Below are 144,179 nucleotides of genomic sequence, written 5' to 3'. Positions count from 1 at the left end.
GGTTCTAAGCTGAAGTTCTAACCCCTTTAAGAAAAGCAGGAGGCTCCTATCATGTTTGGAACCAGTTGCTTTATCACGCCAAAGATCTCAGCTAGCTCTGAACCACCCGGAACAGAGGACTAGAGCGCAAACTTTTAGGCTGGCTGTAAAGTCCCATGTCGGACTGCATCAAAAGGATGCATCAGGTGGGGGAGGGGCGGGGACTGACCGCGCTGGATGGCGGCTGCTTGAGTGAAGCGCTTTTGCCACCAAGCTACATTTAAGCCTACTTTAGCACCTGACTCCACCAGAATGGTGAAGATCCAGTCCAAGGACATACCCACTGAGGCCCCTGGAGCTGGTAGCCTGCAGAAATCGGCTCCACAAATGGAGAAATCCCTCAGCAAACAGGCACCCCATTCAGCCGCACGTTCAAGCAAGACGGCGCTGAACGGACGTGGTTCCCTGCAGCACAGCGCGGAAGGTCCTGGTGACTATCCAGATGGAGAAAATGCTGCACCTCACGCACAACAAGCGGTGAGTGAATCCACTCAGCCCTTACCAGGGATTACCTGGATCAAGCCCTCCAGAGAGCCCTTGCCCCCTATAGCATCAGAACGTTCGGCCGTCAAAGCGGATATCCGCCATATTGGCAACAGAGTGTAGGACCTGGAACAATCACAAGAAACACTGCACTCGTTCACTGCACTCTAGCGAATAAAAACGCATTAGAAACCCACAGATCTGCAATAAACAACACCCTATTGAGGGTAGAGGACCAATAAAATAGGAGCCGCAGACAAAATATAAGAATAAGGGGTCTTCCTGAGGCCTCGGACAAGGAAGACTTGTTAGCAGCAACGCAGGACTTATTTTCCAACCTACTGGGTCCCGAAAAGGGCAGCTTCCATAATTGTGGAACTGGTCTACAGGGCTTTGCGCCCCAAACCCCCTCCATTGGATAATCCCAGCGACATCATCTACAGCTCATTAAGCTACCTTGAAACACCGAAGCCATATTATTTAAAGCAGGAGCCATGTCAGAAATAATAATGGCGGACGCCAAAGTACATTTGTACCAGGACTTATCACCCTCCAGAAAAGAAGGATACCGAAACTCCTCACAGACGCCCTGCGGTCATCTACGATTCCCTATAGGTGGATTTTCCCCTTTTGGCCTCCTCATCTCCTCCAGTACTCATCGTTTCACAATCCGCAACCCAGAGGACTTGAACCAATTGTGGGAAGCCCTAAATAAAGGTGAGTAATGCAACTTAAAAGGTGAAACTAATATGTGAGATAGACTCATTACATGCAAAGGGAGATATTTCAAGCCTTTATTTGTTATAATTTGGATGATTATGGCTTACAGCTTATGAAACCCCAAAGTCACAATCTCAGGTACCCTTTGCTCAGGGGGTATGGATTAATTAGCTGACTAGAGTGTGATACTTTGAGCCTAGAATATTGAACATTTTCACAAAATTCCAATATTAAGCTGCATTAATGGAATTCCTTTGAATTTGCATTACTGAAATAAATAGCCTTTTGCATGATATTCTAATTTTTTGAGTTTCACCTGTATATCCCCGGTGGAGGTTTCTTTCTTGGCTACCTGTGCCTCAAGACAGCGACACCTGTCCAACCAAGATGACGCCCGCCTGGACCGTCGTAAGGAAGCAGAGGCACGCAAGGAGCAATAAATCTGCTCGCCTAGACACCAATGACTGAACACTTTTTGTAACTATTACTATTCATGGGGTATTTCTCTACCTAACCCTAGTATGACAGTAGGAGTTTGGCCCGTCTTTTTCTAGGCGGTCTCAACTCTAGTGTTTAATTTTAGCCTTTCACGACTTTTCCATGTTATGTTCTGCAGCAGGTGGAAAAGTAAATTCCTGCATCTCATTTCACGGCATGGGCTTATCAACAGCAGCTTGGGCACATCAGGCTACACACGTGTTTGTCTACCTCTCCCCAACCTGCTCCCTTTGGAGCCCCTTTTTTTAAGTTGCTTATCACCCAGAGCTCTACATTTACGTTTTAATTGTTTTTGTTCTAATGTTTTACTGCTGGTTCATAGAGTACAGGGCCAGCTCACGTTCCCGGCCTCAGAAGATGGCTTAAGTTAGCCTCCTTTGATGATAAAGGGTGTAACAACCCAGTCAAATGGAGCCGTTGCTTCCAGGTATTGCGGAGGGAACATTCAGATGTGATTATGTTGCAGGAAACTCATTTCAGACCAGGGTGAACCCCAATAATGTAAAGGTCAGGTTTCTCCAAGTGGCATCATGCTTACTACGATCGCCCGTGTATTTTAGCAAAACGGCAGCAGGGAGAAATGTAAAAAACATATCGCTAATGTCAGTCAGCTACATAACAGTAATTCTGATGGTAGAAACCCTTTAAAATGGCAACCAAAAACCTGAAAGCGAAAAGCTACCATTCGAAGGTCTAAAGTTACCTGTGAGTACTGTTACAATTAGAAGACGCCTATGTGAAGCCAAGCTATCTGCAAGATGCCCCCGCAAAGTTCCACGTGCTGAAGAGGTTACAATTTGCCAAAGAGCACATTGACTAGCCTAAAGAGACATTTTGTGGACTGATGAAAGTAAGATTGTTCCTTTTCGATCTAGTGGCCGGAGACAGTTTGTCAGACGACTCCCAAACACTGAATTCAACCCACAGTACAGTGTGCAGACAGTGAAGCATGGTGGCGCAAGCATCATGATATGGGGATGTTTCTCATACTAAGGTGTTGGGCCTACCGTATCGCCCTATAAGACGCACCCCCCCCCTTCCCAAAGTGGGGGCCGGTGCAGTCACTGTATTCTATTGCACCAGGCCCCTCTTGCTGTACTAATGGTATCTACTGTAACTGCAGGCAGGCAATGTTTAACTATACCGTATTTTTTGCCCCATAAGACGCACTCTCTCTCTTCTCCTCCCTCCTCTCCCCTCTCCCCCCCCCCCAAAAAAAAATGGGGGGGGGGATGCCCCTGCGTCTTATGGGGCCAATGCTGACAGTTTAACATCGCTGGCTGCGATGTATGCGAGAGCGGCGAGGGACTGGGAGGAGGAGCAGGGGGCCGCCAATTGCGGCAGGGCGGAGCAGTCACTGTACTATAGCCCCGCCCTGCCGCTCCAGTCCTGCACAAATCTAAAATGTCTTATTCAATTTAAAGTGATTACACATGCCCCCTAAATCCTATTAGTACTGTACATCCTAACAGCTTCAGTAGAATGACAGGGGGTGGGCGGCAGCGTAACTCCCTGATGTCACGTGCCTGCGCCGCCTACTTTATGAATGAAGCAGGTGGCACAGGCAAGTGACGTCAGTGAGTGACGCGCCAGCCATCCGGCATTCTACTGAAGCTGTTAGGATGTACGGTACTAATAGGAGTGAGGGGGCAATTGAATAAGACATTTTTTATTTGTGCAGCACTGGAGCGGCGGAGGGGATCTGTGGATGGCACTGTTATGTGGTGGGGGGTCATTTTTTTTTAAACGAAATAAAAGGACACAGCCCTATAGGACAGGTATATTGCAGACATGCTAGTGGCAATCTAGCCGTGCATGTCCACATCTCTATAACCTAAAACGAGGTGACAGAATCCCTTTAAGTGATTCAAAGGAAAGCAAAGAAGAATACAAACACTGAAGAAAAGTGAATATTAGACTGTTAGCAAATTATTATAATTTTATTTTAGAGGAACACCACAAATTTTATATATTTTTCTTTATGTTTTGATTTGGAATAAGTTGCCAATGCATTTGTGTGTATGTGTCACGGATTAGAGTGGGGGTAACTCTAATCCGTGTGATGTTACTGTAAATGGAAGCTGCTTGACCAGGACAACAGAGTTAGGGAGCAGGTCACCACCTAGCGCATCCCTAATCTGACCCCGACTCCTAGCTGTGTGAGCCGACCTTGATGGTAGGAGGGCTCATACTCAGGAACCTCAGATCCCTACTAACCCTCTGCAGATCCCTGAGCTAGGAGCTGGGTAGACAACCTGTTCCTCCTGGACGCGGAGAAACAGGAGTTTAAACTGGCCAAGGAAGGAATGATGAAAAGCACTTCCACAGACACACTGACTGGATCCCGTACTCACAAGCTGGTATCCACACCCAAACATAAAAGGACACAAACATAAACACACAGGAACACAGAACCATAGCTGTAATAATAACAGACACCACATAAGCATGAACTTAACATAACATAACATTTATGACCACAAGGGTGGCCCTCACTGGCAGATGGTAAAAGACCAGGCGGATGACTCCAGCAACATGCCTGAAGTACCCCTCAGACATCAGGTCTCAACTGAGGCTAAATAGCCCATGTAGCCACACCCACGCAGACACACCCAGTGCTCACACACTAGGAAGGGAATTAACCCTTCCCACACCAGGGAAGGGAAGACAGCCACTTAAAGGGGAATACACACACACAATATAAACCCCGTGCACACCAGACAGGGAAAGTGCACACAAACACACGTTGCCATAGGCAACCGCATGCATAAACAGTGAGCAACCAGCTCCAGCTGTTACACCGCCAAACTATATGTTGCCAAAGGCAACCACACGTGAGGCAACAAACCCAGAGCCCTTACCTGTGGTTGACAACACAGAAGAAACCACTGACAACCGCATGCGGCCAAAGAGTCACGACCATAACCATGGTCGTGACAGTATGGAAATAAAAGCTATTAGAAGGATTTTGAGCTTTATTCACTTTTTTAAACACACTGCTATTATTTTGAATACAACTGTGTTGTAGACTTGGCTTCTGACCCCACCTTATTAAATACCCCCATTCATATAGATTTACTAAGCAAGACAATTCAAAACTACTTTGAAATAAACAACCCTTCAGAGGCCTCACCCTCCTACATTTGGGAAGCACACAAAATGGTTATTTGAGGGGAGCTGATCGCCCTAGGATCTCACTTGAAGAAAAACCGTTTGTCACAAATCACCTCTCTCCTCTAACAAATCACATTGATAGAGTTCCCACAAAAGGTCACTGGTTGTGAGGGATCACAACACTTTATTGATGCTGTGGAACAAGCTCAAATCCATCCTGAACACTAAAGCTGCCATTGCCTTCATTAGGCTAAGACACAAGCACTACGCCATGGTGATAAAGGCAACAAAATCATGTCAGCGCTTATTAAAAAGAGTAGAACAGCTACATATTAAACAGATGAAGTCACATAATGGCTCGACTAGCACCTCAACCCCTGACATAGCCAAAATCTTCTACCAGCTCCTCTACAATATACGCCCCCATGATCCCCCTGACAACTTGACAACCAAACTTGTAAACATACAAAAGTTTCTCTCCACCCTTAAACTGCCCGCATTAGACCCGAATGATTGTATGTTGCTGCTTACCCCTGTAACACTAGAGGAAGTGAAGAAAGTCCTCAGCACAATCCCCAAAGGTAAAAGCCCCAGGCCCTATAGGTTACCAATCTCCTACTCCAGAAGATTCCACCTGGTATTGGGATTGCAGTTGGTGACCTATTTCAATACACTACTCTCTGGTTCTTCTCCTGCACATCAAGCATTAGAAGCCCATATTGTGGTTCTTTCCAAGCCAGATAAAGATCCCGAACTCCCTTCGAGTTACTGACCATCTCTCTCCTAAATGCTGACATTAAACTATGGGAAAAAATCCTAGCTAGTAGGATTGCTCCCCTGCACTCAAAACTAATATCCCCTGATCAGTCCGGGTTTGTAGAGTGCAGAGACAGTGCTTTCAGAGTACAGCAGGCCATTGTACATGCCCTAGCTAATGGCACCTGGCTCTCCCTGCTCAGCACCGATGCAGAGAAAGCTTTCGATCAGATGGATTGGAGGTTTATGGAAGCCACTCTTGTCAAGTTTGGTTTTCGTCACAAATTTATCAAGGCGATCATGTTCCTGTACTCCTCTCCGCACGCTAGAATTAAGGTGAATGGTGTTCTCTCTCCATCTAGATTGGCACATGCCAGGGTTGCCCACGCTCTCCCTCACTCATCATCTGCTTAGAATCACTTCTACAGGCCATCAGACAGTATGACATGATTAAGGTCCTGGTTGTGGGTACAGTGACTCATAAGATTGCTGCATTCGCAGATGATATGCTCCTGTTCCTATCAAAACCAGAAGCAGTTTTCCCAGCTATTCTTAAACTATTTGATGAGTTTGAGCACATGTCCAATTTCAAGATAAACCTAACTAAATGCAATGCCTTAAGTAATAATATATCCACACACACGGTTTCAAAACTGGCTGGGGTATTCCCATTTCAAGGGGCTGATTCCCACATAAATGACCTGGGGGTGAACATCCCGAAAGACCCTAACTTGTCTTTTCAACTAAATTACCGTTCTCTCATGTCAAATATCAATCAACAACTTAAAGACCTAAATATTCCCTATATGTCTTGGATAGGCAGGAAGAATCTTCTTAAAACATTTATTATGCCAAATGACTCTACTTACTACAGACTTTACCCATTTCCCTTCCAGATTCATTCCTTCTAGCCGTCCGCAGAACCTTTTCCTCCTTCATCTGGAAACAAGCCAGACCACGGGTGGCCTACTGGTACTGCCCAAGCACAAGAGTGGCTTTGGGCTTCAGAACATTAAAGCATATTACATGTCCATCCAAATGAGACTCCATTCAGAACTCGTAAACCCCTTAAATAACAAATTGGGTTGTCAGATTGCCCGAGCCACAATTCCACCCCCGTCCTTGCACGCCTTTGGACTGTGCCAGCCCTGTCCACATAAAGTCGCATGCTCCTTCCAGCATACAAGGGGGTCCATAACGTTTGGGCAAAACTGTCCTATTTCTTTAATCTCCCTCAAAGCTCCTCACCATTTATGCTGCTGAGACCTCTTCTCTTTTACTCAGGGCCGTCTTTAATATTGATTGGACCCTGGGCAAAAATTTACTTGGGCCCCCTGGATCCCGCCTTCCCACACATTAGCAGGCAATCACGCCCTCCACCACAACACACACACACACAAAAAATCCATCTGGTAGAGTACAGTGAATGATTGTAAATACTTCCAGTTCTAAAGACTCCAGCGGCTCAGGATCAGTGCTCTGGGCAGCTGGGCTCAGGCTGGAAGTGGGCACCGCTCTGCAGGAAGGAGACCAGGGCTCGGCTCACCCTAGCGTTACAGTGCACCCCACAGTATTAAGTATAGCACCCTATAGTATACAGCACCACACAGTATGCAGTATAGCACCCCACACTATACAGTACCCCACAGTATATACTAGAGCAGTATAGCAGCCCACAGTATACAGCACCACACAGTATACAGTATAGCACCCCACACTATACAGTACCCCACAGTATATAGTAGAGCAGTATAGCAGCCCACAGTATACAACACCTCACAGTATGCAGTATAGCACCCCACACTATACAGTACCCCACAGTATATAGTAGAGCAGTATAGCAGCCCACAGTATAAAACACCTCACAGTATGCAGTATAGCACCCCACACTATACAGTACCCCACAGTATATAGTAGAGCAGTATAGCAGCCCACAGTATACAACACCTCACAGTATGCAGTATAGCACCCCACACTATACAGTACCCCACAGTATATAGTAGAGCAGTATAGCAGCCCACAGTATACAACACCTCACAGTACGCAGTATAGCACCCCACACTATACAGTACCCCACAGTATATAGTAGAGCAGTATAGCAGCCCACAGTATACAACACCTCACAGTATGCAGTATAGCACCCCACACTATACAGTACCCCACAGTATATAGTAGAGCAGTATAGCAGCCCACAGTATACAACACCTCACAGTACGCAGTATAGCACCCCACACTATACAGTACCCCACAGTATATAGTAGTGCAGTATAGCAGCCCACAGTATACAACACCTCACAGTATACAGTAGAGCAGTATAGCAACTCACTGTATACAGCACCCCAAACTATACACGATACAGCCCCCCACACTATACAGCCCCCCACACTATAGAGTACAGCAGTATAGCACTCCACAATATACAGCACCCACAGTATACAGCCCCCCACAGTATACAGTACAGCAGTATAGCACTCCACAATATACAGCCCCCCACACTATACAGTACAGTAGTATAGCACTCCACAATATACAGCCCCCCACAGTATACAGGCACCCACACTATACAGCACCCCACTATACAGTAGTTTATAGTATATTAGCATAACAGCCCTGTCACCTTTTTCTGATGTAATCCTTACAAAAAAAAGCTCCACAGCTAAGGCAAACTTCTACAGCGACACTCCTGGTAGAAAGGACCTTGATGACCTCATAGCAATATTACTGGTCACATGGCTAAGTTACTGGTCACATGGTGATGATGTCATCTAAGGTCCTAGAGAATCACAGCTCTCACAGTACGCTGCCTGGAGTGCCGGCAGGCATGGCATGGCATGGCAGCACCCCCTGTGTAGCTGACAGCCTGACACCCAGGGCAGTGGCTAGCAGGGCTCAAGAGGCAGCTGCCTTGGGCCCACCAGGAGCAACTGGGCCCAGGGCAGCTGCCCCTTTTGCCCCTTGTTAAAGATGGCCCTGCTTTTACTTGAACAAGTACTACATAGACAATCTAGAAATATGGTCCTCCCTGGGCGATGCTACTGTTTAGGGACGTGTGAAAGGAAATGTAGTCCCTTACTTCAGGTATCGCATCTCACAGTAAACTGGTCCTTTCTCCATTATTCCCACTTTCAGGAAATGTGCCAGCAATACTTCAATATTGCGCATAATGAATATATTCCTTCCTGGTATACCATTATAGCAGCTCCAAACCCTAGGAAAAAGCTAATCTCGCTGATATACAACAAATTAGTAGATGCCAACTTACCCAATGTACCTCCTTTTATTAAACAATGGGAAAGCGAGTTAGGTTCAACACTTTCTGATAAAGAGGTTTCCTTGGTTCTTAGAAACTATCATGGCTTCTCAAAATGTGTTAGAATCCAAGAGAATGCATATAAAGTGACCACTAAATGGTACCGTAGCTCTGACATAATTCACAAGATAGATCCTTTAGCATCCCCACTCTGCTGGAGATGCCACGAGGAAAGGGGTACAGCCTACCACATCTGGTGATCCTGTGTAAAAAAAAAAAAAAAAAAAAAGATTATGCCTTTCTGGGACTCGGTAGCCGCAGCTGTTCAACAAATTTGCACAACATCTGCTCCCATAACTCCTTCACTGGTGCTGCTAAACCTCCAAAACCAGCACTACGCCCTTCATAAACGTTCTTTGCCTCCCCACTTAGTAGCAGCAGCAAAATTGCTTATCCCACTTAACTGGTTATCAGAAAAAGCCCCATCCCTAGTAGTTTTGAGTCATAAAACTCATGACATATGTAGACTTGAAGAACTATCCAGTTGGGAGAACTTCTCTCATGATAAATTCTTGGACCTCTGGTCTCCGTGGCACCAGTGGTGTGGGAACTCTGTACCTCTATTTTACCCTGGTGGAACCCAATAAACGCCAAGTTCCACAAGACAGGACTGACCTACTTACCTCATATACTTATTGTCAGTAATTTCTGTAGCATAGTCCCTGTTACCTACCTCATGATAACACTGTATTACATTGAAAGTTAACTTCAACCTTTTTATATGTCTATGTAATCGTGACCTATGGCCATGTTGCCTTTGTTTATTGTTTAGTGCTATAGACGCACCATTATTTTTACCTTGTAAGTTTACCCCTTTTGCAATATTAAATAAAGATTTGATTTAAAAAAATAATAATAATGCATCAGGTAAATTTTTATAAGAAAAAGAATGTTGATAGGCGGGCACTGAGAGAAAGTATAGATGTCACAGCATCTCGGACAGGGCAAAATAAGGATGAGTCCTGTTCTATTGAGCTAATGTCTCAAGAGACGCCAGAAGCTCTGGAGAGAAGCTGAGCACATACCGAAAATGATAAAACAAGTCAGCCTTAAGAAACAAATGTCTACGAAAGATGTAGGAGAGAAAAGACCTAATGTGGGACCAGATTACTCTGGAGGAAACTGATACCAGTAGATTACAACCATAGTCACCATGTGGTACACTCTAGAAGTGAGAGACTACACAGGTGAGCAGTTTATCTGCATGGGACTGGTGCTGTGAAAGCGAAAGAACGAGGGGGGAGGGGACTGTCCATATAGTCTGGCAATAGACAGCATGTGCAGGAGCAGTGTGATCATAAACAAAGAAACACTTCTCTGCGGAATACAGGCTGAAAGGAAACAGACTAGAATGATGTCTGGGAATGGGACATCTGAATGTCGTGGACTGGAGAAATATTGCCATATAGAGGGACCACAAGATCCTTGGCAGAGGTAACTGGGAAAGGAGGATGAACTCCAGCAGGATGCCTACAAATAACCCTGGGCTAGAAATCAAGGGCACCTTTGGACAAAATTTGTCCCCATGTAAAACAGCTGCCCAAAGAGGAATGGGTCTACCAGATCCAGATCCTGCATGAGACCAAACCTTACTGCTTACCAAGTCCGGTATCCCAGCAACAAAACATAATTACAGTATACCAGGAAGGGATATTTCAACACAGAAAAGCTTGGTATATTTTAAAGGAATCTACTGGTCAGTTGAAAGTGAGGCAAACTCCAGGATTCCCCCCCCCCAGGTAGATTGATTGATAGGATGTCTCGTATAAGTGTACAATTCAATTTAGCAACTCCCTTGAGGAAGATTCATCCTGAGAAAATGCGAAAACTTGCAAGGGCATATGTGGAGCGGCAGACTACATCTAGAGGCGCAGTTGCCAAGAGTCCATGTACAAAAGAAAACATCCTGGGCTAGCCTCCACAAAGACAACTGATATCAAAATATATGGCATTTTGCAAGGTAGAAACACCGCCCTGTGAGGAACAGGAGAGCAGTAGCACCCCATTCAGTCATGCTGCTGCTAGGATTGTACCGTAAGAGTGTAGCCATGCCAAATCTAGTGATCAGTACAGTAGGAAAACACTGCCTGATGAGTAACCAATGCTGATCTAATCACCACATTACGACTGCTTCTTTCCAGGTTGAAAACAGTAGAAACAGAGCAACTACACTGTATAAAGGAGAGAGAAATGTAGCGGCCTAGTACATCCAATGAGGTCACCCTTAGTTCGCCCACAGAGATGAAAATCTGAAATAAACCACATCAGATACAGCAATTAAACAGCTAGAAACAGAAGTATTCCCTGAGAACGGAAATGCTGTTGGCTAATGAGGCTTAGGCTACTTTCACACTAGCGTTCGGGCGGATCCGTTCTGAACGGATCCGCCCATAATAATGCAGACGGAGGCTCCGTTCAGAACGGATCCGTCTGCATTATATTAGCTAAAAAAAGCTAAGTGTGAAAATAGCCTGGGACGGATCCGTCCAGACTTTCAATGTAAAGTCAATGGGGGACGGATCCGCTTGAAGATTGAGCCACATTGTGGCATCTTCAAACGGATCCGTCCCCATTGACTAAGGCTACTTTCACACTAGCGTTCGGGCGGATCCGTTCTGAACGGATCCGCCCATAATAATGCAGACGGAGGCTCCGTTCAGAACGGATCCGTCTGCATTATATTAGCTAAAAAAAGCTAAGTGTGAAAATAGCCTGGGACGGATCCGTCCAGACTTTCAATGTAAAGTCAATGGGGGACGGATCCGCTTGAAGATTGAGCCACATTGTGGCATCTTCAAACGGATCCGTCCCCATTGACTTACATTGTAAGTCTGGACGGATCCGCACGCCTCCGCACGGCCAGGCGGACACCCGAACGCTGCAAGCAGCGTTCAGCTGTCCGCCTGTCCGTGCGGAGGCGAGCGGAGCGGAGGCTGAACGCCGCCAGACTGATGCAGTCTGAGCGGATCCGCCTCCATTCAGACTGCATCAGGGCTGGACGGCTGCGTTCGGGTCCGCTCGTGAGCTCCTTCAAACGGAGCTCACGAACGGAAACCCGAACGCTAGTGTGAAAGTAGCCTTACATTGTAAGTCTGGACGGATCCGCACGCCTCCGCACGGCCAGGCGGACACCCGAACGCTGCAAGCAGCGTTCAGCTGTCCGCCTGTCCGTGCGGAGGCGAGCGGAGCGGAGGCTGAACGCCGCCAGACTGATGCAGTCTGAGCGGATCCGCCTCCATTCAGACTGCATCAGGGCTGGACGGCTGCGTTCGGGTCCGCTCGTGAGCTCCTTCAAACGGAGCTCACGAACGGAAACCCGAACGCTAGTGTGAAAGCAGCCTTAGTCTGTCAAATATACTATAGCAAGAGATTGCCTGGCGCAGACAGTATAAATACCAAACGTATAGAAGAGAGTAGCAGCTGCCCGATACTCCTTAGAACTGCATGGTCTGGTCAGATCCAACAGCAAGCAGGAAAAGAAGCACACTGTCAAAAGACAGAGGTAATGCAGATGCCTGAGATAAGTTGGAAGTATGAAGATATAACATCCCACAATATTGCAGTGACTGTGCCTGTTGAAGAGGAATGTGTTCGCTTGAATCACATTCAAACTAGATAGATCAACCTGTGAAAGTGCAAATACTCTGCCAGTGGAAATGTGTGGCATTGCGCCTTGCAAAAAAAAAAGAACTGGGAAGCCTGGCCAGAAAAAGTATGTAGCTTCAGCACAGGTACTCCCTCAGTAAAAGGGGTAATATGATTTCCCAACCCATGTGAGAACTGGGTAGACTAGAAAGCATCTTCGGCAGTGTCTAGCGACAGCGCAGCCACTCCACCAGTGTTCCCTCTAAGCCTTAGCAGCTGCTCATGGTCAGCTCAGAGCTGAGCACAGCACAATCAAAGGTGGGCGATAGGAAAAGCTAAGATAATTGTCGCATCAAAGAGCATACAGTGTAACCCCTGCACCATCCTGTACAATACAGTATAATCCCTGCACCATGCTGTGTAATATACAGTGGATATAAAAAGTCTATACACCCCTGTTAAAATGTCATGTTTCTGTGCTGTAAATAAAAAAATGAGTCAAAGATGAATCATTTCAGAACTTTTTTTCCACCTTTAATGTGACCTATAAACTGTACCTCTCAATTGAAAAATAAACTGAAATCTTTTAGGTGGAGGGAAGAAAACAAAACTAAAAAAATAATAATTATGTGGTTGCATAACTGGGGATGTAGCTGTGTTCAGAATTAAGCAATCAGATTCAAAATCATGTTAAATAGGAGTCAGCATACACCTCGGATTAACCCCAAATAAAGTTCAGCTGCTCTAGTTGGTCTTTCCTGAAATTTTCTTAGTCTCATCTCACAGCAAAAGCCATGGTCCACAGAGAGCTTCCAAAGCATCATAGGGGTCTCACTGTTAAAAAGATATCAGTCAGGAGAAGGGTATAAAAGAATTTCCAAGACATTAGATATACCATGGAACACAGTGAAGACAGTCATCATCAAGTGGAGAAAATATGGCACAACAGTGACATTACCAAGAACTGGACGTCCCTCCAAAATTGATGAAAAGACTAGAAGAAAACTGGTCTGGGAGGCTACCAAGAGGCCTACAGCAACATTAAAGGGAACCTGTTACCGGGATTTTGTGTATAGAGCCGAGGACATGGGTTGCTAGATGGCCGCTAGCACATCCGCATTACCCAGTCCCCATAGCTCTGTGATCTTTTATTGTGTAAAAAAAACAGATTTGATACATATGCAAATTAACCCGAGATGAGTCCTGTACGTGAAATGAGTCAGAGACAGGACTCCTCTCAGGTTAATTTGCATATGTATCAAATAGTTGTTGTTTTTTACACAATAAAAGCACACAGAGCTATGGGGACTGGGTAATGCGGATGTGCTAGCGGCCATCTAGCAACCCATGTCCTCAGCTCTATACACAAAATACCGGTGACAGGTTCCCTTTAAAGGAGCTGCAGGAATATCTGGCAATTACTGGCTGTGTGGTACATGTGACAATCTCCTGTATTCTTCATATGCCTGGGCTATGGGGTAGAGTGGCAAGATGAAAGCCTTTTCTTATAAAACATCCAGGCCAGACTACATTTTGCAAAAACACATCTGAAGTCTCCCAAAAGCATGTGGGAAAAGGTGTTCTGGTCTGATGAAACTAAGGTTGAACTTTTTGGCCATAATTGCAAAAGATATGTTTAGCACATCACCAAAAGAACACCATACCCCCAGTGAAGCATGGTGGTGGCAGAATCATGCTTTGGGGCTGTTTTTCTTCAGCTTGAACTGGGGCCTTAGTTAAGCTAGTGGGAATAATGAACCGTTCCAAATACCAGTCTATATTGGCTTCTGCTAGAAAGAGGAACTTCATCTTTCAGCATGACAACGACCCAAAGCATACATCCACATCAACAAAGGAATGGCTTCACCAGAAGATGATTCAAGTTTTTGAATGGCCCAGCCAGAGCCCAGACCTGTATCAGATAGAAAATCTGTGGGGTGATCTGAAGAGGGGTGTGCACAGGAGATGCCCTCGCAATCTGACAGATTTTGATTGTTTTTGCAAAGTGGGCAAATCTTGGCAAGTCAAAATGTACCATGCTGATAGACTCATACCCAAAAAGAATGAGTGCTGTATATTTAAAAGGTGCTTCAATAAAGTATTAGTTTAAGGGGGTGCACACGTCTGCAACCATATTTTATTTTTATATTTTTTTCTTCTCTCTACCTAAAAGATTTCAGTTTGTTTTTCAATTGAGTTGTGCAGTTTATAGGTCACATTAAAAGGTGGAAAAAAAAGTTCTGAAATGATTCATCTTTGTCTAATTTTTTAACATCGCAGAAACCTGACATTTTAACAGGGGTGTGTAGACTTTTTATATCCACTGTACATTATAATCCATACACCATGCTGTACAATATACAGTATAATCCCTACACCATGCAATACAGAATACATTATAATCCCTGCCCCATGCCGTACAATACAGTATAGTTCATACACTATGCTGTACAATATAACCCCTACCCCATGCAATACGATGTACATTATAATCCACACTATGCTGTTCAATATACATTATAATCCCTGCACCATGCTGTATAATATACAGTATAGTTCATACATCATGCTGTACAGATGTGAACACATTTCAGAAGCGGAAATTCGCTCACTTCGTTTGTTGGTTAAAGGTGAATTGCGTTATGGATTCAGTTACCACGGGCCATAATGCAATTCTATGACTGAATGCATAACAGAATTGGGACTGATCCATTTTGAAGCCCATAGACTTCTAATTATCATGGAAGGCCTCTAAAGGCACTCAGTTATGCATTCAGACATAGAATTGCGTTATGTTCTGTGGTAACGGAAGCCATAACGCAATTCACCTTTTAGCACCAAATGAAATGTGAACGAATTTCAGAATATGAAATTCGCTCATCTCTAATTATAATTTATACTGTACAGCATGGTGCATGGATTATAATGTACACTGAACAAAAATATAAATTTAACACTTTCGGTTTCGCTCCCATTTTGCATGAGCTGAACTCATATCTGAAACATTTTCTACATACACAAAAGACCCATTATTCTAAAGTATTGTTCACAAATCTGTCTAAGGGTCCATTCACACGTGCATAGTGTATTTCGGATCCACAATATACCAGGCCGGCACCCCCATAGCACTGTCTTATTCTTGTCCCCAATTGCGGACAAGAATAGGACATGCTCTATTTTCTTCCAGAGCCACGGACCGCAAGTTCGGGGCCGCGCTCCGGAAACGTGGATGCGGACAGCACACTGTATTCTGTCCGCATCCTTTGCTGCCCCATAGAGAATGAATAGGTCTGCATCCGTTGCGGACACATTCTAAGGACATGTGAATGGACCCCAAGTCTGTTTTAGTGAGCACTTGTCCTTTGCCGAGATAAGCCATCCCACCTCACAGGTGTGGCATATCAAGGTGCTGATTAGACAGCATTAATATAGCACAGGTGTGCCTTAGACTTCCCACAATACGGTTTTGCCTTACTGGGGGGCAGGGGGCTACACTATTACATAAAGTCTGGGCTGCAAAGGTCCTGAGCGGAGGCATAAAGAAAGCTGCACTGCCGCACACTTACAGGGAGCACTGCACCTTGTGAGGGATGTAATTGACCGGTGCCATCAGAACTGAGTAGGCTTGTCAGCTACAGTGTCAATACTCCACCTGTTTAAGAGAATTATGCGGTCGATAAGTGCCATATAAATGAGTAGGTTTACCAGCTACAGCATCTAGTATTAGTGCACATCAGAACTGAGTTGTCAGCTACAGCATCCAGGGCAATTGCAAATACTCCTCTTGTTTAAGGGGGTAATGGAGAGGACTAGTCATCAGAAACGAGTTGGGTTGTCAGCTTCACCATCAAGTGCTAGCACCGATACTTCACTTGTTAAAGGAGGTAGTAGTAGTTACTGTATCCAGTGCTAGCGGAAATACTCCATCTGTTGAACGTGGTAATGCTGTTGCAGCTACAGAATCTTGTACGACTGTAAATAAATCAACCTGTTAAAGGGGCAATGAGGTTGCCCAGAGCATGTCGTAACAGTAGTTTTCTTTTTTTTTCTTTTTGATGGTCAGTGCCTGTTAAAAACGAGATCTTTGTGAACTCACCTGTAAAATCTTTCTCGCTTTATTCATTTGGGGGGGGCAGGACCATGGGTAGAGCTTGCTGCTGCCACTAGGAGGCAACACTAGTCTGAAAGCTGTTATGCTCTCTCCAGGCTAGAGGGGGTATAGCCTGCAGGGGAGGAGCTATCAGTTTGTGCTTCAGCAATAGGAGAAACAGAATTAAACCAAAACAAGGAAAGCACACTGCCGTAAGACCGAACCAAACCCGGTCCCACTGGCAAAACTTGGACCCACTTGCAGCATAACAAAAAAATGGGTGGGTGCTGTGTCCCCCAATAAATAAAGCAAGAAAGATTTTACAGGTGAGTGCACAGAAATCTCATTTTCTCACTCATATCATTGGGGGACACAGGACCGTGGGACATCCTAAAGCAGTCCCCGGGGTGGGAAAACAACAACCCTCAAAAAATAACTTCCTCATGTAAGTCACTAGACTGCGGCCTGTAAGACTCTGCGGCCGAGAGCAGCATCCGCCGAGGCTAATGCACTCTGTAAAGTTTTGTGAAGGTGTGCAAGGAGGACCTAGTCGGCCGACCTAATCCATCGAGCATTAGTCACCTTGGAAGCCGCCAAACCTTCACGAGGCCCTTCCGAGATTACGAACAAAGCGTCAGTGCGCCTAAAAGGAGGCCACCACTGACAGGTAGATTTTCCAAGGCCCGTACCACGTCCAGATGATGGAGAGAAACCTCCCGTGGATGAGAAGGCTTAGGACAAAAATGAGGGCAGAACAATGTCCTCGTTAACGTGAAATGCAGATACAACCTTCGGTTGAAACGACCGCACTGGGCGGAGCACTAACTTATCTTGATTGAACACCAAGAAGGGCTCCCTGCAGGAAAGAGCCGCCAGTTCTGACACCCGTCGAATAGATGCAATAGCCACCAAAAACGCCACTTCGCAGGAAAGTAACCGGAGAGAGACCTCTCTGAGGTTCGAAGCGAAACCAGAACTAGGTTCAGGTCCCAAGAGTGGCCGATAGGGAGGCTCGGTGTGACCCACCCCCTGTATGAAGGTTTTGACCTAAGACCACCAGTGTATGCTGGGGAAAAAAAAAAAAAAAAAAAAATGGACAGAGCTGAGACCTGCCCGTTCAGTGAACTAAGATCCAGCCCCAGTTCTAATCCGGACTGAAGTGTAGGAAAGACCTCCAAGTCAGATAGAAAATCTTGGAAGACGAGGGTTTCCTAGCCCTAATCATAGTCCGAATGACCGCATCAGAAAAACCCAGTTTCAACAAGGTTTCAACAGCCACGCCGTTAAAAGTAGCGTATCTAAATTCTGATGGAAGACTGGGCCCTGGGAGAGCAGGTCGGCCCTGAGTGGAAGAGGTCACGGTGCATCCCCCAGAAGAATGAGCTCTGAGTACCAAGCTCGTCGAAGCCAGTCTGGGGCGATCAGGATCGTCTGGATGCCCTCAATTCCGATTCTGCGCAGGTTCCGAGTTAGGAGCGGTAAGGTTGGGAACACAGGAACGAGAAGCCATCCCGCAGTGCCACGAGAGCGTCCATGTCGTACGCCACCAGGTCTCTTGCGTGAGACAAGAAGCACGGGAGCTTGTGATTGAGCCTGAACGCCATCAAATCCACTCCCTGACGTCCCCACCGGAGACAGAGAGCCTCGAACGCCTCCTGATGGGGAGACCACTCCCCCGGGTCCACAGTCGTCCGGCTGAGAAAGTCTGCTGTCAAATTGTCCACCCCCGGTATGTAGAGACTGCCGAAATCACTGTAGAATCTTTGCAGACTCTTGCATCACCGCATGGCTGCGAGTCCCTCCTTGGTGGTTGATATAGGCCACCACCGTGGCATTGTCCAACTGTACTCTGACCGGACAATCCTAGAAGAAGGGAGTCCAATGGCAAAGGGAGAGGTAGATGGCCCGGAGTTCCAGGATGTTGATGGGCAGTTTGGACTCTGATGGAGACCAAACGCCCTGGACTGTCCGGGTGGCGAAGACCCCACCCCAGCCGTGAAGGCTGGCGTTGGTTGTAATGACAGTCCATGTTACCGGGAGAAAGGATTTCCCCGAAGACAGGTGCGCAGTCACGATCCACCAACTGAGCGCCGAGCGCACTTGACAAGATAGACAAATCCTGCAATCCAGAGAGAGTCCAGGGATTTGTCCTAGGATGACAAAATGGCCAGCTGAAAATACCTGGTGTGGAATTAGGCGAAAAGGATTGCCTCAAAGAAGGCCACCATCAGGCCCACCACTCGCATACAATCGCGGATAGACGCACCGCGGCGCTGAAGTAGCAGACGCACCGACCTCTGAATGTCCAGTCTCTTGTCCAGTGGCAGGTGTACCACGGCTGCCCCTCAATCTGTTGTTATGCCCAGGAACCTGACCTGAGTGTCGAGAAACAAGGACTTCCGCAAATTGACTATCCACCCGAAGCGGGACAAAGTGCTCATAGTGATCTGAAGGCTCTACTTGCATTGAGACGGCGTAGGAGCCTTGATCAAGATGTCGTCTAGATACGGGAGAAGAGTAATGCCTCTGGATTGCAGAAGGCCCAGAAGAGGGGCGATTACCTTTGTGAATACTCGCGGAGCAGTCGCCAGACAGAACGGTAGGGCGACAAATTGGTAATGGCCCGAATGGATGGCAAACCAAAGAAAATGTTGGTGAACGGTTGCGATGGGGATGTGGAGGTAGGTATCCTGGATGTCTATGGATGCCATAAATTCCCCTTTTGCCCATGAAGCAACCACGGAACGGAGGGACTCCAGCCTGAATTTCTGAACACTGAGAAAGCGGTTCAATAACTTGAGGTCCAGTACTGGGCACATATCGCCCTCCTTTTTGGGGACCACGAACAGGTTGGAATAAAAACCTGTAAACCTTTCCTCTAAGGGTACCGGTGCTATCACCCCCCGTGGGACAGGATCCCTGGGAGGCTGAGAGAGGGAAAAACAGTTGGGGGGGAGAATAGACTTGAACTCTATCTTGTAGCCTGAGGAAACGACCGAGTGTCCATGCGTCCGAAATATGGGTTCGCCAAATCTCCTAAAAAGGAGGAGACGCCCCTCCACCCCTGAGGGTGGGGACGCACCTTCATGCTGAAGGCGGTTTTCCTGGGGAGGAATGAACGTTGCTGAGGGCCGGCCTACTGGGGCTTAAAGGATGGTCCCTTCCGTCGGTCTTGAGCGGATGGACCCGCCATTGAGGTGGGAGCTGGACGGGTGCCCGAGAACCGGCGAGGACTGGTAACGGGAGGAGGAAGCTCTAGAATGAAAAGGGACGCTTCGCCTTAGGTTGGGGCAGATTTGTGCTTTTCCCACCCTTTGCTTCCGAAATAATCTTGTCCAGCTGGGCCCCAAAGTCGTGATCCAGCAAAGGGAAGCCTCAAAAGCGAGTGCTTAGAGGATGGGTCTGCCTTCCAGACCTTGAGTTATAACTCTCGGCGCATAGATATCGCGAGAGCCGAGGAATGGGCGACCAGCGTCCAGAGCAGCTTCGCAGAGATACTTCCCTGTCTGAGAAATTTGGAGTGCTAAAAGACTGAAGGTCAGCGGGGGGGGGGAAGGTCGGACGCTAGGTCTTGGTTCAAATGGAGCGCCCACCCCGAGACCGCCTTGGCTACCCATGCAGAGGCAAAGATCGGACGTAATGCCAAACCACTAACAGCAAAGACCGACTTGGAGTGTGATTCTATGTGATGATCTACTGGGTCCTGGAGAGAAGAGCCCTCCGCCACTGGAATGGTAGTGTTCGACGAGCCACCGGTGGATCCACTTTCGGCGGAGAGGTGCCGAGGCGTCAGAGGAGGAACGGTGGTTTGCTCTGGGACGCTTACTAGGAAGTCTGCCTCTGGTTTGTACGCAATGCGACGGTGTGGCGATTTCTCAACCAAACGACCCAAGGAAAGGGTGGAATGGGAGATTTTAGAGAGGTCTTCCACTGCCCGGGACAGGGACCTTGCCCAGTCGGGTTCCCCATAGCCAGAATGGTCCTGCACTTCTGAAGAATAGGGGGATGGCTCTGTGCAGGCGCATGACATGCAGAGCATAGTGATAGTGACTGGCCACGAGGGAATTTCACTGAGCATGAAGTGCAGGCATAGTAAAAGTTCCTGCACGATGCCTGAAGGGGAGCATTGGCTGGGACAGACATTCTGTCTCTATGCTGGAGGGGGTAGCGATCTCCTACCAGAAAATATGGCGGTCCCCAATCCTGTGTCCCGCGCTGTGGGAAGGAGGAAGCTGTGCCGAGACGGGAGAATAAGCCCCGCCCCCTCCAACTGAGAATGAAGGCATAGTGGCAGCTATGTGGAAGCCACGCCCCCACTCTGGTGCTCTTATTGGGCAGGCGCATGCGGCCACCATTATTCGCGGCTAACTAAAAAGAATATGGCTGAATGATTTATCCCCCATACAGTGGCAAGAATGGTGCCGCATGAGCCCTACTGAAAGGGGTGCTGATGTTGCGATCTGCACCCACACTGAAGGACGCTCCCATATTGGAGGGGGGAGGAGACTCTCCCACATCGCAGATACAGCCGCCATTAATAGTGGCAATGTAAAGACGCCGCTGGTAGTGGAATTAAACCTTGTTATTTTAAGTGCTCAGTAGGGAGGAAACCCAGGATGCTGAGCCAGTCGCTACCCCCTATAGGTCAGAAGGAAGACAGGGAAAGGTAATACTCACCTGGCTTCACCTGTGGTCTTTACCCTTTTGAATTTGTACCAGCAGGGCCACCACACGACCGCTGGCACCAGGGGTCCGGGCAGAGAAGGGCTGGAGATTAGGCGGCCCTCTTGCTGGCGGGAAGCAGGGGAGCGAGGCTGCCCTGGTCCGCTTTGTCTTCTTAGAGGAGGCAGGGCGGTGGAATCAAGGACACCAGCCAGCCTCCCAGGGAGACAGACGCCATGCGAATCTGTGCCCCATTCAGTAAACCTATCAGGAAAAATAGGGTAAAAAAAAACAAAAACAAAAAAACGCCAGGGAGGTCTGCCTCCTACGACACCATGCTAAAAACCGATATGCTCTCTCCAGGCTGGAGGAGGTATAACCTGCAGGGGAGGAGCTAACAGCTTTCAGCCTAGTGTGGCCTCCTAGTGGCAGCAGCAAGCTATACTCACGGTTCTGTGTACCCCAATGATATAAGCGAGAAAAGTCAGTGTCTCGCTGTGTTGTCCAGGCTGCTCTACACTGGCTATTCACAGGTGTGAACCCACTACACATCCATAGGGGGGTTTTGACCTGCTCCGTTTCTGACCTGGGCTAGTTTACCTCTCCTTAGGACAACCTAGTGGCTCAAAGCTCCCGGAGTCACCCTACTGACATTGAATTTAGCGTGGACAGCGACTGACATAGTGCAGGGCAGACCAGAGAGGGAGGGGGCTGAAGAAATTGACTGGGCGTGGAAAAATGGGACCACTGCACATGTGGCCTACTGGGCAGCAAAAAGTACAGCCTTGATTAGATTGCGAGGCCTGAATACAGTTGGGGCTTGATACTGTGCATCCAGTAAGAGAAGGAGAATCTGTTGGCGCAAACAATTCGCGCTGAACAGGCCTGTACATCAGTATTTTATTGCAGACTTGTCTGTTAACCTACAAAGCATATAAACATGCCTTAGGCCGGACTTGAATGTCCCGATTATGGACACGTCTCCTGGACCAATCAGCGTTTAACAACCCAAATGCACAGCATCATAGGGATCAATGATGTTGTGAGTTCTAGTCATTAAATCTGCAACTAGGCCAGGCACACATGTGAAATTCAGCCTGAGTTGTTTTCCACCCATTAAATATTTATAAGCCAAAAACTGTGCTTCTGTACGGTTTTACAGCAAATCATTGCTATTTTTAGCTCCTAGATCTGGACTTAAACTTATACATCCTGAATAGCCCTAACCTAAAACAAACATACTGTTCATATAGCTTTACTAGCTAGTGCCAACTAACTTGCATGTATCAATTTGTTACCTATACAGCCACTAAAGAATCCCAACAGAAGTCTGATGTACACATCAGGGATGCATGACTGAAGCCCCACAGGAGGCAGTAACTTCATAGTAATGTTTAATATATTAAAATATACTTCAAATTCTGTTCCTTTCCTAATTTGAAGAGAAGTTAAAATAGAGAAAACACAAACACGTTTTGGAATAGTCAGGAAAAAGTGCTGACAACGTACTTTAATGTACAGTTTAAGTGCTGCAGTTATGCATCAACGCTAATTTTTGTAAAATGTATGAAAGGACTAACCTGATAAAACAGACATAATTGTGGTTTATTGACATGAATTAAAATGCCCAACCAGTGCTGCAATGTGACAGTATATTACAAAAATTAAATGTCATATACTGTACTACTTCCACAAGGATCATACAATAAAAAAAAATATGTACAATGTTTTATCAAATGAGGTGGAAGCTTCAAGCAATATACAAGCAAATACAGTATTTACAAAACTTCTAAAGAAGTCAAGATGTTAAAACCGAACTATACATTAAATTACAATTGTGTAAATAAGCAATGTAACATTGAAACTGGCTCTGTGTTACCTATAACACGCAAATAGCACAGGAGGGAAAAAGAAAAATGTGTTAGTGCTCTTACCTGTGTATTTAGCTCACATATAAAACTTACAATAGAAAACATTCACTAAATGAACTGACAAGTGACTCATGTTGTGCAGTATTAACTCTACTGCATCAGAACAGAACTGGAATGTTTACTCAATCTAAAGACTTGAAATTGGCGTCAAAGAACTACTATCAGACATTTAAAAAAAAAAAATGGACAATGAAAGCGCACTGGTACTTGGATTTTTACAAATTTTCATATACAGGCTTTAAAAAGTACCTTTACAAGGTACATAGAAAATGTACAGTTTATTTTACACAACATTTTAAAAATGTTAAAGCACAACAAAACAAAACCTAATGCCAGCCTGAGCCATGATAATTGTTTTGGAAAGGTGGCACCTGCGGTCTGTGAATAGGTAACTGGCCAGGCACTGTGGAGGCCTGCTGTGGTCCTTGTACCCCATGGGGTAGACTTACAGACCCAGGATGAGGACAGAACCCTGCAGGTGATGCAATACTGTTTGGTCCTTGTGGCTGAATATGAGGCCCCTGACTAGGAAGTGGATGGTGCTGTCCTGGCGCAGAAGACTGGTGTTGTGACACAGACCCAACTGCATTATGAACAGGAGCCTGGGTTGAATATGATGCTACAGGCGGGTGAGCCCCTGAAGGAAACATTGCAGGTCCTTGGTGAGTCTGTAAATGTAATCCTTGTGCTGATGCAGAGTGATGTCCTGAACCACCTAGAACATTAGCCGATTGAGGTGGAGGTGGAGGGGGTGGAGGAGGTGGTGGGGGTGGAGCATTATTTAAAACATGCTGGTGTTGCACCTGCAAGCCTTGATGACCAGCTGGAACATGTTGCATGTGGGAATGGTGGGAACTTGGACCTGGAGGAGGTGGGGGAGGAGGTGGTAAATGGTGTCCTGTGGTCTGTGAATGAATAAGTGCGCCACTAGCAACTTGGACTGCATGAACTGGACCAGAGACGTGTTGTTGATGACATCCTGGTGGAGGCGGAGGTGGTGGGGGAGGAACACTTGATGGTACAGTAGAGTTCTGCGAAGGCAAATAATGTCCAGAATTTACATGATGTCCATGAACTACTGGTTGACCAGTGGTTGTTGCATGGCCCTGATTTGGACAGGATGTAAACACAGGCTGCTGGGGAATACTACCTTTACCTTGACTATAGTTCTGAAAAGATGAAGACGGTTGCTGGTTTGGATAAAAGTTTGCTGTTGGTGGTGGGGGAGGGGGAGGTGGTGCAGAGCTGTTCACAGTCTGTTGATTAAAGAGACTATAGACCGTTGAACACTGTCCTGTCTGTGCCTGGGAATACAACTGCCCACCGGCTGGCTGCGGATTCGAAGGCTGCAGGTTTTGAGACACAGGATAAAAGTTCACATGGTTTTCTCTTTGTGGTGTCACCACCTGGTGTGAAGGAGGATGGAGAGATCGGTATGGAGATCCTAACTGTTGTGAATGAGGCTTTGGTGAAAGGTAACCATGCTGCACAGGTGTGTGCGGTGTGGATGACTTTGGAGGCTGTTCCAGATGAGGGGAAGATGGACAGTGCAGTTTTAAAGGTGTAGAAGGCAGCTTTTGTGAATGAGGTTGTGCAATATGGGACTTTGATAATTGTTTCTGATGTGGCTCCGATTTAAAAGGGCTTGTATTCTCAGTCACTGGTGTATTCACGGTGGTTTCTTGGGAAGCATCTGCCTTCAAAGGTGGTTTAGATCCTGAAGAACAAGGCTAGGGGAAAATAAAGAATGGAGCACGAGATTATTTTAGCAAATGAAAAGCTGTTGCTCTAATTAAAATCACAAGATTAAAAACACGCCACAGAGAATTAAAGGGGTATTCCGGTAAAATAACTTAATTTTTGAAAAACTGCATTAAGGCTGCAAACTGTGACCCAACCAGAACCCATACCTATACATATAACTAGAGTTTCAATTTACCTTGCAATCCATTTGTCTAGCTCCTGTGTGAGCCTGCCACACACACACACACACACACACACACACACACACACAGAGTATCATGGTGCCCTATCTTCCCTCACAAAACTTCAAAGACTACAATCCCCACAATCCCTAGCTTTCCTGCTGTGAGTGTTGCTGTTTATTGATTGGCTGCCTGATATACAGTCTGGCCACGCCCCCCTACTCAGTAATCACCAGCACACTAACACGCCCTTTGTTTCACAAGACATTTAGCTAGAGAATTGATAGCAACACACTGAGCATGCTCGACCTAACAAAGGCTCAGAACTACAGGTCGATGCCATGGTAATTTGAGGAAACAGTGGGTAGCAGAGGAAGAAACTACTTTTATAACTAGAAAGGTAAATATGTGAAATTTACATTATGTTAGGTAATTATTGATTATGAATTAGTCTAAAACACAAGTTATATTTATGGTAACTGGAATACCCCTTTAAGTTGCCTATATACCTTCAATAGCTGCCAGCCTAATGATAGTTTGGTTGACCGCTATCTGTCCCAACTCCCCAATAAACATACATTCTTGTATTAGCTGTGACTTATTTTCCAGGAGAACAAATGGATCAGGTGTTAAAATTCAACATGTCCAATCCTCCTCTGCCCTGATATCATCTGTCAGGGGACAGCTGGGACCCTCTCCCCCCATACACATTAAATGGGAAGTTCATCCTTCAGTACTCTAATGTATATGTATACAGGGGGGAGGGGGGCTCTACAAAGAATTGCAAGGGTCCTACAACTTACAAAAGCGAAACTCATTAAAACTGTAGCACAACTACACAGTCTGACTATACCCTTACAGATGTCGGGACCAGTCTAATAATGGAAACTAAAAGACAAACAAAACCTTTAAAGAGAATTAGACAATGTTTTTTTCAAGTTCTGTATGATAGGTGATGCATACCAGCTATTCAGATAGTACAGAAAAACTTCTTACCAAATTTTGTTTTGAAGGACTCCTGCAATTCTTCTGGCATGCATCTGGAGACTGGGTTTCCTTAACATTTACACATTCTCCATTTTCATCTTCACCATCTAACAAGAGAAAAAAAAAAAAAAAAGTTATCAAATGGCAAGCAAACAAAGATGCAAGATAGTGATGCTTTGTGGAAAGCACACAAGTTCCCCATTACTTTGCAGACTGACCAATACTGCTAACTTCCGATGAACACTTTATGAACCATTGGCTTACAGTCTGCCACTGCAGATCATTTCTTTACTTCAGGACTAACGTGAATACCTGCCTTGCTACAGACAAAAAAAAAAAAGGAGTCCATAACTGCAGACAATAGTCTGCATCAGAAAACCTAGTTATATAAAAGAGAAAATGTGCTTCCAAATTTACAAAAGGCAAACATCTAAAAACTTAAATTTAGCAAATCAGTGAAAGTAAGAGACCTATAGTATAAACAAAATGGAAAGAAACAGACATTCATAAACACAACACAAGGATACAAGTGATTCCACCCACCATCTTTATCCTTCCTGTGGTCACTCAATAACAAAGCTCTATGATAGCTCCTTTCTCTAACTTGTTCCACAGATGTTGAAGAAGTCCTGAAAGATATAAAACCAAACCATTAAGAATGAAATCAGAACAAAACATACAATGCTTCCAAACACACTAGAAATTCTTCTCACTCACCCATACAATGTTTTAAAGGGGTTGTCTAGTCTTTAAGTGATAGCCTATCCTCAGGATAAGACATGACTAGCTGTTCAGCAAGGATCAGACACCCTGCACCCCTGCCGATCAGCTGCTCTGTGTAGCTCTGCGGCTGGAAGACTGTGCCGAAACTACACAGCACTGTCAACATTGTAGTGGACAGAACTCACAAGTGCAGGGTTGCTCCCATTCATGTCAATGGGAGCAGCTCAGCAGTTGCAAGCACTGTCAACTACCATGTTTTCACTATTGACAAGCAAATGCTCCTTGTGACAACCAGCCTAGTTAACCCCTTCAGGACCCTGCAATTTTTCACCTTAAGGACCAGGCCATTTGTTTGCAAATCTGACGTGTCACTTTATGTGATGATAACTTTAAATCGCTTTTACTTATCCAGGACATTCAGAGATTGTTTTCTCGTCACATACTGTATTTCATGACAGTGGTAAAAATGAGTCAAAAAAATGATTTTTATTTATAATAAAAATGCCAAATTTACAACAAAAAAATTGAAAAATTAGCAAATTTCCAAATTTCAATTTCTCTACTCTTATAATAGATAGTAATATACCTAATACCTCCAAAAATAGTTATTACTTTACATTCCCCATATGTCTACTTCATGTTTGGATCATTTTGTGAATGCCATTTTATTTTTGGGGGACGTTAGAAGGCTAAGAAGCAAATCAGTTCAGGTCTGAAGTCACTTACATAATAGAAAACCACCCAAAAATGACCTTATTTTAGAAACTACACCCCTCAAGGTATTCAAAACTGCTTTTACAAACTTTGTTAACCCTTTAGGTCAGGCATCCTCAAACTGCGGCCCTCCAGCTGTTGCAAAACTACAAATCCCACAATGCCCTGCTGTAGGCTGATACCTGTAGGCTGTTCGGGCATGCTGGGAGTTGTAGTTTTGCAACAGCTGGAGGGCCGCAGTTTGACGATGCCTGCTTTAGGTGTTCCACAAGAATTAATGGAAAATAGATACAAAAATTCAAAGATTTCTCATTTTAATCCATTTTTTCCAGTTACAAAGCAAGGGTTAACAGCCAAACAATTTATTATTTATGGCCCCGATTCTGTAATTTACAGAAACATCCCATATGTGGTTGTAAAATGCTGTACGGGCACATGGTATTGCACAGAAGGAAAGGAACGCCATATGGTTTTTGGAAAACAGATTTCACTGGGATAATTTTAAGCTACCATGTCACATTTGAAGATCCCCTGATGGACCCCTTGAGTGGAAACTCCAAAAAAGTGACCCCATTTTAAAAACTACACACTTCAAGGTATACAAAACTGATTTTACAGACTTTGTTAACCCTTTAGCTGTTCCACAATTATTAATGGAAAATAAAGATTAAATCTCAGAATTTCACTTGTTTTGGGCAGATTTTCCACTTTAATCCATTTTTTCCAGTTACAAAGCAAGTGTTAACAGCCAAACAATTTATTATTTATGGCCCTGATTCTGTAGTTTACAGAAACACCCCATATGTGGTTGTAAACTACTGTACGGGCACAGGGCATTGCGCAAAAGGAAAGGAACGCCATACGGTTTTTGAAAGGCAGATTTCACTGGGATAATTTTAAGCTGCCATGTCACATGGCACTTTTTGTGAGGCAAGGCAACAAGAAATAGCTGCTTTGGCAGCATTTTTATTTCTTGTTATTTACAACATTCATCTGACAGGTTAGATCATGTGGTATTTTTTATAGAGCAGGTTTTTATGGATGCGACAATACCAAATATGATTTTTTTTTAATCAACATTCTGAAAGCCGTAGTTTTATTTATTTTTTGGGTGACTTGTTTAGGGCGCATTTTTTTGGGGAGGAGATGACGGTTTGATTGGTACTAATATAGGGTGCATAAGACTTTTTGATCGGTCGCTATTACACTTTTTGTGAGGTAAGGTGACAAAAAAAAAGGCTTTTTTTTAACGGTATTCACCTGAGGGGTTAGGTCATGTAATATATTTATAGAGCAGATTATTACGGACGCGGCGATACCTAATATGTCTACTTTCTTATTTTTTTATTTATGTAAGTTTTACACAATGATTTCATTAAAAAAATAAAATAAAAATCATGTTTTAGTGTCTCCATAGCCTGAGAGCCATAGTTTTTTTTTTCAGTTTTTGGGCAATTGTCTTAGGTAGGGTATGATTTTTGGGGGATAAGATGACGGTTTGATTGGCACCATTTTGGGGTGCATATGACTTTTGATCGCTTGCTATTACACTTGTGATATTTTTATAGAGCAGGTTGTTATGGACACGGCAATACCTAATACGTATACTTTTTTTATTTACTCAAGTTTTACACAATAACAGCATTTTTGAAACAAAAAAAACCAAAAAAAAAAAATTGGATTTTTTGTACTCACCGTAAAATCCTTTTCTCGTAGTAGGCATTGGGGGACACAGCACCATGGGTATATGTCCAACTACCACTAGGAGGCACTAGACACAAAAAGTGTTGGCTCCTCCCAGGTGGGCTATACCCTCTCCACAGGCACGAGGCTATTCAGTTTGTACCAAAAGCAGTAGGAGAGAGAAGAAAAGCAAGGAACCAACAACTCCCGTACCGGGAAAGATCAAGAGACCAGCCCGGAGAAGCGGAAGAAAAAACATAGGGAGGGATCTGTGTCCCCCAATGCCTACTACGAGAAAAGGATTTTACGGTGAGTACAAAAAATCCAATTTTCTCGTGCATGGCATTGGGGGACACAGCACCATGGGACGTCCCAAAGCAGTCCCTGAGGGAGGGAAAAGAAGAGACGCGCCACCGGTTGGGCATACAGGTGCAGGAGAACCATGTGACCCAACGGGAAAAAACACGAGATGGGCAAGAGGTTCCATAACAAGGAAGAAACCTCAGAAGAAGCAGGGAAGACTGCCAGCACCCCAGGACAAATGACTGGAAGAAAATCCCAAATGCAAGAAGGTGGCAAAAGGAAACAGAGCGCAGCCAAGGGCTGGAGAAAAAATTAGGACAGCACCGCGTGGTGAAACTACCCAACGCTCTACATTGTTCCAGACCCAAAAAAACCTGTGGCCATCCCCTGAAAGGCCAGGGGAGAAAAGAAACAGGGAAGCACTGAAAACCAAACGAGTGGGGGAGCCATAGCAAGGCTCACATGTGAAGGGAGGGGACTCCCCTCACCGCAAGGCCAGGAAAGAAGCTAAGCGCCCCATGTAAAGGTGAAAACCCAAGGCTGCTAGAGGAAACCGCCAACCCTGGAGAAGGAGGGGGTTGTAGGTAAAAAACCAGGAAAAGAACGATAGCTCCTGCGTCCCCAAAAACAGGAGACGAGGCGCAAGCCTCCGAAAACAAGATATCACCGTGAAGCGTAAGACCAGAGGAAACACTGGGCATGTGAAGTAGCATGGAAAAAAGAAGCCAGATACAGGCCAGGCAACCTCGGCAGGACACACTGGACTGAGAGACATGGGAGTAGAAGGAGAGCACTCCAAAAAACCTAAAGAGGAAAGGTCCTACAACAGGAGGAGGTCCCTCCCGAAGGAGACCATACGGTGGAACTGCAAACCGCAGCACTAAACCACTCAATACCAGGTACTTGACGTGGGAGGCTGGAAAAAGAGACACAAATCCCAAGAGGACCTCAAATGAACAGGGACAGGGACTCCAGAAAGGAGTACCCAGTATGGGCTCACAAGGAACCAGAAGCTGAACCACCAGAAGACAACGCAAGCCAGAATATCCAGGAAAGGCGAAAAGAAACCACCATAGGGGAAGGGGCATAGGCCATGGACAACTAGCCGTACCAAGAATATTGACCAGCAAACCTTAAACATTGTCCCAGAGAGGGCAAGTACAGCAGCTCGGGATGTACCACAAAACGACAGACATCCATATGCATAAGGAATGCAGAAGTCGCCATGAAAAAACCGGGGTAGCCTACATAGAAATGTAGAAACCAGCTGCGACCGGCATACAGAAAACTTCCAGGGGGGAGAAAGCACCAGACAGGTGCAGACGACGGCAAGGTCCAAGAGGACTGCCCCTCCGCCATGTAGCACAACTAAGCAGAAAATACAAGGGAATACCGAAAACACCTGGACCCAAAAGGAACTACGGGGCCCTGTCCGATACCAGAGCAAGCAGCTGAAAATTCAGACAGGTGTGTGTGGCGCTCAGAGGTCCTGTCCTTGACCCATCAGGGAGGACGTCCAGCAATGATAAAAGCCGTGGACCCAGAAGGATTCCGTGTGGCGGACATCCAGCGATGACAGAAAACCGCAGCCGCGGCCGATGCCACCAGCTACGTGTCCAAACAAGGTAGAAGATCCAGTGGAGATCCTTGTACTTCACCAGGAATGGGCCGCTCAGCAATTAGGAAACAACGCGAGTACTCCCCTATAACATGGGGTAACGCGGAGCACAGCATACCGTAGTACCGTAAAGAGAAGGCAAGAGCAACTACAGCACGAAGGCCAACAACCACCTGGCCACGGAGTAGGGAGCGTGGTTGAATGAGGACCACCCGCCGGATCAGACAGATCAGTCATATACTGGAGCTACCAGAAGTAGCAGTAGACCGACAAGGTGGGGGTTGGGCTGGCCCACACCTGCCAGACATGGAAACCATGCACACGCTGAACGAAGGGGGCCTGGTGCAGACAGTGCCTTGAGAGGTAGAAGGAGACCAATGAGCGCGACAGTAAAGGAGTGGCAGATGTATGGAAGAACCAAATGGATGGAACCAACATCCGCAGCACAGATTAGAACCCGTGGGCAGAAAACACCCAGTGATACAGAAACTGTCTGAGCTACAGACCGCACCACAGGGCCCAGCGCTTGGGGTACTACAAACACACGCCTAAAATATGGGCAAAGTGGCTGCATGTTGCCAACTAAGGAGAGTGGAAACATAGCCACAGCATCTGGGAATGAGACAGCATACGGAGGGTACAGGTACACAACCTGTAAAGTAGAAATATGGCTGTGTTAGAGGAACTACATTTAAGATCGAAGCAATGTGGCCGCATGGTGCACCCTAGACCCAGAGAGGTGCAACAGCAACCGCGTTAACAATGGAACCCAGTAGGGCCGCACGGTACCACAAAGAACAAGACAGGTGCACACCACAATCAGGTAGGTGCAATGGCAACAGAAACAGGGCCGCATAGCACACCCTAGAAGCCAGACAGGTTGAACGGCTGCAGCATCGGAGACGGTTCAGGGACTCTACCCATGAAGGGAGTAAGATGGCCGTTTGGTGCACACTATGATGAGGTAGGTGCAATGGCCACGGCAATAGGAGGAGGCCTCAATATCTCGTCCTGTAAGGAGAGAAAATGCCACATGGAACACCATAAAGCCGGACAGGAGGAACGGCTACCGCATCCGGAGATGGCTCAGGTACTCCACCTGTTAAGGGATCAAGGCGGCAGGGAACAGACAGGTAACTGAACCGGACAGGGGCAATTCTACGGCAATTGAAAGTGGCCTCTATATTCCGCCCGTAGGGAGAAATGTTGCCGCATGGAACACAACAGAGCCCGCCAGAGGTATCGGCTACAGCACCGGTGATGGCGTAGGTACTCTACCTGTGAAGGAAGCAAATTGGCTGGGAACAGACAGGCGCAATTGCAGCGGCAATTAAAGGCAGCCTGTATATCTCGCCAGGAAGGGAGAAATAGTGTCGCATGGAACACCATAGCGCCAAGCCAGGGGAATCGGCTACAGCATCAGGAGATGGTGTAGGTACTCCACCTATGACAGGAGCAAAGTGGCTGGGAACAGACAGGTGCAATTGCAACGGCAATTGAAGCGACCTGTATATCTCACCCGGAAGGGAGAAATAGTGCTGTATGGAACACCATAGAGCCAGCCAGGAGTAATGGCTCCTGTAGGTACACTACCTAAGAAAAGGGGCAAGGCGGCTGTACAATTGCTCTGAACTCACCAACCTACAGGAGGCGATAGCCGAGCTAACCGCTTGCCCAGAACAGGAACTCCCTGTAATGAGGTAGAGTGGCGAACACCAACACCAGGATGGGAACCCCACGGAAACACTCTCAAATGTGTAGAGGATAGCCCCTGGTATAGGGGAACCAGGAAGGCTTGTCAGGGACAGCCTATGGCAGTGGTGCAGGAACCCCCCTGTTAAGGAGAAGGCGTACGTATCAGACACCGGGTAGGTGACTCAGTATGCTAAACACGGGGACGGCTGCCTTACCTGTGCGGTTGAATACCTGTGCGGTCAGGGGAGCACCATCCGAAAATCCACTAGAGGGGATACCAACCCTGTTTAGGTAGGAGAGGTTCCTCCGTGCACGTAGTCTTGACCTCCCAGAGGGCTTCTATATGGAGGAAGACCGCCTGATGCTCTGTTCCGAGGGAATCGGTGCAGAGGTGTCCCCAGAGGCAACGGATGGGGTGACAGGAAGGATTCGTCACCAGCCTCAGGCCTGTCCTGGGGGGGATCCGAGGATGCCGAGGAGGGGTGGGACCCCGTTGAGACCACCCGAGGGTGTACTGTGAGCTACCCCTCGCCGAACCCGGGTGCAGGTACCCCTAACTGAGCATGCCCCATCTGCAGGGAGGACCCTGGGAGGGCAGAGGTGGCCGCAATTTGGGTTGGTAGCGTTCCAGCGACACTGCCAAGGAGAGTCGGCCAAGGTTCCCATGGCATTGACACGGAGGGACCCATTCATGGGGAACCTACACAAAAAGATTGTTCAGGGAAAACAATGGGATCTGGGAAGAGGTACTGCACACCAGCAGGGACAGGATGACCACATGGCAGCCATTGTAGACAGCGGACGCACGTGAAAACACGTGGCGACCGAGGAGCTGTTGGGAGAAGAGATGCTCAAAAAGCAGCCAGCAGAGGCTGTCTATCCTGACCCGGACGCAGTGTTCCCCCAAAGAGGTGCAGCAGCAGCTGTTCCCCAAAAAAGAGGTGGTCAGTAGGGCTGCAGGGGACATGAAGCAATCGAGGGGTTAACCACCCCCTCCAACAGAAAAAACATGTTAGCCCAGGAAAGGGTGAGGAGATAGCTCCTCCCGAGGGCCGGGCGGGGCTCAGAAAAGCCCGGGAAGCAAGGGGGAGGGGCCGGGAAGATTGCGGCCTAGCAGGCCCAAAAGCCGGGGCCTCGATTTATGAGGTGGCCGGGAATGGAGCAAGGGGGGCGGGGCGAACCGCGGCCGACAGAGGGCCCACCGAACCATAAAAATAGGTGAGTAGGGTAGGGGGGGAGAAGCGACACCTGGGGATAGGCAGATCAGGGCAAACAGAGCACCTGGGAGCCGGGGACAGGCCATAGAAGATGAGGCCTAGTCCCGGCAGAAGCCGGGGACTAAAGTAGCGGGGAAGCCAGGGAGAGACTGTGGCCAGGGAGGAGAGAAAAGACCAACCGAGGGGGAAAAGAAGGGAGGAAAAAATGAATATAACCCCCCCAGGAGGGGGAGGGGGTTGGCTAGGAGGAACGAAGAGGCTCCCCAGGACCCCCAGCTAAGGTGGATCCCATCCCCCTGGCCACAGAAGGGAACCTAACCCTGGGGCAGGGACACAGGGACAGGGGAGTATACTCACCATCCGATATACTCACCATCCGATGTCTTCGGGCGCAGCACGGTCACCCCTTCGGCAGACTCAACACGGGAACCGTGGGAATGCCGGCAAGCCACTGCGGATGCAGTCCGTGGGGACTGGGTGACCGGCGATGGTACCGAAGTACGCGCCCGCAGGGGGGGCAACTAAAGTGGAACACGATGGAGCCCCAGCCTGCAGCAGGTATAACGGTGGAAAAAAACCGACCTGCGGAAGAGAGAAAAAAAGAATAAAAATAAACAGCAGAACCTGCAAAAAAGCAGGACAGGTCTGCCTCCTACGGACACTAGACTAAAACTGAATAGCCTCGTGCCTGTGGAGAGGGTATAGCCCACCTGGGAGGAGCCAACACTTTTTGTGTCTAGTGCCTCCTAGTGGTAGTTGGACATATACCCATGGTGCTGTGTCCCCCAATGCCATGCACGAGAAAACTATGTTTTAGTGTCCCCATATTCTGAGCAGCTCCAATACCCGTGAGGACATCGCATGTAATGGTCAGCACTCACTGCGGCACTTCAAGGGTTAATGAGCTGGCATGGGTGATTTCACCGATGCAGGCGCATGCAGCAGGGGTCCAGCTATTACTGACTGCCGGACACCTACCGCGGATCAGGCGGGCGCATCTCCTGCACCCGCCTGATCACAGCACCGTATATGTACTGCACTGGTCCTTAAAGGGAACCTGTCATGTGGATATTTGATTATAATCTAACTAATTATATACAATCATTAAGTACTAAAAAGTACCCTAGATGTATTTACTCACTGGTGTGACAGATGGTTACCTGATAACATACACACAAAGATGCCGCAGGCCGCATGCTAATGAGCCGATTTGAGTCCAGCGTGATGTCATCGAGTACAGCGTATATTTAATTCAGAGCTATAGCCACTCCCCTGTCCACCTGCTGCTGATTCATATGGAAAATAACTGTCATTCAGCAGCAGGTAGGCGGGGAGAGTCAGGAGCTCATGAATATTCATAACTCGTCATCATCAGCTGGAGCTTTTCAATACAAGATGTTGGCAGATTGACTGGGTCAATGAAAGAAAGTGACCCAGCATTTTGCTAAGAGAATCAGTCAATTATTTATGTTGCCCTTAGTTAGGACACCATAAAACTAGTGACAGGTTCCCTTTAAGTCATGGACATCTGCGCCATACATGTTCGGCGCGGGTCCTCTACGGGTTAAGGAGGCTGTCCCACTACAATATCTTATCCCATTATAAGATCGTATTCCCTATCCACAGAATAAGGCTACATGCACACGAACGTTGTTTGTTTCCGTTCCGTTTTTTTGTGTGGATAGGATGCGGACCCATTCATTTCAATGGGTCCGCAAAAATCACGGACAGCACACTGTGTGCTGTCCGCATCAGTATCTCCATTCCGTCGACCAGCAAAAAAAAAAAAAATTGTGCATGTCTTATTTTTTTTCTAGTTTGCGGACAAGGATAGGCATTATTACAATAGATCCACACAAAAAAAAAAAAAATCCGCAATACACATACGGTCGTGTGCATGTAGCCTAAGGGACAAGTTTGATCGGCAGTGGTCAAACCAGTAGGGCCCCAGCTAATCATGTGTGTGATGCTCCATTCAAACAGGTGAAAGTTCTAGGCATAAGTTCTTGTAATGGGACAACCCCTTAAATGGCTGCAGAACTGCCATTAGAGACAAATTAGCTATTAACTTTCATATTTCCCATTTAACTTTCTTATTTCATTTATGCGAGATAAAAATAAGTGATCTGACTGGTTGCTAGAGACAACATTGACTCACAGTTTTGAGGCTCATTTTAGCACAGCTCTATGAGGTCTTACAATGCAAAATATGTTAAGTGTATACTTAAAATGACTCCTAGGGACAAAATGCACTTTAACAGTAAGGCTGAACTCACTAGTGGCATATCCGCTATGGATTTCACCTGCATAAATAAGGCTACTTTCACACTAGCGGCACGAACCTCCGGCAGGCTGTTCGGTCGAGTGAACAGCCTGCCGGATCCGTCCTGCAGCTAGTGACCGTGTGCCCCCAGACTGCCGCTCCGTCCCCACTGACTATAATGGGGGTGGGGTTCCGTAGAGAGGCTACCGGAATAAACGTCGAACATGTTGTCGTTTTATTCCGTCAGCTTCTCGCCGTGCGCTGCCGGAACTCCTCCCCCATTATAGTCAATGGGGACAGAGCAGCACACACAGAAAACTGAGCATGTTGCATATTTTCACAGTATTATCACACTCACTGTTTTCACAATGATGGGGTGAAGTCTGTGATAAGTCCGCGACAAAATGTAATCGTATGTGGACCTACCTTGTCAGTTTTTTTTTTCCACACCCTTTTTGTAAAAGTAACTAGTTATCTAATTAACAGTTTCATTATGTATTAATCTCTATATGTTTGCAACCATTGCTCGAAAACAGAAAGCAAACAAACGAAAAGGCAGGAAAATGAAAAAAAAATAAAAATAAAATAAAAGTATACCATTGAACCTCTGGATCACTTTTCTCATTAGCAGTGGCATCCGTAACTTGAGAACTTTGGTCTGTCTCCTCTAAGGAGGTGCTCTGGACTTCAGCTGGCAGCGGTACTAGTCAAATTAGGAACACTCTCAATAGGTTCGACACTTTCCAAATTGTTACTACAGATTTCATTAGTAGTAGAACAGTTCGCAAGTACATTTCCACTTTCAGAATGTGGGGAAAGCGCGACCAGTGGCAAAGCATCAGACTTTGAGCCACTCTTTCTAGCTTCACGTTGCCTTTTTCGGTACTCCAATAAGGATACCTGCAGGAAACAAATGTACAGTAGCTGCTCAGCATCAACATAAATATAGTTATTTTGGCTTGAGTAAAAGAAAAAAAGAAAAAGGAACATGCCAGAATCGGTTGGCATTGTATAAAAGTATTATCAAATGAAAATGAGATGTTTAAAACAAAGTTTGATACCTTAAGTGCATGGACCGCGTGTATCCTTGATCCCCTATCCATCCAGTGTTAGTTAACCACTTCAGATCCGGGCCATTTGCCCCCTTCCTGACCAGGCTTATTTTGCAAATTTGACATGTCACTTTATGTGGTAATAGCTTTGGAACGCTTTTATTTATCCAAGCCATTCAGAGATTGTACTTCATGATAGTCATAAATTTGAGTCAATATATCTCACCTTTATTTATGAAAAAAATCCCAAATTTACCAAAATTTATAAAAAATTAGCAATTTATCTGCTTTCAAAACAGAAAGTGATACCTCATAAAATATAACTTAACATTCCCCATATGTCTACTTTATGTTGGCATCATTTTGTAAATGTCTATTTAAAAAATAAAATAAAATTTAGGACGTTAGAAGGCTTAGAATTTTAAAAAACTATTCTTTAAATTTTTAAGAAAATTGCCAAAACCCACTTTTTAAAGGACCAGTTCAGTTCTGAAGTCACTTTGTGGGGCTTACATAGTGGATACTCCCCATAAATGACGCCACTGTAGAAACTATACCCCTCAAGTTACTTAAAACTTGGTTAACCCTTTAGGTGTTTTCATGGGTATTAAAAGGAAAATGGAGATCACATTTTTAAATTTCACTTTTTTGGCATTTTAATCTAATTTTTTTTTTAAAGCCAAACAAAACTATATTTATTACCCTGATTCTGCAGTTTACATAAACACCCCACTTATGGTTGTAAACTGATGTAAGAGCACACAGCAGGGCGCAGAAGAAAAGGAGTGCCATGTGGTTTTTGGAAGGCAGATTTTGCTGGACTGGTTTTTAGATGCCATGTCCCATTTGAAGCCTCCCTTGATGCACCCTTACAGTAGAAACTCCCAAAAAGTGACCCCATTTAGGAAACTAGGGGATAAGGGGCCAGTTTTATTGGTAGTATTTTGGGGTACATATGATTTTTAATTGCTCTATATTATGTTTATTGTGAGGCAAGGTAGCTTAAAAAAAGAAAAAAAGAAAAAAAAAAAAAAGGGCTGTTTTGGCACGGTTTTTATTTTTTACAACATTCATCTGACAGGGTAGATCATGTGCTAATTTTGTAGAGCAGGTTGTTATGGATGCAATGATATCAAAATAGGTCTACTTTCTTTGTTTCAGTTTTACATAATAAAAGCATTTTTTTTAAACTATTTTCTGAACACCATTTATTTTTTATTTTTCTGCCGACCGACTTGTGCAGGGGCTTGTTTTTGCAGGAAGAGTTGACGTTTTTATTGGTACCATTTTGGGGTACATATGATTTTTTTAACATTATAACACTATGGGGCAAGGTGGCCCAAAAATTTGTTGTTTTAGCACAGTTTTTATTTATTTATTTTTACAGCGTTCACCTGAGGGGTCAGGTCATGTGACATTTTTATAGAGCAGATCGTTACGGACATGGCGATACCTAATATGTATACTTTTTCTTATTCAAGTTTTACGCAATAATAGCATTTGAAAAAAATAAAAAATATGATGTTTTAGTGTCTCCATAGTCTGAGAGCCATAGCTTTTTTTATTTTTTGACAGATTGTCTTAGAGTCTCATTATTTGCGGGATGAGGTGACAATTTGATTGGTACTATTTTGGGGATATACGCCTTTTTGATCGCTTAGTGTTGCACTTTGTGATTTTTTATTTTATTTTATTTTTTACAGTGTTCACCCAAGAGGTTAGATCATGTGATATTTTTATAGAGCTGGTTGTTACAGACGCTGCGATACCTAATATGTATACTTTTTTTTTTTTTTTTTTACTTTAATAGCATTTTTGAAACAAAAAAAAATTATGTTTTAATGTGTCCATGTTCTGAGAGTTTTTTTTTTTTTTTGCGATTTTCTTATGTAGGGGATCCATTTTTTGCTGGATGAGGTGACGGTTTTATTGGTACCATTTTGTGGGACATATATTCAGAAACATCCATTCAGAGATAGAGATCCACCTCCCGAATGTTTATAGTCAACGGGCAGACAGGAGGTGGTTAAAGTGGCTATCCTGAAAAAGATGTCAGAATAGGTCATCATTATCACATTGGCGTGGGTGCCAGGATCAGATGTTTCAGGAAGGTCCTGCCATCACTGGAGGTCTGGCGAGTGCTGCAAGCGGGCTGTTGGTAGCTTTCCAAGCACAGCACCATACAAAGTATAGTGGCTGTGCTTGGTTTTCCAGCTCAGCCCTATTGAGTTTAAATGGGGCTGCGCTGCAACTAGGCCATGTGACTGATGTACGGTGATGTCACTGGCTAGGAAGAAGATGCTGCTCTGATCAGTCACATGGCCTACTTAAGGATAGTGTCACAGACGTTCCCGTGGCAGGTACCAGGAGATGGGAGAGACTGACAACTCATGGGTTAAATCGACAAGTTCACTGTGGATCTTACTGTGTCTGTGTTTTGGTGAATGCCACACTCCTTGCTTCAGGTGTTGCTTGTTGATAATTTGCCTTTCCCGTAAGTAGCTGCTTCTCACTCTTGGAGGTACAGTTTATAGATTTTCTTCCTGCCTTCTAACTAGCTGGTCGTTTGTACTCTGTGGTGCTTCTGCCAGTTTTCTACTTTCAGATAAGTCTTGCCTTTTCTTATTGTATTGTGTTTGTTATATTCCCTACTGTTTGTATCTGGGCCTGAGACAGAGAATTCCATTTGTCCATCTGGGGAGGAATGGGTTGTCTCTGGTCCTAACCTCATTCCAGGGCCTAGGTATACAGCATACAAATATTCCTACCTTTAAGGTCTATTCATATTTATAGGTAGTTAGGGCCGGATTAGGGTTGTTTAGGAGGTGACCTGTTTCTTCCCTAGTTTCCAGGCTCATTACTGTTCCCCTTTCCTGCTGTGTTCAGTGTGTAATTTTACGCCCACATTGATCGTGACAGATGGCTCATCAAGATTTTGTGTTTAGAGCTGAGGACATGGGTTGCTAGATGGCCGCTAGCACATCCGCAATACCCAGTCCCCATAGCTCTGTGTGCTTTTATTGTGTAAAAAAAAAAATGATTTGATAGATATGTAAATTAACTTGAGATGAGTCCTGTTCCTGACTCATCTCATGTACAGGACTCATCTCAGGTTAATTTGTATATGTATCAAATCGTTTTTTATTTACACAATAAAAGCACACAGAGCTATGGGGACTGGGTATTGCGGATGTGCTAGCGGCCATCTAGCAACCCATGTCCTCAGCTCTAAACACAAAATCCCGGTGACAGGTTCCCTTTAATTGCAACAGAAGACTGCAAACTGTTGAAAGCCGCAGGTAAAACCAGCAGCATAGATTAACAAGCTGCAGAATGAAAACACACAGTGCGTGTCAGTTTACACTGCAGGAGGTTGCTGATATACCATTCACTTCAATTTTACTGTAAATGCTACAGATTTTCCGCACACAATTCCGCTGTGAAAAATCTGCAGCATTTAGGCAGTTACATTTGTCAAGGAGAATATAACAGAATTAAATAAATACTTTTTTAGTACACCTTAGCAGAATTAGTTAACGTGTTATTAGATGTCACAAGATGTCTAAGACCATCTAATTTTTTTCTGCCCAAGAGTAAAATATTACTAAGTCAGGCAAATGTAGGATCAGTACTACAACGTAGAATACTGAAGAATATTCACTAACCTTTTTCTTTTGTGGAGGATTTAATGGTGTGCCATTTCCATCTAAAACACCATCACTGTTAAGTGCTCGACCAAATCCAGTAATCAGTCCATCTTCTGAAGAGCAAAAAATTGATCCATCCATGTACATACTACGGGCATCCTCTTGAATCAGGCACTTTGAGTCACTCATTCGGAAACCACCACCAACTTCTAATTGGTGGGAAGGAGTCAAGTCTCTCAAGTTAGAATTTACTGCAGAGAAATTCACTCCTGTTCTTTCTGGGCTTTTGATCCAAGATGAATATACTGCACCCCGTCCACAGTGAGCATTTTCTTGCTGGCTGTTTGAATCAGTCCTATCCCGGGACAAGGGCTCCATGTTTTTTTGTAATGCAGTATGTTCATTTATTTCAAGTCCCAAGTGGAGGTCTACAGTCGAATCACTATCTGATGTGCACTGTCTGTTTACCTCGGTCCTGCTCCGTGGGCTGCAATAACCAATAGTCTTGATTTCCTGCACACCAATTTCAGTAAGATTAGAATTTCTGAATGAATTCAAAGCCAACGTTGTTCCTGTCCGATCACTACCCTGTTCACAGGAAAAAATAAAATAAAAATTTAAGCTACATACACCAATTTCCCCAAAAATGTACTGGTCGATTTAAGGTATTACTTTAACATTGTCACAAAACATACAGGGGGAAAGCTCTAGCAAAAGATTCAGACTCACAGCATGCGCTGCTGGTTCTCACCCCAGGCTGGGATCGCTTGCTGAATGTACGGCACATGATCCATAGCATTCTATAGGGTCTTTGTGTAAAAAAATAAATAAAATAATTCCAGTCTACTTGTATTTTTTTTTTTATTATTATTTTTTTGCAGGACTCTGCAGAACGTAGTAATTCAAGCTTTTCATCTTTTTTTGCTATATGTTAAAGATGGGACAAAAACATGATGCAAACATAGCCCTAGGAACCCAAGCACACTGATGTTGAATCGAGAGAAGGATCTGAAAAAGTCATTTTCTGCACTTTGTTCACTAAGTGCTGCATTTTTGTATAAATACAAAAACAGAAAATATGAGACCATAAACCGCTCTAGTGCTATACATGAAATACTTACATCTTGGCCACAGGTTTTAAGACTTAGTTCTGGAGAACTTTCTGGCGAGGAAATGCTCTGGAAAGAATTGTAGTAGAAAAGTTAACTGTAATAATTTGTCTAGAAAACTTGGGAAATTGTTCTTATGTTAAGTGGGATATTGATTAAAATCTTACTCAGAGGGGGTGTACTTATTTATGCTGGGAACTGTATATAATATATAGTTAGTAAAATGGAGCATATTAGGCCCTGCCCCCTTCCAGTAGAAATCCAACCTCTTTCCACTAAGCACCACCCTTTGTCAAGTGTGTCATGGAAAAGCATGTGGTGTGCCAATTTGTAACACTATTTTAACAGATTTTTTTGAGCAGACTCATTAGTATCTGGTTCAAAATATTTCGGAAACTGACGTTTACGTCCCTCAACAGCTACACATAAAATTGGATTACTGAAATAGACATATTAGGAAATCTGACCTTAAAGGGGTACTTCCATCTTAGACTTATGGCATATTCATAGGACGTGCCACAAATACCACATCTATTTTAATTTTGCCTAACATATTGGACTTTGTGTATGTTTGCGAAACTAAATGTGCTGCCATAATGACACTTTCTCACAGCAGTATTTTGGTTAGTATTTGTAAGCAAAAATTAGGAGCGACAACCTACACAGAGAAAAAGTAGAATTAAAAAGATTTCTACCTCCATGTTTTGGACACACTGATGCTTTATATTGACCAATACACTGCCGTGTGTAATCAGTTTTACAAGTGAGAATTTTTTTGCTAGCTGTAAAAAATATAAAATTACCACATAATATAGGAAATATGTGCTTTTATGTATTTTTGTAAAGGAGTTGAGTCATCTCCAGCATTGGTGGCATATTGCTAGGATATGCCATCAATGTCTGATAGGTGTGGTCCTGTATGTCTCTAGAACAGAGCCCACAAACTGAAGGAGAGCAGACCGCACATGTGTAGCTGCCCTCCATTCATTTCTTTGGGACTGACGAAAATAGCCAAACGCTGGTTCTGCAATTTCCGTCGCCATATACAAGTGAATGGAGCGGTGACCGCACTTTAGCGGTGTGCTTCCCATTTATTTTTTAGGGGACTTCTACTTTTGGCATTCCCACAGAAATAAAGGGCAGCCACGCATGTGTGGTTTGCTGTCCTTCACTTTGTGGGCTCCGTTCTAGAGATTGGACCCGCACCAATCACACATTGGTGGCATATCCTAGCAACATGCCATCAATGCTTGAGATGACACAACCCTTTGTGCGACCAACATACATTTAGGTCTCTCAGGAGGTGACCACGCTATTGTATAAATAGAAAAAAAAAATTTGAAAACATTTTATTTTTTATTTCAAAGGTCTCTTGGACCTTACGTGGCTCTTTATTCATCTCTGACTAGTTATATAAAACTTAAACTTTTATTATGTTCTCATTAAAATATCTTATTTTCATCAGGAAAGAACACTATTAAAATTCCTCGAGATCTGGAGTGGGATTCTGTGTTTTGTGCTTTCAAATACATTCACTTTCGCCAATACACAGCCTCTTTTGGAGGTGCCTGATGCTTCTTAGGTATTCCCTCCTTTCTTCTACTTGTCTATCCAGCTTGGCTTATACCTATAACTCAGCTGTATATTTAGCTCTATACATCTCCTATCTATAATCCCTGTCTCTCCAATCTCGAACTAAAAACTAACTACTGCTTCCCAATCCCAGTCCGAGAGACCTTTGAAATTTTTCTATTGACACAACCCCTTTAACACCATGAGGCAAAAACTACTGCCACTTACCTCAAAATGCAAGTGATTCCCACGTATGCATGGAGTTACAGGTGTGACTGGTGAAAAAGCCTGCTTGCAGTTGCTACGAACATCGTCCTCTACTTTTACCCTGGGAGGAGTAGTAAATAGGGAAGTGTCTGTGGATGGTATATCTGTGTGGGTTGGTGTAGCATAAGGAGATGCGGTAGGTGTAGAATTTTCTGAGTAAACACAGTCCAACAACTGATACAATCTTCGTTTTTTCAGTGGAGTTGTTAGATCTGTTTAAAAAGAGAATAAAATATTAATTTGATTCAACTTAATGTACACAGTACAAAACATTTTGGCTTAGAGGGTCATATGTCAGCAAATTTGTACCTATGAAACTTGGTGACCTGTTGCATGTGCACTTGGCAGCTGAAGGCATCTGTGTTGGTTCCATGTTCAAACATGTTCACATTGCTGAGAAAAATGTTTTAATATAGATGCATATTAGCATATCGTGCAAAAGGGGCATTGCTGTTACACCTAGAGTCTGTGCTTTCTCTGCAACTGCTGCACCCTCTGCATTAATTGACAGGGCCAGGCGTGATGATGTTTTACAGGTCAGTCAATTTCATAGGTAAAAATCTGCTGACAGATTTCCTTTAAGGAAAACCTCTCCACATGAAACTAAATGTACTAAAAAAACATCTCCACTAAGCTTTAAATTAAAAACACACAGAAACGAATGCATTCGGACAGTCTTGAGACCCTTTTACTTTAACATTTTTGCCGTTTTGCAGACTTGTGCTAAAATAAAAATAAAAAAATCACGTTTTCCCCCATCAATCTGCACTTAATACACCATCACGAGAAAGTGAAATCAGAGGGCTCATGCACACGACCGTATGTAGAACGGAAAGAAAATGCGTTCGTGTGCATGAGCCCTTAGAAAGGACATAAGTATTCAGACCCTATTGTACAGATACAATACTTTTATCTGGAATTTGGGAGAAATGTTGCCAGTAGTTTACATAATTAAAACTAGACCACTCATTTTTGTCAAACACATACCCATAAAATTGTAAAACTAGAGAAACTGATAATTTTGCATTGGTCTCTTCATGTTTTTCCCCACAGTTAGGTAGGTATGCATGTGTATGTATGTATTCTGTCACTCTTTCACAAAGTAATCAAGGCAGAAGGTCATTTTGTAGATTAGCAGTTTGAATCACTGAAGGTTTTCATCTCTCTAAAATAACAAGATTTGAATTATGTATGAACGCTTGTTCCAGATACATCTTCGTGAAATGCCTAGATTCGCAGCCAGCTCATTATCCATGTGTTGTGCGGGATTTTCGCTAATCAATAGAAGCAGGTTGATTACAAAGCACAGCTAAATTTTGTACAGAAACTATTAGGGTATTGCCACAAGGACATTAACAATGAACCCCTGAATAATCAATCTAATTAGTCTAATCCTGCACCCTATTATGTTCAAATGTTTTACGGTAATTTAATCTGGCTGCAGCTTGTACACTAACCACAGCAGGGTCACACCCTCAGTGAGCTTGGTCCTCCATACTTTTTCAAAACTACAGGATGACTAACCAGTTCAGTAATGCTCAGAGATTTTTAAACCTACCGAACTTTGCTTAAAACGGTGACAGATTTCCTTGAAAAATATTTGTTTTACATTAAACTACCAAAGTTTACCTTACCTGCTAATGGGCAGCTACCATTCAATACTAGATGGCACTTATTTTCTGCAAATGTAATCGGACTCTGAGATCCATCTTGGGCTGGAGAATCAAATGGATTCATTGGTGCAGAATGTTCCTCTTCCAAAGCTTGTTTGAGCCAACGCTTATTATAAAAAAAAAAAAAAAAAAAATATGATATAAATATGCATAGATGGCAAGCAAGATGCTAAAATACATTTGAATAAAAAAATATATACATTCTCATATACCTTTTTGCAACAACTTGTAAGGTTCTCCTCATCTTTTTTCTTCTTCTTCTCAGAAAGGAAAGGCGAGGTAAATCGAATATAGTGCTTTGGAGTGCTGTACATGTGTGGGCTATAGATGAGGCCCGGCAGAGAATTCAATTGTGTGGCAAGAACTTCTGGATCTGTGGTTATGCGCAGAGGTTTTTCCAAAAACGCCTCCCCATGTTTAGCAGATTTTTCATGCTTCTCACTTAACCATTCATTAACCAAGTGCTAGAAATAACAAAACACAGTTCATTTTATGGTCTCCCTAAACTGGAATCTGTTTGTACAGCTTGTATGGGCTATACTGGAGAATTCAATATGATGTGACAAACGCATTGTTTGCAGGAAACTTTCCATATTTCCAAATGCATTGCAATTTATATAAATTAGTTGGATTATAGAATTCCCTTTCAATCTCATAATATTAAAAGTAAACAATAGACCACTACACTCCATATGCAGCGAGTTTCGGCTGTGCATTACAGTAGAGGCCCAGCTACAATGACTGATCAGAGATAACGGACCATGGACAGATGCCACAGTCAACAGCGATCATGGTATCAGTGGGCTTAGACAGAGGGAGGGGTCCCCCCCATGCGATCAGAGCCACTGCGGCAAAATCAAGCAGTTCCTAACCGTTACTATGGTAGCCTGATGCCTTACTGAGGCTCCCAGCCATAGTACGATGCCTGTTAAGCCCTGCGGAAAAGCTTTATAGAAGGTCTGTCAAAATCCCATAGACTGCAACATAATTCTATTGCAGTCTAAGGTACAAGAGATCAGGGGATTGCATACTAAAGCCCCTAATTGGACAAGAAAAAAAAGAAAAAAAGAAAACTATCAAAATTTGGTATTCTTAAAATTGAACTGACCCGCAGAACAAGGCAGTCCATAGTATGACAAAAAAAAAAAAAAAGGGAAAGGAAAGTGAGCCAGTTTCCTATTTTGACGACTTATTGAAAGGATGGGTCATCAATAGCAGATCAGCGGAAGTCAGACTTCCAGCCAATCAGCTGTTTGAAGAGAACACAGTGCTCATGTGAGTGCTGCCTTCTCTTCACCATTTACCTGCTCGCTGTCGACATTGCAGCAGTGAGCAGGTGCAATTGCAGCATCTCTGTCCCCATTCACTTCAATGGAAAAGAAGCAGAGGATAGGTCATCAATATAGGAAAATGTCCAACCCCTTTAAGTGGTTAAACAGAACTTGTCACAGTGAAATCTGCAGGCAGCATGTTATAGACCAGGAGCCGAGCGGACTGATATAGTGTATGTGGGAAAAGATTCAGAAAAACCTGTAATTTATTTATCTGAACCTCTGCTCTTTCTGAACTTAAGACCACCCACGTATATAGCTATCAGTGATTGACAGCTAGCCATGTATACACACTTATACAGGGAATATCAATTACTAATAGCACCTACCCCATGTAAAACTAAAGTAAAAAACATCAGAGATCTAAAAGTATAAAAATTGCATGTTTTACTGACTCTCTTCCCTCAAAACTACGGTATATAGCAATCTGCTCAGCTTCATCTGCTCTAGAACATACATTTTGTGGTGATATGTTCTCCAAGTAGATTAGAGAAGAAAAACAATGCAACAATAGATATAGAGATATATATATAAAAAAAAAAAAAAATCCTTCTTCAACTGGATGTATATAATGTTTATATTCATCGTTGCAAACTAATTTTTAATTGATTCCAAAATGTAAACATGAAAAACAAAAAGGAAAAAAAAAACAGCACATTCACACCATGTGTATTAGGTGTAATAAATCCTGTCCAAATACAAAATTAAAAAAGGTAAGAATTTCATCTTATGGTTACTCTATGGCAAACATAAAATGAGTAATGAGGACATAATGAAAATTTTACAAAAACACTCTGTATGAAATCTGATCTATATTCCATTTGATAAAGTTATTTTCCATTTTAATGTTGGGATCTCAAATTTGTGACTTTTACTGAATGGAAATGAAAGTCACGTAAATTATTCAACATGTCATGTAAAGTAAACTATGGAAAAAGTCCATGTCCATCTATAACTACAATATAGTTGTACAATTCTGTACTAAATTGACTTTAATGGATTTTCCCTCAAATACAAACTTATCCTATAAATAAGTATCTGGTTAAAGAGTTTGACCTCTGGACCCCCACTAATGATAAGAACAAGTGTCCCGTTCCCCTGAATTAATGTAGCACAGGTTGAGAACAGAGGCAGTCATGTCAGTGTCACATGAAGAAGCACTAGGTAAGAATACAACTTATTGCATGCATGTAGAATTCTGTTCTTCATTTTTGCTTGAAAAGAACTTGAAAGAAAACTCTAGGCTTCCTAGAATTTGTATATTTGGCAAGATTTTTTTCTTCAAGAATCCCCAGGCTAAATAAAGAGTCTTTTTTTGACTATATTATCAGTAACGAGCTGGAAAAGGGAGATTTTTTTGTTCTTTTCCTTTTAGTGTCAATGGCTGTATTGGATGGGAAATAGTAAACTAAACCATATTTTTCTTGTATTAATCTGCTTAAAGATCTGTAGTGCAGAAATGTTTAAATATTTTTAAAAAATCTAGCATCCCAGGTCAAAGTTGCACCAGTAGGTTTTAAAAGACACAAAATGGTCCATTCACACTGCCATATATTGCCAATATAAAACATAAATAATGGAAAAATATCTGAAGTCTGCATGTCTAGTTCACAGCAGAGTATTACACATTTTAGGACACAGCATAAAATACTTGTGTGGAAAAATAATTCACAAGACTGCCTTTGATACATACTGTAAAAAGAGTGTCCTTCCATTTTTGAAGTGCCACACAAGTGTTTACGCAAGACTGCAAACAGAATGGCAATGTAAGCATTATTGATAAAGACACATGCTTAAATCGGAAACAAGTAGAAAAGCATGCCATGTGTTACAATTTTATAAAAATATCTTAGTTTGCAAGTGATCAAAGTACATATAAATCAAAGTGTTCTGCCATTAAACAAATAAAATTGGTATCTAAACAAAAAGGAAAAAACATGAGAAACTCACTTGCAAAATGCGAGTGATGTGGGATGAATACATCACATAAGTGGTCCTAGAACATAGGTAAACTTGTATATATAGATAATATACATTTTTTTAAAAACCCGCTTTTTTCCCCTTTTTTTTTTTTTTTTTTTAACTTCTGTTTGCAGACTAATACACTAGTTCACAGGTAAATAGAAAAGTGAAGAGAAAGTAACCGGCAGTCACAGAGGAGATCATACCTTTTTTGTTTTTGGGTATTTTGCTGAACATTTGTTTTGCACAAGTGATTCAGTATCTGGAACCTCCTCTATTTCTGGGACAATCGGCACCACTTCTGTAGCAGGGCTCTCATCGACAGGTTCTTCTACAGGTGCGCTAGTCTCTGATTCCACTTGCTGAGAGGTGACCTCTACTTCTGGGGACGGTGGCTGAACATCTGAGCAGCTGCTGATAGTTCTGTGCCGGCGACGCTGCTGACCGATGTGAGTTCGACTTCTAGTAAAGCTTTTTCTTTGCTTGGTGCGATTAATTTTGGCAGGGATAGGCTTGATGACAGGCTCTTCTTTTACTGGTTCCTGGCAGATTTAACACAAATAAAAAAATATAAAAAAACACACCAATTTTCATTAGTAGTTATTTTAAATCATATCACTGGTTTCCAATTTACTAAGGAATCACATTAACTCCTTAAGGACACTACGATTTTCCATTGTTTACTCCCTGCCTTTTAAAGCCATAACTTTATTTTACTGTTCACAGGAGGGCTTGTTTTTTGAAGGACAAATTGGAATTTCTAATGACGTCATTTTAGATTTCAAACTGGAAAAAAAAAAAAATATTCCAAATGGGGTGGAATTGGAAAACACCCCGTTTCCGGCATTAGTGCTGAGATTTGGCCAGACAAATACTGCTGCAAGCAGTGTTTTTTTTTTTGTCCGGCTGTACCCCGGCACTAATGCTGGAAACAGGCCAGATTCCATTATAGTAAATCGCTCCGGTGGGGAAGGGTGGTATCCAGCTATGTCAGATACAATGAACTCCAGCAGTATGCTCCCCTACCCGAACAGTTTTGCGCTAGCGTGAAACCAGCGTTTAAACAGCATGGGCAGAATGGAACCTGCTCAGCTTCAGAGCGGGCACCATCTTTAAACCCCTTATTTCCACTGAGCATATATGGTGAAAGGCGTTAAGGGGTTAATTAAAGCATTACACATTTTATTTATTATTCTTAGCTAGTCTAACATATACACACACATATATATATATATATATATATATATATATATATATATATATATATATATATATATATATTTCTGCAATGACCTCCTTGCTGCAACTGGAAGGCATTAAAACAAATTACAAAAGCAGTTTTATTTTGGTGGTTTTTTCCTTGCCTTTAGTTTGTTTTAGGTTTAAATTTTTGACAAATGTCTATAAAATAAAAACTCAACCCGAGCAAACCCATGTTCAGAGAAAAGGTTACTTTGTTACTGTATACCTAGTTTACTTGTACATCAATTTTAGGGAGGTTTCGGTAAAAAGAAAAAAAAAAATGCTGATCTGGTCACTGTATGCAAATATTGCCTTGAAAACATGGTAAATAAGACCACAGCATTGACTAATTACCTGAGAAGGTTCAGGGTCATTAAGAACTTGCACATCTTTTGATTCAGGTTTGACATCTGTTTTAGATGTGCTTATTCTCTCTAAAGCCTGTTCTCTTCTTTTTTCTCGCTTCTCCAGTCTAGCAAATGCTTGAAGGATGGCCTCCATTTTCCTTTCCTCTCTTGTCTATATATAAAAAGGAAAAAAAAAAAAAAAAAAAAAATTTATATATATATATATATATATATATATATATATATATATATATATATATATATATCTCAATATCTGTAATTAAACAGAGGAAAACAAAACAGAAGCACAAAATTTGTACTTTCCATGCTATATATGATACATTTAAATAATTAAACAATTTATAGAGAGCAGCATCTAACATGACAAACTTCAAATTCAATTCACACTCTGCACACCTGTACAACTTTCACAGCTAAAGGCTGGGTTCACTTATCCACATATAACAAAAATAAATTCACTCAACTAGCTGGACAACTGCTGCAAAGATCAATAGAACAGAAGACCTGTGCCAGAAAGTGTCTGGAATCCCTTAGGTCATATACAGGTAGATTATAACCAGCAACGGCTCATAATTCACTAAAAAGTACATTAAAAAGCTCTAATTCAGAAAAAAAAAAATATACGATTAGTTTAATCAGGAACCAGGGTCACAATTGTTCCTCCCTGGCTTCTAAAGTTTGGAGCAGGGATGTTGTGGCCCTCCAGTTGTTGCAAAAGTACAACTCCCAGCATGCCCTAATAGCTGTAGGCTGTTCAACTGGAGGGCCACAGGTTGGGCATCCCTGGTTTAGAGTAATTTGACCATTATCAACAAACATAGTTCAATAAAGCATAAGCCTCACTGTGCAACATTACACAAATTTGGAAAAGCATAAATTATTAGCGTCAGGTCAGCCCAGGAGCTTCATAGCAGAAATGATGTGGACTTTCCATCAGGATTTGCCGGCAAAATACAGCTGCAGCACAGTGGATGGGATTTTAACAAATTTCAGTCACATGCTGAGGAAAATCATGGCATTAAAATTGATATGCTGTGTGGATTTGTAATCCGCAGAATGTCAATTCTTTCAGTCTTTGTAATGGATAACGTAATATCCACACGCAAGAGTTTTTTTTGCCCACTCATGTGGACTTGCGCTAAGGGCTCATGCACACGACCGTAAGTATTTTGCGGCCTGCAAAAAATACAGATGACGTCTGTGTGCATTCTGTATTTTGTGGAACGGAACAGCTGGCCCCTAATAGAACAGTGCTAGCCTTGTCTGTAATGCGGACAATGAGACAAGTTCTATTCTTCTGTGGAACGGACATACGGAAATGGAATGTACACGGAGTAACTTTCTCTGTTTTTGCGGACCCATTGAAATGAATGGTTCCACATACGGTCCTCAAAAAAAACAAAAAGAAAATATACATTTGTGTGCATGAGCCCTAATGCTTATTCTCTGATTAGGTCCTATAATGGATAGATTCTTAACATTAATACAAGATAAAAACATAAATTAGAAAAATTAGAAACGTTTTGCTCAGTTAGGATTTAGAAACCAGTAATAGTATAGTAATGCCTTTTTAAAACATGAACCCAATCGTTAAATACAGATATGGAACAATTAAAATAATTTAGGAGAGCCAAGTGAAATGAATGCACCAAGCAAGCCATTTATTAGAGAACGATGCACAAAAGGAAGCAATTCTTAGAATGATTTTGCTCTAAAGCCTAAGAGGAAGCAACAGTCAGCATGGGAAGAGCAACTGTCAGTCAGGCTAAGTGACATTAACTAGCCACTATCTTCCCGACTTACCATCTTCCTTTTTCTCTCTGCAATCTGCTCCTCAGATTCCATTTCTACTTCATTGCTAACAGGTGTTTTTTCTTCTATATCATCAATAAAATCTGGCTCCTGAAAGATGGAAATGACTGCTTTATAGAAGCTCTACTGCACTACTTACTCAAGGGATACTAAGACTGAAGTAGCTATAGATCTACTTAGTTATCAAAAAGGAAAACTGCCAATGTCATGCTAGCTGGAACTCCAAGGCTACCAGATTCAAGAACCGTTTAACTTTATGAACTGCCATCCAGTACCCAATGCTTAACGTTAAACTTACTAAACACAACAGTAAGACCTAAGTTAGCGTGATCACCCTTCTATGATGGTCATCAATGATTACATAATTTAAAACTTCCTACATCAGCGACTGTCTATTGATCACTCCCCAAGTAAAGTACATGTACTAAAGGGAGCCTGTCAGCAAGTTTGACCAAACCATTGACAGGATTACGGGCTACGGAGAGCCGTACAAACATACCTTTTGTGGGGATTCTGATTTGGGAGTTTTAAAATAGCAGATACTGTAATTGGCCCCCCAAAGAGATTAAAGAATTGAAGAAGAATAAGCAGCCGCCAAAACATGCACATGCAGTCAATCCGAGCATGCAGTTTTATAGGGAAATTTGCTCTCTGCCAAACGAGTGTATGATGGATAACCATCTTTTGTCTATATCTTATGAGTATCACAATCTTGAATAAGGTAAAGACCGTGGCATGGCTCATGCGTCCTGGATATCTACAGCCAAAAGGAATTCCCCCTGTTCTAGAGAAGCAATTACGGAACGAAGGGATTTCATCTGAAACAGCTGGAGGCGGAGGAACCTGTTCAGCAGTTTGAGGTACAGGATTGGGCGCACAGAGACCTCCTTTTTGGGAACCACAAAAAGGTTTGAGTAGAACCCCTTGAAGCTATCTGCTGGGGGAACAGGAGATGCGACTCCTCGGTCCAGGAGGGACTGAATGGCCTGGGAGTAGGCAGCCGCCAGTTCAGGGTCCCGTGGAGGATGGGACTGAAAAAAACCTGTCTGGGGGCAGGGACGAGAACTCGATCGCGTACCCTGAGGATACAATCTAGAGTGCCCAAGCGTCGGAGACGTGGGTCCGCTAGACATCCTGGAAGAGGAGGAGGCAGCCCCCCCATCCTGTTGGGTGGGGGCACATCTTCAGGCTGAGGATTGCTTAGCTGCGGAAGGTCGAGCGGCCCGAGTTGGGGCGGTAACTAGCAAATCGACGAAAAGGCCTACCACAGGAGGAACCTGACCTAGCGTGAGAGGCACGCTTCGCTCTAGGTTGTGGGAGATGGGTGCTCTTACCTCCCGTGGCCTCGGAAATAATTTCGTCCAGCCGGGTCCCAAAGAGACAGGCCCAGCGACGGGAAGTCTGGTTAGAGAACGCTTGGAAGCCGCATCCGCTGCCAACACCTTTAGCCAGAGATCGCCGCATAAGGTGACGGCAAGCGCTGATGAGCGCACAATGAGGGCACCTACGTCCAAGGACACCTTGCAGAGGAACTTCCCAGCCTGGGTGATCAGTTGTGCCAAAGACCGGAGGTCCTGACCAGGGACTTCAGATACCAGGTCCTGGACCAGCTGTCTGCCCCACTCAGATATTGCCTTTGCCACCCACACAGAGGCGAACATGTCCCTAAGGGCTGACCCTATAGCATCAAAGAGGGATTTCGTCAAGGATTACATCCGACGGTCTTCAGGGGTCTGAAGGGAGGATCCATCAGCTACAGGAATAGCCGTATTCTCAGGGGTGGAAAAAACGCATGTCTGGATGATCCCAAGCCTGACAAGCAGTGCAGATAGAATCTGGTTGCCCGCAAGGGAATTTTGCCTGACACATGGAGCAGGCATAATGGACAGCTATGGGCAGCTTAGGAAGAGCACCCGTGGGATCAGACATTACAGTTACCTAGGGGGAAAGAAAAAAACAAAACAAAAACACCTCGAGGCTGGAGAGAGTACGGTGACCTGAAGAGAGAGAGGAGACAACAGTTCCTACCAGAGCCAGGAAAAACTAGCGCCGCCGGAGGATGCCCGCCTAAGAAGAGCTTCCTGTACCGGGAATAGAAGGTCCCGCCCCCACACAGGTCCTGCGATATCCCGCTCCACCTTAGGCTTTTCATTTGTCGCCTTTTCATCACACGCCGTTCTGTAACCCCCGCAGCGCCGCCCGTCCTGTAAACCCCACAGCGCCGTCTGCCATAGTTCTCCACCGGAGAATGCAATGGCGCTCCGCCAGCTGGCTGCTCTCTGGAGGGCCGATGTGGTAAGCAGAGCGCCCGGAGACAGGTCCCGCCCCCTCCCAACCAGAATGCACTCCGTCTGCAGCCAAGAGATTGCCTTCCTCTAATAAAGATTACCCCCCCGCCGGCCGAGTCACGCAGGAGACCGGAGTGTGCCGCTTCCGGGGGGGGGGGGGGGGGGGGGGGAAAGCCGGGAGCAGGCATTACATATCTGTCCTGCCACCATCTTCACCCTTCCTCTTCTCCAGCAGGGTCACCTCTTCAGTTACTGGCACCGTAGTGGCAGGACACTGGAAGAGGGACTTGGATAGGTGACCCTTCTGCTGGCGGGATGCAGGGGAGCCAGGCTGCCTTGGTCCACCTTGTCTTCTTGTGGGGGTCAGGAGGCAGTGTGGCAGGCCAACGCTGGCATACTCCCCCGGGGGAACAGGGAGGCTAGGCGACCACAGTTTGCCACCTGAAAAAATGAAAAAAAATTAACTACAATAAAAAAATAAAAAAAAATCTTCAAGGAGCCACCCTGCGGAGCAGGGAGGTCTTGCCTCCTATGGACACTAAAAAAAACTAAAGCGCTCTCTCCAGGCTGGGAGGAGGTATAGCTGCCATGGGAGGGGTAAATAGCTTCTACCTAGTGTCAATGCCTCCTAGAGGACATAGCTATACCCACGATTCCTGTGTCCCCCAATGAATATGGGCGAGAAAATATAGCAATCAGCTGATCTCTGGGTTGGCTTCGAATGCAAAATAAAAGCCACCACTAGGATTTGGCAAGGTGAGGAGAGCGTCTATTTGTTTTCTTATGCCATTCAGACAATCACGGAAGAAAAAATAATAATAATAATATATTATTAATATATAAAATTGGCCAGACTACACCTGTAAGACCAAGTGAAATATGTTACAGATTCAATTTAGCAAGGGTCGGAGCAGAGATACCCCCTTTAAATAATACTAACATACACATTTCAAATTCCAGTGTAACTACAGCCTCTAAATACAGAGCTGAAATAAGGTTCTATTTACTGTAGGAAAGCAGTATTACATTTTACCATACAACAATCAAACTGGCTTGGTGCAAGATAGAAACAATTGTGTAAAAAAGACAAATATTGATTCCCAAGTCCAGCTTTAATGTGTCAACCTGGTGTCTGGCAAACAAAGCAAAGTAAGGCTAACAGAAGCAGACACATGGCAACCAATCAGATTTCTGCATTTGTATTCCCCCAAAAAATAAAAATAAATCCAATCTTTTGAAGTGTGGAAAAGATGGAATCCGATTGTAGCCCCACATTTCTTTGCACCGATCGTGATAAATCTTCTGCAGTCAGTAGATACTAACATGAGCCCCCCAATAACCAGACCATAAAGGCGAAGTCTGTTTTTTTTTTTTTATTAGTTTTTTTATTTTTATTTCTTTGGTTAAGGGCTCATGGACACGATCGTATGCATTTTGCCTTGCGGTCCGCAAAAAATACGGATGGCGTCCGCGTGCATTCCGTATTATGCGGAACGGAATAGCTAGCCCCTAATAGAACAGTACCATCCTTGTCCGTAATCCAAACAATAATAGGACATGTTCTATTTTTTTGCGGAACGGAAACTGAATGCACACAGCGTACCTTCAAAAATTAATGGTTCCGCATACAGTCCAAAAAAAATAAAAAAATAATTTAAAACACGGAACGGACGCTGAAAGAAAATACGTTTGTGTGCATGAGCCCTAAATATGAAATACAATTTTCAATTACATATATTAGATATATTTAAGATTTCGCATACATACCTTTAAGGGCTCATGCACATGACCGTATGTATTTTGAGGTCCGCAAAAAACGGATCCGCTAAAAATACGGATGCCATCCGTGTGCATTCCGTATTTTGCGGAACGGAACAGCTGGCCCCTAATAGAACAGTACTATCCTTGTCTGTAATGCAGACAATAGGACATGTTCTATTTTTTTGCCGAACGGACATACGGATACCAAATGCACACGGCGTACCTCCTTGGGTTTTTTGCGGACCCATTGAAATGAATAGTTCTGCATACAGTCCGCACCAAAACGGAATGGACACTGAAAGAAAATACATTTGTGTGCCTGAGCCCTAAATACTATGAAATAATACAATCTACATATCTACAGATTTTGCATACATGCCTTTCTTATATCAGGTTGTTGACCCCTATCGGCACAGTAGAATGGTACAGCCCATGAATCAAGTCAGTCCTGTGTAATGTAGCCATGGCCTAACTGAAACATTGATCAGTCACGTGACACCCTATACATAATATGATCATCTGACACCAATAGTGGAAACCATTGTGGTTATTATGATGACTATTTCAATGTGTTTACATGGCTGCCTGTCTCTTGGGTGATTTTTTTAAATGGCTGCTTTCTCTAGAAGATGTTGTTAAAGTTAAGTTTAAAAAAAAAAATTAAAAAATATTAAAAAAAAACTTACACAGGGGAGACAGGGAGAACAATGTTAGGCTACTTTCACACTTGCGTTCAGAGCGGATCCGTCTGGGGTCTGCACAGACGGATCTGCTCATATAATGCAGACGATGGGATCCGTTCAGAGCGGATCCATCTGCATTATATTTTAGAAAAAATTCTAAGTGTGTAAGTAGCTCAGACGGATCCGTCCAGACTTTACATTGAAAGTCAATGGGGGACGGATCTGTTTGAAACTTGAGCCATAGTGTGTCATATTCAAACGGATCCGTCCCCCATTGACTTACATTGTAAGTCTGGACGGATCCGTTTGCCTACGCACGGCCAGGCGGACACCCGAACGCTGCAAGCAGCGTTCAGGTGTCTGCCTGCTGAGCGGAGGCCAAACGCTGACAAACTGATGCATTCTGAGTGGATCCGCATCCATTAAGAATGCATTAGGGCAGTACGGATGCGTTCGGGGAAGCTTGTGAGAGCCTTCAAACGGAACTCACAAGCGGAGCCCCAAACGCTAGTGTGAAAGTAGCCTTAGGTGTGCTTCTCGACAGACACAGACCGACATGAAATGCTGCATATACAGGTCCTTCTAAAAAAATTAGCATATTGTGATAAAGTTTATTATTTTCTGTAATGTACTGACAAACATTAGACTTTCATATATTTTAGATTCATTACACACAACTGAAGTAGTTCAAGCCTTTTATTGTTTTAATATTGATGATTTTGGCATACAGCCCATGAAAACCCAAAATTCCTATCTAAAAAAAATTAGCATATTTCATCCGACCAATAAAAGAAAAGTGTTTTTTAATACAAAAAAAGTCAACCTTCAAATAATTATGTTCAGTTATGCACTCAATACTTGGTCGGGAATCCTTTTGCAGAAATGACTGCTTCAATGCGGCGTGGCATGGAGGCAATCAGCCTGTGGCACTGCTGAGGTGTTATGGAGGCCCATGATGCTTCGATAGCGGCCTTAAGCTCATCCAGAGTGTTGGGTCTTGTGTCTCAACTTTCTCTTCCCAATATCCCACAGATTCTCTCTGGGGTTCAGGTCAGGAGAGTTGGCAGGCCAATTGAGCACAGTAATACCATGGTCAGTAAACCATTTACCAGTGGTTTTGGCACTGTGAGCAGGTGCCAGGTCGTGCTGAAAAAACGAGATTTTTGTATTACTTACCAGTAAAATCTCTTTCTCGCTCTTTCCTTGGGGGACACAGAAGACCTTGGGTATAGCTCATCTCCATAGGAGGCGTGACACTAAGTGAAGACTGTTAAGCCCCTCCTCCACAGCTATACCCTCAGCCTGGAGAGAGAGACTGCCAGTTGCGTGTCCAAGCAGTGAGAAAAGGCAAAGTCCAACAAGGAACCAACAAGCCAACAACCCGACGGGTAACAAAAAACTCGGAAACCGTACAGAGAAAAAACAATGAATGGGTGGGTGCTGTGTCCCCCAAGGAAAGAGCGAGAAAGAGATTTTACTGGTAAGTAATACAAAAATCTCGTTTTCTCGCCCAGTTTCCTTGGGGGACACAGAAGACCTTGGGACGTTCAAAAGCAGTCCAAAAGGGGGAGGGACCACAGCCCAAGGTGAAGCACCCGAAAGGCATCAATGAACCGCCGCCCGCAACCCCAGGCGGGGCAAGGCAGCATCTGCCAAAGTCAGAGTATGCACCCTGTAGAACACGGCAAGGCGCAAGGTAGACCCATGGCCGCCTTGCCCAAATGCATGGCCGAAGCCCAATGCCTCCGGCCCAGGAGGCACCAACCGCTCTGGCGAAATGAACGGTGACACCAAAGACAGAATCCTGCCCTCGGTGCGGTAACCCCAGCAATAGCCAAACTGATCAAGCGGAGGAAAACCACCCTGGAGTCAGTCAACCCTATGCACAGACCTCCTGGAAACCCAAGAGGCCGAACGGCTACAAGAGTCGGAGATCCCCCAAATAAAAGCGGCAAGGCCCAAACAGGTGAGGTGTTGAAGCGAAAGGCAAACACCACCTTCAGAAGGAAGGAAGGAAGGAAGAAACTGAACGTAGAACAGCCCTGTCCTGGAAAAGACAGAAGGCTTGGAACAAAAAAAAAGGACCATTCCGGCACCCGTCAGAGACACGACTGATACGGAACACAACCGTACAAGACAGAAGGGGTAGAGAGAACTTCTGTAACTGCTCCAAGGACAAGATTGGAGCACTGAGAGCTCAGTATAAAGTCCCCAGGGCGATACCGAAGGACAGCACAGAGGAACCAAAGAGCCACTCCGAGGAAGAAGGTCTTGGCAGGCCCAGGGGGCCGAGAACGCTGGAAGAGGAAGAACAGCGCCGACACTTGACACCTCAAGTAAAAGACCGAACCATGGGGAGAGAAATTCAGAGTGGGGAATGCACAGCTTCCCACAGAACCCCAGACAAAAAAACCTAAGCCCTACGACAGATCCTGGACGAAACACTGCCAGGAGTGGACAGTAGCGAACCCGCTAGAGTCGCCTGGCAAGCGGGCGAAAACCCAATGTGATCAGGCGCAGACCGGCAGCACAGGCAGAAGGGTCGACAAAAATAGCCCCATCGGCCCTCGAACAACGTTATCCCGTATCCACCCGAATGGGGAAGCAGAAGGACAGATGGAAAGAACCCAAACGATCCGCCAGATGCCAGGAGAAGACAGGCTAAAATCCATGCTGACGTAACCACGTCGTACCGTCCCGGTGTGGGAGATCAGGAGAATCTGGAATGAAAAGGTAGTCCCCCCAAGTTATCGAGAAGGTAAGTCTACAGCAGGACCATCGTCTTAGAATGGGCCACGCAATCTGCACTCAGCGGGAGAACAGAACGCGGTAGACTCGGTAAATAGGCACACAGCTAATACAGCCAGAGTGAACAAGGGAGACAGTACGAGGCCAAAAGGAACACCGGAACCACCCACATGAACAACCATGCTCTCCCCAGAAGGGAGGACAACGAAGAACAGCCTCTGAAGTCAGGCAGGAAGCCACATTGGAGCGATCTGTACCGAGCGGGAGCCAAACAAGGCCGGCGAGATAAGGCAGTCGAGACAGAGGCCGGCATAACACCCTCCCACCGAAAGGAGGATGAGTGGGCAACAGGGAAGCCATAGGACAGCTCAAAGCAGAACCCACTATACTGTGAGACGCCCGGTCCACCGCCTCGCAGAAGGCGAATACCGTGAAGAACCCAAGGCGGAGGTCCTCCGGACCCGGGTAATCGAGCACCCAAGAGAAGTCGGGTGACCTTCCCGAGAAGAGCAGCCCGAACCTGGTAGCAGAGCAGACAGAAGCGTAGAGGCGCCAAGAGGAAGGACTCATACCACACTGCATCCGAAGAGGAGGAAATTGCAGCAGGCAAGGGAACCGCAGTCCTGCCAGAGCCAACGAAGAATTCGAGAGGCACTGCAGACAACAGCACTCTCGACCATGTGACCACCAGCGCAGGGAAGCAATGCCGCAGAAGGACGAATGGGCATGCATCTAGGACCCACGAACACTCCCTGGAATGAAAAGCCAACGAAACGAATGAGCACCACCCAGCTCGGTGCAGCAGAGAGCAATAGAACCTGTTCGGTCAGGAGGACAGAATGAACTCCTTAGGGACGAGTGCAAGGCTTGCGGCAAGCATCGCATCCCAAGAAACAAAGGTATGCCGCAGGAAGCAGGTGAGGCATACGTACGAGCAGCCCCGTAAGCAGCGGGAAGGCCAACCCACCTAGAAAAAGGGGGGCCCGCCCCAGAGTGCCACAGCATGTACGGAATTGCAAGTGCAACCTGAAAGGGAGTTATGCACAAACCTAGCATAGCATGCGATGGAACGCAACCAGTCCACCCCGAAAGGGGGAAATGTACCAGGTCAACAGCAGTCGGTAAGAGTGCAAAGGCCCGTCCCAAAAGGAAGTGATGCCTAAGGCCGTACCTACTTCAGAGAAGCAGGACATACCCTATAAACCAGCAGGAACGCAGGAGGTCCACCTAGCGAAAGGGGAACATGCACAGGGTATCCCAGCATTAAGTGAGTGTGCCACAATGCACCAACACTGAACTCAGCGAGAGTGCAACTACTCTGCCAACGAAGGGGGACATGTACAAGTCCAGCACAGCCATATAAGGACAGCCGTGAATCTCATGAGCGTGCCAAATTCTGCCCTTGAAATGAGAGGTGGTCACGCACAAGGCCAGCACCGTATCGAATGGAAGTGCAAGCGTTCCACCCCTGTTAGAGGGCCATTCACATGGCCAGCAATGTATCCGGTGAGAGTGTAGCATGCCGCCCAGAAAAAAAGGGGGGTAAAGCACATGGCCAGCATCTCATCCAGGGAGAGTGCGAGCACACCGCCATGCATGGGAGTCATACACATGGCCAGCAACGTACTGGCGAGATACAAACACAGTCACTAAGAATGCGTGCATGTCGCCTGAGGAAGGAAGGCAAGCCCCTGGCTGGCAGCGAATCCAGCAAGAGTGCGTACACCGCCACGGAAGAGAGGTCATGCATATAGCCGACAGCGGATCCAGCGAGAGTGCAAGCACCCTGCCATGTATTGGGCACACGCACATGGTCAGTGACGTACCTGCGAGGAAACAACCACAGACAGAGGGATGTATGTAAGCTGCCTGAGGGAAGGAGGCATACCCAAGGCCGGCAGGGAATCCAATGAGAGTGCAGCATACCGCCTAAGAAATGGCCGGCAGCGAAACCAGTGAGAGTGCAGCATAATAACATAGTACCTAAGTACAACATAGCACATCAGTGAGAGTGCAGCCTTCCGCCTATAGAAGGGGGTCGTGCACATAGCCAGTACCGTATCCGGTGAGAGTGCAGTATTCCGCCTAAAAAAGGGGGTCATGCACATGATCGGCAACAGATCCAGTGAGAGTGCTGCGTTCCGCCCAGGAAGGGGGGTCACGCACATGGCCGGCTCACGCACACGGCCGGCAGCGAATCCAGTGAGTGCTGCGTTCCGCCCACGGAAGGGGGTCACGCACATGGCCGGCAGCAAAACCAGAGAGTGCAGCGTTCCGCTTATGGAAGGGGGTCGTGCACATGGCCAGCACCGTATCCGGTGAAGATGCAGTATTCCGCCTAAGAAGGGGGTCATGCACATGGCCAGCCAGGGAGAGTGCAGTAGCCCGCCTAGGAGGGGGGGGGATGCACATAGCAGGCACCATAACTGGAGAGACGATGAATGCTGCCTACAGAAGGGCCGAACGCACTTGGCCAGCGCCGTACCTGGAAGAGGCAAGAAAACCGCCTAAAAGGGGAAAATGCCCTAGCAGCGACGCAGGCTGGGAGCGCAACACCATGCCGCCCGTGGAAAGAGGTCATGCCGACATGCAGCATTACTGATGAGGCTGCAGCGTCCTGCGCAGTCTAATAGAAATCATGATCTATTATTATTTAATTCATATATATTCATCTTTTTTTTTTTTTTTTTTTAATTTATTTATTTATTGAAACACAGCCTCTGAGGCTAAAGGGGAGCCACCATATAGGGGCACCTGAGAGGCAGGAGAAAAAAGGGGGCCAACTAAACAGACCCATTTTTTGGGGGCCGGCCTGTACCCAAAGGGTTAACAGGAATCCGGCCTGGAGGGCGGCGTGCGATCCCCTGGGGGCGGAGGAACCTCCAGGCGGGAAAAATTCGCGCCCGGAGAAGTTCCCGCCCCCTCCACCAGAGACCGGAATATTGCGGCCTAGTAGGCCGCGAAGCCGGGGGCTAAATTGCGGCGCCCGGCCCGTTATACCGCCGGGACCTGAGGCGGAATGCTGCAGCGACCTGCCGCTTTAAACCGGCCGCGGGAGCCCACCCCGCGGGCCGGTCGGAAATGCGGCCCAGCAGGCCGCGAAGCATGGGACCAAATTTGCGGAGCCCCGCCGACCGGCACCCGCTGGGGCATAGTCAAGCCCAATGCCGGCCGCGGAAGCCCACGCCGGCCGGAAGAGACAGGGACCCGGAATGGCGGTTTGCCGGCCGCGGGAGCCCACCCCGCCGCCGGACGAGACCTGGAATGGCGTTTTCCGGCCGCGGGAGCCCACCCCGCCGCCGGACGAGACCGGGACCCGGAATGGCGTTTTCCGGCCGCGGGAGCCCACCCCGCCACCGGACGAGACAGGGGCCGGAATGACGTTTTGCCGGCCGCGGGAGCCCACCCCGCCGCCGGACGAGACAGGGGCCGGAATGGCGGCTTGCTGGCCGCGGAGCCTAATTTTCGCGGCGCCCGGCCGCACCGGAATATTAGTGCTGGCCGGAGGCGAGGCCTTACTCCACTGCAGCGTCCTGCACACTCCGGTAAGGCCCAATGTGATCAGGCGAGATGGGGACGTGACCCAGAGACGGGATGCCCGTGAGGAGAAGGCAGGCGACGGCCGACAGCCACTAGCTGCATCGCCGTATCCTGGTCCTATGAAGGCCAGGAAAAAAAGGCAGGGAGCAGATTGCCGCACTGCGGCACCCCAGGGGCCAGCTTAGGTCCAGCAGGGGAAGGGTCCAGAGGCCCAGTATGGGGGGGTCAGGCACGCAGGAGACCATTGGGTGGGGGGTGGGGGACGTAGGGCTGGAGAAGCCACTCTCTTACCACAGCCGTCTTCACCCTCGGTCCACTCCAGCAGGGTCGCCCCTTCAGCTACTGGCACCGTAGTGGCAGGACGCTGGAAGAGGGACTTGGCGTGCGGGCGACCCTTGCGCTGGCGGGATGCAGGGGAGCTGGGCTGCCCTGGTCCACCTTGCCTTCTGTGGGGGAGGCAGCAGTGCGGATGACCGGCACTGGCGCAGCTCAACCCCGGGAGAAACAGAGAGGTCTAGTGCGACTCTGTTGTCCCTGATGTTCTGGAACAAAAAGAAAAGAAAAAAGTAAAAATCAAAAATTTAAACAAGGAGAAAAGAGCCCTGCAGAGCAGGGAGTGTCTTGCCTCCTTGGACACTAAGCAAAAAACTGGCAGTCTCTCTCTCCAGGCTGAGGGTATAGCTGTGGAGGAGGGGCTTAACAGTCTTCACTTAGTGTCACGCCTCCTATGGAGATGAGCTATACCCAAGGTCTTCTGTGTCCCCCAAGGAAACTGGGCGAGAAATGAAATCTTCATCTCCATAAAGCTTTTCAGCAGATGGAAGTATGAAGTGCTCCAAAATCTCCTGATAGCTAGCTGCATTGACCCTGCCCTTGATAAAACACAGCGGACCAACACCAGCAGCTGACATGGCACCCCAGACCATCACTGACTGTGGGTACTTGACACTGGACTTCAGGCATTTTGGCATTTCCCTCTCCCCAGTCTTCCTCCAGACTCTGGCACCTTGATTTCCGAATGACATGCAAAATTTGCTTTCATCCGAAAAAAGTACTTTGGACCACTGAGCAACAGTCCAGTGCTGCTTCTCTGTAGCCCAGGTCAGGAGCTTCTGCCGTGTTTCTGGTTCAAAAGTGGCTTGACCTGGGGAATGCGGCACCTGTAGCCCATTTCCTGCACACGCCTGTACACGGTGGGTCTGGATGTTTCTACTCCAGACTCAGTCCACTGCTTCCGCAGGTCCCCCAAGGTCTGGAATCGGTCCTTCTCCACAATCTTCCTCAGGGTCCGGTCACCTCTTCTCGTTGTGCAGCGTTTTCTGCCACACTTTTTCCTTCCCACAGACTTCCCACTGAGGTGCCTTGATACAGCACTCTGGGAACAGCCTATTCGTTCAGAAATTTCTTTCTGTGTCTTACCCTCTTGCTTGAGGGTGTCAATGATGGCCTTCTGGACAGCAGTCAGGTCGGCAGTCTTACCCATGATTGCGGTTTTGAGTAATGAACCAGGCTGGGAGTTTTTAAAAGCCTCAGGAATCTTTTGCAGGTGTTTAGAGTTAATTAGTTGAATCAGATGATTAGGTTAATAGCTCGTTTAGAGAACCTTTTCATGATATGCTAATTTTTTTAGATAGGAATTTGGGGTTTTCATGAGCTGTATGCCAAAATCATCAATATTAAAACAATAAAAGGCTTGAACTACTTCAGTTGTGTGTAATGAATCTAAAATATATGAAAGTCTAATGTTTATCAGTACATTACAGAAAATAATGAACTTTATCACAATATGCTATTTTTTTTTAGAAGGACCTGTATATGCTTCATTTCAATAAGCTACTATTTATCTGCTAGATATCTGGATAGTGAACTGAATGAGGTCACATGACAGACGCCATCTTTAGTCCTATTCAGGTCTCCTTCGGATGCATTTTACAGGACTAAAATGAGATGTACCATTTATTTATTTTTTTCTCATTATAGAGGCTGTTGTACAGATATAATAAAGGTCTGCAAGCAAACTTTTAAAGTATATGTATATTAGAAAATTGTGTAACTGGCTACTCTAAAAACAAATAAATGTAATAAATATATAAATATATATATATATATATATATATATATATATATATATATATATATATATATATATTTATTTTATATGACTGGAACACACCAAATACTAAAAGTGAAAGCATTACCTGGTTATTAGAGATTGACAGTCGAAGAGGGGAAAGTTTTCTCTGTTTGTTATCTGGGGATTTCATTTTGTCAACGGAACCATCATTGTCCGACAAAAGGTTCTGATTTTGAGATTCCTTTTCTTTAGAGAGATCCTTTTCTTTCCTTCCTTTTTTCCTCCTAGTCTCATATCCACTGTTGAAATTTTCTGTTGGTTCAGAACTGCATCGTAGCACCGGACACTCGGGATTGTCTTTGAGACATGCACAATCCACCTTGTATTTGCTAAAGAAACAAAATATCACTGTTTTAACAATACAATTCCCCTCATTAAAAGTATTTAGAAAAATCTAAAAGGTAAAAAAAAAAAAAAAAAAATCATAAAAAAATTACTTTTTTTGTGTTCGTTCGTTTTGTTTTGCGACCCATATGCGGAACCATTCACTTGAACGGGTCTGCATACAATACATTAATGCTCATTCAGTCTCCGTATGGACATATTATTGTCCACATTTCCTATTATTGTCCACATTAAGGACAAGGATAAGACAGTTCCCTTAGGGGCCAGACGTTACGCAAAATTTGGGATGCACACGGCCGGTATGAGTGTTTTGCAAAACAGCCGGCGGCCGAGTGCACACGCCTTCAGTGTAGGCAATTACTATTAGATCTGTGGGGGCCAGCTACTGACAACCCACAGAGGTTTGAAGGGGCCGCAACATTTGGGTGAGCACTAGCGCCTCTTCATTGTTTTGAACAAGTTTTACGCTGGTCTGTACTGTACAAAACCACAATTCCATGGAGGCTGTAATTGTTACTGCAGCTTTGTCTTGTTCACTTGCATATAAAGCTGCAATACCTAGCACAGTCACTACAAAAAGTAGGTTATGTGCAGCACAGACCAGTGTAATGCTACTTTCACACTTGCGTTGTTGTTTTGTGGTATTAAAATTTGACAGAGGATCTCAATACCGGAAAAAAAAACACTTCAGTTTAGTCCTCATGCATTCTGAATGGAAAGAGATCCGTTCAGGATGCATCAGGAGGTCTTCCATTCAGTCAGCATTTCGTTTTGTGATTGGACACAAAACTGCTGCAAGCTGCGGTTTTGTGTCTGGTGATAAAAACAGAAAAAAAACTAATCTGGCACTGAAACCAATGTAAGTTAATGGCGACAGCATACTGATGTGCAAAATAAAAATAGATCCGTTTAAGGGCTCGTTCACACAAATGTGTGCAGCCCGTTTGCGTATTGCGGATCCGCAATACACGGGCACCGTTCCGTGGCCATTCCGCATCACGGATGCTGACCCATTCATTTCAACGGGTCCACAAATCCAGAGATGCGGAACGGAAGAACGAAACACTACTGAAGCACTACGGAGTGCTTTCCGGGGTTCCGTTCCATGCTTCTGCACCGCAAAAAGATAGAGCAAGTTCTATCTTTTTGTGAAACGGAAGGATTGCGGACCCATTTAAGTGAATGGATCTGCGATTCCCATGCGCCTGCCCCACGGACAGTGCCCGTGCATCGCGGACCGCAATTTGTGGCCCACAGCACTGGCTTCAAACGTTCGTGTGAACAAGCCCTAATTCTGTTATCGCGATCCTCTGCCAGATATAAATACCAGTATTAACAATGCAAGCGAGAAAGTAGCCTAAGGCTACACTGAAAAATAATTGCCGTTAAAAACGGATAAGTCCATTTTGCATCAAGGTGTGCATCCATTTTCTGACCTTTTATGATTTTAACCGCTGCCAGTTTGAATGAATTTCATAGACTTTATTTACATCCCAACCCCTGCAGTGCCCTTAGTATATATTGTGTTCCCCCTTAACCGCAGTGCCCTCAGTAGATATCATAGCCCTTCGGGATATGTAATGGCCCCATAGTGTTCCCAGTATATATAATGGTTCCATAGTGCCCCTCTGTATCACTGCATACACTTGCATGTATAAGTGGTGTGATGTCACCACACTATGTGCGTCACAACCTGCTGCTCTTATTTTAACCCCTGAATGGCCCTTTTTTTGTACCCGTTTTAAATGGCTGTTACACGAGTGCCCAATAGATTTTAATTGGCTCTTAAAATAGCCGTGTGATGGCAGCTACAAAAATGGTCATCACACGGCTGTTTTTCACTGTTGTCTGAATATAGAATAAAATATGTAAATAAAGAATGAAAACGGTGCAGCCCTTTTAGACAGGTGATCAGCGGGCATGTGGAAAGTCTGAATCACACCAATCTAATATTTAGGGTATTTCCTGAGGGAGCCTAAGCCATCAATAATAAATAAAAAAAAATAAAAAAAATTGAAAAGATATTTAAAGGGGTTATCCCACTTTGCTTTTTCATACTTGCCTGCTGCCAGCGCGCCGTTCACTTCCTGTATTCTGGTTGGGGGCGGGCTTCATCTTGATTGAAGTCTTCTCCCAGCCGGGTTGTGCGCTGGACTGAATGCGCACGCGCCAGTACAGTACAGAGCCCGAGTGTGCGTTCGCGGCTCTGTACTATTCTGGCCAGGAAGAAGTCACCATCGCGCATGCACGCTCAGGACAGCGAGCGGCCCGGCCGGGAGAAAAGAAGAAGGAGTTTGCTGCGCAAGCGTGGCTACCTGGATTCCGGAGAAGAGCGGTGGCCGTAACCAGGGGACACCGAACAACAATGAGGTAAGTGGGGATGAATTTTCTCAAAAACGGTGGGAATTGGTTAGTCAAATATATTTACAAAAATGATCACTGTCAAATCATTAACAGATTTAACAGTGATCATTATGATGGGATAACCCCTTTAAAGGCCAGTAAAATTTATAGGGGAACAAACAACATCTAAAAGAACAAAACCACTTGAACTGCATAAACAAAATCACATATTTGACTCACCAATTTGCATACTCAAAGTCAAATGCAATAGTAACTTCTGCGCCTTTTGGAATGTTGGAAATTGAATAAATATATAAATGAACTGTTCCTTCTTCAACAATATGCCGTACCTACAATGTGAAAAGAGGTTTAATAAAAATCTAGTATAATTGCATATAACAAAACAAGGTATTTGACTGCATAAACCCCCACATTATCTGAATAAATATCTCAAATCCTCTATACAGCTCTATAATTCAGTTCAGATATCCTAATTGTAGACCTATAATGAAGACGAGTAGTTAGTTTTCAATTTCATGCACTGAACTTTGTACTTACCTCAGCATTAGGTGTACAGGATCTTCTAATAAATCTAGCTTCATTGCCAAATGTCCTTGCATCAACACACATTTCTAACCCATGAAATTTAGAATAAAATAAAACAAAAGGGTATGGTCTATAAAGAAAAAAATATATATTATTGAAAGAGATTGAATAAAAAAGGTATATTAAAAAAACTGTTACATGAGTAACTGCCATTTACTATATATATATATATGCAAGCATTGATCAGCAGTGGCTTAGTGCTACCAGCGGTCGTTGTTGCATTTAATTCAACAATAAAAGGACTGTCTTTGGGTAACTACACCACAAAGCCTTAGTACGGTATGTCAGATTTGTGCGTTCTTGTAGGAAGTATTCGAAAAGTTTTCATTTGAAGTGAGCACCACAGATAGCTCAGCAGGCAAGCAAGCAGCCATGATGCTTCCTGATCCTGTCCTGGTGATTATGTGACCACCAGGTGCTTGGTAATTACAGGAGCCGTCGGGTCTTAGGAGACCAATACCAGCTTTGAAATGGGAACTGTATTCCTTTCTGAAGCTGGGGCACATATGTCAGCCCCAGTTACAAGAGAAATGAGAAAAAGAATGTACTTTATCATCAATTTCCGCCAGAGGTCTTATATTAAGTTACTGTGGGCACAATGTATCAAATAAAAAAAATTAAAAAATGAAAATATGCCATTGCTAGCCCACACAATAGCTTCTAGCCTCACCCCAAGTGACTAAACTATACATTGCCTATATACAAAATGTCTGCACAAATTGCACTTTCTGCTAATGAAAAAAAAGAACAAATTTTCTTGGGTATAATTCTAAAATAAATCTTCAGGTATCACTGAAAAAAAAAAAAAAAAAAAAAATAAAAAAAATAAAAAAAAAAAACTAAAAACAAACAACACTACCATGGGTTCAGCTTAGGGTCCATTCACATGTTTGCAAAATGGGTCCGCATCCGTTCCGCAATTTTGCAGAACGGGTGCAGACCCATTCCTTTTTTTAAAGGGGACGGAATGTGCTGTCCGCATCCGCATTTGCGAATCCGTTCTTCCGTTTCCGCAAAAAAATAGAACATGTCATATTCTTGTCTGCAATTGCGGACAAGATTAGGCATTTTCCATTATAGTGCTGGCGATGTGCGGACCGCAAATTGCGGAATGCACATTGCCAGTGTTTTGTGGATCTGCAATTTGCGGATCTGCAGAACACTTACGGACGTGTGACTGGACCCTAAAAGTGTTATTCCAGTTAGAGAAAGATATCCTCTTATCCACAGTATAGAGGACAACTATTAGATAAGTGGGGGTCTTGCCACTAGGACTCCCACTGATCAGGAGAACAGAAACCAAAAATCCCTAAAATGGATGTAGTCGCTGGTTGGAAATGTGTGCCTATTAATTTCAATGGGAGCTCCAAGAGAAATGAATTGAGCGGCAGCACGCATTTCCGACCAGCCGCTCTGTCCATTTCAGGGGGGGAGGCTCCACATGGTATGGAGCCAACCTTTATCCTGGTCAGTGGTGGACCCAGTGGTAGGACCCCCATTGATCTAATAGTTTTCCCCAATCCTGTGGACAGAGGATAACTTTCTCTAACCGGAATACCCCTTTAAACGATAAACAATTAGTACCCTTGCCACATGTACCTACCTTTTAAAAAAGTAGCCATTAGCTTCAAACTGATCGCGAAGCATGAATTTTCCTCTATATTCAATTATTAATGTTTCAGGTTGCAGGTCTTTTGCAGCTTTTAATATTTTTTTGTTCTTCTGCATATAACTCTGTTGGAAACAAATCCATTTGAATGTTACACTTTTTTATATTATTAAAAGAGCTTCCTAACCAAATTTACACTTAAACATCCCGATTTTTGCACACAGTTATAAAACTGGTGGTAAGTTAATTTTAACCCCTTCAGGACCAAGCAACTTTTGGCAACAACATTTTAGTTTTACTGGCCTACTGAAGTCTACGCTTAGACCTTGAGTACACAGGGAAACAAACTGTCTCTCAAAATAACGACAACAGGAAAACACAGGAAAAGGTAGCACTTCTAAAGCTGCCCATAAATCTCAGCCGTATTGAGGTTGATCTGTCATCCATAGAATCGTTTGTACGAATGATCTGACCAACTAATCTGGCTGACAAGGGAGTCTTTTCAAAAAACCTGACCCCTGGTACGTTAGCTCAATGGCAAGTGATCGGCTGACATCAACCAATTATGCCATAAACAGGCAGTGTAGGATGATAAATGGCTGAAGTTTTCCAGGGCGGCGGATTACATTTTTGGCAGCAAGGAGTCTGCCATCAGCATTTCTGCTAGTTTTCCAAACGTCAGTCGGACGGAATGGCCGAAAATAGGACATTCGGGCCGACTTTAATTTCATGTAGTGCCACCTTTAGGGAACTGATGTGCGCGGATACATAACTCTAGTTTCCTAGTTTAAACAAGAAGTGGGGCATTACTTTATTTCCATGGAGCCAATAGCCACTGACTTTAAATGCTATAGCAGAGACCCATAAGAACCATACTAAACTTTGTAGTATTTCTATGCTATTAAAATGATTGCAGGACGCACACAAGCATGTCAACACAAGTAAACCAATACCTCTACTGGAGGTTTAAATAAGAGATTGTTAGGGCTCAAGCTGGACTTTCCACATTGCTCCTTTCTGTCATTGTCACAACCAAGTCTTAGCGCTATCCTTTGAGCCTCCCTTTGAACACCTTCACTGTATTGGTTGCAGTTTGCTTCTTCATAGTGGTCCATCCAAGCTTTGATTTTACTCTCCCATCCATATGAGGGATTATCAGATGGATCAATTTCAGGGGCAGATCCCTAATAAAGGAGATAAAAATTAAATGTATACAAAGCTGTCAGAGATTCACAGAGTCAATCTTATTCAAGGACTGTCTGTTATTGCAGCTCAGCCACATTTATTTAGAATGGGTTGATCTGCACTACCAGCATCAGGCAATGCAAAGTGGTTCAGTTTTCCATACAAAAGTAAAAAAAAAAAAATTAGATATATATATTATCCATAATCTTCAACAACCCATTTGAAGCACAACTCCATATACCACAGAAGAGGCTACTAATGGTGAAAGCCCATCACCACCAAAACCAACTCTTTTCTATGGGAAATAGTTGCATGGCACCCCAACGTGCTATCAAGTACCTCAGACAATCAAGTGAAGGAATTTCAAATAAATGCTTTCCATCATGCCTTATTAGATGCCATACAGTCAGCCCAGATTTCTCAAGAAAAAAGGAAGAAAAAAAAAAAAAAAAGTAGCCCTTGTGGCAACTTGTACATTTATTGGAGAGACGCCGTCAGCACGAAACGCTGTGTAATTGCCAACAGCATGTTACAGAGCAGGGGAGCTGAGCAGAATGATATATAGTTTTGTAGTTTTATACATTCATCTCTCTGCTCCTTCTGAGTTCATGATGGTTTATTCAGTTATTATCAGTGACTGACAGCATTCTGTGTGTAAAGCAGTTAGTGACTGATAAGATGATATAAGGGAAAAGCTTCAGCTTAAGGTAGGTTTACAAAGGTAGGTTTACACGCATCGACCAGAAAAGCCAATTGTCGAGAAGGAAGCTTTTCTTCCCGACCGTAGGCTGCTCGTTCACTGAAAGACTCTTGCATTTACATGCAGCGATCTCGTCCTCATACAGATTCAGAGTTTCTGAGCAGAACATTTAGACAGGCAGATTGTCAGGAACATTAATTCCCAATAATCTGCCTGACAATCGGGCAGTGTAAATCCACCTTAAAGGGGTTATCCAAGACTATAAAACTGTAACCCATATGCAGGGCCCCTCACAATGAATATACTTACCCCGCTCCGCTCCTGGTCCCCACACTGCCACTTCTTTCCATGCTCTGATGAAAACATCCGGTGTCGGAGGGGGGCAGGCGGGGACAGGGACGAGCCTCCCTAGTATCGCGGGTAACGCTAGGGAGGCTCATCTCCGTCCACACCCATCATTGGTTGCCTCCCCGACACCGGATGTTTTCTTTCGAGCATGAGAAGAAGCTGCAGCAGATGTGGGGTTTTGGATCCTCACTGATCGGATGTTACTGACCTATCCTGAGGATCAGTCACCAGGTGCCTAGAAAATTAAATGTCTTCTGCTCTATAACATGTCTACAGATTGAACTGCATTTTTTGTGGTGACTGTTCCTTCTTAGGCTACTTTCACACTTGTGTTCGGAGCGGATCCGTCTGGTGTCTGCACAGACGGATCCGCTCCTATAATACAGACGATGGGATCTGTTCAGAACAGATCCATCTGCATTATATTTCAGAAAAATTCTAAGTCTGAAAGTTAGTCAGACGGATCCGTCCAGACTTTACATTGAAAGTCAATGGGGGACGGATCAGTTTGAAATTGAGCCATATTGTGTCAACTTCAAACGGATCCGTCCCCATTGACTTACATTGTAAGTCTAGACGGATCAGTTTGGCTCCACGCGGCCAGACGGACACCCGAACGCTGCGAGTAGCGTTCAGGTGTCCGCCTGCTGAGCGGAGCGGAGGCCAAACGGTGCCAGACTGAGGCATTCTGAGCGGATCTGCATCCACTCAGAATGCATTGGGGCCGTACAGATGCGTTCGGGGCCGCTTGTGAGAGCCTTCAAACTGAACTCACAAGCGGAGCCCCAAACGCAAGTGTGAAAGTATCCTTAAATGTATAAAATTACACATCTTGCTGAATCTTTTCACACAAAACCATGTACCAATCTGCTCAGCTACTTCTGCTGTAAAAACATGCTGCCTGAAGGCTGTACTGCATTTCATGGTGACAGATTCTGCTTAAAATCAACATGATTCCATTGCTGTGATGGTCAGAATAATTGGATTTTTGTACTTACCGTAAAATCAATTTCTCGTTTCAATGCATTGGGGGACACAGCACCATGGGTATATGCCCAGCTACCACTAGGAGGCATTAGTTATCAAAAAAGGTTGTCTCAGCCCAGGTGGGCTATACCCTCTGCACAGCACTAGGCTATTAAGTCTGTACCAATAGCAGTAGGAGAGAGAAACAAAAAAAGAGAATAACCAACATGCCCTGGACTGGGAAAGGAAAAAAAGAGTAGAGCTGCCCGGTGACAGGCAAAGTAAGTAAAAACAGAGGGTGGTATCTGTGCCCCCCAAATGCATTGAAGGAGAAACGGATTTTACAGTAAGTACAAAAATCCAATTTTCTCGTTAATGGCATTGGGACGTCCCAAAGCAGACCTCGAGGGTGGGATTGAATTCTCATGCAAAAATAAGGGTGCACAGGTTCAGAGGAACCATGTGACCCAACAGGACCAGGAGAGACCCTAGCATAAAATGGTTCCAAAACAAAAAGAGAGACCATCAGGATCCCAAGGACAGGTGCCTGGGAAACAAGGCCTGCAAGAAGGAACAAAAAGGGAAACACCCAGCTCCACCCAAGGTGAGAAAAAAAATTAAGCGCTAGAGGATAAAGGGACAGGACCAGATGTCCTGCGCGAGACTCAAGAGTTGACCAAGAGTGCACTAGAGAGCCTGAGTAAGGATCTAGAAGAACCAGGGCTCCCCCTGAGGAGAGTAGCACAGAAATGTCTGTTGAAAGCAACCTAGCGCTCTGCATAGATAAGTCAGCTCCTGGAGGAGAAGCCCTAAGAGGACAGACCCAAGACGACAAAATAGACTATGAGGGTGGCTGGCAGGAGATAAAATGCCTAGAAAAAGGACAGAAGCAGTCCTTAACCAAAGACTAAAACTTTAAAGTTGTCACAGACAAAAACACAGCCTGTCTGTGGCCAACCACATGTAAAGGCCAAAGGTAGAGAGGAAACAATGAAGCACTGGAGGCTAAACGCTTGAGAGAAATCATAACAAAGACTCACAAGGGAAGGGAGCGAGCCACCTTTCACAGCAAGGAAGGGGGAAAAGAGAAACACCCCATGAGAAGGTGGAAAGCTCTTCCTGCCAGAGAAAATAGCCAACACCCAGAGGAGGGGAGTCCTAGGTAATGGTCAGGAGAAGGGAACATAAAGACCTGCTTCCCATACAGAGGAGGCGAGGAACAAGCCCCTGAAAGACATAATATCGCTGTGAAATGCAAGACCAGAGAAATCCCTGGCCACAAAGTCACAGGGAAAAAAGGAACCAGTAGCAGGCCCTGGTAATACAAGTGGAGATCCACTGGTCAGAGAGATATTGGAGTAAGAGAGGACTCCAAACAGCCTAAGTAGACACAGTTCTCCAAGTGAGGGAAAACTCTGTCCCAAGAGTGACCAATATGATGTAAACTGTAAACCATTGCAATAAACAACTAGATACCAGGTACTTGACCTGGGGCATGGGAAGAGAGGTTAGAATCTCAAGAAGGCAACAACCTATGAGGACCCAGGAGGGAAAAAGGACCAAACCGAGGACAAAAAAGCAGCCGTCTTACAGAGCCTGTGCGGTCAAAATGCACAGCTTGCCCAGAAGGGAGCGGCCAGCTAGATGGTCTAAGAAAGAGTGGGGTGAGGGACTCCAAGCAGGATTACCCCAGTAGGGGCTCAAGAAGGGTCTAAAGAACCAGACCACCCAAGGACAACAGGGGAAGCAGGGAGAGACTACACTGACACACGGCGTATGGATACCAGGTATGCCATGTATGCTAGAAGCTGAAAAGAGTGATGTATACAGCATCAGGAGATGGAAACATCACTCCATGTTAATGGGGGCCACATGATTGCCTATCACAGAGCAGAGCCAGGGAAGGGAGGGATACGCCCAGTAATGCAGCCACAGATTGTACCAATAGGGCATAGCTCCTGGAGATACTGCAAATACTCCGCCTATAAAAGGAGTAATGTGGCTGCATGAAGCTCATTATAATGAGTGGAGCATAGCTAGATGATTTGGAAATGCTACAGTATATGGAGGGTGTACAGATAACTCTACCTAATAAGGGAGAAAGACAGCTGTGTAGTGCAGACTTAAAACCAGACCGGTGTAAAGGGTAGAGCATCTTGAGATGGCACAGGAACTCCACGTCAGAGGGGAGCTATGCCTGCATGGTACGCACTAGAACCAGAGAAGAGCAATAGCTACCGCATTAGAAGAGGGCCTCTATACTTCACCTGCTAAGGGAGAAATAGAGCTGCATGGTGCACAAATCGAACCAGAGAGGTGAAACGATTACAGCAAATCTGGAGATGGTACAGGTACTCTACCTCTAAAGGAAGCAATGTGGCTGCTTGGTGCACACTAGAACCAGGCATAAGAAATGCCTACAGCCTCTGGAGATGGAGCATCAGAAAACCAGACCGGTGTACCGACTACAGCATCTGAAGATGGTACAGGTACTCTACCTATGAAGGGAGCAATGTGGCTGCTTGGTGCCCATTAGAACAAGTGTAATGGCTACAGCCCCTGGAGATGGAGCACCATAGAACCAGACAGGTGTAATGACTACAGTATCTGGAGATGGTACAGGTACTCTACTTATGAAGGGAGTAATGTAGCTGCTCGCATATGGCTGCATAGTGTACTGTAATGGCTACAGGCACTCCCGCTAGTGAACCAGGGCTCCCTCTGTAAATATGGTTGTGTGTCGCACGCTAGCGCCAGAATGGCTGTTTTGGCTACAGCGCCTGGCGGGAACATTCTCGGACTAGGAGGGTGTGTAGAAGATAACCCCTGGTACAGAGAAATAGCTGCAGTGGTGGGTACAGCATTTGGCAGTGGTACAAGTACCCCCCTATTAAGGGGGAAGGCGTACGTACCTGGGACATTACATAGGTTTGCCGGCATGCTTACCTTGTGCAGCCAGGGGAGCGCCATCCGAAAGTCCACTAGAGGGGATACCAACCCTGGAGAGGAGAGGTTCCTCAGTGGACATTTGTCTTTAACCACCCAGAGAGAATCTGAGCAGAAGTGTCCCCCGAGGCAGCGGATGGAAAGGCCGGGAAGGGTTTGTCACCAGCCTCATACTTGGCCTGGGAGTGACCCAAGGAGGAGCGGGACATAGTTGTTACAACCAGAGGTCGTCTGCGTGACCTAGCAGAGTGTGCCCCATCCGCAGAAGGGTCCGTGGGAGGGCAGAGGTGGTCGCAATTTTTGGACAGGCAGTCGGTGCAGCAACTCTGCCATAAACTGGGAGAGTCTGACAGGATTCCCTATGGCTTGGGACAGGGAAGAGGCCCAGTCAGGAGAGAACGCCGAAGAAGTAGGTTAGGGCGTCATGAGAGGGCCTGGGAGCGACTGTGTGGCAACCCTTTATTGCAAAGGGCACACCCAAATACATGCGACCCCCGAGGGGAGCTGGGAATGGGAGTCCTCAGAAAGAGGACATGAGGCATGAGAAGGAGCCTGAAAAAGAAAGCAGCCAGCCAAAAGGCTGTCTACTGCATCCCAGGGGCCCGAGTCCCCCAAAGAGGTCCTGCAGCAGCTGCAGAATCTCAGAGAAAGGACCCCCCTGCTGGCAAGATGGAGGATATTTCTTCTAGAAAACAGCACCCACAGGGTTAAAGACCGTGCTTGGCTGGCATAGGAGGAACACCTCCAGAAGCCTAGAGGAGCAGGGAGGGGCCAGCAAAAGCCCAGGAAATTAGGGAAGGGGGCGGGAGAGAACATGGCCTAGGCGTGGAGGAAGCCGGGGCCTCGATTAATGAGGTGGCCAGAAAAGGTGCACTGGTCGGCGGGACAGAACTGCAGGAGACCGGGGGCCCCGAAAAAAGTGGAGGCCATCCCCGGCCATGACAGGGGACCTAACCCGGGACCACCACTAACTCTGGGACAGGGACGCAGGGGAAATACTCACCGTCCAAAGTCTTTAAGCGCTGCAGGATCACCCCATCGACAGACAACATGGGGACCGTGGGAATGCCAGCATACCACTGCGGATGCAGTCAATGGGGACTGGGTGACTGGCCAGGTACCCGAGTATGCACCTGCAGGGGGTGCAACTAAAGTGACAGCCCACGATGGAGCACCCGTCTGAGCAGGTCAAAACCTGCAGAAGAGAGGAAAATATTTAAGATGAAAAAATTAAATAATAGAATAGCAGCAAGACCTGCAGGAAAAAAAGCAGGTCAGGTCTGCCTCCTGACACTAGACTAAAACTGAATAGCCTAGTGCTGTGGAGAGGGTATAGCCCACCTGGGCAGAGCCATCCTTTTTTGACATCTAGTGCCTCCTAGTGGTAGCTGGGCATATACCCATGGTGCTGTGTCCCCCAATGCCATTAACGAGAAAAAGCAGCATTTCCATTATAATTTATAAAAAAAAAAAAAATTTTTTTTTTAAAAGAACCATTACATGCCATTGGAATACATCAGAATTAGTTAAATAAAATGGCTTCTGTAAGTTATGACATGAGCGAACAGAGCCTCAAACACTTTAGTTACAAATGACAAATTAAAAAACTTCTGGTAAAAATGAGTAATTTATCATACCTTTACTCGTGAAGATTTTCTAGATCCTTCTCTAAAGGCCTGTGGAGGTAAAAATTTGACATTTCAGTATTAAACACACACAAAATGATAATCTAATAAACCCCACCAATAAAAAAATAAAAAATAAAATAAAAAAAAGACAAAGCAAGATAAGACAAGACAAAGATTAATACCATCAAACATGAGCGTGCCAACTTTACAATTAGAATAAAAAAAGGAATAGGATAGTCTGGTATTTAATGTTTAAACTCTTGCCTTTTTTGACTTAACATTCTGTTCCTTTTCTCCGCTTTTTTTTCTTTTTTTGTCATTCACTTTTGTTACTCGGGTGGCGGTAAGAGTAAGTGTTGTAGGAGTGTGCTGGCAAGCAGTGTACAGCTCCATGGGAACTTCATCACAACTCTCTGTTGCACTGGTATCACCATCTTTAAAATCAGACAAAACATTAAACCATCTTTAGCATATTCAATTCATATATCTCTAAAGAAAGGAAACATTTGCAGAGATAAGCAAATGGTTTTGTCCAATTTGACTTGTGAATTCCCACAAGTTCAATCGAGTCATGAGATCTGAGAATATGCTTTTAAACTGGTTCAGGTCGGGGGCATTTTTGTCCTTAAAAACTATACACATTTTAACAAATTTTGTAAAATCGATGCATTTTTCTTTTGAAATTTCTAGCTGGGTGACTTTTAAAGAGGACCTTTCACCACTCCTCACATGCCTGATTTAATAGCTACATGTATTCCCAATGTAATAACAATTCTAGAGTATATATTCTTATGACTCTGATGTGCCGTTCCTTTATTATTTCTACTAGAAGTTATGAATGAATAGCTATTAGCCTTCAGTAAGGGTACAGAGGGGTGGTAACTAGTTGGGGGGTGTACCTGCACAGACTCACTCTATCCAATCAGTGCTGCCATTGTTAGACTGTGCAGGTACACACCCCAACTGGTTACCACCCCTCTGTACCCTTACTGAAGGCCAATATCAATTCATTCATAACTTCTAGTAGAAATAATAAAGGAATGGCACAACATAGACATATAAGAATAGATGTTCCAGAATTGTTATTACATGGGGATTGCATGGAGCTATTAAAATAGGCAGGTCAGGAGTTGTGAAAGGACCTTTTAAGTAATGGAAGTGTTATTCCAGTTATAAACAGTGAATATAAGAAACTGTGTAATATATCTAATGATAAGAATTATGACTGCTCCTGGGCTTCTTTCCTTTACGCAGCCTCTTATCTTTATCATCATAAGTCTCCAGCCTCACACACAAGTCTATGGAGAGGAGGAGGCTTCTGCCAGCAAGTAAGTAGATATAGTAAACAGTGCCAACTGTAGCAGAGCTAAAGGCCCATATAGACTGCCCATTGTTCGTTAAGATTATGGCCAACAAGCATTCATACGAGCGCTCGTTATGAAGCAAAAAGCCCATTCATCAGTTAACAGTGTGGTCACTGAAGACAAAACATTTCCCGCAGATCATGCTGTTTAAATAGCACTCTGTATAGGGTTGAGCGATGGAGATAGCCATCGCTTCGCCCCATACTGTGGAGGTGGTGGCTGCATGTACACTGACGAGCAGGCGATTGTCAGGAAGGAACACTTCCTTTCTGAATCATCTACTTAATTAACAGGCCTTAAAGGGTCGATCCTGGAAAAGGTTATTATAACCCATCTTTAGGATAGGTCATAATTATCACATCAGCAGGAGTCCAAGTCCCGGCATCCCCACCAATCAGCTGTTTCAGGGAGCCACAGCACTTACCGTCGGCTCCTGGCAGCTTTCCTAACACAGTGCTGTATATTGTATAGTGGCTATGCATGATATTGCAGTTCATCTGCAACTAGGCCATGTGACTGATATACAGTGATGTCACTGGCCGAAGAAGCAGCTGCGGCACTCAAGGTCTCTTCTAAAAGCTGATCGTGGGGGTCCCAGGTGTTGCACCTCCACAGATCTGATACTGATGACCTATCCTGAGGATGAGGCTACATGCACATAACTGTTGTTTTGGTCAACATCCGAGCCACAGTTTTTGCGGCTTGGATGCGGACCCATTCACGTCGCTGTCCGCATCTATTGCTTCGTTCCTTGGTCTATAAAAAAAAAATAATAAAAAAATTATATATATATATATACTCTGTTTTGCGGATGCGCAATTTGCGGTTGGCAAAACACACAACGGTCGTGTGCATGTAGCCCAAGTCAGAAATAGCTTTTCCTGGATAACCACTTTAAGAAACTGCGGTGTGTTTGTCTCATGCAGCCACCGCAGCCTCCTCCTCTCTAGATAGACATTAAAATCAGGAAACAGCCTGGTAAAGGCAGAAGCCATGTTCTTTAATAACTCTTTTTACCCTATAGAGATGCGGACATGCACAGCTAGATCGCCGCTAGCATGTCTGCAATATATATGTTCATCTCTGAGTGGTTTTACTGAGTGTAAAAAAAACCGCAATTAGACTTACCGGTAATTCCGTTTCCTTGAATCCACCATGACGGCCCACATTGAGATTGACCCTTGACCTCTGTAGGGGCAGGAACACAGAGAGTTTAAGAACCCCCCACCCCTCCACCTCCTCAGTGCTTCACAATTACCCGAAAAGGTGGAACAAACGTAAAAGGATATTGATTCATACCCTTAAACTCCTGCATGAATATGCAACATAAATCCAAAAAATCTTTTTTTTTTTTTTTTTTTATATTTTATATATATGTTTTTTTTTTTTTTTTTTTTTTAGGGACGGGGAATAGTATGGGCCGTCATGGTGGATTCAAGGAAACGGAATTACCGGTAAGTCTAATTGCGGTTTTTCCATTTCATCCACCATGACGGCCCACATTGAGACATATCAGATAACTAAATGGGTGGGGATATCGCCTGTAGAACCTTCCGGCCGAAAAGAGCTTCATTTGCGTCCGGAAGATTAAGACGATAGTGTCTTACGAAAGTATTAGCACTAGACCAGGTTGCGGCTTTACAAATCTGGTCCAGCGAGACCCCTCCTTTCTCGGCCCAAGAGGAGGATGTGGCCCTAGTAGAATGGGCTTTAACATTACCAGGACAGGGTTTGTTCTGGATCTTGTAGCAACATTCAATAGTGGATTTGATCCATCTAGCTATGGAAGACCTGGCTAACTTCTTTCCTTTATTCTTCCCTGAAAACTGAATAAGGAGATTGTCGTCCACCCTAAAATCTCTGGTAGAATCCAGGTAACGGATAACTATGTCCCTGACGTCCAGGAGATGTAACCTATCACTAGACCCTGCCTGATCGGACCTAGGGATAGAGGGTAGGAAGATCTCCTGCTCTAGATGGAAAGGAGAGACTACTTTGGGGAGAAAGCCTGGGTCGAGAGTTAAACGGATGTGATCCTTGTTAATTTGGAGGTAGGGCTCTCTACATGATAAAGCCTGGATCTCCCCGATGCGTCTGGCTGAGGTGATGGCGATCAGAAAGGCAGTCTTAAAGGAAAGGTGTTTTAGAGAGATCTCCGATGAAGGTGCAAAAGGAGGTTTTGTTAAGCCCTCTAGTACGGTGTTAAGATCCCAGGTCGGAATTCTGGATCTCAGGGAGGGTCTCAACCTAGCAACCGCTCTGAAGAACCTCCTGATCCATCTGTGGTTGGCCAGGCTACAGTCATAGAAGGAGCTTAGGGCAGAAATTTGGACCTTCAAAGTACTAGGTCTAAGGCCTAACTCAAGGCCGCACTGTAGAAAGTCCAAAATTCTGTTGATGGGAGGAGAGGTGGTGTCTGGGCGCTCAACTCCTAACCAGGAACAGTATTTCTTCCAGATCTTGAGGTAGATGGAGGAGGTCACCTTTTTCCTACTTGCCCTCAGAGTACATATCACTTTTTCCGAAAGTCCTCTGCTTCTTAGTGTCTCGCTCTCAGGATCCAGGCTGACAGCTTGAACATGCCTGGGTCTGGGTGAAGAAGAGGGCCCTGGACTAGAATGTCCCTCTGGAAGGGAATCTCCCACGGATCCTCCAGCGATAGCTGTCTTAGGGTGGAGAACCAACTTCTCTTTGGCCATAGAGGGGCTATCAGGATGAGAGTAGTCGGTTCCTCCAGAAGCTTCTGGACAATCCGAGGTAACAGTGGTATTGGGGGAAAGGCGTAGGCTAGTCTCCAATTCCAATGTATTGATAGAGCATCTATTGCCCATGGATTGTCCCCTGGGTTTAGGGAGCAGAAACAGTCTACCTGCGCATTTTTCCTGGTGGCGAATAGGTCTACCTCTGGACAGCCCCACCTTTCTGAGATCTTTTGGAAGATCTTCCTGTTCAGAGACCATTCTCCTGGGTCTACTGTCTCTCTGCTCAGAAAGTCTGCTACTGTGTTCTCGCAGCCCTTTAGGTGGATGGCGGACAGAGATAAAGTGTTTACTTCTGCCCAGGAGAAAATTCTTTTTGCTATCTCGCCAAGAGGCCGTGATCTTGTTCCCCCCTGGTGACGCAGATAGGCCACCGTTGTGGTGTTGTCTGACATTACTCTTAGATGTTGTCCTTTTAGAAGGCACTCTCCTTTTAGTAAAGCTTCCAGGACTGCGTAAAGCTCTCGGTAGTTGGAAGATCTGTCTCTTATTTCGGCAGGCCAGGTACCCTGTAGAAGATGATCTCCTATCTTTGCTCCCCAGCCTCCGAGGCTTGCGTCCGTAATTACCTGAATGACGGGATGATTCCGCCACTGAAGGCCCCCTAGCAGCCTTCTTTTTACTTTCCACCAGTCCAAATCTGTTTTTACAGACTGAGGGATACGAAAGACCCTGTCCAGGCTTAACTGTTTTCCGTCCCAGATAGTTAGGATCCAATTTTGGATTATTCTTGTGTGGCTTTGGCACCAAGCCACCGAGGGGATGCAGGCCGTTAGGCTTCCTAGGAGACTCATGGCCTTTCTGATGGAGCAGTTGCGAGCCTTCTGGAATGTTCTGACTTTCTCTATCAGGGCAGTAGCTTTGTCCTGAGGGAGGAAGGTCATCAGCCGAGACGAATCTAATTCCACGCCCAGGAACTTTATTCTTGTGGACGGGGTTAGGGTGGATTTTTTTATATTTATAATCCATCCGAGGCTCCTTAAGAGTTCCGAGAATCTTTGGGTTGCCGAAAGGTTTTCGGATTCTGTCTTGCCCAGGATTAAGAAGTCGTCGAGATAAGGTATAATTGTGATTCCTTCTTGACGAAGGCAGGCCACCATCTCTACTACGATCTTTGTGAAGACCCTGGGGGCCGAGGAAATACCAAAAGGGAGGGCGACATACTGGAAGTGATGTATAGACCTGTCTGGACCTCTTAGAGCGAACCTTAAATACTTTTGGGAAAGATGATGGATGGGGACGTGGTAGTAAGCGTCCTTCAGATCGATTGACGACATGAATGCTCCTTTTGGGATCAGAGGGATTGTGGATGGGATGGTCTCCATCCTGAACCTCCTGTATAAGATAGACCTGTTTAGGGGTTTTAAGTTTATTATCGTGCGAAAGGATTGATCTGGTTTTTTTACTAAAAAAAGACTGGAATAGAATCCTCTTCTTTCCTCTGGTATAGGAACCTTTCGTATTACCCCTAGCTCTAAGAGGTCTTGGACGCCCTGCCAGATTTTCGGGAGATCTGATCTGCTCTGAGATGTGATGCAGTATCTTTTTGGGGGGACTGATGTGAACTCTATCCTGTAGCCCTGGGAGATTATATTTAGCACCCAGGGATTTGAAGTTACCCGACTCCAGGAGGATAGAAAACCCATCAGTCGCCCCCCTACCCTGGCGTCATTGCTGCTTCGGTTGCCTATTCTGGGGATTGAGGATAAAGCCTCTTCCTCTCCCCCCTTTTGGATAACTCCATCGGCCAGACTTCCCTTTCCCCCTGTAGGATCTCTGCTGGGGTTGGTACTGCCGAAAGGGCTTCTTCTTTGGTTCTTTGTCCTCTGGAAAACCCTTCTTCTTGTCTGCTGCGCCCTCTAGGATTTTATCCAGAGTGGGGCCGAAGACAAATTCCCCTGAAAAGGGGATAGAACAAAGCTTGGCCTTGGATGCCTTGTCTCCGGACCAGGCTTTCATCCATAAAGCCCGACGGGCAGCATTAGAAAGGGCAGCATCCTTGGCGGAAAATCTGATTGACTCTGCCGATGCATCGGCTAAAAATGCCGTGGCGGAGCGGAGAAGGGGGAGAGATTCCCTGATCTCTTCTCTTGGAGTCTTGTTCTTCAGATGTTCGTCTAGTTCTCCAAGCCATATATACATTGCTCTGGCAACGGATGTGGCGGAGATGTTAGTTTTTACCCCAAACATCGCCGCTTCCCAGGATTTCTTAAGAAGGCCATCTGCCTTTCTATCCATAGGATCACTTAGCTGAGAGGAATCCTCAAAGGGTAGGGCGGTCTTTTTTGCTACCTTGGATACTTGCAAGTCGACCTTAGGCGTCTGGTTATATATTTTACTTTCAGACGGGTCAAAGCAGAGCCTATTCCTGAATTCTTTAGGAACGCCAAGTCTCTTCTCTGGATCTGACCATTCCTCTAATATCATCTCCTTTATATTTTCATTGATGGGGAAAACAATAGGAGACCTAGCTCTAAGGCCCCCAAACATCTCATCCTGAACCGTACGGGGTTTAGGAATATCTTCAATACCCATGGTGGACCTGACTGCTCGGAGCAGCTCTTCCATTTCTTTAGCGGAAAAGAAGTATCTTTTATCCTCCTCCAGAATCTCTCCGTCCGACAAGGGTTCCTCATTAGGAAATTGTCTGGATGAGGCAGAGGCCACTTCAACCTCTTCACCCTCAGAGGAAGAAATAACGGATATTTTACGCTTCTTAGAAGGGATGGGGTCGCTGGCAGGAGTAGATAAGGAGGCTAAAGAGGACTTAATCTCATCAGAAATAAAGGACTTCATCTCCGAGAGTATATCTGGTTGCTCCGCTTTCCAAATCTCCGAAGTGCAAGGTTTGCATAGTCGCTTTTTATAATTTTCGGGGAGACGCTTGGAACAAGCACAGCATTTTAAGGGCTTTGTTTTAGATTTTAATTCCTTGCTGCCCTGCAGAAGGAAGCAACCAGATAACCCAGCATCAGTAATTCAGATTTACAAGAACTGAAATATATACCCCCCCGAAGGGGACTCACTGTGCTGGAGGCAGAAGGATCGGGACCTTCCTGGCGGGGAGCAGGTGTCTCGGACATCGCGGTGTGACAGGAGAGGTGCTGAGAGGAACCGCGGTCTTCTTTTTAAATTTCCCGGCGTCTGACGTCATCAAGCTGCGCCCTGCATGACGGCGAAGGCCTGCGCCGCACTAGCCTACCAAGAGAGGCGTGCGTCGCCCGGCCCGCCCATAGAGACGCTCCATGCGTCGCACCTGCTCCCCCTGCCGGACGCTGGAGCTCGGTCCTCCGGAAGGAAAAGGACGCCGAGCGCCGCGCGTGCTGAGAAGCCGGCACCTTCGACTGCGTCCACAAGGAGGGAAGGAAGTCAGAAGGTATGGGGAGGACCACAGGCCTCGGCATAAGCCAAGACGAGGGTCCTCGATGCTCCTAGCTGGCCAGCCTTGGCCCCTGCCGCGGAAGGCCAGCTGGAGAACCTGTAAGAAAGATACGGTTATTTCATCCTCCATGAAGGAGGAACTCTCCACGTGTTGGCCCCTGTAGGGGCAGGAAAGCACTGAGGAGGTGGAGGGGTGGGGGGTTCTTAAACTCTCTATGTGTTCCTGCCCCTACAGAGGTCAAGGGTCAATCTCAATGTGGGCCGTCATGGTGGATGAAATGGAAATATATATTTATTAGGCCTGGTAAGGAGCCCAAGGGGCTGTACTAACAGTTCTGGAGCCCAGCACAGCCTGTATCCACTAATCTCAGATTGCTGTAATCTTGTGGTGCGCGAGCTCACGCATGCGCAGTTCCTTCCCTGAGGCTAATGCCAGCAAAGGGAAAGAACACTATGCTGGCGATCTGATTTTGTGAGCAAGGAGGAGATTAGTGGATACAGGCGGTGCTGGGCTCCTTCACAGGGGGCCTGGCTAGGCTCCAGACCAGTTAGTAAAGCCCCTTGGGCTCCTTACCAGGCTGATTTACATATTTTTAACACTCAATAAAACCACTCTGATATGGGACAGGTATATTGCAGACATGCTAGCAGCGATCTAGCCGTGCATGTCTGCATCTCTATAGGGTAAAAAGAGGTGACAGAATCCTTTTAATTAATGTATATATATATATATTTTTTTTTTTTATTGAATGCATGCTTTAAAGAATTAGAGAATGGGTAAATTGATTTGCCCATGATATTATATACACTGGTGCATCTGCAAATCACATGAAATTACTCATATCCAGCTACACATTTTTCAAAGTACTGCATAATTTTTATCAACTTGGAAGACAAAATAGAAAGTTCATTTAAAAAGGATATAAGAGGAATAGCATGAACATATTAACGGTTCATTGATTAAAGAAAAAAAAATTATATTTTTTGTACAATGGCACAAGAGGCCACGACACTCCACGCAGCTCACCATGCACAGTGCTGTCCATTGGATAGCGGCTGAGCGTGGCATTGCAGCTGAGCCCCATTCACTTGAATGGGATTGAGCTGTGCCATATGATGGATAAAAGTGATGTCCGAGCGCCACGGCCTCTTGAATTAGTTGACTGGCAGGTGCTGGGAGTCATGAGAATAGGTCATCAATGTTAAATGCTCGGACAACCTCTTTAATTTTTAAGTGACATTTTAAGTCACACATTTTTGCCAATTTATAATGCTAAATGCACAAGTACAGGAAATACCCAGATTATTATAAAGCCTAATAATATACTTTCCATCATGTGATACAAAGGATATCAATGATGCCATAGGTAAAACAGGCACGTTTCTTCAGCATGTACTCCATTCACAATCTGCATATGTAAAGGACACCTATACACTGCAGAGAACGTATCAGGGGGCTATCCCAGGTTTTAAATTTGTGTTTTTGTTTATAAGGAATGCACTTCAAATTCTGCATACATACCTTTCTTATATCAGGCAGTTAACCCTTATATGCACAGTAGAATGGTACAGACCACGGTTCAGTCCTTTGTACTGTATCCAAGTCCTAACTGAAACATGGCATTAGTCATGGGACACCCTTCACATCATGTGACCCCACCCCTGACATTCAGTAAGCAACAATGTTACATGACATATCTGCTGCCTGAATGCACAGGACAGTGGTGGATTGTATTTTATTACTACAATAACTACATCACTGATGGATGCCTGCCTCAGTCTAAGTGATATTGTCATCTTAATTAAATTAAGAAAACACACACGCAGATCTGCTTCTACGTAGACACTGACAGATCTAATGCTGACAGGCTGCTGCATGCAATACTAATTTATATGCTGTCCAAATTCTGCTCCTCTGTTAACAACAATTCACCTATTCGATACCTGGGCAGTTAGAGTGGTTTTCCGACACTTTAAGGCCTCTCGCACACGAACATTCCTTTCCCCCCCCGTTTACATTCCGTTTTTTGCGTTTGCATTCGCTTCAATGGATCAGCAAAAAACTAAACAAAAACAAAAAGGTACTCCGTATGTCTTCAGTTTCCGCAATTCCATGCAAAGATAGAACATGTCCTATTATTGTCCGCATAACGGACAAGGATAGTACTGTTCTTTACGGACCACAAAATACTGAAAAAGCCATAAAAGGTTGTGTGCAAGAGGCCTAATACTGATGAGCTATCCTCTGCATAAGTCATCTGTATCCGATTGGTGGGCGACCTCTGACGATCAGCTGTGCCGGCACTCATGTGAGAGACAAGGCTATATACATTGTACAGTGACTGTGGTTTGTATCGCCGCTCAGTCTTATTCACTTCTATGGGGACGATCTGAGCCTAGGCCATGTGACCGATGAAAGTAGTCACTCAGCCTAGGAAAAGGCCATGGCGCTACTGAGAGTGCCACTGCCTTCTCAAATAACTGATTGGTGGAGATCCAACACCTGGGACCCCCACCAATCAGATACTGATGACTCTCAGTAGCGCCATGGCCTTTTCCTAGGCTGAGTGACTACTTTCATCGGTCACATGGCCTAGGCTCAGATCGTCCCCACAGAAGTGAATAAGACTGAGCGGCGATACAAACCACAGCCACTGTACAATGTATATAGCCTTGTCTCTCACATGAGTGCCGGAAAAAACCCTTTAACTGAATGCCAGAGGTCATGACTGAAGTCATGTTTAGTCCTATTCAGCTTTCCTATGGATGCATTACACAGGGCTAAAATTGGCCGTAACTTTTCCCCCCCTTGGAGAGAGGCTACTGTGCAGACATCATAAAGGTCTGGAACCAAAATTTTTAATTGAAATATATTAATAGTATGACCTACTTTGTGCTAAATAAATAGATGTAATAATTAAAGCCGCATTAAAGCTGCAGCAGTAAAACATATATAGATGTATATACTCTCTTAGTAATATGGGAAGTATCACTCCAAAGACATACTGATAGGGACCTTAGATTGTGAGCCGCATTGGGGACAGTTGGATGCTAATGTCTGTAAAGCGCTGCGGAATATAGTAGCGCTATAAATAAATAAAGTAGGCAGCCCATATACCAAGGGTCATTACAATCATTGGCACAGATTGTGGCCCAAAGAACCTTTGTTACACAATCTGCAACTTCTCCCCGCTCATGCCAGATCTAAAAAAGTGGCGCCCTTCTCATTTACCATTTTCCACTCCCGTAGAAAATGGTCTAAATGAAGCTGTCTTACATTTAGAAGTGGCAGAGGATCAGCCAAAGTTATGTAGAGGCTTGCGCCTCTTTATAAACTCAGGCGGATCCACAGCCAGGTATAGGGTTTATTAATTAATGTGACCAATTATTCCCAATTTTTGGCATTGGACAATATCCTAAGGCATCTGCATTTACTGAGAATCCAGGTTGAAAATTTGCACCAATTCCACAGTTTGCGAACACACCTCGAGGCTGAATTCACCACGTTTTTAAAACTGCATATATTTTTTTTTAAAGAGGTTGTCTATCCTAAAGGGTTATTCAAGACAGACCTTCCAAAGTGGTTGACCCATGGTGGAGATCATACTTACCTGGTCCCAGTCGCTGGGTTCAGTGTCGACACTCCCGGGCCAATTCCCTTGTATCACGTGACCAGTTGTCATTGGCTGCTGCAGTCACATGTCTCCCGTCGACCGATGTTGATTTCAGCACAGCAGGGAGAAGACCAGTCGGTCCGGGAGCATCAGATACCCAACTCAGCGGCAGGGACTATGCAAATATAATGTCTACCACAAATCAGCCCATCTGAGAGGTATGTCTTACTTCTGGATAACCCCTTTAAGTGATGGCCTATCCTCAGAAATAACTACATAACACTGTCAACATTGTAGTGGAAAGTGCTCATGAGTACAGCGTTATTCCCATTCACTTCAATTGGAGCAGTGCTGCAATTGCAAGTGTTTTCCACTACAATGCTGACAGTGCTGTGTAGTCCCGAAGCGGACTTCTGTCGATGGAGCCACACAGAACAGCGAATTTCAGTTGGTGTGCGGTGTCAGACTCCCGCCCATCAGCTAGTGTTGACTTATCCTTAGAATAGGCCATCAGTTAAAGGCTGGACAACCCCTTTAAGCCAAAGCCAGTACTGGATAGATGAAAAAAGTGCAAGTGTCAAAAAAAGGCATCAAAAAGTGGCATCTGGTTAAGTTTCTTGCCTGTGAAATATCCATAGCAGATATGTATGTAATCAATTTTCAGGTTAGTTTACTCCATGAACTATACAAATAGTGTGGCTTTCAGGAAGCCTGACATTTGTCTGTTATTTTGTGATGCACAACAATATGAAGTTTAAGGGGAACATACTGAAAGAAACGCTGCAATATATAACCAACTCTCATTTGGGTGACAATGTAAGAATTACTACTCCTAATATACTAAAGGACATATTCTCATTAACCTAGCTTCAAAGGATCAATCACAGATGTTACCTAGATCTAAAAGAAATACACCCACACAGCACAGACAACATACCCAAGTACCTACGTTTTCAGGTTTTACTTTTATGTACAGGATTTGAAAAGTATATTAAGAAATAAATGCTATTATTCTTGCAACTGTTTCCATTTCCAGTGGCACATCACATTCTTATTACAGGGTTTCCTGTTCAAACAAGCCTTTTTTTTTAACTTCTTAATTACTATTTATGTACTTTCTAATACATAAATGATCAAATGCATTTAAATGTTAACTTAAAGCTAAATTCACATTAGGTGTAAATATTGTATATAACTTTTAAACTAGTGATAATAGGAATAAATCCATTCAAAAGTTGTTATTGCACATTTGTTTGTCAGATAGTATCAAAAAACACATAGGCCACAAGCTGAAGAAAGTGTGTGCTGCATCACCAAAAAAAGAAACTCTATACACGGGCAAGACTGCTCGTGTCAGGTAATAAAATTGTAAGATTAGATACTTGGACATATTTACACAAAGTTCACTGCAGTTACATAAAATGCACTGCAAAGCTTAGATAGGAATATATCCAGTTCGGAAATCTGCAGGTAGATAAGAGCTCAATTTTCAGATAACTATGTAGCCAAGAATAATTTATTTTTATGTGCCATTTAATTTACAAATACAGGGCGGCACAAAAAAGGGAAATACTTAATAACAATTAACTGTGCACATATGAAAGTTTCTGTGTACACAGTATATGTAGTATGTAGAATAAGTGAAAACAGCACTAATGCTCCGCGAAGAAAATTAGATTGAAACAGGAACCCTGAAAAAATAAGACATAATAGACCATTAAAGGGTATCTATCAGCAGATTTGTACCTATGAGACTGGCTGACCTGTTACATGTGCACTTGGCAGCTGAAGGCATCTGTGTTGGTCCCATGTTCATATGTGCCCGCATTTATGCAAATGAGCCACTAGGAGCAGCAAGGGTGTTGCCGTTACACCTAGAAGCTTTGCTCTCTCTGGAACTGCCGCGCCAGCTCCACTTTGACAGGGCCAGGCAGTGAACACATCATAATACCTGGCCCTGTCAAAGTAGAGAGGGTGTGGCAGTTGCAGGGAAAGGGGAGCCTCTAGGAGTAACAGCAACGCCTTAGTTGCTCTTAGAGGCTCATTTGTATACATTACAGTATAATTTTTCTTAGCAATTCAGACACATATGAACATGGGACCAACACAGATACCTTCAGCTACCAAACGCACATGAAACAGGTCAGCCAGTTTTATAGAAACAAATCTGCTGACAGATGCCCTTTAAGAGAAACTGTGAGCAATTAAGGAATGGGGTGTGTCACATTTGAAATGGTACCTACCAGATAAAAGGCTTCCGTTGTTGCCTCTACCATTGTAGCAGGTTTGAAGATCATCTGCATTAGAGTCACAAAGTTATAGCCCAAAAGGTATGTGGCACTCAATAAATAACATTATAAGTGCACTAACACACTATGCCTCTGAGCATGACCAGATTGATCAAATAATGGCAAATAAATATTGCCTCTCCTTAATAGGCCTCAGCAATGTCCCACCTATGAAGATGATCGACATCTATCATCAGGTAGAAAACCAATCCTGGCAAGTTCTACTTAAAAAGGAGTCTTCCGGGGTAACTGCAGTCATAAGCTAAACAAAAGATTGAACATGCCCAAACCTATGCTCTGTATACTCTATTACAGTGGGTTCCAACTAGGATTTATTTTCCCCCCAAAATTACCATGGTTCTTCGATTGGGCTTTTTCTTTTTAAGCCAAAAAACGCTGAAGTCAGATGTTACATGTTGGCCAATAGCAAACTATTCAACGTGTTTTGTTGTAGTAGTACTTTTAAGCCAGTTTTCTGGTGATTTTTGGGCCCTTGGCGTTTCCTGAAATTGTAGCATGCTCTGGGTGTGCTGCTTTTTCAGGCATTCTCCCATAAACTTCTTTATAAGAAAAGATAGGTAAGTAAAGTGACTAAAAAAAAATACCACTACAAAAACAAGTTGTAAGGCAAATTTTTTTTTTTTTCCAGCTTGTAAAAAAATACAAGTGTGGCATCTCCCTTAAGGATTGGGGCCTCTAAGCAACTAGCATACAGCTGGGATTTAGCTATCTGAACATGCCTGTTAGAATTGTCTGCTCCATTATTAGGTATAAGAACTTCTCATTTACTGGAGATGAGTAGTACGTGACCACTAAGCCTGCACACGTCACTGACAAGGCCAGTGATTGGCCGGCCGTGGTCATGTACAAAGATTCGGCAAATCACACTTCCAGCAAATCCCCTACTCTACTGCTCCCTTGATGAAATAAGACAGCTGGGAAGCCTAGTGAATTTTGCAATCTGTGTACCATTTGTAGACTGAAATCTACTCATATATTCATGAGCACTAAATAAATAACCCCCAGGCTTGGGTCATTTACATGTCATGTTTGTTGTTTTTATGTATGTACAAACGTCCCAAATTCACATTTTCTAGAGAAAGCAATAAAAAAATTAAAAATTAAAAATAAATAAAATAATGTATGGAATATTTACACCCTTTCAAAAAGCACAGGATCATAATATTTCACAACCCTACCTTACATACCTGACAAATGTTCTCGTTTTCTTTGTTGAAGCAATATTGCTCGCTCTCTGTCAAGAGATCTGCCAAAAAATGTTTATTATAACATAACTTATAAATACCAAAAAGCTGAAATTATATCTCAAAGTCAAAGTGAATAAGGCATGATCAAAGTCTGACAATTTCTGTGCTTAAGGTGAAGGTATCATCAGAAAATCACCTGTTTAAGTCATGTTTATGTTAAACATTTGAAAGCATTTTAGTGATATTTTTAATTCTCAGTGTCAATATTATATTAAAAAACAAGATTTTTGTATAACTTACCAGTAAAATCTCTTTCTCGCTCTTTCCTTGGGGGACACAGAAGACCTTGGGTATAGCTCATCTCCATAGGAGGCGTGACACTAAGTGAAAACTGTTAAGCCCCTCCTCCACAGCTATACCCTCAGCCTGGAGAGAGAGACTGCCAGTTGCGTGTCCAAGCAGTGAGAAAAGGCAAAGACCAACAAGGAACCAAAAAGCCAACTACCCAACGGGTAACAAAAACTCGGAAAACGCACAGAGAAAAAACAATGAATGGGTGGGTGCTGTGTCCCCCAAGGAAAGAGCGAGAAAGAGATTTTACTGGTAAGTTATACAAAAATCTCGTTTTCTCGCCCAGTTTCCTTGGGGGACACAGAAGACCTTGGGACGTTCAAAAGCAGTCCAAAAGGGGGAGGGACCACAGCACCAAGGTGAAGCACCCGAAAGGCATCAATGAACCGCCGCCTGTAAACCCAGGCGGGGTAAGGCAGCATCCGCCAAAGTCAGAGTATGCACCCTGTAGAAACTCAGTAAGGCGTGCAAGGCAGACCTGTGGCCGCCGTGCCCAAATGCCCAGCCGAAGCCCAATGCCTCCGGCCCAGGAGGCACCGACCGCTCTGGTGAAAGGAACGGTGACACCAAAGACAGAATCCTGCCCTAGGTGCGGTAACCTCAGCAATAGCCAATCTGATCAAGCGGAGGAAAACCACCCTGGAGTCTGTCAACCCTATGCACAGACCTCCTGGAAACCCAAGAGGTGGAACGTCTGCAAGAGTCGGAGATCTCCAAGTAAAAACGGCAAGGCCCAAACAACGTCCAAATAGGTGAGGTGTTGAAGCGAAAGGCAAACACCACCTTCAGAAGGAAGGAAGGAAGGAAGAAACGGGATGCAGAACAGCCCTGTCCTTAACAAAAAAAGGGGCCATTCCGGCACCCGTCAGAGACACGACTGATACGGAACACAACCGTACAGGACAGAAGGGATAGAGAGAACTCCTGTAACGGCTCCAAGGACAAGATTGGAGCGCCGAGAGCTCAGAATACAGTCCCCAGGGCGGTACCGAAGGACAGTACAGAGGAACCAAAGAGCCACTCCGAGGAAGAAGGTCTTGGCAGGCCAGAGGGCCGGGAACGCTGGAAGAGGAAGAACAGCGCCGACACTTGACACCTCAAGGAAAAGACAGAACCTTGGGGAAAGAACTTCAGAGTGGGGAATGCACAGCTTCCCACAGAACCCCAGACAAAAAAACCCTAAGTCTTACGACAGATCCTGGACGAAACACAGCCAGGAGTGGACAGTCGCCTGGCAAGCAGGCGAAAAACCCAATGTGATAAGGCGCAGACCAGTAACACGGGCAGAAGGGTCGACAAAACTAGCCCCGTCGGCCCTCGAACAACGTTGTCCCGTATCCACCCGAGTGGAGGAGCAGAGGACAGAGGGAAAGAACCCAAAGGATTCGCCAGACGCCAGGGGAAGGCAGGCTAAAGTCCATGCTGATGCAACCACGTTGTACAGTCCCGGTGAGGGAGATCAAAGGACAATCTGGACCGAGGTAGTCCCCCCAAGTTATCGAGAAAAGCAAGTCTACATCAGGACCGTCGTCTTAGAACGGGCCACGCAATCTGCACTCAGTGGGGGGACAGAACGCGGTAGACTCTGTAAATAGGCACACAGCTAATACAGCCAGCGTGAACAAGGGAGACGGTACGAGGCCAAAAGGAACACCGGAACCATCCACATGAACAATCATGCTCTCCCCAGAGGGGAGGACAGTGAAAATACAGCCCCCGAAGGCTGGCGAGAAGCCACATCGGAGTGATTCGTATAGAGCGGGAGCCGAACAAAGCCGGCGAGATAAGGCCGTCGAGACAGAGGCCGACAAAACACCCTCCAACCGAAAGGAGGAGGAGTGGGCAACAGGGAAGCCATAGGACTCAAAAGCAGAACCTGCTACACTGTGAGACGCCCGGTCCACCGTCTCGCAGAAGGCGAATACCTTGAAGAACCCAAGGCGGAGGTCCCCGGACCTGGGTAATCCAGCACCCAAGAGAAGTCGGGTGACCTTCCCGAGAAGAGCAGCCCGAACCCGGTAGCAGATCAGACAGAAGCGTAGAGGCGCCAAGAGGACGGACTCATACCACACTGCATCCGAAGAGGAGGAAATTGCAGCAGGCAAGGGAACCGCAGTCCTGCCAGAGCCAACGAAGAATTCGAGAGGCGCTGCAGACAACAGCACTCTCGACCATGTGACCACTAGCGCAGGGAAGTAATGCCGCAGAAGGACGCATGGGCATGCATCTAGGACCCACAAACACTCCCTGGCAGCTCGGTGCAGCAGAGAGCAAAAGAGCCTGTCCGGTCAGGAGGACAGAATGAACTCCCTAGGGACGAGTGCAAGGCTGGCGGCAAGCATCGTCTCCCAAGAAACAAAGGTATGCCGCAGGAAGCAGGTGAGGCATACGTACGAGCAGCCCCGTAAGCAGCGAGAGGGCCAACCCACCTAGAAAAAAGGGGGGGGGGGCTCGTCCCAGAGTGCCACAGCATGTACGGAATTGCAAAGTGCAACCTGAAAGGGAGTTATGCACAAACCTAGCATAGCATGCGAAGGAACGCAATCAGTCCACCCTGAAAGGGGGGAAATTGTACCTGGCCAACAGCAGTCGGCAAGAGTGCAAAGACCCGTCCCAAAAGGGAGTGATGCCTAAGGCCGTACCTACTTCAGAGAAGCAGGACATTACCCTATAAACCAGCAGGAACGCAGGAGGTCCACCTAGCGAAAGGGGAACATGCACAGGGATATCCTAGCATTAAATGAGTGTGCAATAATACACCCAACACTGAACTCAGCGAGAGTGCAACTACTCTGCCAACGAAGGGGGACATGTACAAGTCCAGCACAGCCATATAAGGACAGCCGTGAATCTCATGAGACTGCCAAATTCTGCCCTTGAAGTGAGAGGAGGTCACGCACAAGGCCAGCACCGTAACCAATGGAAGTGCAAGCGTTCCACCCATGTTAGAGGGCCATTCTCATGGCCAGCAATGTATCCGGTGAGAGTGTAGCACAACGCCCAGAAAAAAGGGAGGGTAAAGCACATGGCCAGCATCTCATCCAGGGAGAGTGCGAGCACACCGCCATGCATGGGAGTCATACACATGGCCAGCAATGTACCGGCAAGAGACAAACACAGTCACTAAGGATGTGTGCATGTCGCCTGAGGAAGGAAGGCATGCCCCGGGCTGGCAGAGAATCCAGCAAGAGTGCGTACACCGCCTACGGAAGAGGGCCATGCATATGGCCGACAGCGGATCCAGCGAGAGTGCAAGCACCCTGCCATGTATGGGGTACATGCAAGTGGCCAGCAACGTACCTGCGAGGAAACAACCAACGACAGAGGGATGTATGTATGCTGCCTGAGGGAAGGAGGCATACCTAAGGCCGGCAGGGAATCCAACAAGGGTGCAGCATACCGCCTAAGAAATGGCCGGCAGCGAAACCAGTGAGAGTGCAGCACAATAACATAGTACATAAGTACATCATAGCACATCAGCGAGAGTGCAGCATTCCGCCAATGGAAGGGGGACGTGCACATAGCCAGTACCGTATCCGGTGAGAGTGCAGTATTCCGCCTAAAAAAGGGGGTCATGCACATGATCGGCAACAGATCCAGTGAGAGTGCTGCGTTCCGCCCAGGAAGGGGGTCACGCACATGGCCGGCAGCGAATCCAGTGAGTGCTGCGTTCCGCCCAGGAAGGGGGTCCCGCACATGGCCGGCAGCAAATCCAGAGAGTGCAGCGTTCCGCTTATGGAAGGGGGTCGTGCACATGGCCAGCACCGTATCCGGTGAAGGTGCAGTATTCCGCCTAAGAAGGGGGTCATGCACATGGCCAGCCAGGGAGAGTGCAGTAGCCCGCCTAGGAGGGGGGGGGAATGCACATGGCAGGCACCATAACTGGAGAGACGATGAATGCTGCCTACAGAAGGTCCGAATGCACTTGGCCAGCGCCGTATCCTGGAAGAGGCAAGAAAAAAACCGCCTAAAAGGGGAAATGCCCTAGCAGCGACGCAGGCTGGGAGCGCAACACCATGCCGCCTGTGGAAAGAGGTCATGCAGCATTACTGATGAGGCTGCAGCGTCCTGCGCAGCCCAATAGAAATCATGATCTATTATTAATTATTTCATCATTATAAAAAAAATTATTTTTTTTTTTTAATTTCATTTAAACCCAGCTTCTGAGGCTAAAGGGGAGCCACTATATAGGGGCCCTGAGAGACCAGGAGAAAAAAAGGGGGGCCAACTATACAGACCCATTTGTGGGAGCCGGCCTGCACCCAAAGGGTTAACAGGGATCCGGCCTGGAGGGCGGCGTGCGATCCCCTGAGGGCGGAGGAACCTCCAGGCGGGAAAAAAAATCGCGCCTGGAGAAGTTCCCGCCCCCTCCACCAGAGACCGGAAAAGTGCGGCCTAGTAGGCCGCGAAGCCGGGGGCTAAATTTGCGGAGTCCGGCCCGTCATACCGCCGGGACCTGAGGCGGAATGGCGGTTCAAACCGGCCGCGGGAGCCCACCCCGCGGGCCGGTCGGGATTGCGGCCCAGCAGGCCGCGAAGCCTGGGACCAATTAGCGGAGCCCCGCCGACCGGCACCTGCTGGGGCACAGTCAAGCCCAATGCCGGCCGCGGGAGCCCACCCCGCCGGCCGTTAGAGACAGGGGCCCGGAGTGGCGGTTTTGCCGGCCGCGGAGCCCACCCGGCCGGTCGAGAAGACAGGGGCCGGAATGTGGTATTGCCGGTCGCGGGAGCCCACCCCGCCACCAGAAGAGACAGGAGGGCCGGAATGGCGGCTCGCTGGCCGCGGGAGCCCACCCCGCCGGCCGGAAGATACAGGGGCCCGGAGTGGCGGTTCTGCCGGCCGCGGGAGCCCACCCGGCCGGCCGGAAAAGACAGGGGCCGGAATGCGGTTTTGCCGGCCGCGGGAGCCCACCCCGCCGCCAGAAGAGACAGGAGGGCCGGAATAGCGGCTCGCTGGCCGCGGGAGCCCACCCCACCGGCCGGAAGAGTAAGGGGTCCTCCTTACTCCACTGCAGCGTCCTGCCCCTCCGGTAAGCCCAATGTGATTAGGCGAGATGGGGGGAAGCGCAGATGCCAGGGGGGGACCCAGAGACAGAGAGGTCAGGATATAGTCCCCTCACTAGCAGCATGTCCTATGAGGCCAGGAGAAAAGGGGAGCAGATTGCCGCACAGCGGCACCCCAGGGGCCAGCCTATGTCCAGCAGGGGAAGGGTCCAGAGGCCCAGTATGGGGGTCAGGCACGCAGGAGACCATTGGGTGGGGGACGTAGGGCTGGAGAAGCCACTCTCTTACCACAGCCGTCTTCACCCTCGGTCAATTCCAGCAGGGTCGCCCCTTCAGCTACTGGCACCGTAGTGGCAGGACGCTGGAAGAGGGGCTTGGCGTGCGGGCGACCCTTGCGCTGGCGGGATGTAAGGGAGCTAGGCTGCCCTGATCCACCTTGCCTTCTGTGGGGGAGGCAGCAGTGCGGTGACCGGCACTGGCGCAGCTCAACCCCGGGAGAAACAGAGAGGTCTAGTGCGTCTCTGTTGTCCCTGATGATCTGGAACAAAAAAGAAAGAAAAAAGTAAAAATCTAAAATTTAAACAAGGAGAAAACAGCCCTGCAGAGCAGGGAGTGTCTTGCCTCCTTGGACACTAAGCTAAAAACTGGCAGTCTCTCTCTCCAGGCTGAGGGTATAGCTGTGGAGGAGGGGCTTAACAGTTTTCACTTAGTGTCACGCCTCCTATGGAGATGAGCTATACCCAAGGTCTTCTGTGTCCCCCAAGGAAACTGGGCGAGAAAAATATATAATACACACCCATGCATAAATTCACACTGGCTACTAAGCCTAATAAAATGTGCCAGATAACTTTACTGCAGTTACATGCTTCTCTTTAGAGGCGGGAATAGCATAAACACATATAATCTATATCTAGATAACACAGGATCCATCATTTACAGCTTATCTACTCCCTCCTGACCTCTACACAGGTCACAGAGCTGTCCTATAGAAGTCAATATGGTCCCCTCCTGTCCATTGTGTTTATGGCCCATGGGGGCTGCTAACCACTGCCGAGGCAAGATGGCTGCTTCCATAATGGTTTTAACTGGCAGAAAACATTTTTTCAGTAACATTCACTTTAAATGCGGAATCTCGACAAAAACAAGAAACAGCTTCAGTGATCTACCAACACTGTAATTTGGCAGTAGTTCTCTATTCACACTAAATTGGTTATCCATTCAAAATGTAATTTTTTATTTTTTTTGTATTAAAAGGGGGGGGGGGGGGGGGAGAGGAGGGGCACTTGGACCAGCAGGGTGTTAAAGAGGGAAAAGGACTTGTGGGACAATACAGGCAATGCCAGATAATCAATAATATTGAGCAAATAGATACAACATCCATCCCAAACTGTATTTTCTGCCTTTGGGCTTTTTTTTTTTAACCTCCTGATATTATATTGTTATAGTGTTATATTTTCACATATTGGTCAAATATGTACAGTGTTATTATAAGCATATAAGAAATGACAAAAAAATAAAAAACAGCAAATAAAGCAAGACCTACCGAGGCTGACAACGCTCACACAAGTAGATGTCTGGAATATTTTGTCTGTCAATACCCATACAATCTATATGCTGCCAGACACTGAAAAAAATTAAAATGAAAAAAAAAGGTTGTTTTAGCAAACATACAGTGGCATGCAAAAGTTTGGGCACCCCTGGTCAAAATTACTGTTACAGTGAGCGTGTTAAGCAAGTTGAACATGAAATGATCTCCGAAAGGCATCAAAGTCTCAAAGGGTACTCAGGAACTTGCATTTTTGTGATATTTTACATAATCATAAATATATTTTTCAATCACTTAAGATCAACTGATATATATATATATACACACACACACACACACACACACATGGAAAAAGGTCAGGCAGCACTCCTCCAAATGCAGATACAGTTGTATAGGTGCCCGCGGCGGTCCTTCGATACAGGACAGAATCAGCGGACAAGGAAAATCCGCAGCACTCCTTCAAGTAAAAAAAGTGTGTATTTTATTCACACATATCAGCAAAGACAACGTTTCGGTCCTCTCACAGGACCTTTATCAAGTCAAGTGTCTTTGACTTGATAAAGGTCCTGTGAGAGGACCGAAACGTTGTCTTTGCTGATATGTGTGAATAAAATACACACTTTTTTTACTTGAAGGAGTGCTGCGGATTTTCCTTGTTATATATATATATATATATATATATATATATATATATATATATATATATATATATATATATATATATACACACACACACACACATACACACACACACACTGATTCTAAAGTATATATACACACACACTGTCTAGTCTAACCTAACATCATACCTGCACTTGTCACAACAGATCATGTACCCATCATCATGGGTAAAACCACAAATACATCGCGTGACATCAGTTCCATAGCTCCCATCTTCTGAAGTGCTGATGGTCGTAGCACTTGACGTCTCATCAAAATGCGGAGTAGTAAATACGTTCACTTCGTTTTTAATAAGAACTGGGGGCGGAGATGCTGGAGGTGTTGGCGGAGGGCGAGCACCATAGTTGTGATCCTGGATTTTAAATATAAATACACAAATCTGTTAAGCATAATTTGCGCTCCATGCATTGTGCACAATGCTCAGGATTCTTGTCCTATTAGGCAAAGGATGTGTATTTCATCTAGCTTAAATTCTAGCAAACCTTTCTACTCTCGCCAACACTGTGTCACTTTAAATTGTAGTTAGCAGCAGAAGAGATTAGATAGATATCTATATATATATCTATATCTATATATACACACACACACACACACACATACATACACACACAGTACAGACCAAAAGTTTGGACACCTTCTCATTCAAAGAGTTTTCTTTATTTTCATGACTATGAAAATTGTAGATTCACACTGAAGGCATCAAAACTATGAATTAACACATGTGGAATTATATACATAACAAAAAAGTGTGAAACAACTGAAAATATGTCATATTCTAGGTTCTTCAAAGTAGCCACCTTTTGCTTTGATTACTGCTTTGCACACTCTCAGCATTCTCTTGATGAACTTCAAGAGGTAGTCACCAGAAATGGTTTTCACTTCACAGGTGTGCCCTGTCAGGTTTAATAAGTGGGATTTTTTGCCTTATAAATGGGGTTGGGACCATCAGTTGCGTTGTGGAGAAGGAAGGTGGATACACAGCTGATAGTCCTACTTAAAAGAGGACCTTTCACTTGTATAAACTATGTGATCTGAGTATGCTGCCATATAGAGCGGCGCCCGGGGATCTCACTGCACTTACTATTATCCCCAGGCGCCGCTCCATATGGCAGCATATCGCAGCGCACAGCCTGGGAGGTTTTTTTCTCCCAGGCTGTGAGCTGCGATTAGCCAGCGCTGCAGCCTAGGAGAAGGAGACGCCCACAGGACAAGGGAAAACCCGCCTACTATAAACTTAAAGAGGACCTTTCACTAGTATACAAACTAAAAAACTAACTATCTGTGGGCAGAGCGGCGCCCAGGGGTCCCCCTGCACTTACTAGTATGCCTGGGCGCCGCTCCGTTCGCCCGGTATAGGCTCCGGTGTCTCAGCTCCGTCTGTTGTACTTGACAGATTTTTTGTAGGAGGCGTGTCCCTTGCTGCAGTGCTGGCCAATCGCAGCGCACAGCTTATAGCCTGGCTATAAGCTGTGAACTGCGATTGGCTAGTGCTGCAGCAAGGGACACGCCTCCTACAAAAAAAAAAAAAAAAAAAAAAAAAAAAAAAAAAATCTGTCCAGTACAACAGACGGAGCTAAGACACCGGAGCCTATACCGGGCGAACAGAGCGGCGCCCAGGCATACTAGTAAGTGCAGGGGTACCCCTGGGCGCTGCTCTGCCCACAGATAGAGTTACTTTTTAGTTTGTATACGAGTGAAAGGTCCTCCTTAAGGAGCAAAGGTACCGGAGCCTATAACGGGAGAACGGAGCGGCGCCCGGGGATAAAAGTAAGTGCAGTGAGATCCACGGGCGCCGCTCTATATGGCAGCATACTCAGTTCACATAGTTTATACAAGTGAAAGGTCCTGTTTAATAGACTGTTCGAATTTGTATTATGGCAAGAAAAAAGCAGCTAAGTAAAGAAAAACGAGTGGCCATCATTACTTTAAGAAATGAAGGTCAGTCAGTCCAAAAACTTTGAAAGTGTCCCCAAGTGCAGTCACAAAAACCATCAAGCGCTACAAAGAAACTGGCTCACATGCGGACCGCCCCAGGATAGGAAGACCAAGAATCACCTCTGCTGCGGAGGATAAGTTCATCCGAGTCACCAGCCTCAGAAATCGCAGGTTAACAGCAGCTCAGATTAGAAACCAGGTCAATGCCACACAGAGTTCTAGCAGCAGACACATCTCTAGAACAACTATTAAGAGGAGACTCTGTGAATCAGGCCTTCATGGTAGAATATCTGCTAGGAACCCACTGCTAAGGACAGGCAACAAGCAGAAGAGATTTGTTTGGGCTAAAAAACACAAGGAATGGACATTAGACCAGTGTAAATCTGTGCTTTGGTCTGATGAGTCCAAATTTGAGATCTTTGGTTCCAACCACCATGTCTTTTTGCGACGCAGAAAAGGTGAACGGATGGACGCTACATGCCTGGTTCCCACCGTGAAGCATGGAGGAGAAGGTGTGATGGAGCTTTGCTGGTGACACTGTTGGGGATTTATTCAAAATTGAAGGCATACTGAACCAGCATGACTACCACAGCATCTTGCAGCGGCATGCTATTCCATCCGGTTTGTGTTTAGTTGGACCATCATTTATTTTTCAACAGGACAATGACCCCAAACACACCTCCAGGCTGTGCAAGGGCTATTTGACCATGAAGGAGAGTGATGGGGTGCTGCGCCAGATGACCTGGCCTCCACAGTCACCAGACCTGAACCCAATCGAGATGGTTTTGGTGAGCTGGACCGCAGAGTGAAGGCAAAAGGGCCAACAAGTGCTAATCATCTCTGGGAACTCCTTCAAGACTGTTGGAAGACCATTTCAGGTGACTACCTCTTGAAGCTCATCAAGAGAATGCCAAGAGTGTGCAAAGCAGTAATCAAAGCAAAAGGTGGCTACTTTGAAGAACCTAGAATATGACATATTTTCAGTTGTTTCACACTTTTTTGTTATGTATATAATTCCACATGTGTTAATTCATAGTTTTGATGCCTTTAGTGTGAATCTACAATTTTCATAGTCATGAAAATAAAGAACTCTTTGAATGAGAAGGTGTGTCCAAACTTTTGGTCTGTACTATGTGTGTGTGTGTGTGTGTGTGTGTGTGTGTGTGTGTGTGTGTGTATATATGTGTGTATATGTGTGTGTGTATATTTTATATTATATTTTTTTCCCCCTACAGATTATTCTCAGTGTTTTGAATGATCCACAGTATTTCCAGGATATGCATAGACGGATTTCTCCAATTTAAAGAAAATGCAAATGCCATGTTAAGAGTATTTATAATACTTACCGCATAAGGCAAGCCTATATAACTGTGCGAATGGTGAGAACTGCTGGTATATAAATGGTGTGGATAACTGTTTGACTTTTCAACTACAACAGGGCTTGCTTCTACAGATTCCGGTCTACATGAAAGAAAAAAAAAAAGAACTGCCTTAATTTAAAGCTTTCACATGCCAACCTGCTTTGGAAAAAAGAAAGCGAGATTGGGAGGGCCAGGTTAAATGTCCGTCCCTGCCAATCAAGCGGGAGAGTAATCTTCAACAACTTTAAAACTAATGGACCCCAGCACTCTTTCTGAAACTGGCAAAGGTGGGTGCACGTCCGGATTATGTTCTGTAGCTCCACCTCAAGAACTGTAGATATCACACAAATTTTAGACAGCACTCAGTGATAATGACGATAGCCGTGATAACCTGTGGTCCTGCTAGTGCCTGATGAAGGGCGTATGTTAGCCCGAAACGTATGTACCACTGTGTCCGGCTGAAATAATATGAAATAAATTTTCACTTTCTATCATCATCATCACTGAGTGCTGTCTAAAATTTGTGTGAAATCAAGCGGGAGAGGGGAGCCTCTTGAGCAGTGGCAACAGCCCCCCTTTGCTGCTCAAGAACTCGAACAAATCGATTCACTCAACTCTACTGCGGAGGCCTGTTATTGGCTGCAGCAGCAATGTGGTATGCATTAGACACTACAGCTGCACCAAGGAAAACAAACACTGGCAGAAAGACTGAAGGAGGGTGCGCGAAGTGGCAGGGGAGAAAACTGGTGAATATCCGCTCTGGCGGGCATTTTATTTAACTTTGACAACCCCTTTAAATTCTCTCCTAAGTAACAAATCTTGAAAAATACTCATGAATATATAGTGTAAATACAGTGATTATGATGCCAAAGAAAGTGACTGATGCTCTTTGTATAGCAATTCTAGGAAATTCTACATTTTACAAAAAAATTGTCACTATCTTTCAGCAGAAAGGCAGCCTGTTTACAATCACTGAGGCATGTTAAAAAAATGCTCATGCCCCTTAGAGCAATGTTGAAGGGATTACAATTTAGGGTACTTTCACACTAGCGTTTTAGCTTTCCGTTAGTGAGATCCGTTCATGGCTCTAACAAGCGGTCCAAAATGGATCAGTTTTGCCCTAATGCACTCTGAATGGAAAATGGATCCGCTCAGAATGCATCAGTTTGCCTCCGTTCAGTCACCATTCTGCTCTGGAGGCGGATACCAAAACGCTGCCTGCAGCGGTTTTCTGTCCATCCTGGGATGCGGAGCGACACGGATCAGTCCTGACACACAATGTAAGTCAATGGGGACGGATCCGTTTTCTCTGACCCAATAGAAAACGGATCCGTCCCCCATTGACTTTCAATGGAGTCGATGACTGATCCGTCATGGCTATAGAAGACATAATACAACCTGATCCGTTCATGACGGATGAATGCGGTTGTATTATTGTAACAGATCAGTTTTTGCAGATCCATGACGGATCGGCAAAAAACGCTAGTGTGAAAGTAGTTATTATAGAGCAGGAGGAGCTGAGCAGACTAATAACGAGATTTTTGTATAACTTACCAGTAAAATCTCTTTCTCGCTCTTCCTTGGGGGACACAGGAACTCTTGGGGTATAGCTTATCTCCATAGGAGGCGTGACACTAAGTAAAAGACTGTTAAGCCCCTCCTCCAGCAGCTATACCCTCAGCCTGGAGAGAGAGACTTCCAGTTATGTGCCCAAGTAGTGCAAGACAAAGGCAAGGAGTAACCAAAACCAATACCAACAAGCCAGAAAAAAACACCCGAAGGCCAACAAAAAAACAATGGGCGGGCGCTGTGTCCCCCAAGGAAGAGCGAGAAAGAGATTTTACTGGTAAGTTATACAAAAATCTCGTTTTCTCGCCCAATTCCTTGGGGGACACAGGAACTCTTGGGACGTTCAAAAGCAGTCCACAAACAGGGAGGGACCACAATCAAACGCGAACCAGGCACCGTAAACATCAAGGCACCGCCGCCTGCAAGACCAAGCGGCCCAAAGCAGCATCCGCCGAGGCATAAGTGTTCACCCTGTAAAACTTGGTGAACGTGTGCAAAGAAGACCAGGTGGCCGCCTTGCACAGCTGTTCAGCCGAGGCACGATTACGCTGAGCCCAGGAAGCCCCGACCGCTCTGGTAGAATGAGCGGTAACACCAAAGGGCGGATCCCTGCCCCGAGCACGGTAAGCCTCAATGATAGCCATCTTGAGAAAGCGGGCAACAACCACCTTAGACGCCGCCAGTCCCCTGCGCGGACCCTCCGGAACCACAAACAGAGAATCCGTACGCCGAAAGGGTCTGGTCACATCCAGGTAGATCCTGAGAGCCCGAACAACATCCAGACGGTGAAGCTCCCGCTCCCGGGGATGCGACGGGGCCGGACACAGAGAAGGAAGGACAATATCCTCATTCAGGTGAAAGGCGGACACCACCTTCGGAAGAAATTCCGGAACAGGACGGAGAACCACCTTGTCCTGGTGAAAAACCAAGAAGGGCTCCACGCAAGAAAGAGCCGCCAACTCAGACACACGCCGAAGGGACGTGATAGCGACGAGAAAGAAAACCTTGCAAGACAACAAGCGAGGGGAAACCTTGCGCAGAGGCTCGAAAGGGGAAGATTGGAGAGCCGCCAACACAATGTTGAGATCCCAAGCAGGAACAGGAGGGCGATAGGGGGGAGCACAGTGAGCAACCCCCTGAAGAAAGGTCTTAACCGGACCGAGCGGAGCCAGCGGACGCTGAAAAAGGACCGAAAGAGCCGAAATCTGACCCTTCAGGGTACTGAGACCCAAGCCCAGAGCCAGACCAGACTGCAAAAAGGATAAAACCGTAGGAAGGGAAAACCTCAGAGGGGGAGTCCCCAAGGCCTCACAGAAAACCAAATAGGCCCGCCAGGTACGATAATAAATCCTGGCCGAGGCCGGTTTTCGTGCACGAATCATGGTACGGACCACGTCAGCCGAAAACCCCCGCCGCGTCAGGACCGCGGTTTCAATAGCCACGCCGTCAAACGTAGCGACCCTAAATGCTGGTGGAAGATCGGCCCCTGAGAGAGGAGGTCCTCTCTGAGAGGCAGAGGCAAGGGAGCGTCTGCCAGAAGCAACATAAGGTCGGCGTACCACGGACGACGCGGCCAGTCCGGGGCGATCAGGATAGCTGGCGTGCCCTCCGCCGCAATCTTCCGAAGGACCCGCGGAAGAAGAGGCAGGGGCGGAAACACGTAGAGGAGCGAAAACTCCGTCCAGGGGAGGACGAGCGCGTCCGCGCCGTAAGCGTCCGGATCTTTGGCCCTGGCCACGTAGATGGGAAGTTTGTAGTTGAATCTGGAGGCCATGAGATCCACGTCCGGACGACCCCAACGGAGACAAAGAGACTCGAAGACGTCGGGGTGCAGAGACCACTCCCCCGGGTCGATCGTCGTCCGACTGAGGAAATCCGCCGCCCAATTGTCCACCCCCGGAATGTATACGGCCGAAAGGGCCGGAACATGAACCTCCGCCCAGCGAAGGATCAGAGACACTTCCCTCATCGCCGCCGCGCTGCGAGTGCCCCCCTGGTGATTTATGTACGCCACAGCCGTGGCATTGTCCGACTGGACTCGAACAGGGCGACCCTGCAGCAACGAAGTCCAGTGTCGGAGCGAGAAAAGAATGGCTCTCAGCTCCAGAACATTGATCGGCAGTCTGGACTCCGACGGAGACCAAGTGCCCTGGACGGACCGGGGAGGAAACACTCCCCCCCACCCCCGCAGACTGGCATCGGTGGTAATCACCAGCCAAGTCATTGGCAGGAAGGACTTCCCCTGAAGAGGGGTCCGCAGCCACCAGAGGAGAGAGGAACGAACCTGGGGGGAAAGGGGAAAATGCCGATCCAGACTCTCCTGGGACTTGTCCCAAGCGGACAGAATGGCCGTCTGAAAGGTGCGGGAGTGGTACTGCGCGTAAGGAATCGCCTCGAAGCAGGACACCATCTGACCCAGGACCCGCATGCTGAACCGGAAAGAAGGACGGCGGTGGGACAGAAGGCTCCGAACCGACCGATGGAGGAGCAGGCGCTTCTCCAACGGAAGACGAACCACCGCTGAATCGGTATCCAGCAGCATCCCCAGAAAGACCAATTGCCGGGAGGGAACCAGAGAGGATTTGGGTAGGTTGATAACCCAACCAAACTGGCGCAAGGTCTGCAGCGAGAGATCCACGCTGGCTGAAGTCAGTGACAGAGAAGGCGCCTTGATCAGGAGATCGTCCAGATATGGAAGCAGAAAAACTCCCCTGGAACGAAGTAAGGCGAGGACCGGGGCCAGGATCTTCGTGAAAACACGAGGGGCCGTCGCCAGCCCGAAGGGAAGGGCAACGAACTGGTAGTGTTCGGACCCCACTGCAAAACGCAGAAAGCACTGATGACACCGTGCGATTGGAATGTGAAGGTAGGCGTCCTGGATGTCGATGGAGGCCAGGAACTCCCCCTGTTCCAGAGAGGCCACCACCGACCTGAGCGACTCCATCCGGAACCGCTGAAGACGAAGGAAGCGGTTCAGTCGTTTCAGATCCAGAATGGGTCGCACCGAACCCTCCTTCTTGGGGACCACAAAAAGGTTCGAATAGAACCCCTTGAACCTGTCTCCCATGGGAACCGGGATGATGACCCCTTTGTCTAGAAGAATCTGAACGGCAGCAAAGAAATCGGCCGCCCCTCGGGAATCCCGGGGAACCCGAGAGCGAAAGAACCGAACTGGGGGAAGGGACGCAAGCTCGAGTTTGTATCCGGAAGACACAACCTCGAGAGCCCAGGCGTCGGAGACGTGCGCCTGCCAGAAGTCCCTGAACAGGAGGAGACGTCCCCCCACCCGGGTGGGTGGGGGCGCACCTTCAGGCGGGGGGCTGCTTGGTCGCGGGAGCGCGAGCAGGTTGAGATTTGCGCCAGGAGGGCTGGGTCCGAAAAAAGGGTTTCTTACGCCTGTCCTGGACAGGATTAGTGGACGGACCAGAAGCGGAGCGAGGAGCGGAAGCCCTACGAGAAGACCTGAAACGGGGGAACGAGGGACGACCACGAGTGGAGCTCCTAGCTTTGGATTGGGGAAGATGAGTACTCTTCCCCCCCGTGGCTTCCGAAATGATTTCATCCAAACGGGTTCCGAACAAACGAGCACCAGAGAAAGGAAGGCTAGTAAGAGACCGCTTAGACGCGGCGTCCGCCGACCAAACCTTTAACCAAAGCTCTCTCCTAGCCGACACGGCCAGAGCAGATGAACGGGCAATAAGAGCTCCTGCATCCAGGGATGCTTCGCATACAAATTTTCCAGCCTGAACTATAAGTTGAGTCAGGGCACGGAGGTCTTGAATAGGGACGTCAGATTCAAGCTCCAGATCCAGCTGAGATGCCCATTCTGAAACCGCTTTACCCGCCCAAGCGGAAGCAAAGACTGGCCGAAGTGCGGATCCGGAGGCCGAAAAGATACCCTTTGTAAGGGTCTCTACACGGCGGTCTTCAGTGGATTGTAATGAAGAACCATCTGCGACGGGAATAGCCGTGCTCTTGGACAAACGGGCCACAGGGGGGTCGACCTTGGGAGGAGACGCCCAGTTTGTGATGCAATCCGCCGGAAACGGATAACAAACATCCAACTTTTTTGGCGGGGTAAACCGTGCATCAGGACGGGCCCAGGCCTTAGAAACCACTGACGAAAAGTCAGCATGGAGGGGAAAAACCGCCGAAGCCTGTTTCTGGCGAAAGAAGGAAACACTGGTTTTCTCAGGATCAGGAGGATCATCGCGAATTTTAAAGGTATCACGGATACTGTTTATAAGGTGGCCCACAGCAGAAGCCAGCTTTGAAGGCAGCGCCGAATCCATATCCCAATCGGAATCAACCAGCTCCCCCTCAGAGGGCAAATCCTGCAAGGAGGAAGGGCCCGACTGAGAACGCACCCTTGGGGGGGATACCGAGGCATCCGAGGATGACCGGTGATCCACCCTAGGCCGCTTCTGGGATTGGCGGGCTCTAGAGGAATCGCCTGCAGAGAGAGACTCAGACGGGTCGGCCAGGACAGCGGACCCGGAGGGCCCAGCAGGGGAATCATCCGGCTGCGACAAGGGCAACGCATCTGCAAGTCGGCCCACAACGCTAGTGAGACTAACCACAGCCTGGGAGAGGGATCTAGCCCAGTCAGGGGGATCCAAGAGGCCAGGGGGTGACACAACAGATGGCGGACCCTGCGATGGGTCTTTGCAAAGCGAGCAATGCGGATCAGACTGCCCTTGAGGAAAGGGCGCCTTACATGCGGTGCAGGTATGGTACCAAGGTCCCACTGGCACTAAGGGGTCAGACATGTTGGTAGAAGCAAAGAAAAAAACCCGAGTCCAGGCCAGGGGGCTACAGTGAGGAAGGGTCAACAGTCCTACCAGGTCACAGAAGGAAGCTGCAGCAGCAGAAGAGCGGCGGTGTGCAATCAGAGCAACGGTCCGTCCTGCAGTGAGCTCCCAGAAGCACGCCGGCACGAGAGTGGGCGGGACTAAAGAGGCGCGGGAAGAAAGTCGTGCGGCCTCTGAATGAAGATCAAGCCAGCGCTGGCCGGTCCGAAACTCCGCCCCCCGCCGAAAAAATTATCGCGCGCGCGCGATTCAAAACCCGCGCTCCACCATCACAGGACCCCCGAATGGCCCCCGCCGAGCGGAAGCAAGGTAGGAGCCCAAGGAGGAGGGCCGGGAGTCGGCGTCCTGCCATGCAACGGCACAGCGGTCGCATACCCGGCCGCCCTCAAACAAGTCTCCCCCATGAATCATTGCCGCCGCGCCGCTCCAGACAAAGCAGGGCGCCCGGCCGCCGAATCGCGCCTGCAACAAGGCCATCAGTAAAGGGGAGTCAGAGAGGAGCACCGAACCCTCCGGAGAGGGGAGAGAGGGAGGGGGGGAGGGGGAGGGGAGCGGAACGGCTGCACTAGCCACCTCACCTGCGACGTCTTCACCCTCTAGTCCATCCAGCTGGGACGCCCCTTCAGCCACTGGCACAGAGTGACAGTAGCTGGAGAGGGGCTTGCAGGTGGGCGACCCAGTGCTGGCGGGATACAGGGGAGCATGAGCTGCCCTGGTCCTCCTTTTCTTCTGTGGGGGAGGCAGCAGGGCGGATAACCGGCCCTGGTGCAGCTCAACCCCGGGAAAACAGAGAAGTCTACTGCGACTCTGTTGTCCCTGTGGAAAAATCCAAGTGAAAAAAAGTAAAAATAAAAAAAATTAAAAACTCTAAGTCTTCACAAGACAACTCTGCAGTGCAGAGAGTGTCTTGCCTCCTTGACACTAAGCAAAAAACTGGAAGTCTCTCTCTCCAGGCTGAGGGTATAGCTGCTGGAGGAGGGGCTTAACAGTCTTTTACTTAGTGTCACGCCTCCTATGGAGATAAGCTATACCCCAAGAGTTCCTGTGTCCCCCAAGGAATTGGGCGAGAAATATGGTTTTATGGAAAAACCTGCAATTTACACATTTAAATCTCGCCATCAGCGACTCACAGATACCTCTCTATACAAACATACAGGGAATACTATCAATTAGATAAGATTGGCCACTGACCTCAGAAATAAAGAACTAAACGTGTAAATTCAAATTTTGCTGACTATTTTCCTACCAAACAATATATCAATAAGCTCAGCTTACTTCATGTGGTGACAGGTTCTATTTAAACAATGCCCTAAAATACTGTCAAGTGTATTAGACTAAAAGGTCTTCCTCCCCTACTATAATTTACATAGCACATTCAGCCAGTTTGGGACATTTTAGATTGCAAATACAAAAACAAAAACGGGAGACTTTTTCAGTAAACATTTTACTTACTCCGAGCCTGCAGCCATGTCTATGTATGGAGTTTCTGCTGTCTCAACCCGCAAAGGGACCACTATGCTCATGACGTTCGCTTCTGATAAATACGATTACGATGGAGTCCTCTGCATCGGGATCCAAAACACTGGGGCATGCCAGCCACAGTGATCATTGCAAACATCTAAGTGCATCCACAATCCCTAAAGAAATGTAAGAAGGAAAACCATTAAGTATGCAAGTTACATTATGTCACAGGCAAACTGCAGACATCTGTTATTAAAGACTTATTAGTACAGCTACATTTCATTTTTACGTGTTCAGCCTCCTTTAGTTCTACTATAAGCAACAGGCAGTTCTTGTCATTAAGGGTCCATCCGTATGTGTTTGGCGGATCCGCAAAACACGGACACCAGCAATGTGCATTCCGCATTTTGCGGACCGCACATCGCCGGCACTCTCATAGAAAATGCAGATGTGGACAACACATTCGCGCCCCATTGAAAATGAATGGGTCCGCACCTGTTCCGCAAAATTGCGGAACGGATGTGGACATGTGAATGGATCCCAAGATGCACATTTAAAAATATGAGACTACATGGTCCCATAGGTTAACTTTAGGCACTCTTTATGATCAGTAGCAAATTAGGTAACAAAAGAGAAAAGGCCCAGGAAAACAAAAGCTATCACAAGTGCCATCTATTGCTCTGTATGTATTGCCTGTCCCTTATGAAAGCAGAACACACTGCTCCTCTGTTCTTAAAGGGCATTTGTCAGCAGATATTTACCCATGAAATTGACTGACCTGATACATATGCAAATTAGTCTCCAGGAGCAACGGGGGTGTTGGTGTTACACCTAGAGGCTCTGCTCTCTGCTGCGCTCTCCACTTTTACATTGCCAGACCCTGTCAATCAATGTCATAATGCCTGACCCTGTCAAAGTTCAGAGGGCATGGCAGTCGCAGAGAAAGCAGAGCCTCTAGGTGTAACGGCAACGCCCCATTGCTCCTAGAGGCTAACTTGCATATATCAAAACTTCATTTTTCTCAGTAATGCAGGCATCTATAAACATGGGACCGACAGATGCCTTTTTTCTCAGCAATGCCCGCTTTCCACCTCACCCTGTACATCTTGTGCACTCCAGCTTGCTGGAGGAGGACTATCAAAGCTTGCATCGTAGAAATTCCCCCTGGGGTGTATGGCACCCAACACCTTGCACAAGGTTATCCAGAGCAAAGACAACACCATCTGCAGACTGTCTTCATTGAATATGTGGGACATGGGAGCCTCTGGCTCCCGTCCCCGCCGTTCATCCTCATAGACCTCGGGCCGCAGTAGAACAGCACACGCAGTCACAATTACATCATCGTAACCTCTTTTGCTGGGTAATGCACGGCACAATGACTTAGGCAGGTGACCACATCATTGCACTACCAGTGACCTCTTGTCTGTGATGTTATCACAACTGCATGCGCCAGGAAGCGGCAACTTAGGTTCTGTGGCCCGAAGAAAGAAGAAACCTGTGGCCTGCAGAGGAGTCTAATGTCTGTTTTTCAAATAGATCTATGTATGGCACTACTGGGGGAAATGCCAGTTGGTGAGGAGCATCATATATGGGAAAGAAGTGGAATGTTATGCAATGGCCAAGTCAATCACCTGACCTGAATCCGATTGAGCATGCATTTCCTTTGCTGAAGACAAAACTGAAGGGAAAATGCCCCAAGAACAAGCAGGAACTGAAGACAGTTGCAGTAGAGGCCTGGCAGAGAATCACCAGGGATGAAACCCAGCGTCTTGTGATGTCTATGCGTTCCAGACTTCAGGCTGTAATTGACTACAAAGGATTAAGGATTAAAAAGTGAAAGTTTGATTTATGATTATTCTGTCCCATTACTATAGGCATCTGATCCATATTTTGTGCGGATTGAATGCAGACCGATTAATTTCTAAATCCATGCGCCCAACCCTCATTACATGGTGTGGGGGCCACAAGGAGACATTACTATAATGTATGGGAGAAACACAGACATTTTACTGTATAAGCCCTGTACAGTATAACATCTCCTTGTTGCCCCCATCCCATATAGAGTAATGTCTCCTTGTGGCCACCCCCTACCATATAGGTATAGGATGAGTCATGTTCCCCCTCCTCCTCACAATCCTGTGTCTGGCTGTGAGACAAGTGGCTGCTGCAGGAGCTTCCCTGCGGTGCCCTGTCTGCAGTAGGGTATAAAGATAACCAAGCTCCAGCATTGTCAGAATCCCCATAGGCTACTTTCACACTAGTGTTTTGGCGTTCCGTTTGCGAGATCCATTCAGGGCTCTCACAAGCGGTCCAAAACGGATCAGTTTTGCCCTAATGCATTCTGAATGGAAAAGGATCCACTCAGAATGAATCAGTTCGGCTTTGGAGGCGGACACCAAAACGTTGCCTGCAGCGTTTTGCTGTCCGCTTGACGAAACTGACACAATCTGGAACAATAGAAAACTGATCTGCTCCTCATTGACTTTCAATAGAGTTCATGACTGATCTGTCTTGGCTATGTTACAGATAATACAAACGCGAGCGTGAAAGTAGCCTTACCTGTTTACCAGATGCAAATGGAAAAGATCAGGTGGGTAAGTAAATCTGTGTTATACGCGGCATTTCTACAAGGCAGTTTCAGCAACTACCCTGTAGGGAAGTTTATCTATCGTTTACATTTAGCATTCATTTTTTGATCTAAGGCTGTATTACTGCTGTAAATCTTTCGGCAGTGTTCATTGGGCAACTGATTTTTAAGCACACTTACAAATAATCGTTTGCCGGCAGCAGATCGCGCTGTTTAATTACGACATAGCAGGCGATTATCGGGAGGGAACGCTTCTCTCCCGACAATTGTTTGCTCGATCAGTGACCCGCTTGGGCCTTTTACACAGCAATCGGGAATGAGGAAGTTAAAGGGCTTCTGTCACCCCACTAAACCGTTTTTTTCTTTTTTTTTTGTTTACTTATAATCCCTATAGTGCGATTTCTGCATACATAAGCTAAATAATCATTTTGGTCCAGTAGAATTTGTTAAAAACGTAATTAGAAAATATGCAAATTATCTTGCTACCAGCAAGTAGGGCATCTACTTGCTGGTAGCAGCCGCATCCTCCGATCCTAAAGACGCCCCCTATTTAGCTTATGTATGCAGAAATCGCACTATAGGGATTATAAGTAAACCAAAAAAAAAAAAAAAGGGTTCAGGCTACTTTCACACTTGCGTTTGATCGGATCCGTTCTGAACGGATCCGATCATATTAATGCAGACGGAGGCTCCGTTCAGTACGGATCCGTCTGCATTAATAAGTGCGAAAGTAGCCTGAGCGGATCCGTTCAGACTTTCAATGTAAAGTCAATGGGGGACGGATCCGCTTGAAGATTGAGCCATATGGCTCAATCTTCAAGCGGATCCGTTCCCATTGACTTACATTGTAAGTCTGGACGGATCCGCACGCCTCCACACGGCCAGGCGGACAGCTGAACGCTGCAAGCAGCGTTCAGCTGTCCGCCTGGCCGTGCGGAGACGAGCGGAGCTGAGGCTGAACGCCGCCAGACTGATGCAGTCTGAGCGGATCCGCATCCATTCAGACTGCATCAGAGCTGGACGGAAGCGTTCTGCTCCGCTCGTGAGCTCCTTCAAACGGAGCTCACGAGCGGACAGCAGAACGCTAGTGTGAAAGTAGCCTTAGTGGGGTGACAGAAGCCCTTTAATTCCCAATCACTGCCCGCTCACTGGTTACACATATATGTGCGGCAATGATCAGTGGTGTATGGCGGTCAATCATAGGTACTATGATCTTTCATCCCCATACAGGTCCCTTGTCTGTCGTCAGCAAATTCCTGTTTCTACAGGGTGATGTGCTACCAGCTGCATGAAACATGCCAGCATCCAACAAATGAGCAACTCCACACAGGAGGAAATGTGGATATTCTGTCCAGATTTGCAGACAGAAATCTATAAACGAAAAAAGCATCTGTGCAGTGGATGTGAACAAATCCCTCTCGCATGCTGCGGACATTTTGCACACAGAAAATGATCTGCGGTGCAGATTTTCAAAACTGCAACATGTCAATTTATGTTGCATATTTTTGTGAATTTTTCTGATAGAATTAAAAAATTGCCTAGAGGAAGGTTTCTCGGGTCCATGTCGTTGCAGTCACATGCAACAAAATCATTGCTGGAGGCGGGATGTACAGAGACCATCAGGGAACCAAAAATTTGCCATGGGACGAGAAAAGATTATAGTGGGTTTTTAATTTTTTAATTTTAGAGGCTCAGCTGATTTCTACAGGAAAATCTGCAGAAAAAAAAAAAAAAACACCTTCAGTAAGATCTGAATGACTGCAGGATTTCCTGTGACTTTCTCCGAATTTGGGGCAAAAATTGTCTGCAGAAAATCAAGTAGAACAGAATATACCATAAAGCTGGAGTTAATGCATATTTTTGAGCCAAAGCCAGAAGCGGATCCAGCAAGGAGGAGAGATATAACTTACAAGGGGAAAAAATATATATATGAATACAAAGAGATAAGTCAACATTTATTTCCTGAATGTGTAGTCTCAGACTCCAAGCGAGTCAGTTAAAGGGGTTGTACAGCCCATTTATATTGATGACCTATAATCAGGACAGGTCATATCAGATCGGAGGGGGGTCTGACACTTGGCACCCCTGCCAATCAGCTGAGGAGGTGGCACTACACACGAGAGCCAATTCCTCTCCACCACACTGTCCATCGTCTCGGAAGAGCAGTGTAATCACAAGTTTATACTTACACTACGCCTCTGTAAGGGAGATGATGCACAGTGTAATGAAGAGGAAGCAGTGCTTGCATGGAGCGCTGCCTCCTCTGCAAACAGCTTCCAACAGTGCTGGACCACCGCCGATCAGATATTGATGCCCGATTATAGGTCATCATATTTATATAGACGAGTCACATTATGACCACTTCCTAGTTTTGACGTCAGCAGCGCATAGCTCATAAAGGAAGTCACATGTGAGCTGGTTTGGTGGGTATACAGTATAAGGCTACTTAAACATTTGCGTCATGGACGGATCCGATCAAATAATACAACCGTCTGCATTAGTTCAGAACGGATTCGTTTGCATTATCTTTAACATAGCCAAGACGGATTCGTCTTTAACACCATTGAAAGTCAATGGAGGAGGGATCCGTTTTCTATTGTGCCAAATGGCATCAGTGACTTACATTGTGTGTCAGGATGGATCCGTTTGGCTCAGTTTCATCAGACAGACACCAAAACACTGCAAGCAGCATTTTGGTGTCATTCTCCAAAGCAGAATGGAGACTGAAATGATGCAAACTGATGCATTCTGAGTGGATCATTTTCCATTCAGAATGCAAACTGATCCGTTTTGGACCGCTTGTGAGAGCCCTGAACGAATCTCAAACGGAAAGCCAAAACACCAGTGTGAAAGTAGACTAAGATGTGTGATAGGCTGTCTGCAAACATATCCCTCGTTGCCATCACGGGACAATATATCAGTTACAAAATAAAAAGGAATGATTATTGGATTTTGGGCCATGGGTGGCAGCATTCCTGAAACAGCGCAGTTTGTGAATTGGTCTTGTGCTGACGTAGTGAAAGTGTATTGAGAATGGACAAATGGCACCCCTTTGAATAAGCAACGTGGAAAAGGCGGAAAGGCTACTACCAAAGTGAACCAGGGGCCTACCAGATGTGTTTAAAAGTGGACCCTACTGAGTATGGGGCTCCAAAAGCACCTGCACCTCTGCAGATTTCATCAGCAGAAAAGCCTTTTAACTTTCGCGGCCGAATTGGAATTCGACCTCTGTTGATTTGCAAAGGGTTGCCTTCTTAGATGGGCCACATCTTCGTCTTCATTGAGTGGATGGTGGATCCTCTGTTATCTGTATGTAGAGGTGCTGTCATTCTAATCCTGCCTGTATAAAAAGTAGATAATCCTGCCCTGCGCTCGCTCCGCTAATAGCCTGCTTACAACATTGGTACATGTCATTAAGGCCCCATGCACACGGCCGTGTTTCACAGCCGTGTGCGGGCCGTGGAACCGCGGCCTGGATCCCTCCTGAGAGCAGGAGCGCACGGCGTCACTGGTTGCTATGACGCCGTGCGCTCCCTGCTGCCGCCGCAATACAGTGCTACACTGGTATGATCTATACCAGTGTATTACTGTACTGTGCCGGCAGCACGGAGCGCACGGCGTCATAGCAACCAGTGACGCCGTGCGCTCCTGCTCTCAGGAGGGATACAGGCCGCGGTTCCACGGCCCGCACACGGCTGTGAAACACGGCCGTGTGCATGGGGCCTAACAGAGCAGAGTGAGCGAACAGGGCAGGAGCTCAGACAACACATTACTCCTCTGCCTGTGCCCGCTCTGCTAAAGCCTGAAATAGCCAATCAAGAACGGCAGCAGCGATGCTCTGGCCTGTACAGCGCAAAGTGGGGCTGCAGGGGAGTCCTAAAGCGCAAAAGGCACCTAAACTTCAGTTGCCATATGGTAAAAATAAACATATCATAAAAGTACAACTGTATGGCATTTACAATAAGTACACTTTAATGTTTACCTTTCTGTAAAAAAGGTGTCCAGTACTCTAACGGTGCATTCACACCAACAGATTATCTGACCAATTTCTGTCCAATCAGACCAATAGTTGGGTGTGTATCACAAAAGATCTGCGTGTCTAAACGGCCGTCGTTCGGCCGTGCCCGTATTGAATGGCTCTGCAATTCAATTTTTTGGGGAAATTGCGGCCCCTAATGCACGGAACGGCCGAACAACGGCCATGTGAATGAGTCCTAAGGTAAGACCACAAGGTCAGGTTTCCTGGTTTGGAAGCCAAAATCTGGAGTAGATCATAAAACTAGAGGAAGTATACAGGACAGATATGCATACGACTTGTTTTAATCATTTACTCCTGGTTTTGGCTTTCAAAACTGCATCAGAAAACGTGTGGTCATAGTCTAATGTGTTTCAATTGTATAAATGTGGGAAAGAAAACTAATATTGGTCCACAAATAAAATTCTGTGAAGTTTGTAATGTTATGTAAAATAAAAAATAATATATATATTTTTTTTTTGAATAGTTACACACAAAAAAAAAACTATAAAAAAAAAAAAAAAAAAAAAAAAAAAAACACACACAACTTTAGGTTTGACATTATGATTTAGGACTTTGATTGACAAGACCAGACAGAGCCAAAGCAGCCGTGAAGGGCACAGAAAGGAGTGGAGCTGGGTGCAACAAGAGCAATGGCGACGCCTCATTGCAGTAAAGGCCTAATGTGCACATAAAGAGAAACTATAACTCCGGAACCAGCGTTTTCATCAGGTGAATTAAGGTGGGATTACAAAGTCCGATATTCAGACAGATTGTCGGGAACAAATGTTCCTGACAATCTACCCCACTAAATGCGCCGCCGATCAACAGAAGAACAAGCAAAACGCTCATTTATCAGGTGATCCAGTCGTTCGTGAATGCACATCAATCATCATTTCTGGGCAGCAGATTGTGCGGTCTAAACAGTGATCTGCTGATCAGAAATATTGATTCTGTATGAGGATGAGGGACAGCAAGGTCTGAACAGGGCAGATATGATCAGGCTTGAAGTAATTCAAACAAAGAAGATCCAACAAGCAACGATGCAGCACCTGGTGCCGTTATTCCTCCTGGAAATCTATAAAGTAGTCTAATGAGAATTGGGTCTCTTTTACAAGGGCCAATAATTGAGACAGACAGATCCTGATAATTGCCCTGTGTAAGTGTGCAGTCCACATTTTTCAGTTGTTTGTGGACTGCACACTGCCCTGTGTAATCAATGAGAAGGACATTGATCAAATCACACACTTCAGTTTTGTGGCTTAAAAATGTCACAAGTCGTGTCTATTGCGGTGTTTGAGAATCCCCATGTTTCAAAGTGGTCTAGGTTTTAATGGACAATAGCGAGATCAGACCTGGATTATGTCTCATTTACTATGTGTGACTTTTGGCAAAAGTTGCAACTCCACGCTAGGCAACCTCCCAGTGTAATTTTACATATATAGGTGTACATCACATAGCAATCATGCCAAATATAGTATTAAGGTGCAACATGTCAAACTTGGCGCAGACACACAAAGCAAAGAGACTTAACTCCTTAGGGACCCTGGGATTTTCCATTTTTGCGCTTTCGTTTTTCACTCCCCACCTTCCCATAGTCCTTTTTTATTTTTCCATTCACATAGCCTTATGAAGGCTTATTTTTTGAGGGACAAGTTAGCTTTAGGCGATATACCGGTGTTCATGATATACTGTGGTATTAAAAAATGGCGATATCGCTGTTTCCTAATTACCGCAGTATTTTGTGACGTCGCCAAAGCGGTCATGTGCGCTGACCGCTTCAAAAAACTGCATACGAGGCCGCCCGCCCCTGCATCATTACACACCAATTGCTTCCCGCAGCGGCCGACCACGCCCCTCCTCGCTTGCTCCCATGGTGCAGTCTCCGCCCACCGACATCAAATTTCGGGATCAGATGACGCCCAGGCTGAGCAGCGCACGAGTGGCGGGAAAGTCAGAAGTTGAACTTTATCACAGCTGCCGGACGGGCAGCTATTAAAGGTGTATGTCTTCTGTCCGACCTTGGCCTACTCAGTCGTCAGTCCTTCATGCCTGCCTGCCTGCAATGTAACTAGCTGCATGCTCCGCACTGCACATTGAAATAGCAGCCAGCAGGCAGGCAATGAGCCATCACGAGTCCCTCCCTCCCTCCCCCATGACCAACAAGAAGGAATTACTGTATGGTGGTGGCAGGCAGGTCACACAGGTGGCCACACAGGGGGGGGGCAGCACCTTGCGGCTACTGCCCCTGATACTGTAATGTCTCCTTTTGTGGCTGCTGCCCCGGCGAACACTGCCATACAGTGTGACAATGTCTCCAAGTTGTGGCTGCCTGGCCGCTGCCCTCATATGTCCCCTTGTGGCTGCCCCCCCATACAGTATAACATCCCCTTGTGTTTCTTTTAAACGGGTATTTATAGCGATCGTTATTGCGATAAATTTCTTAATATCGTCTGAATATTTTTGATATCGACCAACCCTAGGACAAGTTGTACTTTCTAATGGAACCATTTATGGTTGCACACCATGTAGTAGAAAGCGGGGGGGGAATTCCAAATGGGTTAGAATTAGGAAAGAAAAACGCAATTCTGATAAAAGGTTTTTATTATTATTTTCCCTTTTTTCACTGTACACTATTGCGGTAAAATTGACCTGTTATCTTCATTCTCCAGGTCAGTAAGGTAACAACGATACCACACTTGTATCATTTTTCTTGCGTTTTAATACTGAAAAAAATAATTTAACCTTTGAGGAAAAAATAAAAGATTTTCATAACCATATTCTGACCCCTATAACTTTTTTGTAGTTATGTGTACAGTTTTTGCGGGACGATCTGTTCTTTTCAGTGATACAAATTTTAAGTGTGTGCGACTTTTTGATCACTTTTTATAAAAAAAAAAAAATATATATATATATATATAAAATTATTGGGCAGTTGAAGTGACAAAAAAAATGGCAAATTGGCAGTTTTTATTCCCCCCCCCCCCCCCCCCCCCCGCTACGCCATTTGCCGTATGCCATTAATAGTTATATTTTAATAGCATAGCTTATTTGAACTTTTAGGTATATATTTGTAAAAAACTTTTTTTTTTTTTACTTTTTTGTCATCTAGGGTGACAATAACTGGCAATCATTTGATTGCCCATAGGATTAAGTGATGGCTAAATAGCCATCATTGAAGACTTCATTTGCACTATACCAATACAAGGCCTGCATTGATATATACATCTAATTGACTCTGAAGCCTGCATGAGGCTTCGGTCAATTAGCGCAAGGTAACAGGTTCCCCGATCTCAGCCAGGGAACGCCGTTACCGGACCAGAAGCGTGCGACTTAAAGTTCCGGTCTGCGCAGATGCCGTGGTCACATTTGACCACAGCATCTGAAGGGCAAGATGTTTGCGATCAGATTAGGGATTAGGGATTAGGGGGGAGGGAGGGGAGGGTTTTCTAAATGAAAGAAAAGATGAATTGAATATATTATAATTATATATAATTAGTTGGGACACTAAGAATTGAGAGATTGTAAAAATGTCTGTAAAAAATGTTTTTGTAGTGTTTTTCCAATAAATTTTTGTTGAAGAAAAAAAAAAAAAAAAAAAAAAAAAAAAACAAGATGTTTGCGATCAGCCTTATGGCTGATCGCATACATGTGCTGCGGATGTCTGCTATTTAAAATAGCAAAAACCCTGCGGCTAAGGTGCCCCCTGCACGTGCGAGAGGGCACCATGTTTAGGGACCGGACCTGTGACGTACATGTATGTCATGATTGTTCCTTAAAGGGTTAAAAATTACTCAATCAACTGCTAATGATAAATGCCCTCTTTAACCCGTGGAGTGTTCTTCAATTTCAGGTTCTTTTTTTTACTCCCTGCCTTTCCAGGGTTATAACTTTTTTACTTTTCTGTTCACATAGCTGTATGAGGGCTTTTTTTGTGTACTTTCTAATGGCTGCATTTGATATTGCATACAATGTAGTGGGGAACTGGAAAAAAAAAAAATATATATATATCTACCGCATTTTTCACCCCATAAGACGGATTTTCCCTCCCAAAAGTGGTGGGAAAATGCCCTTGCGTCTTATGGGGTGACTACTAATGAGCCGCTTCCATTATGGAAGCGCTCATTAGTATCGGAGGACCAGGAAGCGGTGAAGGCTCTGTACTCACCGCTTTCTGATCCTCAGCTGTGAAGTCTGCGCACAACGCGAGTGCGTTCTGATCTCACGCTGAGCGCAGCCTTCACAACAGCCGGCGGCAAGATGAAGAGGATCGCGCTGTGGATGAGGAGTGGCGGAGTCCAGGAGCAGGAGAGCCAAGTGTTTTTTTATTTTGTGATCTGAGGCTGATGGGGCTGAAATATCACTACTGGGGCTGATAGGAGGCATTGGGCTCTGATCTGAGGTCTTATTAACATTGGGGATCTGATTGGGGCGGTCAGATGAGGTCTGATTAATATTGGGGGTCCGACTGCTGATCTGAGGTCTAATGAAAATAATTTGCCTCATCATCTTCCTCTAAAACCAAAGTGCGTCTTATTGGCCTGTGCGTCTTATAGGGCAAAAATACAGTAAATGGGGGCACAATTTTGACACAGTTTTATGGGCTTGGTCTTTATGGTGTTCCCTATGCATTAAAACTGACCTGTTAGGGCTTTTTCACACAAGCGAGTCCATTGTGGGAATCACGCTCCATGTGTGATCCTCCGCTCTGGACTTGCAGGAGCGCGCGGCATTATCATGATTTATAATGCTATGTGCCTCTGCTTGACCTTATTTCTACAGAATCATACTGACAGCTTTAGGTCACTATGATTCTGTGGAAAAAAGGCCATGCAGAGACACATAGCATTATAAATCATGATAAAGCCGTGCACTCCGGCAAGTCCAGAAACATCGTGTGAAACAGCCCTTACTTTCAATCTCCAGGTCAGTATTATTACGGCAATACAACATTTGTATCGTTTTTCTTGCGGTTTAATACTGAAAAAATAAAAACCTTTAAAAACCTGACCCCTATAACTTTGTTGCAGTTATATTTACAGAGCTGTATGAGGGCTCATCATCCTGAGTAAAGCCTCATTCACACGTCCGTGTTCTCCCCATTTATTTTAATGTGTTTTAGCACGGATGAATGCTCTATTTTGTCTATGTTCACGGATCCATCACGCCCATTATAATCTATGGGTCAGTGAAAAACAGATGCCATCCATATTTCATGGATTATTAGAAAAAGAGCTTTGAAAATAATTTTTCAGCTGTGCAGTGTCAGTGAAACACGGATGACACACGGACAGCAAAAAAACTGACACACGGACCCAACACAGATCCTTTACAGGTGCATCATTGACCACCTTCTCTCGGATTTGAGCATAGACACGGACGTGTGAATGAGGCTTTAGGCGGTTGCACCCCATGTAGCTGCCTCCCAACAGGGCCTGCACAGGAGGGCCACCATCAAGGTCTTAGACTGTCTAATCCTTCACTACAGAGAGAGAAAAATGGCAAGCCTGTCAGATCTCAGAAACCACAGGATATGACGAGGGTTTTGTCATGTATTGCTTATCACTTTAGTACATCAGACTACATAAGAAACTTGCAGCAACATCATACACGCCATATTTAGTCCTCATGCACACGATCGTGGTGTGTTTTGCAGTCCGCAAGTTGAGGATCCGCAAAACACAGATGGAGCCTGTGCGCGTTCCACAATTCCAAAGCCTTTAATATAAATGCCTATTCTTGTCAGCAAAGCGTGGAAAAGAATAGGACAATGTTATATTTTTTTGCGAGGCCACGGAACGGAGCAACGGATGCGGACAGCACACACTGAAGTGAATGGGTCAGCATCCGAGCCGCAAAAACTGCGGCTCAGATGCGGTCCCGAACAACGGTCGTGTGCACGAGGCTTTACAGATATACTCTTAAATGTGTTAGAGTACAGCTACACTGTTCATGGCCAGGATCGCAGAGTAGCAGTGATCCCACAGAAATTAATGGGATCTCCGTGCCAGTTGCAAGGAAGCCAACACTGTGAATTTCTTGCAACTGGTGTTGCGATCCCATTCCTGTATAGTCAAACCCTAAATGTTTGGCTGAGGACCCAAATTTGAAGAATCAAACAACTAGATTAACAAGACATACACACCTACTATTGTTCACAAGGCATTACACAGTTTAGAGGTATCAGAGCAGCCTAGTAAGCACCTACATTCAGCAAATATGTATAACAGCATATTGCAGTACAAGACATAAGGCAAAGCGTTTCGCTAACCAATCAAAACAGACGTCAGATTATTCTCAACAATGCTTATGGACATAGACATATTACAGCTCCGGAAACCAGAGATGTCCAAAGTGTGACAGGGCACCTACAAAGATCTCAACTGGATACCTGAAATGGCAGACAGAAAAATACTAAACTGGGACTGGCAAACAGTAATGTGTACAGCGAAACCACAGCAAACACAGAAACCACATCTTCTGGAAGTTTGTTCCAAGCTTCAACCAATCTTTCAGTAAAATAACATTTCCTGATGTTGCTCCTGATCTTACCGCCCTGCCCTCCCGTCTTGTATTTAGCTTTTTATTGAGAACACTTCCCCCTTGAACCTTAAACCTTTAAAAAAGTTGTCTCACTTCAGTAAGTGGCATTTATCATGTAGAGAAAGGTAATACAAGGCAGTTACTAATTTATTGTCCATATTGCTTCCTTTGCTGGCTGGATTAATTTTTCCCCCATCACATTATACACTGTTCGTTTCCATGGTTACAGACTACCCTGCAATCCATCAGTGGTGGTCATGCTTGCACAATATAGAAAAAAAAAAAAAAAAAAACACTAGTATATGTGAGCTCCTATAGTCCCGGCCACCGTTGTAGTAGAGTGGCCAGGAGCTCCGTACACTCGCCTTTGGTGCGGAATGGAGGCAGAACGGAGCCAAACTGATGCATTCTGAGCAGATTCCTGTGCATTCAGAATGCATTAAGGGCAAAACTGATCTGTTTTGGACAGCTTGTGAGAGCCCTGAAAGGATCTCCCAAACGGAAACCAAAACACCAGTATGAAAGTAGCCTTAGAATGTATTGGCTACTGCTCCATACAGCAGTGGATCGAAGTTTTATGTGAATTGACTTTGGATGTTTCATCCAAAGTCGATTCGCTTTCCCCTAGACATACGTATTCAGGCCCTTTGCAATGACACTGGACATTTAGCTCTGATTGGCCTCACATTTCTCTTGATTATCTTTGAGATTTTTCTACGCCCTAATTGGAGTTACTGTGGTAAATTCTGCCAAATTGATTTGGAAAGCACCCCTGTGAGGTCTTATCATAGCAAAAACTAAGTCATGAGGAGAAAATACATTTCCTGCTTTCAGAGACTGTTTGGAGGTGCAGAACTGAAGAACAGTATAAAAAAAAATTAAAATATTATGGTGCATTGAAAGTTACCAAGAGCACTGTAACCTACATAATTATTACATGGAGGAAGAGGTGGAAAGGGCCTTGGCACAAGAAGAGTGGTCACTACGGCTGCAGTATTCCACCAACCTGGGTTTTATGGTAGAGTGGCCAGAAAGAAGCCTCTTCTCAGTAAAAAGACACTTGAAAGTTTGCAGAAAAAGAAAAACACTTAAAAGACTGTCAGACTGTGAGAAACAATGTTCCCTGGTGTGATCAAACCAAGATTGAACTTTTTGCCCTCGATTCTAAGGCCCCTTGCACACAAACGACTTTTCCACACGGGTGAACGCATAGCACCCGCACTGAATCCTGACCCATTCATTTCAATAGGTCTGTGTACATGAGTCTTCCCCCCCCCCCCCCCCACATCAGTTCTACGTTGCGTGAAAAACACAGCATGTTCTATAATCAGCGTTTTTCACGCAGCCCTGGCCTCATAGAAGTGAATGGGGTTTTAGTGAAAAAAGCACTGCATTCGGAAGTGCTAATGCAGTGCGTTTTTCACTGATGGTTGCTAAGAGATGTTGTTTGTAAACCTTAAGTTTTTTTTATTGCGCGCGTGAAAAACGCATCAAAACACATTGCACCCGCGCAGAAAAAACTGAACGCAATCGCAGACAAAACTTGCTTGCAAAAAGGTGCAAGTTTCACTGAACGCACCTGGACCTAATCCATCACGCTCGTGTGAAAGAGGCCTAAATGTCATGTTTGGAGGAAGCCAGGAATTGCCCATTACCATCCCTATAGTGAAGCATGGTAGTAGCAGCACCATGCTACGGGTGGTTTTCTAGAGCTGGAACAGAATGAATGGTCCGAGTTGAGGAAAACTGAATGGAGTGAAGTACAGAGATATTCTTAATGAAAACCGGGTCCAATGTGCTCTGGACCTCAGACTGGGCCAAAGGTTTACCTGCCAACAAAACTGATATTTCACTGCCTGTATCTGGACGGTAAAAAACAAAAAATGTTTATTAACTTAGAAGAAGATAAAACTTGGGCTATACCCCATGACAAGTACCACATCCATGAGCCAACAAGACAATGACCCTAAGCACACAGGAGTGGCTTAGGAAGTGTTTGGTGAAGAACCAGGATTAGAATGGTCACCTAGAGCATGAAAACAAAGGTAACATAGCGAGACCACAACTTAACTTCAGTCACGGAAATTCAGCAGTGGGTTTCTCTGAAATATGGCACCATAAATTAACGGCTGAAATGGGCTTGTTTTAGTGGCAACATTACTGTAGGAACTACAGAGGGTCTTCAGAAATCGATATGCTGCAGACTGAAAACCCAGTTACAAGTCAGTTTATACTGAGGGTTTTTCCACGACATGTGGTTGAGATTAGGGCTGCAACGATTAATCGATGTAATCGATTATATTCGATAACTGGATTCGTTGTCGACGAATCCAGTTATCGAATAATCGCCGATTCGTTGCTATGCGGGCGGGCGCTGCATCTTTATTTTACCTTTTTACAATGACGCTCCCGCTCCTGTAACAGCCAGGCAGAGCGGACGGCGGCGTAACGTCACTCAATCACGTGACGCGCCTGCTCCGCCTCCTTCATTCATGAAGTGGGCGGAGCAGGCGCGTCACGTGATTGAGTGACGTTACGCCGCCGTCCGCTCTGCCTGGCTGTTACAGGAGCGGGAGCGTCATTGTAAAAAGGTAAAATAAAGATGCAAGCGCCGGGGCTGTTAGGGGGAAGGGGGGTCTGTGTATAGCACTGCTATGGGGAGGGGGGAGGATCTGTCTATAGCACTGCTATGGGGAGGAGGGGGGGTCTGTGTATGGCACTGCTATGGGGAGGGGGGTCTGTGCACTGTTATGAGGAAAGGGATCTGTATCTGTGCACTGTTATGCCCATAACAGTGCACATATCCCCCTCTCCATAACTACGCCGTCCACAGATCCCCCATAATAGTGTCGTCCACAGATCCCCCATAATAGTGTCGTCCACAGATCCCCCATAATAGTGTCGTCCACAGATCCCCCATAAACGCCGTCCACAGATCCCCCATAAACGCCGTCCACAGATCCCCCATAAACGCCGTCCACAGATCCCCCATAAACGCCGTCCACAGATCCCCCATAAACGCCGTCCACAGATCCCCCATAAACGCCGTCCACAGATCCCCCATAAGTGTCGTCCACAGATCCCCCCATAAGTGTCGTCCACAGATCCCCCCATAAGTGTCGTCCACAGATCCCCCCATAAGTGTCGTCCACAGATCCCCCCATAAGTGTCGTCCACAGATCCCCCATAAGTGTCGTCCACAGATCCCCCATAAGTGTCGTCCACAGATCCCCCATAAGTGTCGTCCACAGATCCCCCATAAGTGTCGTCCACAGATCCCCCATAAGTGTCGTCCACAATTTGTTTTAATATGGCCTTTGAACATAATTTTTCAAGTAAGATCATATAAACCTCTGTTTTGTAATTTTGTCGTTTTTCCCGATTAATCGTAGAAATTAATCGGCAACTAATCGATTATTCAAATAATCGTTAGCTGCAGCCCTAGTTGAGATTTTTGAAAAATCTCATCCACTTCACTGATGCTACAACGTGCCAACAGAATCGCAGCTGCAAATCTGCCAAATTTACGGCACATGGGAACTTTCTAAAATTCACGTCTCAAAATCAAACCAAATTAGCTTGTTGGACTGGGAGATTGTTGTGTTAGGTTTCCTATGTCCCTTGTCAAAACGAATAGCATATCCTAAGCACTATAGTACCCAGTTTAAAGGGAAATAAAAAAGGGAGCTGGTGAACAGAGCTTTATTCAGACTTAAAGGGCTTCTGTCAGCCCACTAAACCCCTTTTTTTTTCCCCGTTAATATTAATCCCTACACTGCAAGCTCCCTGTACATATGCTAAATATTAATTTTCGTTCAGTAGATATTGTTAAAAATCAAGTTTTATCATATGTAAATTACCTTGCTACCAGCAAGTAGGGCGGCTACTTGCTGGTAGCAGCCGCATCCTCCTCTCATCATGACGCCCCCTCCGCCGTTTGATTGACAGGGCCAGGGAACGGGTTCGTTCTCTGCTGGCCCTGTTCGAATTCAAAATATCGCGCCTGCGCCGTACCTTTCTTTAATCGGTGCAGGCGCACTGAGAGGCGGCCTCTCTCCCGGCCGCTCCATCCTCAATGCGCCTGCGCCGATGACGTCATATCTACACCCGGCGCAGGCGCATTGAGGATGGAGCGGCCGGGAGAGAGGCCGCCTCTCAGTGCGCCTGCACCGATTAAAGAAAGGTACGGCGCAGGCGCAATATTTTTGAGGTGTTAAAAAATAAAAAAAACATAACTCACCTCATCTACTTGTTCGCTCAGATGGCAACGTCTTCTTTCTTCTTCGAGGACCTGCCAAAAGACCTTTAATGACGTAATCGCGCTCACTGTGTTGAGCGTGGTGACGCCAGTGCAGGTCCTGCTGAATGAAGATAATACAGTACATTGACTAATCAATTTACTAACATCATCTCCTAGCAACCATGCATGAAAAATCACATTGCATCCGCACTTGCTTGCGATTTTCACGCAGCCCCATTCATTTCTATGTGGCCTGCGTTGCATGAAAAATGCAAAATCTAGAACATGCTGCGATTTTCATGCAATCCACAAGTGATGCGTGAAAATCACCTCTCAGCTGCACAGCCCCATTGAAGTGAATTTTCACACTAGCGTTATTCTTTTCTGGTATTGAAATCTGGTAAAGGGTCTCAATACCAGAAAAAAAAACGCATCAGTTTTGTCCTAATGTATTCTGCATGGAAAGCAATCCGTTCAGTATGCATCAGGATGTCTACCATTCCGTCTCTTGTACGATATTTAACCGGACAAAATCCCAGAACAATACCGCACTTGCCAGATCCTGCATTAATTTCCATAGAGATGTATTAACGCCGGATCCAGTACCAAGTGTTCCTGAAATAGCATTGCTGGTTCTGGTTTTCCGGTCTGCGCATGCACCAGGATATAGGAGTAGCGGGTTTCTCTTTAGATCTTTGAAAAACGGAAGTACCCTTAAAAGGGGGATGTCTCATTTTAGCAAGTGACATTTATCATGTACACAAAAAGGTAATACAAGGCACTTACTATGTATGGTGATTGTTCATATTGCTTCCTTTGCATTATACACTGCTCGTATCCAGGGGTTATGACTACCACTGCAGACCAGATACCAGGATGGGAGCGTGCCTTCCCAAGATCGCAGCCACCAGAGGGGTCATCTCATTTTGCTATAGTGTACAAGCATGACCACCACTGCTGGATTGAGGTGGTCGTTACCCTTGGATGTCATGTGATGGAAAAAGTGATTCAAGCCAGCAAAGGAAGCAATATGGACAATCACAATGCATTAGTAAGTGCCTTGTAGTAACTTTCTCTACATGATAAATGCCATTTGCTGAAGTGAGACAAACCCTTTAAATAAAAGGTCTCTGATGCTGAAATTCTGTGACTATAAATTAAGAAGCTTCACACCAACAAAAACAAAGAATATCAGGAAGTGAGGCGTGTAAACACCAATCCTAGGGATATTACATAAGGGCGGCGAAGCACTGTGTAATGTCCTCCAGACGAGAAGGGGTTAAAGCAGAGCAGGAAGACAATATACACAGGAGTATATACACTCCCTCATCACCGCCCCCCTGCCTCTACAGCAATCCTGCTAAGCTTTAATTCCAGGTTGAAGCAGCTAGTTCTAGGGTTAAGCCAGCTGTTTCCCGACTAAAAGGGCCAGTTCTAGGTAAATTACACAGAAATCAACTCCCTTCCGGACCTTTAAATCCGCTTATAGCACACAAGGCCACCGCGTAAGAGCTACAGCAATAAAAGCATTATTTGCAGAAAACTCTCCTTAAATACATGTGTGTGCTGCAGACATACATTGTGCATGGGGTGCGGAGAACCCGAGGTGATTAGATTACAACATCAGCCTGAGGCCGCCATTTTTAGCCTCTCCAAAAAGGACAAAAGAGGGACATACCAACAACAAATGATCAGTCACCCCGTAAGTAAAATCGCTCCTCGTTTCTACCCAGGTCTCTCGTACTGACAGGACCAGTGGGTGGAAAGGATCCTCCAGTCAGTATTATTTGAGGGAAAACCAAGTTATCCCAGGAAACAACCCGACGGACGCTCCCAATGCACATATGGGAAGGACAACGTATTCCGCATGACAGAGGAGGAGCACACGCACATCATACAATGTACATATGCCCTCAGCCCGTGTGCGGACAGCATCTCCTAGCAGGGAAGCATGGTGCCCCCGTCCTTTGTGTGCTGGTGTTGTGTCTGAGCTGGCCTGTCTTGCACAGGGTCGCTTGTTCCTCCCCCATCCATGTCTGCAGCCTGTGAGCAGAAAGCCCTGGGAAGACCTACAGCTTTGCAGAGGGTGTGAGGCTATACACACACACCAGCCATCCCCAGCATCATATCCACTGGATTTTTTTTGGTTTTGGTTTTTCCCCCTTTAGCACACGCACACGCACACAACCAAATCGGTCTGCCATATTCACGCCAGGATCACTCAATTCTGCAGATAGGTTCAAGGACTTCCTCCGCTCAACTATAAGCGCAACCTAAAAGATAGAGAAGCAGACGGCCATAGATAGACGCTGTATACACCGCACAGTACCAGAAGGGTGTCCAATACGTCTGCTAAAAGAGAGATCAGATATAGAGAAGCAGGCGGCCATAGATAGACGCTGTATACACCGCACAGTACCAGAAGGGTGTCCAATACGTCTGCTAAAAGAGATCAGATAGAGAAGCAGGCGGCCATAGACGCTGTATACACCGCACAGTACCAGAAGGGAGTCCAATACGTCTGCTAAAAGAGATCAGATATAGAGAAGCAGGCGCTGTATACACCGCACAGCACCTATACATCTGCATTCACTACCAGGTTCTGCCACATTAACAATTTATGAAGCTGCATTACTATTACCACAAACCTAGTGGAATACAGCAATGTGCAGGTTAAAGCAAGAGGCCTGAAAAGGGGGCAAGAAGGGTTAATGGTGAGCATCCTTCAGTCAGAAAGAAAACCCAGAGGAAAGCAATGCACTGAGCCTGCCCACCCCCCTGCCAGAGCCAGCTATGTGGACCAGAAACCCCGCCATATTAATCCAGCCTGACCCTTTCCTAGCAGGCTGGGAGGTTTTTCACACCCACCTCAGTATTTACACACACAGGGCTGGAGCCCTGCAATTAGCATGCTGCAAACACAGACAGGTGGAAGAAAACGTCAAAAGCCGCACAATAACTTACCTCCAACGTGCCAAAGCCAGGAAACAGGACACCGAAAACGGAAAACGTAAATGCACCCCCTCCCTAACGGGTGATCTTAATGGCCGCTAACGTGAGACCTAAATCCTATTACTACAAGCGATCCCTCCCAGCAGCTTGAAGGGTGACAGGAAAAGCGACGTCAGAAGCAGCCCCGGGGACCGTTAGGAAGATGTACGGAACTGACTGAAAGCAAGCGGAGCTGCTCTGACTGAAAAAATCTAGAAATGACGGCCGGAGAAAAGAGGTATAAAGGTGTTTGCAGTGCCTAAGCTGACTGCAGCTCCAATGTGTACAAACCCCGCTCCTCCCGTGTCTCAGCCTACGCTGGCTCTATGTCACTGCCTCTCTCTGGAAAATGGCGTCGGATGCTCGCACGGGGTTTCCTAACCCTGCTGCCACGGACTCAATACAAGACTGTTGCGGGTGTGGAAGGGCCCCAGCAGCGTCCTGTGCCCACAAGCAAAATGGCGACGCGTGCACCAAAGCGTACACCATTTTGCTTGTGGGCACCAGCTTGCCCTTGCATAGCGGCACGCCCTCTTCACATTAGGAATGCATAGAGAAAGTGAACGTCCGTGCCCTGTTATGTAATGGCGAACCCGTGCATTTCGTGTGGGTGGGTGAGGGGTGAAGAAAAGAAAAAAAAAAGTCTCTGCAACGAAGGTGGAGTTATGGACTGAAAGGAAGGTGTAGACATGTTGAGAGAGAGAGAGATTCAGGCGTAAATACCACGGCCAGCATATCTAAGGTTCTTCAGCTGCGGGGATACTGAGCGAGACCCGCCATGTTGTCGTGTACAGTGAAGTATGCAGTCTAGAAGCGTTGTGTGAATAAATGGTCACAGCCTGTCGTTTTACGTCAGTTTATTTTTGTGGTGGCAGAGCTCAGGTTGGTATAGAGCTAACGGACGGCGCGCTCGTTTTGTTATTCGTGGCCTCGCTGGGTGAGCTCCGCAGAAGGTGGGTGTGAGAGACAACAGGAATGTCTCTGGAAATGGGTGGGTATACGGCTATACAAGGTCTCTAGCTAGTCCTCTGCTTGCTCTAATTGGGGAAGATGGAGGCGGTTCCTCCACAAGCTCTGCTCTTATCACCATGGTGTTCTCTTGGCTGAGGGAGAGACGCCGTCGGGGTCTCCATGCAGCTGGAGCAGGGGCTGCTTTACGACAGTGCGCAGCCGCGAAGCTCTTGATAAAAGCTGGCTGACTACTGCGCTGCCTCTATGGAGAGAGACGGACGGACGAATAAAGTCGTGCTGCTCGGCGTGTGCTTCTAGTATTTCCTCTGCTCCGGTCTACCGCTTACGGAGTGACAAGAAACGGCTTGTGAACGGACAGTGGTCTGGTCGTGCCAAGTATTGTATGCGTTGAGTGGTTATTAAACTGTGTTCTTGTAGACCCGTTCCTTTCCGTAAATTCATGTCGTTTTTTTTTTTTCCTTTTCGTTTTTTTCTCGTTGTCCTTGTAGCTGTATAATGGCGCCGTGTAAGTATTCTGTCACTTTACTGTTGTTTGTCGGTGGGCGGGGCTGATAGAAAACATCCAATGGGCGCTTGAGAAGCGCTCGAAGGCCTCGACGCGATTGGTTGTCTGTGACATCATGCTGCAGCAGGTGGGAGGGGATAGAGCTGCCGGGAGACGCGGGTGCAGAGGGAGAGTTCGGCGCCATTATGTAACAACGCAGCAACGAGCCTGAGGGTAGTCCTCCGCTGCGTTCTAAGCGTCGGCCTAAACTGACACGTCTTTTCTTTCCAACAGAAAGTAATATTCCAGCTCCCGAGGTCTCTTCTGTCAACCGCCTGTTCTTGGATTGCAAATTTTGCGAGTGCGCCACACCAACATGGCGGCTTGGGAAATATGCTTTTGGCTGCACGTCTGGTGTTGGTCACGTGGTCTGGTTGCCTGGTAATCGAACTTGGCCGCGAGTCAAGTGGTTAGTGACGGATGTGGGGGAGGGAAGGAGGAATAAGGTTTCTGCCGGGGGTGATTCAGTCTGGACAACAGTTCACCATTTTACTGCATACTTGTGCACATCGTGTAAATGTTTTCAGAAACTGAATGTCTGTGGCACACTGTAGGACTGACTAATGTCACCTTTCCTTTTAAAGTGACATTAACCTGGTGCGGTTGGGTGGGTTTATTTTTAATCCCTGCAGTGGAATTCGTAACCGAAATATTCTCATTGATGGGTTTATATTGTGTGGTAAAATGTCTCAGAATTGGGGCTTGTGCACACGACCGTTCTTTTTCTGCACATCTGAGCCACTTTTCTTGCGTGCTGGATGCAGGCCCCATAAAGATGTGGAGAGCACTCCATGTGCTTTCCATATCCGCCTGTCCATTGTGCAGCACTCACAACACACAAAATAGAACAAGGCCTATTATCCGTATTGGGCTACTTTCACACTAGCCGCAGGGCGGATCTGACAGGCTGTTCACCCTGTTGGATCCGTCCTTCTGCTGTTTCGCCGCTCTGTCCCCATTGACTGTAATGGGGGCGGCGCAGTACGACAGTTCGCGGTCAGAGGCCGCAGGACTAAAAGTCGGACATGCAAGACTTTTAGTCCTGCGGCCTTTCGCAGTGTACTGCGCCGCCCCCGTCCCCATTATAGTCAATGGGGACAGATTGGCGAAACAGCGCAAGGACAGATCCGACAGGGTGAACAGCCTGTTGGATCCGTCCTGTCGCAAGTGTGAAAGTACTGCATGTCTGACTTTAGTCCGGCGGCCTCTCACCGCAAACTACTGTGCTGGAGCTCCACCCCCGTTATAGTCAATGGTCCCCAACAGCCTGGCAGATCCGTCCTGCCGCTAGTGTGACAGCACCCTTATGGACTAGGATTGTTATTGAGGGCAGGACGTTTAGTTCCACAAAATGAGGTACGCACATAGCCAGTATCCATCCGTGTTTTAGACCTCACAAATGGCATTGGCTGTGTCCCATGAACCCTTACTTTGCTTTTTAATACATATTCTATTTAATGTACACAAACTGTGTCAATGCCATTTTTACATCTCTGGCAAGATGATCCAGCACAAATACCTTACATATAACTGTTTTTGTCCTGCCAAAACCCAGCATTAATGCTGGAAAGAGTCAGGATCCTATTTTAGTCAATAGGGATTTGGTGGTGGGCTGTAGAATCTGCAAATGCCGAATCCAGTGACCTCCGGTGGGCTGCAGCCTGCTGGAAAAAAATCCCCAGACATGTCAACTTTTTTTAATAAAAAAAAAATATATATATATATATATATATATATATATATATATATATATATATATATATATATATATATATATATATATATATATATATATATATATTTTTTTTATCTGAAGGAAACGGGGAATACCATAGATCAGCGCAAGGGTCCATTCGCACATCAGTATGTGTGGTGTGGATCCGCAAAAAACAGACACCAGCGATGTGCGGCCCGCGGAACACACATTGCCAGCACTATAATAGAAAATGCCTAATCTTGGACATGTTCTATTTATTTTATTTTTTTCAGGAACGGAAGTGCAGATCCGTATTTCTGGATCCGGACGGCACATCGTGTGGCCACATAGAAATCAATGGGTCCGCAATTCCGTTCCGCAAAATGTGGAGCCTAAACACATGAGTTCTTCCCTAATGTGTAAATTGTGAATGGAGCCTAAAACACATGAGTTCTTCCCTAATGTGTAAAGGGCTATTTTCAGAAGTCCCAAAGCAATGAATAGACAGCAAGCATGTTTAACGTGCTTTTCCTTGCTTCTGGGTGCCCCCGATCTGTAGATGGGCGCAGGTCTTGCCTCTTGGACCCGCTCTTATCTGATGTTGATGGCATATCCTAGCAGTATGCCATTAACATCCAAGATGAGAATAGCCCTTTAAAGCGGTGGCCCAAATTATTTCAAGTTTTTGGAAAGCCCTGAGCCTCTTCACTTTTTTTATTTTTTTTCTTCTCTTGTATTCACCCAAACACGTTTCTTCGGTCCATTTTCTGGTGTTTCTTCAAAGTACTGACAGAACGTGGATGGCATCTGCTTTCTGTCATCAGTTTTCCCTCCCTTACTTTTGGGGCTCATTCAGAATAACGTGTGAACTCTGTGCTGTGGACCCATTGACTTGAATGGGTATGATCTGCAATAGGGATCGACCGATATTGATTTTTTTAGGGCCGATACCGATAATTTGTGAACTTTCAAGCCGATTTATACCGATATTTTGGGAATTTTCATTTTTGAAAAATAAAATAAAAAAATCCTACACAAATCTGCTGAAAATTAATGTTTATTGTTAATGTGTAGTTTTTTTTGTAAATCTTTTTTCATTTATACTTGATATTTTTATTTATTTATTTTTTTAATACTAAGGGACTAGAACCCTTGTCCTATTCACCCTGATAGAGATCTATCAGGGTGAATAGGATCTCACACTGTCACTGTGCTTTGTGCACACAGCGGCATGGAGCTTACCATGGCATCCAGGGCTTCAATAGCGTCCTGGCTGCCATTACACTGCTGGGGCTCTGATCGGAGGAGCAGGGGAGAGGGGATCCTGTGGGGGGCGGCGCGCCCTGTGCCACCAATGTTTTTAATACAGGGGTGGGGGGGGCGCACTGCTCCACCAATGCTTAATACTGGGGGGAGGGGGGGCCGCCGCCACCAATGTCTAATGTTGGGGGGGGCGCACTGCACCACCAATGAAGATAAATCTCATATTTATTCATATACAGGAGGCGGGAGCTGGCTGCAGGATCACATAGCCGGCTCTCGACCTCTATAAGCAGTAGCTGCGATCTGCGGCACCTGAGGGGTTAACTACCGCAGTTCGCAGCTATTGCTCATAGAGGTTAGGAGCTGGCTATGTGATCCTGCAGCCAGCTCCCGCCTCCTGATCTGTGTTCCCCATACGCTATTGGAATATCGGCAAAATAGATGCCGATAGTGGTCAAAATCCTGAATATCGGCCGATAATATCGGTAAAACCGATAATCGGTCGATCCCTAATCTGCAAGATATGGCAAAAGATAAGACATGGCCTATCTTTTGCAGTACTGAAGCAAGGACCTGAAAGCCCATGGGAGGGCTTCTGAGTGTTTCCATGGGTTTCCGATCCGTGCCTCAGTATTGCAAAAGATATAGGACAAGCCCTTTCGTTTGCCAGATCGTGGGGTCGGTCTAGTCAATGGGCCAGATTTATCATGACTCTGACAGCTCACTCCACTTTCACATATGGCTAAAGTCAGTTTTAGCCAAGTCAGATTTATGATCGGCCCTTTAAGACTGTAATAAAGGTGGTTTGACGGTAGCAGTTTATCCGTCAGTAAGCGGCTTTACAAAAGTCGCACATCTTTACGAAAAAGTCGAACGTTTTTATGAAAAAGTTGCATGTTCTATTAAAAAGTCTCATAAGATAAGCATGGTCCTCACTGGAGTGAAATTGCGACTTTTTAAATAGTCCCAATAGTAAATCTGTAGAAAACACGCCCACTTTCAGAAAACTGGCAAGCACAGTGCAGAGCACAAAAAAGTCGCAAATTTGTGCGCAGTTTTAGCGTTTGTGCATTTTTGGGGGGACTTTTTCACTCCCATTATGCTGACCTGAGCAATGATAAATCTGGCCCAATGTGTTCACACGGCTGTCTGAATGAGTCCATGGTAGGGGATATTTTGGCAATCTCCTTTTCAGCAGTGCATGTGGTATACAGATGAAACACGGAGTGCAAAAAATGGACACTTCACTGAAATGTCCACAGACAAAACACTGTTTTCATGGACGTATAAGGCCTAAATGTGTTAAATAACAAAATATGAGACACTCTCTGCTTAAAGAGGACCTTTCACTCGTATACAAACTAAAAACTAACTCTATCTGTGGGCAGAGCGGCGCCCAGGCATACTAGTAAGTGCAGGGGGACCCCTGGGCCCCGCTCTGCCCACAGATTTTAGATTTTCAGTTAGTTTTTAGTTTGTATAGGAGTTGAAAGGTCCTCTTTAATCCCCTGATTTTTCTCCAGTTCTACAGCTACAGACTATTTACACGACTGCAGCAGTGATGTGTAAGGCTGGGTTCACACTTGAGCGTTGCGCAAACGCGCGTTTTTGACGCGCATTTTTATGCGCGTTTTTGTAATAGTAAACGCGCGTTTGTGTGATTCACTACAGTGTCCTATGGCCACAAACGCCCCAAAAGTCGCTCATGTACTTTTTGGAGCGTCGGGCGTTTTACAGCGCGATCGTACGCGCTGTAAAACGCCCAAGTGTGAACCATTCCCATAGGGAATCATTGGTTTCTCCTTGTTGAGCGTTTTACAGCGCATAGGAACGCGCTGTAAAACGCTCAGGTGTGAACCCAGCCTAACCTTTGCAGCCACTTACTGTCCTTTGCAGTCTTGCCATATACCACTGAGGCTGTCACTTGCCATGTGCAAGCGCGTCACTGTGGTCTATAAACGGATGGAAGTGGCATGAGCACTTGGTAATGTTTGTTGGAAGACCTTTAGGGGAACTTTTGAAATAAGTCTGACAACCAGTTTGAAGTCTATTCTCCAGTTCAATGTAGCGGACTTTCAGCGTGAAAAGGCACCGGAAATGTCATTGCTAAGGTAATCCTACAACACCCAGAGTGTATGCTAGGGTAGCTGCACAAAACTTCTGGGTGTTGTATGTGCTTTGCAACTGTACTGCTTGGTGTGATTCCTATATCTGAGCCTAACGGTCAGATCAGGTGAGAGTACAGTTAGGCCTTTTTCACACGGGCGTCATGGTTTTTGCCCGGATAAGAGGCGGGTGCGTTGCGGGAAAAGCGCGAGTGCAAAACATTGTCATGCGTTTTGCACTCGCGTGAGAAAAATCGTGCATGTTTGGTACCCAAACCCGAACTTCTTCACAGAAGTTCGGGCTTGGGATTGATGTTCTGAAGATTGTATTATTTTCCCTTATAACATGGTTATAAGGGAAAATAATAGCATTCTGACTACAGAATGCATAGTATAATAGGGCTGGAGGGGTTAAAAAAATAAAAAAAGTTAACTCGCCTTATCCTCTTGTTCGCGTAGTTCGTTCCTGGTCTGTTCTTTGCTAGCTGTGGGCTTGGGCTGAATGACCTGTGGTGACGTCAGATCACATGCTCTAATCACATGGTCCAGTGAATAGACTGTCACCTAGAACCCATGCGTGAAAATCACACCGCATCCGCACTTGCTTGCGATTTTCAAGCAACCCCATTCACTTCTATGGAGCCTGCGTTGCGTGGATTATCGCACCGCAACGCACAATATAGAGCATGCTGCGATTTTCACGCAACGCATAAGTGATGCGTGAAAATCACCGCTCATGTGAACAGCCCCATAGAAATGAATGGGTCAGGATTCAGTGCGGGTGCAATGCGTTCAACTCACGCATCGCACTCGCTCGTGTGAAAGGGGCCTTATGGTGACCATATTGCCACCGATCCATCTAAGATGGCAGACTGCTTGTCAAACTCCCTCCACATGCCTGCCTGGATTGGACATATTCATTTAACTGGTAAAGGGAAATGGAAAGCCCCGCAGTTTAGTCTTTCAAATCCACAACTTGCCTTATCTGTTAAAATTGTCCTGAATTTCTCACGCTCAGTATACAAATCCTGAGCATCAGTACAGGGAGGAGATGCTAGGGTTTCTCAATGAGCGCCTCCTTCTCCCTGGTTGTGACGCTCTCCACTGTGATTGGATCGCAGCACAGCCAGGGAGAAGGAGGCGCTCATGGAGAAACCCTAGCGTCTCCTCCTCCCTGTACCAATGCTCAGGGTTTGCATACTGAGCGTGAAAACTTCAGGAGGGAGCGTAGGAGTGGTGTGTGTGTGTGTATGTATCCCCCACAAGTACGGGCTCCTTTTAAGTAAAGCATTCTGGAGCCTGTTTTCTTATAAAAGCATATTGTGCTGTCCCTCTACTACTACGGTGCGTCTCTTTGCACAGTCTGATACTGCCCTGCGTAGATTGGATGTTAGGGGCAGACAGTTGTCAATTTATTTATAAACCTCTAGTACAGTGATGGCTAACCTCCGGCACTCCAGCTATGGTGAAACTACGACTCCCGACATGCTCCATTCATTTTGGAGTTCTGAGAACAGCCAAGCAAGTGTACATCTTGGGAGTAGTAGTTATACCACAGCTGGAGTGCCGTAGGTTAGCCATCACAGCTTTAGTGGGAATAATAAAGGAACAGCACAACTCTGGAAATATGATCTAGAACTGTCAATTTATGTAGAATAGTCTCATGACTGGAGATGTTGAGGGATAGTTGGTCTGTATCCCTAAATTCTAAGTATGCAACAACTTGGAGAGCGAGGAACTGCAGAACGAGCTGTCAGACAGCCCTCCTGACAAAGGAGTGTCGGAACCACATGCTGCAGATGTGTACAGTACTGTGAAACATGGAAGCTGCAGGAGCCAAACATAGGTTGTATTTTTTTTATTTTTGTGTATTACGGGTCAGCCTTTTGCTAAATTGCACTTCAAAATTGAGATGCAGGCTCAGGTTGCTGTGGACAATCTAGGCTGACACACATTTCTGTATGATGTGGTTTTACCACATTTTTTTTCACTGGTTTAAACTTCTATCCATTTAGACTCTTTCACTTGGAAACTTCTAACTTTGTTCGAGCACTTTAAATTACTGGTTGAATCGGTAAATCTGCACTACTGACAAAGGTTAAAACGAGCATAAAAATGTTAATGTGCTGTAAAGATTTTATAAATCTTTTCTGTAGGTCTTTTGTACTTTGTGCACAGGGTGATGGTTCACCTCCCTCTTTCTATTGCAAATGACTGTCATAAAAGCCTCTCCAACAGTCTTGGACACGGCCGTTCGTTAGAAGCTCAAGATTATCCATTTCACAGTACAAATCCATTTTACACCCCAAAATGTCATGGTTCACAAATTTAGCATGTCTGAGTGGAGAATTTCACTTCGATGCTCCCCCTTGGCCTGCATTGCGCAAGGTCTGTGTTTACATCTTCACTGTTTTAGGAAGCTTCTGTCTAGCAGTGGTGCCAGTTATGTGACGGCCTCACGGCTAGGCGGAAGTCTCTGCCTAGCATACTCATGTGAAGCCTGGTACAGTGGCAGTGCAAGGGGAAGCATCGGAGAAAGAAATGTTGAAGAGGTTGAACCCGGACAGCCCCTTAATTGTGAGCAGAGACCTAACATTGATGTAAGGTTTTTTTTTTTTTTTTTGTTTCTTGCATATTGTTTTCTCAAAGGAACCTCACAAATAGTGGTGCAACTGCGCACGTTTAGTACATCTGCTTCAGCCATGCTAAAGGATGCGAAAGCATGATCCTGTCAGTCAAGTGAGGTAGTGGCCAGCATGGATAGCTGAAGGGCTAGGACCTGCACCTTGTTGCACTGAAGCCCTCATTGCATAAAGAATGCGTTGTGTTTTTTTTTTTTTTTTTTTCTCGATCTCTATTCGGACACAACTCATTTTCACAACCGTTATTTTAACCCCTTAAGGACCAGGCTCATTTTCACCTTAAGGACCAGGCCATTTTTTGCAAATCTGACCAGTGTCACTTTAAGTGCTCATAACTTTAAAACGCTTCGACTTACCCAGGCCGTTCTGAGATTGTTTTTTCGTCACATATTGTACTTCATGACACTGCTAAAATTGGGTCAAAAAAGTTAATTTTTTTGCATAAAAAAATACATTTTTTACCAAAAATTTTGAAAAATTAGCAAATTTCAAAGTTTCAGTTTCTCTACTTCTGTAATACATAGTAATACCCCCAAAAATTGTGATGACTTTACATTCCCCATATGTCTACTTCATGTTTGTAGCATTTTGGGAATGATATTTTATTTTTTGGGGATGTTACAAGGCTTAGAAGTTTAGAAGCAAATTTTGAAATTTTTGAGAAATCTTCAAAATCCCACTTTTTATGGACCAGTTCAGGTTTGCAGTCATATTGTGAGGCTTAGATAATAGAAACCTCCCAAAAATGACCCCATTCTAGAAACTACACCCCTCAAGGTATTCAAAACTGTTTTTTCAAACTTCATTAACCCTTTAGGTCTTCCACAAGAGTTGATGGCAGATGGAGAAACAATTTTGAAATTTCTATTTTTTGGAAAATTTTCCAATATAATCAATTTTTTCCAGGAGTAAAACAAGGGTTAACTGCCAAACAACACTCAAAATGGGTTGCCCTGATTCTGTAGTTTGCAGAAACACCCCATATGTGGTTGTAAACTACTGTTTGGCCGAACGGTAGCACATAGAAGGAGGGGAACACCATATGGGTTTTGGAAGGCAGATTTTGCAGGACTGGTTTTGTTTATACCATGTCCCATTTGAAGCCCCCTGTTGCACCCCTAGAATAGAAATTTCAAAAAAGTGACTCCATCTAAGAAAGTACACCCCTCAAGGTATTCAAAACTGGGTTTACAAACTTTGTTAACCCTTTAGGTGTTCCACAAGAGTTAATGGCAGATGGAGAAACAATTTAGAAATTTCTATTTTTTGGAAAATTTTCCAATATAATCAGTTTTTTCCAGGAGTAAAACAAGGGTTAACTGCCAAACAAAACTCAAAATGGGTTGCCCTGATTCTGTAGTTTGCAAAAACACCCCAAATGTGGTCGTAAACTACTGTTTGGCTAAACGGCAGGACATAGAAGAAGGGGAACGCCATACGGTTTTTGGAAGGCAGATTTTGCTGGACTGGTTTATTTACACCATGTACCCTTTCAAGCCCCCTGATGCACCCCTAGAGTAGAAACTCCATAAAAGTGACCCCATCTAGGAAACTACGGGATAAGGTGGTTGTTGTTTTGGGACAATTTTTGGGGTAAATTAGATTTTTGGTTGCTCTATATTACTCTTTTTTGAGGCAATGTAACAAAAAAATTTAATTCTAAAATTGTTTCTACATTCGCTATTTAGTTTTGTGGAACACCTAAAGGGTTAACATAGTTTGTAAAGTAATTTTTGAATACCTTGAGGGGTGTAGTTTCTTAGATGGGGTCACTTTTTTGGAGTTTCTAGTCTAGGCTACATCAGGGGGGGCTTCTAATGGGACATGGTGTAAAAAAAAAAAACTGTCCATCAAAATCTGCCTTCCAGAAACCGTATGGAGTTCCCTTCGTTCTATGCCCTGCCGTGCGGCTATATAGCCATTTACGACCACATATGGGGTGTTTCTGCAAACTACATAATTGGGGCAATAAATGTTTAGTTTTGTTTGGCTGTTAACCCTTGCTTTATTACCGGCAAAATGGATTTAAATTTAAATTTTGCCCAAAAATAGGTGTTTTGGCACCGTTTTTATTTTATATTTTTAACACCGTTCATCCGAGGCGTTTGGTAAAAAGTTTTTTTTATAGCGACGACTTTTACGCACGCGACGATGCCCAATATGTATGGCTCTCAGACTTTGGAGACACTAAGCAGGCATCCTAAAACTGCGGCCCTCCAGATGTTGTAAAACTACAATTCCCACCATGCCCTGATGATGGCTGTAGGTTGTCTGGGCATGCTGGGAGTTATAGTTTTACAACATCTGGAGGGCCGCAGTTTGAGGATGCCTGCACTAAAACTAATATTTTTTGGGGAAAGAAAAATTGTTTTCGTGTCTCCAAAGTCTGAGAGCCATAGTGTTTTATGTTCTCTAGTGAACTGTTGGGGATTATAAAAATTTAGTACTCCATGGAAGTGTGATACTCCCTGAAGCAATCGATAATGCAGAGGCCCGGATGATCGGGGCACGTGTCACATTGAGTTGTGGTGTCCTTCCGTATCCCCCTCTTGTGACACACTCTGCACTTTTTTTGGGTTCGTCCCTTCTTTCCAGTATGGGGGACCACACCTGGAAAGTGTTGGCCAGGGACGATCCGGGCGCCTCCAGTTCCCGAGGTACTCCGGCCTGCTCTTTCCCGGTCCGAAAAGATCAGGTCTTTGAGGACTGCCTCATAGAATTGGAGGAATGTCCCTGTGCTGCCAGCGCTTCGGGATAGTACAAAAGAGTTGTACATGGCAACCTGCACCATGTAGACCGCAACTTTTTTGTACCATGCCCGGGTTTTGCGCATGGCGTTATATGGCGTGAGGACTTGATCAGAGAGATCAACTCCTCCCATATACCGATTGTAGTCGACGATACAATCGGGCTTGAGGACCGTTGCCGCGGTACCTCGCACAGGGACTGGGGTGGTGCTGTTACCGTGGATTGTGGACAGCATAAGGACATCCCTCTTGTCCTTATACCTGACCAGCAACAGGTTTCCACTGGTAAGTGCACGGGTCTCACCCCTGGGGATAGGTACC

At 45.7% G+C, this 144,179-nt stretch overlaps 1 protein-coding gene across 1 annotated transcript; it reads right to left on the bottom strand.

Annotated features, from left to right (window-relative positions):
* Positions 1 to 22,730: 22,730 nt before the first annotated feature.
* On the bottom strand, positions 22,731 to 132,422 carry KMT2E (lysine methyltransferase 2E (inactive)). The gene is given in 26 exon segments (XM_044280167.1): positions 22,731 to 24,918; positions 26,110 to 26,207; positions 26,644 to 26,729; positions 36,914 to 37,029; positions 37,031 to 37,216; positions 41,034 to 41,603; positions 42,137 to 42,193; positions 43,925 to 44,175; positions 45,598 to 45,742; positions 45,849 to 46,100; positions 49,136 to 49,471; positions 50,526 to 50,690; positions 52,343 to 52,441; positions 65,570 to 65,834; positions 68,434 to 68,543; positions 68,752 to 68,869; positions 70,403 to 70,533; positions 71,362 to 71,592; positions 78,191 to 78,229; positions 78,446 to 78,615; positions 92,796 to 92,854; positions 99,693 to 99,773; positions 100,505 to 100,728; positions 103,658 to 103,772; positions 111,505 to 111,689; positions 131,863 to 132,422. Coding segments are annotated over 25 exon segments (5,379 nt in total). The 5' UTR covers positions 111,576 to 111,689; positions 131,863 to 132,422; the 3' UTR covers positions 22,731 to 23,514.
* Between the last annotated feature and the right edge of the window lie 11,757 nt (positions 132,423 to 144,179).

This window comes from Bufo gargarizans, chromosome 2 (assembly GCF_014858855.1).
Source record: "Bufo gargarizans isolate SCDJY-AF-19 chromosome 2, ASM1485885v1, whole genome shotgun sequence".
In the NCBI taxonomy this organism is placed as follows: domain Eukaryota; kingdom Metazoa; phylum Chordata; class Amphibia; order Anura; family Bufonidae; genus Bufo; species Bufo gargarizans.
The sequence above is the reverse complement of the archived record's forward strand: the minus strand, read 5'-3'. Positions and strand labels throughout refer to the sequence as shown.